The sequence below is a fragment of the Coffea arabica genome, chromosome 8c (genome assembly GCF_036785885.1).
Source record: "Coffea arabica cultivar ET-39 chromosome 8c, Coffea Arabica ET-39 HiFi, whole genome shotgun sequence".
Taxonomy (NCBI): Eukaryota; Viridiplantae; Streptophyta; class Magnoliopsida; order Gentianales; family Rubiaceae; genus Coffea; species Coffea arabica.
The window spans coordinates 36,044,401-36,165,913 of NC_092325.1; the positions used below are offsets into that span (position 1 = coordinate 36,044,401).

At 35.8% G+C, this 121,513-nt stretch overlaps 18 protein-coding genes and 1 long non-coding RNA gene across 40 annotated transcripts; 16 read left to right on the forward strand and 3 right to left on the reverse strand.

Annotated features, from left to right (window-relative positions):
- Positions 1-5,495: 5,495 nt before the first annotated feature.
- On the forward strand, positions 5,496-11,309 carry LOC113705342 (tRNA (cytosine(38)-C(5))-methyltransferase 2-like). Of its 4 annotated transcripts, none has more exons than XR_003451862.2 (10): positions 5,497-5,757; positions 5,839-5,949; positions 6,269-6,362; positions 6,470-6,588; positions 6,697-6,819; positions 7,789-8,122; positions 8,217-8,311; positions 9,400-9,471; positions 9,650-9,715; positions 9,806-9,870. XR_003451862.2 is itself a non-coding variant. In XM_027227158.2 (10 exons), the coding sequence occupies exons 1-10, from the start codon at positions 5,677-5,679 to the stop codon at positions 10,955-10,957; spliced, it is 1,167 nt and encodes a 388-aa protein (XP_027082959.1). In that variant the 5' UTR covers positions 5,498-5,676; the 3' UTR covers positions 10,958-11,309. The 4 variants fall into 4 exon arrangements, 3 of the variants coding, with proteins under 3 accessions (XP_071919855.1, XP_027082960.1, XP_027082959.1); XM_027227158.2 differs by lacking the exon at positions 9,400-9,471 and adding an exon at positions 10,879-11,309 and having other exon boundaries at positions 5,498-5,757; XM_072063754.1 differs by lacking the exons at positions 6,697-6,819; positions 9,400-9,471 and adding an exon at positions 10,879-11,309 and having other exon boundaries at positions 5,496-5,757.
- Positions 11,310-16,391: 5,082 nt separating this feature from the next.
- LOC113705629 (uncharacterized) lies at positions 16,392-22,142 on the forward strand. Of its 3 annotated transcripts, none has more exons than XM_027227544.2 (4): positions 16,392-19,161; positions 19,254-19,342; positions 20,035-20,205; positions 21,560-22,142. In XM_027227544.2, the coding sequence occupies exon 1, from the start codon at positions 16,481-16,483 to the stop codon at positions 19,049-19,051; it is 2,571 nt and encodes an 856-aa protein (XP_027083345.1). In that variant the 5' UTR covers positions 16,392-16,480; the 3' UTR covers positions 19,052-19,161; positions 19,254-19,342; positions 20,035-20,205; positions 21,560-22,142. The 3 variants fall into 3 exon arrangements, with proteins under 3 accessions (XP_027083345.1, XP_027083344.1, XP_027083346.1); XM_027227543.2 differs by having other exon boundaries at positions 21,605-22,142; XM_027227545.2 differs by lacking the exon at positions 19,254-19,342 and having other exon boundaries at positions 21,605-22,142.
- A 3,616-nt stretch (positions 22,143-25,758) lies between these two features.
- Positions 25,759-26,596, forward strand: LOC113706040 (uncharacterized). Its single transcript, XM_027227936.1, has 2 exons — positions 25,759-26,304; positions 26,399-26,596. The coding sequence occupies exons 1-2, from the start codon at positions 25,759-25,761 to the stop codon at positions 26,594-26,596; spliced, it is 744 nt and encodes a 247-aa protein (XP_027083737.1).
- Positions 26,597-38,034: 11,438 nt separating this feature from the next.
- LOC140013524 (uncharacterized) lies at positions 38,035-39,888 on the reverse strand. The gene has a single exon (XM_072062833.1). It carries the CDS (start codon positions 39,886-39,888, stop codon positions 38,035-38,037), a length of 1,854 nt encoding a protein of 617 aa, XP_071918934.1.
- A 1,970-nt stretch (positions 39,889-41,858) lies between these two features.
- On the forward strand, positions 41,859-44,420 carry LOC140013620 (GTP-binding nuclear protein Ran-3). Its single transcript, XM_072063012.1, has 8 exons — positions 41,859-42,000; positions 42,153-42,222; positions 42,609-42,665; positions 42,800-42,917; positions 43,351-43,440; positions 43,535-43,714; positions 43,836-43,913; positions 44,044-44,420. Exons 1-8 carry the CDS (start codon positions 41,998-42,000, stop codon positions 44,111-44,113), a joined length of 666 nt encoding a protein of 221 aa, XP_071919113.1. The 5' UTR covers positions 41,859-41,997; the 3' UTR covers positions 44,114-44,420.
- A 2,636-nt stretch (positions 44,421-47,056) lies between these two features.
- On the reverse strand, positions 47,057-52,851 carry LOC113704216 (uncharacterized). 16 transcript variants are annotated; one of them, XR_011820538.1, is made up of 7 exons: positions 52,638-52,843; positions 51,596-52,031; positions 51,137-51,439; positions 48,226-49,772; positions 48,047-48,104; positions 47,899-47,936; positions 47,057-47,583 (listed from the first exon to the last, which is right to left on the reverse strand). XR_011820538.1 is itself a non-coding variant. In XM_072063500.1 (5 exons), exons 2-4 carry the CDS (start codon positions 51,992-51,994, stop codon positions 49,644-49,646), a joined length of 831 nt encoding a protein of 276 aa, XP_071919601.1. In that variant the 5' UTR covers positions 51,995-52,031; positions 52,638-52,843; the 3' UTR covers positions 47,057-48,434; positions 49,637-49,643. The 16 variants fall into 16 exon arrangements, 4 of the variants coding, with proteins under 4 accessions (XP_071919601.1, XP_071919600.1, XP_071919599.1 ...); XR_011820537.1 differs by having other exon boundaries at positions 47,057-48,233; positions 48,333-48,434; positions 49,637-49,772; XR_011820531.1 differs by having other exon boundaries at positions 47,057-48,434; positions 49,082-49,142; positions 49,637-49,772.
- Positions 52,852-54,926: 2,075 nt separating this feature from the next.
- LOC140013525 (uncharacterized) lies at positions 54,927-55,367 on the forward strand. Its single transcript, XM_072062834.1, has one exon. The coding sequence runs from the start codon at positions 54,927-54,929 to the stop codon at positions 55,365-55,367; it is 441 nt and encodes a 146-aa protein (XP_071918935.1).
- Positions 55,368-59,342: 3,975 nt separating this feature from the next.
- Positions 59,343-59,783, forward strand: LOC140013526 (uncharacterized). Its single transcript, XM_072062835.1, has one exon. It carries the CDS (start codon positions 59,343-59,345, stop codon positions 59,781-59,783), a length of 441 nt encoding a protein of 146 aa, XP_071918936.1.
- A 3,972-nt stretch (positions 59,784-63,755) lies between these two features.
- Positions 63,756-64,196, forward strand: LOC140013527 (uncharacterized). The gene has a single exon (XM_072062836.1). It carries the CDS (start codon positions 63,756-63,758, stop codon positions 64,194-64,196), a length of 441 nt encoding a protein of 146 aa, XP_071918937.1.
- A 3,973-nt stretch (positions 64,197-68,169) lies between these two features.
- Positions 68,170-68,610, forward strand: LOC140013528 (uncharacterized). The gene has a single exon (XM_072062837.1). The coding sequence runs from the start codon at positions 68,170-68,172 to the stop codon at positions 68,608-68,610; it is 441 nt and encodes a 146-aa protein (XP_071918938.1).
- A 3,973-nt stretch (positions 68,611-72,583) lies between these two features.
- Positions 72,584-73,024, forward strand: LOC140013529 (uncharacterized). The gene has a single exon (XM_072062838.1). It carries the CDS (start codon positions 72,584-72,586, stop codon positions 73,022-73,024), a length of 441 nt encoding a protein of 146 aa, XP_071918939.1.
- Positions 73,025-76,997: 3,973 nt separating this feature from the next.
- LOC140013530 (uncharacterized) lies at positions 76,998-77,438 on the forward strand. The gene has a single exon (XM_072062839.1). It carries the CDS (start codon positions 76,998-77,000, stop codon positions 77,436-77,438), a length of 441 nt encoding a protein of 146 aa, XP_071918940.1.
- A 3,973-nt stretch (positions 77,439-81,411) lies between these two features.
- LOC140013531 (uncharacterized) lies at positions 81,412-81,852 on the forward strand. The gene has a single exon (XM_072062840.1). The coding sequence runs from the start codon at positions 81,412-81,414 to the stop codon at positions 81,850-81,852; it is 441 nt and encodes a 146-aa protein (XP_071918941.1).
- Positions 81,853-85,089: 3,237 nt separating this feature from the next.
- On the forward strand, positions 85,090-85,530 carry LOC140013533 (uncharacterized). The gene has a single exon (XM_072062841.1). It carries the CDS (start codon positions 85,090-85,092, stop codon positions 85,528-85,530), a length of 441 nt encoding a protein of 146 aa, XP_071918942.1.
- A 3,973-nt stretch (positions 85,531-89,503) lies between these two features.
- Positions 89,504-89,944, forward strand: LOC140013534 (uncharacterized). The gene has a single exon (XM_072062842.1). The coding sequence runs from the start codon at positions 89,504-89,506 to the stop codon at positions 89,942-89,944; it is 441 nt and encodes a 146-aa protein (XP_071918943.1).
- A 3,973-nt stretch (positions 89,945-93,917) lies between these two features.
- LOC140013535 (uncharacterized) lies at positions 93,918-94,358 on the forward strand. The gene has a single exon (XM_072062843.1). The coding sequence runs from the start codon at positions 93,918-93,920 to the stop codon at positions 94,356-94,358; it is 441 nt and encodes a 146-aa protein (XP_071918944.1).
- A 3,973-nt stretch (positions 94,359-98,331) lies between these two features.
- Positions 98,332-98,772, forward strand: LOC140013536 (uncharacterized). The gene has a single exon (XM_072062845.1). The coding sequence runs from the start codon at positions 98,332-98,334 to the stop codon at positions 98,770-98,772; it is 441 nt and encodes a 146-aa protein (XP_071918946.1).
- A 3,976-nt stretch (positions 98,773-102,748) lies between these two features.
- On the forward strand, positions 102,749-103,189 carry LOC140013537 (uncharacterized). The gene has a single exon (XM_072062846.1). The coding sequence runs from the start codon at positions 102,749-102,751 to the stop codon at positions 103,187-103,189; it is 441 nt and encodes a 146-aa protein (XP_071918947.1).
- Positions 103,190-115,876: 12,687 nt separating this feature from the next.
- Positions 115,877-118,902, reverse strand: LOC113707093 (uncharacterized). Of its 2 annotated transcripts, XR_003452154.2 has the most exons (3): positions 118,653-118,886; positions 117,216-118,027; positions 115,877-116,427 (listed from the first exon to the last, which is right to left on the reverse strand). It is a non-coding gene; the product is annotated as an uncharacterized lncRNA (long non-coding RNA). The 2 variants fall into 2 exon arrangements; XR_003452153.2 differs by having other exon boundaries at positions 117,216-118,902.
- Between the last annotated feature and the right edge of the window lie 2,611 nt (positions 118,903-121,513).

Consider the following 121,513-nt stretch of genomic DNA (forward strand, 5'->3'; position numbering starts at 1 on the left):
TTTGTATTTCTTTGATGGCATATAACGGGCCATTCTGGACGTGATGTATTATGTACTCGGCTATGAGTTCCGAACTCAACTGTCGGTGATCATTGGAATTCGAAACTCGCACACACGTGTGTTCCTTCACAAATGTTACAATTTTTCACATGTTATGTGTGCATCTTAGAGTGGCTCTTAGCTGCCAATTGCATGGAAGCGAAGCACTATGGGACTTGCAGCGGACATACCAAGTCGTCGGTTTACTTTCTCGCACTTTGTACTCCCTGTTGTGCTTGATCGACCAAAGTTTGACAGCTCTCTGCACGTCGTTATTTGTTTCAAAAATCATTCCCAATCTAAGCTCCTTTATCCGCTCATCCCACACATTGTACTCCGCCGAAACTCCTTTCTTAAATGGATCAAAATTCAGTGAGGCTTGCACACCTTCAAGATCATTTAGATGGGCTGGTATATGATATGAGGTCGATGGATCGGCAGCCGATTGAATCGGCGGATTGTCAGATTCTTCATCTATTTGATCCTGCTCATCATCGTCCGAATCATCACCGTCTGGTTCTGGTTCCGTGTCTTGATCAACATTAACTCTTTCACTCTCTGGTATGATCGATAGAATTGTCGAATTGAAAATTTCCATTTGAGGCAACTCATCAAAAGAACGATTTATCATTCTTGCACTTTCAGTTACCTCAGTACAAAACATACTGTTTGACTCCTTTTCAAAATCATTCTCGAGTAATGATGTTTGTCCACCCTCATGGTCACTTTGAATATGATAGGTTCGTGACTCTACTTCTACATATATCTCACATGCCGTGTGTGGTGACATCGACTTCATATGATATAGCATATCAATGTCATTTTCGCATTCCAATTGCACTCCAGCAAATATGTCTTGGCCAACAGCATTTCTAAACCATAGATTCAACTTGCAAATATTCCGATCTAATTGCATGTAGGTGTACACTCTATCCATCAATTCATCATAACTTATTCGATGTTTCACTAAAACAGCTTTTTTACACCGTGGAGGTTCATATGCGAATGATCCTCCGGTCTCGTTTATTCTGCCTCCCCAATAAAATTGAAACACCAATGCAAGATCCATCGACATTTTTTCCTAATCTTACGAATATTTTTATGTCAACTTATTTCTTTTAACAACTTATCATAATTACAAATATTAATGCAATAAACGTTTTCATTGGTAATAGCACCACTAATAAAATAATCATCAATATCAAATAAATAAATAAAAATAAATTTATCAAACAAATAGTATTATTCACATGATTAGAGTAATGATTTTCTTTAATTAATCATAGGTATTATTAGACTATGCTTGTAGTACTGTAACTTATATTTTTAAAACTATTAGTATTACTTATTGTTTATTATTCATATTAATATTACTAAACTATAGATTAATAGTACTGATATTATCAATGTATCAATTAATATCTCACTATCTCATATTGTATTATTGTTATTTTTACTATATAATTTTAAGCACTCACTATTTACTATTTATTATTTATTATTTATTACTTACTATTTATTATTAACTATTAGCTATTTATCATTTACCATTTATTATTTACCGTTTACTATTTACTATTTACCCGTTACTATTTACCATTTACCATTTACATTATCAGTTACTTTTTACTTGTTACTATTTATCATTTACTATTTACTACTTACCACTTATTATTTATTATTTATTATTTATTATTTACTATTTACTATTTAACATTTATCATTTATCTTTTATCACTTTCTATTTACTATTTATAATAACATCTACCATTATTTACCTTTTATTCATCATTCGCCTAAACGATTATTGCATCGATAAAATTAATTCTAAAATCCGTCAATAAATAATCTTTAAAAAACTTCTTTAGTAACCATAAAAGGCTAACTTTATCATTTGACTGTTAAATAATCTTAAATGTAAATAATAATTCACCTGTCAACGATTATTAAATGTTAAAAACTATCACCTTTTATTCATCTGACCTTTAATATCAATAAATAATCATTTAATAATAAATTTTACTATTAATATTCATTATTAATTCACCTAAAAGACTTGTAGGCAAACCATAAATAAATCATAAATAAAAGACTATTGCAAACCATAAATAAAAGACTATTGCAAACTATAAATAAATATCTCATTCCAAAATTAAATAAATGTAAAGTAGCATAATATTTAGAACTTAACATAACTGCAAATATAATACAAATATTATTAAATAAACTAACCTGGTCAGTGATATGTCGTTTCTTTACAAAATTTCTTTCCGATCCACCCCTCAAATTGGAACGTTGCTTTCTTGAATCATCGTCTTAATTGATCAACTATTCTCGAAAATTTAGGAGAAATATAAGATGAGGACCACCAGAAAGGAAAAGCTAAGAAAAATTTGTGAAAGCGATGAAGAAGAAGATGAGGACCACACCAGAAAAAGAAAGAAAGCGAAGAAAGTGTGTTTTCTCAAGTGAATATATAGAGAAGAGAGAACATGTTGAGGTTGTCCGTGAAGATGGGGCAGAATAGTTATTGTCGGCAAACAATAGTACTGCATTGACTACAAATTGTCTTTGACTAAATACTTAACTTTGATTAGTTTAGTTTAAAAAAAGATTAGTGCATGGCCGTTGGCCTTTTTTATCCAATGACAACCATTGGATATGTTGGGTTGGTGGGGTTGAAGGTGGAAAAACTGTCGCCGCAATCAAGATTTGCGGTTTTATTTTAAAAATATTATTTTTCAATTAAATTAAGCCATCTCACTTTAAAGAAAGGGTCCGTTTGGATTCTTGTTTTTGGGCCTGTTTTTGAAAAACTGTTTTTCACAATCCAAATGCTACAGTAAATGTGTATTTCAAAAACAACTCCAAAAACACCAATATCCAAACAATATATCAAAAACAACTCCAAATACATATTTAATATGTTTATTTCAATTTATATATTTCAATTATGTATAGGATATATATATTATATTAATTTAAATATATTTATTTATACATATTATAAATATTTTACTTTATATAAAATATATTTTTATATATTTATATAAATATTATATATTATATAAATTATATATATTATAAATATGTTATTATACATTTATATAAATGTTATATATTATATATATTTAATATATACATAATATATATTATATATATTGAACATTTATATAAATGTACATTTAAACATAATATATATATTTATGTATATTTATAATATACATTAATTTATATAAATGTACATTTAAACATAATATATATATTTATGTATATTTATAATATACATTTAAATTATGTATTATATATAATATAATACATTTATACATTTATATTAATATACATAATATTAATTACACATTTATACATAATATTAATAAATGTATACATTTATATTTATTACATTAATACATTTATACATAGTATTAATATATATTTATAATATATTAATTTATACATTTATATAATATTCATTTATAATTTATACACATTTATAATAATATACATTTATATATTTATAAATATATTTATATTATGTATTATATATAATATAATACACTTATAATACATTTATATATTTATTTATAAATATAATATATAATAAATAAATATAATACACTTATTTATTTATATATAATATATAAATTTATTTATAAATATAATATACTTATTTATTTATACATAATATATAAATATATTTATTTATAAATATTTATAATTGTATTATAAATGCATAAATGTATATAAATATAAAAACATGAAAATTATAAATTATAATATACATTTATATAATATTCATTTATAATTTATACACATTTATAATAATATACATTTATACATTTACAAATATATTTATATTATGTATTATATATAATATAATACACTTATAATACATTTATATATTTATTTATAAATATAATATATAATAAATAAATAAATATAATACACTTATTTATTTATATATAATATATAAATTTATTTATAAATATAATACACTTACTTATTTAGAATAATATATAAATATATTTATTCATCAATATATAAATATATTTATTTATAAATATTTATAATTGTATTATAAATGCATAAATGTATATAAATATAAAAACATAAAAATTATAAATTATAATATACATTTATATAATATTCATTTATAATTTATATATTTATAGTAATATACATTTAAACATTTATAAATATATTTATATTATGTATTATATATAATATAATACATTTATATATAAATATATGAATATATTTATTTATAAAAGTACAAATATATTTATTTATAAATATTTAAATATATTTATTTATAAATATTAATAACTGTATTATAAATGCATAAATGTATATAAATATAAATATATAAAATTTATAATTTATAATTTATACATTTATATAATATTCATTTATAATTTATGCATTTATAAATATATTTATATTATGTATTATATATAATATAATACATTTATATATTTTTATATAAATTTATTTATTTATAAATATTTATAAATGTATAATTATATATTGTTATAAAAATATATAAATTATAAATTATAAAAATACTCGAAAATATGTTTTAAAAATACATCTAAAAATAATCCATAAAACATCTACAGTAAAAGCTTTTTATATAATTTTTGAAAAACAACCCCAAAAACAACTAATTCAAACGAACTTGTATTTGAAAAACGAAATGCTACAGTGCTGTTTTTGAAAAACAACCCCAAAAACAGCTAATCCAAACGAACTCAAAATATTTTGATCGACAGCAACGGTGGAAAAAAAAAAATCTACTCCACGCCGCAAATCAAGTAGCAAATACGAAAAAATTATTTAGTGCCTCCTCTCCACATGAGGCAAATAATTTGGCCTCAAACAAAAAAGTGAAAAAGTAGTCTGACATATGGAGAAAAAGTCAAAAAGTACTACTCTCTCCAACCCGCAAATAATTTTGGTCTCAAGCAATAAAATTCAAAAAGTCATCTGACATCTCAACAAAAGTCAAAAGTTGCTCCTGACATCCTGTAAAATCATGGTCAGACTTTAAGGCCAAGATGAGCGGTGAAGCGTTGTTATTTAAAAAAAAAAAACCGAACCAAAAAATGAAACCAAAATAAATGAAAATTAAAACTCTTTTTTCTAGTCGCCTCCACTCCTAATTGCGGCGACCCCTTAACCAGCAAAACTTCCCACACAACCCCAATTTTGTGAACTTTTTCAAAATCGACAATATACTAAGAAATCATTAATGACAATCTTAAATGTATTAAAATGGGGTCATTTCAGTAAACATATTCAAATACATGCTTCCTTAAGTTGTACCTAAAGCTTTTAAACTAATACACAACATTTTACATTCCCAAAAAAACTCCACTTATGCGATTGAAATTCAACCTATTCTTTGACCAAAACTCAATCTTATACAGTATAAAAAGAGATTCCCAACCAAAATGCAAAAAGACTGCACAAAAGTTCAGGGGCCAAACCCACATGATTAGGCAAAAATTTGCAGTCAAAAAGATTAAAAAACGAAAACACAAAAAATCTATGGCGCCAAACGACGCTGCTTTGTTACCAAATAAGTAAACATTCCCACGCACTAAATTAAATTCATTCAAGAATTTTAGAATTGCAATGGAGTTTGAGGGTTTAAGGGAAGAGAGAGGAAAAAAGCCATGGCGGGTCCTCGAATTCTACAGTGGAATTGGCGGCATGGTACGGTTATTACTATTTTAATTATTTTATATTTTCTCAGAATTAATTTTGATATTTTTCCCTTTTCGTTTTTGGGTTTAGAGATATTCATTGATGAAGGCAGGAGTAAACGCGGTAGTTGTGGAAGCATTCGACATAAACGACGTTGCAAATGATGTTTATCAGCGTAATTTTGGCCACCGGCCTTACCAGGTATTGTTTTAATATTTGCCTAGTACTTCGGAAGTTATGGTTTTCGCTTTAGCAAATGATTTTTGTTTTTCATCCAAGTTTATAATGTACACTAAAGAAGTGATTAGCGTCTGTTTTTGAGTTAGTTGGAAAAGATTTAAATAAAAAAATAAAGGGTTTTGCTTGCTTGATTCAGTCTGTATTTTCTTGCTATGATATGTACCGTAGGAGCCTCCCTTTTTTTCTTTTTGTTATTTAATTTTTAATTGAATTTGAATTTTTTCCGTAGGGATCATTTTTGATAAAGTTGGAAAATTTGATTCTTTTTGGATGAGTTTAGGGCAACATTCAATCTCTAAGTGCTGCTGATCTTGATAGTTATGAGGCTGAAGTGTGGCTTCTATCTCCCCCTTGTCAACCATACACTCGACAAGGTGATGGATTTGCTTCTTTTCGTTGGATTTTGTTTTTGTTGAATCTTTGGGATGTAGCATTGCTCTTGTAGAATGGAATGCATTTTTGAGTTTGTGTTTTAGTTCAGGGCTTCAGAAGGGATCCAGTGATGCTCGGGCGTCCTCTTTTCTGAGGATTTTGGAATTGATACCACAAACTTCACAGCCTCCACTCATGCTATATGTTGAGAATGTTGTTGGATTTGAGGTGCATTTCACAAAATTGACATCAAAATCATGGATGGTTCTTAAGTTGTTTGAGTTCGTGATTGATATGCTTTTCCTTTACATGATATGTCTTTTTTTTTTTTGGCAGACATCTGATACCCATAAGAGGATGGTTAAAATGTTAGAAGAAAACAATTTCATCCTACAAGAATTTATTTTGACCCCATTGCAGTTTGGCATACCTTATTCTCGGCCCCGATATTTCTGTTTGGTCTCTCTCTCTCTCTCTCTCTCTCTCTCTCTCTCACACACACACACACACACAAACAACTACAAGTTCATGTATGCATATTCTCTTACTAAACAATGGATATTATCACATTAGAATGTTCATGAAGCAATAATTGGATGGGAAGCTCATAAATCAGTTGAGCACATGTCAAGTTAAAAAAAAATGACTAATAAGTGCTAATGCCCTTAGTTGTGAAGAACTCCATCCCCTGCTGATTAAGTAATATTTTTGAATTTTGACCATTTGCTAGGTGGTTGCACTCCATGGTTCAAAATCTTAACTTGTTTTAAAATGATTGAGAGTAATGATAGATTGAGTAAATTAAAAAAGACAGTGAACTAAGAAGTAGTATAGCTCGAGCATATGAAGTTCATTCAATCATGTGTTGCATTTATTTTATGACTTTTTTGGTATTTTTATGACTGGTTTGTTTTGCAAATTCCATAAATAAAGAATAGAAACTTACAGAAAAGAACTTTCTTTTTTCACCTGGAGTTCTCCAAAACAAAGAGCAACTTTCTGATATCAAGGAACCACATTTATGTGGGTGCCTTTCCTTTCCAAGCGGATTGCTGCTTAATTCTGATGACTGTTAGTTCTACTTTGCTTTATTAGAAGATTTGTACTGGTAGTTTGGCAATGTATTGGTTTAATGTACTACCTGATAGCTTCTACAAAAGCCTTTAAATCATTTGTGCAATTTCTTGTAATTAAGTTCTACTGCAGTTTCAGATTATCTTTTGTTTTTAAAGCATGCACATTATTTTATTTGTCCGTGTTCATACATGATAAAACTATTTGAATATCTTTGGGCTGCAACCCCTTGGCACTAGGTCCCTGGATTATGATCTATAGATTTTGTTCTCCAATAAAAAGGTTTCACATGTACATGTGCATTTTATGGTGCTTGGTTGCAGTCTTATAACTGAAATTCCATTCATGCTGCAGGCCAAAAGGAAACCTTTAGCCTTCAAAAATCCACAATTCAACAATCAACTTCTTTGGAGTCCCGGTCCATTGTATGAACAAGATGATGAAAAAGGCAGCATGGTTGACCAGTCACATGGAATTTTTGATGACTCAATTAAAGCATGTAGGCCTATAGAGGATTTTCTTGAGGACAAGGTGCCCAGAAACAAGGTTCATTCAGATTATTGTACTTTGCTGGCTAATGTTTCTGATTTATCTGAGCAAACTGATAAAAGAAATGGTTGTAGCCGTAGCTCCTTGAACAAATATTTGGTCCCATTAAGCTTAGTAGAGAGATGGGGCAGTGCCATGGGTATCCATATCAACCATATCATAACAACTTTTTCTTTGATAGCTTATCTTCCCAATCACCAAACTGTTTGTCAGTTTTCCTTAAGAGATTGCAGATATCGTTTTTCCTGCATCGAGACGCTGTTGTTGTTTTACGAAAAGCTACTACCGCTTTGTGAAGGGTACTGGTTCCTTGTTGGCAACTAATCAGGTATTGTCTTTTCTAATATATATGTGTACTTTTCTAATGGAGTAATGGATGTGTACCTTTGTGAAGGATTTCTGTAGCATTATTCTTTTGTTCTAATTTGTGCTAATTCAAACTGTCAAAGGGTGTTGGCTTTTCATGTTTTAGTTTCTTTTTCTTCATTTCTAATTATTACTTTAACATTTTTTATAATTTTGTTCCTTTAATTTGTAAATTTGGTATTAATTTCCACTTTGTTTTATCTCATGAACCCAGTCCTATTTGAAAAGTTGAAATATCAGCCTCCAAGTCATCCCGGTTTACTCCTTTTGGAGCAGATATAGATTTCATTTCAAAAGCTATAGCTTCGTCTCCATTGTCATTTATCTGTTTAAGTTTGATAAGAGTTACTTAAGAATGGGATTTCTGCATAAATGGCTAAGACATGCTGTAAACTACTAGCGTGTTTCTTATGTTGTGTGTATTTCTGGACAATAGGTTAGTCACTCACTATGTTGTGCATAATTGGATTAACATATAAATGCGGCTCTCTCTACAGTCAGATACTAATTTCCACCTTCCTAGACGAATTGGATGCTTATGTGCTAGTTTTTGTATAGCTGGTGCCATGTGTTTAGAGTAGTGCAACACCCATTTCATGCATACCATAGTCTTACAATGATCTGGCTACAAACTTTGTCCAATATGAGGCTGCATAATTAATGGCATCAATTGATCATACTAGAACTTAAACATGCTAAATTGTTATTGGCATAGGTAATGTGGTTCTTTAGTTGGTAGACCAGTTTCAGTAATAAAATTTACTAGAACATTGAACCAAGAAGAAGAACAAATAAACACTTCTAAAGGATGAAGTGATTACTTGCAGTGACACGAATACGTTCTTATGCAGGTTGGTCCAAAGCTAGTTTAAGGCAAATATTTGATGAACTTTAATGCAAATATTTGGTCCAAAGCTAGGAGCATTTGGTTCTCTTCTATGTGCTTGTGATGGTGATCTTTGTATTAGGACTCAACATGCTCATCTTCATTGGCTTTGGACAATTTTATGAATTTTATCTGCAAATCTCTCTTTTGCTCTTTGACATCAGTAGCTGCTGCTCCAAGATGGTTGTTAAATGGCTGGTTAGAACTTAAAAGGAAAATAAGATATATGCATTCAGGTTAGAATAGTACTTTTATCTGTCCTAGATTAGTTTTTCATCTACTGAATGTGTCCACACTACATGACCCAATAAATCTCATCAGTTTAATGTTGATTGGGAACCTCACATTCTTTGATTGTTATATTGACCTTATAACCTAATGGAATTTTTTCCTTCTTATGTGCATGAAATACAGGAAAAAACCGAGGATAAAAAAGTTCCACTGGAGGAACTTGGTCTTAGATACTTTACCCCCAGGGAGGTGTGTTATGGACATATTATTTTGTACATGAGTTAGTTCCTTCTAAGTGCATTTCCACTGTAATGTATAACTGCTACCTGTTTTTCTTAGGTTGCAAATTTGCATTCCTTTCCAGAGGATTTCCAATTTCCAGAGCACATCAGCCTTCGACAATGGTATGTTTTTCTGAGTTCAGCTTTGTTGGAAAGTGAGAATGTTGCTTGTGTATTGATTGAGAAGTATGTTAATCCTTCAAAACAGCATCTTTGTATGTATTATTTATTCCATATTTTCTTTTTCCTTTTATTTCTGATTTGTGTTTGCCATATATATCACGGGAAAGGACTCTAAGCAACTGTGTTTGTTTTGACTTCAGCTTTTCTTTTATCCCCTTTCTTTCTTTTTCTGCACCAGGGGAGGGGTTGGTGGCACAGTCTACTTTTGATAGAAACATATTATATCTTTGTTCCCAAATTCCCAAATCCCCCAAAGAGATAAACAGCATGAAATTTGCTTTGGCTGGACTTCCTTAGTAGTAGCACATCATTGTACACCCTCTGATAGCACATAAGAGTGAATGGAGATTCACAATGTCTCTGGAGAAACCCATTACCCTATTCAAATTGCAATAGTGCTGATGCTTTCAAGATTTCTGGGCTGCAGAAGAGTTAGGTAAACAGCCTCTCTATTTCAGGCAAAGAGGCTTGTTATGCTGATGTGGTGTAGTCATTATTCCAAGGCTTAATAAGTGAACACTAATAATACATTGTCCACATGTATGTATACACACACACACACACACACACACACACACACACACACACATATATATATAGGGTGTCTGGTGGCAGCAATAAGTCGCTTGAATATCTTACCCAAGAATTTGTTTCAGTACCTGATCTTCAATTAGTACTTTATGCTAAATGGGAATCAGTGGTTTCTTCCATGTCCCTTGAATTACTGAATTTCTTGCCAACACTTCATGTTTGAAATGAACAAATTAAATCAAGTATCTATTAGGTTATACATTAGTGATGCCTTGCTCTTTTATAATTCCAATCTCCTTTTGTGCTATTATGATTTTTCTTGCCTTTAGCTAGAGATATTTCTATGAAATGATTTCGTTCTTTTTTCTGACATGTCATTGCTCAGCTCGCTGACTAGATACATTGTCTATTTTGCAGTTATGCGTTGCTTGGGAATAGTTTAAGTGTTGGAGTGGTTGCTCCACAGTTGCGCTACCTATTTACTCATCCAACATGACTGTTAAGTTACAATCTGCACATTGAAGCTTCCCTTGATGATGATCGACTGATTTTCTCACTTGGGATTTAACAGTAACATACTGGCTGTGGAACACTTCTTCCAGCTACAAGTTGTATTCACTGATTCAGAAGTTCAGTCATTCATTGCTGTCAGTAACATGCTTGATTTTTGTAGATTTATATTGTTGTAACGAGTGGATAGTTCTTTTCCACTGATACAAAATTTGTATTTTCTGATTGCCAAGACCTCATATTGTAGTGCTCCGAGCAGATTGTGGCAATTTAAGAAGGCCATCACTGTTTCATTAGTTATGTTATTGTAAAATTAGAAATAGCAAAATTTTGTTGAACTGCTTATGCTTTGTTCTTGTACCACTTGAGGAAGTTTTTCGAAGTTTTTCCATTTCTTCACAGAAAATTTCTTGATTTGGAGTTTGCCTTTGATACCCTAGAGATGGCAGGTATCTTTGTCACTAATTTGGTCCTTTTGTCTAGTCCAAAAATTATTATTGCTGTACAGGAAACTACAGACCAATTGCGGAAGCTCTTGGGTCAGTTAAAGGATTCTTTCTTGCTACTAAAAGAAAATGCATACTTCCCTTGCTGTTTAATGCACCTAGAATTTTGCAAGAGTAGTCAATTTTGATTCCATGGCAACAGTGAGGGAATTTTCAAACTCATAATTCAAGTTCAAAAAATTTGCATGTCTTCTTCCGAGCCATAGATACAAGTAGCAATAGAAAGGAAGAGTCTTGGTTCCTTCATTTCTTGTTTTTGGGCTACGGGGGGGAGGGGAAAAGGGGGATTATTAGCATCCAGGATGTTCAAATGCTATTCTTATACATATAAATTTCATAAAAACAAGAAAGCTAAACCCTCCAAACAGCTCCACTCAGATCACTGAGAAACTTTTACTGATGCTACCACGAAGCAGTCCGGCGCCATGCAAATTACTCTATTCTGAGGGAGGACAGCTGATGCTGCACATGTAAATGACTTCTTCGCCTCAGAAAGATCCTGTACGTTCGCAAATGACTAGCCACGGCTTCTAATGTCATGCCCCCATCAACGTCACTCATTTGCTCTAAAATCTGCTCAGGCAAAGCTGTCTCAATTCCCAAGTTGTGAACAATTTGTACAAACCTTCTGTGACGTTCTACATTCCAGACCGGCCGTCGAGCTCCTCCAACTGCGGGTGGTGGAAGAGGTGGTGCTTGGGAAGGGGATGGGTTGTGCATGGCATTAGAGTTTGGTGGAATTTGGGATTCCATTAGGCACAAAATTTGGTCAGGCTTTCTTCTTCCTGCAGTCGTTAATATATAGATGCACTAGGGTTAACAAATGACCAGAAATATGATCTTTTCTTGATGTTGGACCTTTTACCTTCCTATGAACTTTGGAGTTAACTCATTTTATTCAAGAATTCTCCTAACAGGTGCTATATACACACCATTTACATCGTTTACTACGAAATGTCTTAAAATTTTACAGTACCTTGCAGGCATTGATAATGAGGGCCATTTAGATACAAATTCTTATTCAATAATATGACAAAGTTTGCCAGCTTGTGTTTTTCAAAGTTTGTCCTCATTTCTTTAACCTAACCTGGTTTCCCATTTACATCTCCATTCTCTTAACTGTATGAAGTTCAACATGGTTTTGATTGTCAAAACACTTGCCTATTAACATTAACCATATTCAGATTGTGAGTGCACGTAGATATCAGAATGTGAAAGGATGAATGCTCTTTCTGCAACACAATATTCACATTTAAGCAAAATCTCAACTTAAAGATCTTTAGGTGTATAGACTGATTTAGTTCCATTCACAATTTCCATGGCATTTTAAAGCAACAGCTACTGTTTACTTCGCAGCAGTTAATACCCATGAACCAAACTGTTAAGAAAGCTTATTTGCTTAGACATTCAAGAATGCATGTTAGCCTACACTCTCCAACTTGTTGCGAGAAAATCCAAGATTATGGGGTGAGGGGAAGCGGGTGGGGAAAGCATCTAATGTATTGTTACGTGTAATTGCAACTGTCTCAACTTACTTTTCACCTGTAATAAAAAGGGAAAAATGAAAAGGGAAATTTCATATGGTTTTTTCTACATACGTACTAGACAAAGGAAGGCAGATTAATTATTGATGCTATAAAATTACCATCCCCTGAACTGAAATTCTTTCGAGAAAGAGATGCATCCTTTCGCCCAAAAAAAAAAAAATTTTGACTCACTTTTTATTTGGTGTTTACGGACGTTGGTGTGTGTGGGTACTATATAGACAAATTTATTTCATATAACTATTCTACTTTGAAATCTATTAACCCACTCATACGTGCAAAAGCTAATATCTCTATGATTTTAAAGGCATGTTCTGATTTGTGACGACGCAAGGTGGTCATGGGAGCCGCAACCACCCAAAATTTTTCGTACTGTCTTAGGCTTATTTTAGGAGTTTAGAAGAGAAAAGAAAACGAAGGATAAGTTATGAGAAAAAAGAAAAAAAAAAAGAAAAGATATGATTTTATTTTCAAATTGATTGGGAGTTTAAAAAAGAAAAGGAATGATTTTGGACAGATTAAGCACTGTGATTTTATTGTTTAACATTTTGTGAGTAAAGTTGGTATTTTCAAGGAGTTTAAAAAGGTTAAATTTTCCTTCCCGTTCTTCCCATTTTTGGGGGGAAAGTTTTCTAGCCAATCTATCCTTCCACTTTCCTTTCTTTTCTTCCCACTTAAAGCTCCCAATATTTCCCCTTCTTTTCCCTTATTTTCTCACCAAATCCTTGATTGCCAAAACTAAGATGATCAAATCCTTATACTTCCTCCGTCCCACTTTGATATTCTTATTTTCATTTTTCGTATGTCCCAAATTATAATCCACTTTCTAATTGAAAATGTCGTTATCTTTTAATTTTTCTAAACTACCCTTATTCAATGTAGGTTGTTATTAGTATAAACTACCTTATTTAATATAGGTTGTTAACTTACGCCATTTAATACATTTAGATTGATCTTTCAAGCCAGCTTTGTTATTCTTTCAAGCCAAAATTGAAATAATGTAAAATGAGAATTGATTTTTTCTTGATTATCAATTTAAGTTCCTATAATCCATCAATTCAAGTTTTCATGAATAATTAATATAAAGTTGTACTCTATTTAATGTAAGGGTATTTTAGAAAAATAGCAATCCAAATTTATTATTCCAATAAAGTTAACTACTTTTTCTTAAACTGTGTGGAAAAAAAAAACTAGAACTAGCAAAATGTGACGGAGGTAGTACTATATAAAAATGAGTTGTGGTCAAAGGAGATTTGAATTTCAACCGCATAGATAGGGATTTTTTGGGAATGTGGAATGTTATGTAGTTTTTTTAAAACTTTTGATATAATTGAGGACAACATGTGTTTAGCTATATTTACCGAATTGCACTTATTTTGGTATATTTAAAGTTTTGATTTATGGGATAATTTCAGAAACCTCCCCTGAGATTTGTCGTAATATCACTCAACTCCTCTCAAGTTTTTAAAATCTCACTTACCTTCCTTGTCAACTTGACAAGACTACATATTCCTATCAAAGGTCACAAATTAACAACATTACCATTGTTCTTAATAACTATTTAACCAAAAAGCCAAAACAAAATAAATTTTTTAAAAAAAAATGTAAATTAAAGAAATAAATTGCAAGCTAATAATGGTCCATATTTCTTTACATTTGAGTCATGGTGGAAGAGTAAAGGATATGAATAAATTAAATCTAATCAAGATCAACCATTTAGGAGGGTTTTAGAGAGTAATTAACACATTAAAAAATTTCGTTTACAATTAAGGAAGTCAAAATATTTTTTGGGGAAATATGTTTTAATTTATGGTGTTGTTTAAGTCGTATTGAAAACTAAAATAACTAAAATAATCTCTTCATACATGTGAATTTTTTAATGGATTGTAAGTTATTTGAGATATTTTTACTGTAGCACTTTTTGTGATGTGATATATGTGAGATAAAAAGGTAATTGGGAAGATAAAAAGATGTATTGGAAATTGTAATGATGATGTAAGCAAATATATTTGGGGAAATAATCAGCTGTCCAAACTTTTATTCCAATACAACTAAAATAAATAGTTTACATCAAGAAATTTACACCTTATAAAAATTTAGCCTTATTTTATTCTTTATTGTTGTTATAAATTTCATAAGTAGGATAATATAAGGGTAGTATTAGAACAAAAGTTTTATCTTTCTTGTATTTTCTCCAAAGGAATTAAAATGTTATAAGAAATACCAATTCAACAGAGGTAAGTGAGATTTTGAAAGACTCAGAGGAACTGAGTGATATTATAAGAAACCTCAAGGGAGGTTACTGAAATTATCCCTTGATTTATGGAGACATCTAGATATTTTTGGAATATGAAATTATTTTGCACCCGTTTTTCATCTAGTACAACACATATAAGCTTATGTGTTAGTGTAAATATTGAAATAATGTTATAGACACAATTAATTGAAGTGTGGATTTTATTGTGCAATTAATACAAAGATATATTAACACGTTGTGTAATTGACATGTTGCTGTAACTAGCCATTAGAGGATATTCTTTTATTTGAAACAACTTAAGTCTGCTCTTGGGCGATTTTCAACTGGCATTTGTAGGGATCTTTTAGGAATAGTAAAATCGTAAAAGTATTAATAAAACAAAGTGTACAAATGTATGTTGTGATTAGAATATACTATTATTAGTTTTATCATATTTGATGACTATCTTTTTTAAAATGTACTATTATTTGTTCAATGATAAATTCTCGTTAACCACAAGTACCAAATATTCGCGCGATGCGTGGGCACTCTTTCCCTAGTATTGAAACACGAGGAGAAGAATTGTTCCAATTTAGGGTTCATTTGGGAGTGAATGATTTGGATAGAAAAGAAGAGAAAAGAAGAGAAAGACTGATTTTCCTTTGTTTGATAGTTTTAAGTAGGAAAGAAAAGAAAGGAAATGAGAGGATGAATAGTGACAAAAATGTTTCCTCCCAAATTGGAAAGAAACGGAGAGAGTTTGGAGAAAGCTTGTTAATTTTTCTAAAATGCCTATTTTGTCTTTAAAAATGCCTTGAATAAATATTTAATGACTTTCATATCCAAAATCATTCCACTAATTCTCAAAACTCCCAAACAACATAACAATCTCTTCTCTTCTCTTCTCTTCTCTTCTCTCATAACTTAAGCTTTCCCTTCTTTTCTTTTCTATCCTAAACTCCCAAACTAAGCTTAAGTGAAACACAAATGGGACAACATTTGAAGCAAATTTGATATGGAGGACTAAATTGACACTATACTAAACATGAGGGACGAAATCTGAAAATTTCCAAATCCATGTTGACATCGCTAAAGATTGCTCCTACAAAGAAAATGACAACAGAAACTGGGGGTTTAAGCCTTCTTTGCTAGGGTATAACAGCTCCCTGTCTCTTTACTGGCTACTGAGTATTGATTTCCATTGTCAGAATAGCCCTCAAACAATGAGACATTTTCTTCCTTCTTCTTCAAAACCTTCATGGCCAATCCGTTACTTAACTCCCTACAGATATCACTGTTCTTCTCCAACATTGACCCCAGAACCTGAAAATCCCCAAATTGTCCCTTCAGATTCTCAGGGTTCAAAAAATCCTGAATTTTCTTCCAAGATCCAAATTTTGTCTAACCTTAACGAAAATTGGAAAAAACCCATTTCGGAAAATCCAGGTTTAAGCCAAACCCATGTCGTAGAATCCCTTTTAAGCCATAGAAATGACCCTGCTGCTGCTTTCAAGTACTTCCAGTGGGCTGAGGGGCAGCGCGGTTTCTTGCGTGGAGTCTCTGATCCTTACTGTGTTTTGCTTCATATTTTGGTGAGTTCTCCGAATGAGTACAGTTTAACTAGGAGGTTACTTAATAGTTATGTCTCAAGTGATTCTAGTCCTTCTGGTATTCTTCTTTTTGATCATCTAATCAGTTGTTCTGAAAGATTCGACTTTCCGTTGAATTCAGAGGTTTTTAATTATTTGTTGAACAGTTATGTCAGAGCTTGTCGAAATAGAGATGCCATTGATTGTTTTCATGCAATGGTTTCCTGTAATATTATGCCAAATGTCACGGTTGTAAGTATTACTTTGAGTGCATTGGTCAGGAGGAAACTGATCTCGGAAGCACGAAAAATGTATGATGATATAGTGGGTAGAGGGATTAATCATGATTGTGCTGCTGTGCATGTGATTATGCGGGCCTGTTTGAAAGAAGGGAACATGGTGGAGGCAGAGAAGTGTTTTTCTGAAGCAAAGGCCAGGGGACTTGTGCTTGATGCAGCAGTTTATAGTACTGCTGTTCATGTTGCTTGTCATAAATTAGACACGGATGACGCAAGCGAGTTGTTAAAAGAGATGAAAAGGAAGGGATGGATTCCTTCTGAGGGTACGTATACTAATGTGGTGTGTGCTTATGTGAAGCAGAGGAATATGGTTGAAGCCTTGAGGATAAAGGATGAGATGATCGGAAGTGGTCATTCACTGAGTTTAGTTGTTGCAACTAGCTTGATGAAAGGATACAATCTACAGGGACAATTTATTGCTGCTCTGGATTTATTTAATGACATAGTTGCACGTGGTCTTAATCCCAACAAGGTCACCTATGCTGTCCTGATAGAAGGGTGCTGCAGGTATGGAAATATGGAAAAGGCATCTGAGTTGTATACCATGATGAAATTTGCTGGAATCCGGCCAACTGTATACACTGTTAATTCTTTAATAAGAGGGTTTCTAAAAGCAGGGTTGTTGGATGAAGCAATTAAGCAGTTTGATGAGGCAGTTGATGCTGGTATTGCCAATGTTTTCACATACAATAGCCTTATGTCGTGTTTTTGTAAGGGGGGTAAAGTTAATGATGCTCGCATAATATGGGATAAAATGGTGAACAACAGCATTGAACCATCTGCAGTTTCATATAACAATATGATTCTTGGAAATTGCAGGCAGGGTAACATGGAGGCTGCATTGAGTTTATTGTCCAAAATGCTGGAAAAGAATCTGAAAGCTAACGTATATACTTATACCATTCTTATAGATGGGTATTTCAGAAAAGGAGAGAAAGACCAAGCACTTAGGATGTTTGACCAAATGGCAGCTTCTGGAGTTCCTATTAATGACTTCACATACAACACGATAATCAATGGGTTGTGCAAAGCTGGGTCGACATCTGAGGCGAAAAGTTTTCTGAATAAGCTGATGCATACAGGATATACTCCCCTTGTTATGGCTTATAATAGCATTATAGATGGTTATGAGAAGGAAGGTGCCATCAACTCTGCACTTGCTGCTTATGCAGAGATGTGTGAAAGTGGGATCTCTCCGAATGTTGTTACTTACACTTGCTTGATTAATGGCTATTGCAAAAGCAATCAGATTGACCTTGCTTTAAAGCTAAGCACCGAGATGAGAACCAAAGGTGTCGCATGGGATATTACTGTGTACAGTGCCCTAATAGACGGTTTTTGCAAAAGAAGAGACATGGAAAGTGCACGTGAACTTTTCGATGAACTCTTTGAAGTTGGTTTATATCCTAATGTGGTTGTGTATAACAGTATGATTAGTGGCTTCAGGAACATAAATAACATGGAAGCAGCCCTTGCCTTGCATAAAAGAATGTGCAATGAGGGAATCCCATGTGATGTGGACATATATACCACATTAATCGATGGTCTTTTGAAAGATGGGAAATTACTTCTTGCCTCTGATCTGTACACAGAGATGCTTGCCAAGGATATTGTGCCTGATGCAGTCACTTACTTTGTTTTGGTACATGGTCTGTGTAACAAAGGACAGGTGGAGAACGCAAGAAGAATCTTGAATGATATGTATGGGATGAATATGACACCAAATGTTCTTATATATAATACGTTAATTGCTGGATATTTCAAGGAGGGCAATTTGCAAGAGGCTTTTAGGCTGCATGATGAGATGCTTGAGAGAGGTCTGGCCCCTGATGACACAACTTTTGATATTCTTGTAACTGGAAAATACAAAGGAGGCAATTTTCCTCTTAGAGTTTCAAGTGGCTAATATTCAAAGGACATCACTTGCCTGTTGGTGTTACCAAGTCCCTCCTGCTTCTGTATAGGAGAGACATATTCTCCCATTGACATTCTTGGACATCCTCAGTTGTCTTCAGGGTAATATTACTTTTTAACATTGTATTGGCTTTTGGGCGGGGCCAGCAATTTGGGGAACTTCACGTGATGACTCCTCGATTGTTGTCTTTTAGGTTGCACAGTAATTATGTGCTGCCACACTAGCAGAGAAACTCTTTCATGTTGATAGGTTTTCACACCAGATGGTGTTAGTTCTCTTCCGGTACTGATTCTCTTCTGTACATCTTCTTTTATTGGTGTATGTATGGATTGACAAGATGCAATGGCTGCTAGCTCTTATGTGTTGGAAATATTGATTTTCCTGTTTGGATGTGTTTAAGTTGTTTGTGTTCTTTTGTAAAACCAAACCACTTAGCTAAATTCCTGTGGTGCATTTAGTGGAAATTGTTTAAATGTGAATAACTTGAATATGTTGTATATGCCTAATGTTTAGCAAATATTTGAACATACAACAAAGATGGGGATGGTTTGAAATACAAAAAGTTAATACAGCCTTCTTAAAAAAAAAAAAAAAAAAAAGAAAGAAATGTAATGATAATACTAAATAAAAAAAAAGAATAACATCTGGTTTGATACAAATTAACCTGACACTAATTAACCTGACACTATTTGCTGGGTGACTTTGTTGAGCATTACATTGGCCTATGTTACTTTTGTGTTAGTGTCACGTGCATACCTCATTTTAACTCTTGTTATTGTAGTTTTTTGTTTTTTTTGGGGTGACCAATTAGATTTTGTTATTTCAATCTTTATGAACTGTTTGTCTTTTCATTGATCTTTCATTTGGGATTGTGACCTAATAATTATTGATCTTTACTACTGTTGTTTCTTCCTCACAAAAGGAGCCAGGGGAAGAGGGACATATATACTAATGAACTTCATTGTGTTATGCAGGTAACATCTGCTTTACATCTACTTCACAAGTTCATCACTTGACCTCAGACTCTGGGGAATTGCAAAACATGAACTCTTGGCTTGGATGGCGTATGCATGTACTTGGTAATTTGTGAAGGATTTGTTTTCTGCGATCTATGAGGGGTCCATTGTTTGGACTGTCTTCCAAAGGTAATTTACTGACAGATAAAGGGTTATCCTCCTCAAATTACAAAATATTCTGGCACAACTATCAAACATAGATAATGTGGAAACCTAGAATTAGATAGGATAATATATAGAAAATTTCAATTGTAGCATATAGATTTTACGTTCTTCTGGTTTTATGTACATCATATATTAGATTTAGGGAAATAAGATACACAACATTGTGAATTGATTTTCTTGCTTGAAGAAGATGTCATAAAACAAGTTAGTACTATGTCTGGTTCATCTGAAGATATTTTCTTTGCAAAATTGGTTGTACAGAAGATTCAATTTGAAGTGTTTTCTTTCTACAACAAAATCTTATTGATCAGGTAATAAATGCATCTGTTACATAAAATGGCATTCTGAATATGTTTCCTTAACTCACAGAAGAAGTTCAAGAAAAAAAATCATAGTAGGTATGTTTTATTTGCATTTGGGAAGTTCCTGCTTTGTATTTTTGTTACTGAAAGCATGCATTCAACTAAATTGAGATTGAACCTTTTTGAGTAGCTACCCAAATACTCCCTCTGTCCCATTGTTAATGTCATGTTTCCACTTTTTGGATGTCCCAAAAAAAGAGTCACTTTCTAAAAGTCAATGCAATATTTTATTACCTCTCCCACTTTGCAATTTGAAAAAGCAACTTTTTCCACCCACCCAATGCGTTGCTCATACTTTCAGGTTTTGAAAACAAAGGAAGTAAAACTTTTTCTTTCTTTGGCATGTCATAATATGGTCACAAAACAAAGGAAGTAAAAGTGGTTGTTACACTTACGTTTGTGGCTGCTTGTGCTGATTGGAAGTCAAGGGCTCAAACATTTAATTCATCATTTCATGGGTGTTACTCCTTTTCTTTTTCCATTTTTTTCTTTGTTTTTAAGGTACACAAAGCCAAAACAGAGTTGTATATGAGGGGAAATGGGGGGTCAGGGATGGGGGAATTTTTCTTCCCACCTTAAATGGTGCGGGATTCGGATTTAGGTGAACCAGAAACAAGAATCCTTAATTAACGCTTGCCGGTTGGATATGATAGCCAAAGAGATGGTGAGATTAGAAGAGAGTATCTAAAGAAATGGAAAGGGCAACAGACAAGCCGGCTATCTATAGAAGTGGAAAGGGCAATAGACCAGCTGGCTTTCAGACTCTTTCTTGAAGATTATTTGTTTCTTTCATCAACTTTGATCAGGCATTAAGTTTGATGTTGAGGGTGGCAGATAACTGTATGATCATTAGTTATAACTAAGCTCTTTCTTTTTTTTTCCCAAGTAAATTATGATTTGAGTTATGCTTTAAGTAACATTTTGCTCTATGTATTTTGTGTTAACTCTCTTTGCAGTCCCATGTAGCACAACTAAAGATTACCATTCCTTGTCATACCCAGGCAAGCACACTTAGAACTGCTGAAGTAGAGCTGCTTTGAACCGGTGAATGACACAAACAGTCACAAGATTAATCAGCAACTTACAGCTCAAGATGATTACTTGAATTCCACTTGCCAAATGCGTACGCCTACCAAAATTTGGCAGAGGATGCAAATCAGAAGAGAGCTTACGGGAAGGTACTTGCACTTTCGCTTCTGTTGCCATATTCTCCTAGTCTGCTCTCCAGAAAACCCAAAAGGCAGAAGGAAACAGGAGGGAGAAAAGAATAACTGCAAGCAGCATGCGTGCTGCAGTCTTATTGCACAAATTAAGAAACAGAATCAAGGCTGTGATGCAAATCTCTAGTGCTATTGCAAGCAAAAATCTGGAGGACAATGCAGATGTGTATAGACAATCTTTTGCCTCTTGCAGAAAAATGATCGACTCATCTTACTGTTATTGTTGTTATTTATTCTTGTGGTTCTATTACTCAAGGATTATAAGGCCTGAAATTGGGTTGGGGTGTTTTTGAATAAAAAAAAAAGTACTTTAAAAGTAGTTTTGAGGGTTTGGTGAATATTATTTTATAAAATTAGGAGTGGAATTTGAGGTGTTAAAAGTACTTTTAGCAAAAATTAAATTTGGTGCTTTTAGAATAACTTTTGTGTTTTATAAACTTAATAAAGAGATAAATATATTTAAAAAATTTAAATTGCACATTATCTAATATGATAAGTACTTGTTGAACTTTCTAATCAAACATGTTTGAAAGCACTTAAGCACTTAACAAGTGCGCGTGCGTTTATTAAAAACTTTATTAGGTGAAGTATTTTAAATAAACTAACGTAATTCTAAATAAGCCCTAAATTGCTTTATGTGCGAGCTATTTTAATTTTATTTTAATTGACTAGTATTTCCAATGAAGGTGTACCCCCCTCCCCCCCAAAACCCCTACCCCAACCAAAAAAAAAAAAAAAGATTCATGCTAGTTGGTAATTTGGTAAAATAGACCAGACTCTGTAATGATATTGGTGTAAAAGAGTTTCATGGTGTTTTAAAGGGGTTGCTAATGAGTTTCATCAATTCATACAAAAAGTAAAGTAAAGAATACAAATAAGGCTAGTAAATGATACGGTTTAATTTTCTTTATATATGTAATTTACAATTTAAGATTCTCTAAAAGTTATACTATGGTAATTCGTTCCAAAATTTTTATTTTATCCATACGTGAAATAAAACGTTCAACCCAGAGCTTAAAAAAAAAGATCTACATTTCCCGTCTTAAAATTAACTATCAGGGTTTCTTATTAGTTAGTTTTTTTTTTTAAAATTATCAAGTATTTTTTGCGCGCTTATCGAAATTTGTAGTATTAATTTGGCAAATTCTGAGTGCCTAAAAAAAATATTATTTTGATACAAAAATCCAATCAGATAAATTTTCCCTTCTTAACGGGGCAATTTTTGGAATTTCAAATTTAGTCACTAGATCAAAACTTCTTTGGTAAATATCAAATAAACAGTTAAAAGGGCAAAACAATGTCCAGATGATGAATTACATTTTTCTTTTTTTTTGGGGGGCAAATTACATTTTACCCCCTTGTAGTTTAGTTTTTTTAATATAACCCCCTATGGTTTCAAAAACTATACATAACCCCCTTATGGTTTGGATTAAAATATCAAAATGAAAGAAATAGTCATTCGTAACGAAACTTCTAAAAATGTCGAAATTACTCTTATAAATATATGACACACTAACCCTGTATGATTTTTATATTTTACCAAATAACTCTCTTATAGTTTAATACTTTATCATATAACCCCCTTATAGTTTTCAAAATATACACATAACCCCCCTTGGTTAATAAATAATTTTCAAATTTACATAAGGGTATTTTTGATATTTTAGGTGATTCTGTTACGAATAATCATTTTTGTCACTTTAACACTTTAATCCAAATCATGAGGGGATTATGTATAGTTTTTGAAACCATAAAAGGGTTATGTAAAAAAATACTAAACCACAGGGGGGTAAAGTGGAATTTGCCCTTTTCTTGGGGCTTCATGAATGAGTATCAATTATCAGCTATCAATCTAATGCCTTTCTATGATTCCAACTGCTAGTAGTAACTTGGTATTCTGAACCTTTAAAGCTTTCTTTAATTCTTTCTTCCGTGTGTTTTTTTATTTTCTTGTGACCATAAATAGCTGGTTTTATGTTTTGTATGTTTTGTCAAGCCGTCATAGTCGAAAAAGTTATTAGAAATGAAAAGACACAAGAATTTGGGCTGGAGAAGTTGTCTGTGATTATGATAAGTAATAATCTGTGCTAATCCTTATCATAGATGGAGATACAAGAACTTGAAAGTATTCAACAATCTCCCATATTCTCCTGAGTTTGATTGTTAGCGGGATTGTACAGTATGGTTAGTGTTTAGAAAAGGGATAATTTCAGATATCTCCCCTGAGGTTTCTGGTAGTTTCACTCCCCAACTTGTGGTTTCAAAAATATCACAAACTTGCCTTGTCAGATTATTAGGTCCCATTTCTTACATCATTGGTGCCAAAAAGACTTAAATGCCCTCACTAGTTTGCTAATATTTCGTGATTATCTGAAAAAATGTAGTTAAGTTAGTTATAAACACAATTAATGTAATTAACGATAAATTAGAGTTCTAACAACCAATATAGAAAAGGGTCTTCAGCAAAATGGCGCCAAACTTAGGCGCCATGTGGTGATTGACATAATAGCTTGAAAGGCACGGTACATATAGAAGCAAGAAATTTACTCTGTTCCCGCCATTATTGAGATATAGCAATTGAGGTTGATGGTTGGCAAACAAAGCTCTTGATTCTAACCTTTGATGAAGAGTCTCTTAGCTCGTTAAGAAAAATTTACCAAGTAAGTGTTTAAGATTTTGTTTACTGTTTCAATATTCCTTGGCAGCTTATGATGATTTGGTTGTTGTTTGTGTAAGCTTGATACACGTTTGCTTATGATTTTCTAGTTTGTCATGTGACTTGGTTTGCTAAGCCTCTATTAGATTATGCTTACTTGATTCTATATTTCTCGTTTGACTTGGGTTGTTTGATATAGTTAGATGCCAAACCTCAGTACTTAGAAAGCTTATGCTTGCTCTGTAACTTCAGCAACCAATGTTGCAAGATGGTTAATATTGTAACTAATATTTTCTGTAACTTCAATAATTAATATTATAACTTCAGTAACTTCAGTAGCTTATGATTGTATATTGTAGGATGGTTAACACTAATATTCATGATATTGTGCTCCATTTTATGGGAAGAAAAGTAAGAGTGGCTAAGGTAGATCCCAAGAGTTACTTGTACATTGACTTACTAAATGATGTTGCTGAGAAGGCATTGCAAGAAATGCCTGGAAATGTCAATCTACTGGTGCACATGAGATGCGAAATACTCGGTACATCTGAGTACTTAGATGTAAATGATGACCAATCTGTTGCTGAAATGTTCAAGCTGCATCAATCTCATTTAGTCATCAATATACAAGTGTTGGAGATGGATATCATCCCTACCAAATAGAGTGATAGCTTCCTAAACAGAAATCCAGTAAATGAGCATGAGAATTTAGGAACTGAAAAAACTGGTAGAAGCAAGAATATCAAAGTTCATGAATTAAACTGTGAGACTGAGGAGTACAGTTGTGATTCTACTTCTGATGACTCATGGAAACAAGGTTGGACAGTAACAATGGGGATAATTTAGATGATGAGCATTGGTCTGTATCCAAAGTGACAGTAGTGATGATGATTTTTCTGACTTTGATGACAAGAAAAATGAGGATATTGTACCTGATTCTGAATCTGAACATGAAATAGATCCCATGAGAGAAGCCTTAAGAGCCAAGATGTGGACTTACAACCGAAGGGAGGACATAGAGTTTAAGAAGGGACAACTTTTCACAAATGTTGATGCTTTTAGAGCAGCATTAAAGGATTATGTGATCCAAAAAGGTTTTCTCCTACAAAGACTGAAGAATGAAAAAGGTAGATGTACAGCCAAGTATGGTGTTGATGGATGCAAGTGGAGAATTCATGCCTCACCTTTAGCAGATTTAGTGACAAATATGATAAAATCATACACACCAGAACACACTTGTGTGATGGACAACAAGAATTGAGAGGTCACCTCTGATTGGATGGCCAAGAAACCTGTTGCTGTGATGAGAGATCATCCTGACATTTCCAGAAAGGGGATTGAAGTTGAGATGCTAAATTATGGTGTTCATCCTAGCAAACAACAAGTGTACAGGGCAAGAGAAAAGGCTAGGGAAGAAATTGAGGGTACACATGCAGCTTCATATAGTAAGATGCCAAAATATGCTGTTCTTCTAAGGCAGAGCAATCCTGGTAGCATATGCAAAATTCATTATGATAGGCCCAATTTACTTGTCGAGCCAAGATTTTTGGGATTGTTTATAAGTTTCAAAGGTCAGAAAGATGATTTCTTCACTGGTTGTAGACCTTTTATTGGTTTTGATGGTTGTCACTTGAAAGGTAGTTTAAGTGGAGTATTACTAACTGTTGTGGCATTGGATGCAAATAACTCAATTTTTCCTATTGCATTTGTTGTGGCTGAATTTGAAAACAAAGAAACCTGGAGCTGGTTCTTCTACTTTTTTCAAGAATTCTTTGGACCATTTGATAATAGTGTTCCTTTAACATTCATGAGTGATAGACAAAAGGTATAGACCTTGTTTACTTTACTATCATGGCAAATGTCTCATTCTATATGTCCAGCTGTGCCTATTATTTGATTGGCTTTAATCTTTGCTGTAGGGATTGAATCTTGCTTATGAAGAGATGATTCCATTAGCTACTGGACGGTATTGTTGCAAACATATTTGCAACAACTTCACGTTTCAATTTCCTGGACTATTACTGGACAGTTTGTTCTGGAAAGTTTCTAAGAGCTATGATGCAATAGGCTACAATGAAGCAATGGCCTCCATTAAAGACATGAATGTAGAAGCATAGAGATACTTATCAAAGATTCCACCTGCATCTTGGGCTAGGCACACATACTCAACTGAGATGAAGTGTGACCAAAACTGACTCTTGCTGATGGAAAATTTAAGACCTAAACCAATACTGACTCTTACTGATGGTTTAAGGAAAAAGCTCATGAAAAAGCTGCATAAAGGATATCACAAGGCCTGCATATGGAGCTCTAACATCACTCCAAAGATCACTGAAAAGCTGAAGGAAATTGTTGGACTGTCTAGGAGATGCTCACTGCAAATGGCAAGTAAGGAGATATTTGAAGTTGGTGATGTGGACAGAGAATACATTGTCAATTTGACCCAAAAGACTTGTGATTGTGATGCTTTTCAATTGTCAGGACTGCCTTGCAAGCATGCTGCACTAGGCATTATATATAGAAGACAAAAATTAGAGGCTTACTGTGATGGTTGCTTCTCAATAGAAATGTGGTTAAGGCATATAGTGGCATAATTCACCCAATTCCTCATGAGAAACGATGGCTTCCATTACCTGAAGTCACTTTAACAATTGTCTTACCACCACCCCTGAGGAGAGCTCTAGGTAGACCAAGGGTAAATTGAATGCGAGAACCTGATGAACCAGCTCCATCCCAGACAAAGAGGTCTACTACTTTGAGATGTGGGAATTGCAATGCTTTTGGCCATAATAAAAGAACATGCCAAAAAGCACCTGTGAGAGGAAATAACTCTGCCACGCATACAAATCAGCAGGTTCATTACTGATTTGTAATATTGATTATGTTACTTTATTCACCTTACTTAAGATCATGATATACAACTTCATGTACAGATTCCTAAGAGAAAAGCAAAGTCTGGCAGGGGAATTGCAAACACAGGCTTGGCAGGATCTGTTCTCTGGGTAAACATCACTTTATTATAGATATAGTGAGCTCCAACTGTTTAGTATCAAATTAACAACTGTTAACTACTTATGAGGAGATTTTCCTATTGCGGGATTACGTAGATAGGAGTGTGCCTGTTGTGATTTCCAGTCAATACAGCAATCCAAGCCCATCAACTGAAGCTGGTGCAGCTAATATTCAACTGAATATACAGACAACTATGGATGCTGCTAAGAGAAAGGTATTTGTGTTGATTTTTTGTCATTATTTTACCAATTCTGAGTTGCTCACCATATGCACTTGTCCTACATCATTTCAGAGAGGAAGGCCCTCAAAGAAAGATGGAACATCTGCTGTAACTAATATTAGGAGGAGAACTTCAATTGCAGCTTCACAACCAACTCCAGTTATCCCAACTGCTGGAGCCAATTCTACCAGAAATTCCCACTTACAAACTTCTGTGAACACCAATACATCAGCTAATCATAAGTCACACAATCTCAACAGCAGCTTTAGCTTGAGATTTTAAATAGTTAGACCTCTCTTATCATATATTGTTGTTTTGCAACTGCTAAAAGAATACTGCTATTCTTTTGTATCTGTTTAGGATTGGAGATGCTTTTGTCACTGTTAGTTTTATTGAAACTTTGCTGAAACTTCGGAGCAACTTTTGGTTTTGTATATCGTCTATTGACTTAGTATCTATACATGGTATTTTGCATGACATTTGAATTCCAAGCAGCAGTGTAAATTCATTAAAGACATACAGTTTGTATCTTTGGAGTAAAGTGCCATATGGAAGGTGTTACTTTTCAAATTTTTGTTGTAAATATAATTGTATGGTATTGTCTTAGTAAGATCATAATAGACAACGTCTTGCATGCACATACTTCAACTATAAGTTCAACAAATAGCAATAGGAACATTACTTCAACAATCTGTCATTTGTTCAGCATTTTACTGCACCAGTCTCATTAAACAGACTTCATAATTTGAATAAACATATAAATTGCTAAGAATACAATGTTAAGTATCATTAACTTTGTCACTATGGAGTATTGTTGTTCAACTCTACCAATCTGGACTTGTTCTTCCCTTTGCATTGATGAATGTCTGCGTTCTCTTTGGTTGCTCATCTCTTCCTCTTTTGGACCTTCATACCATTCAAAGAATCTACAATTTGTGCAGCAAAAGTATAGCTTGTGTGGATTCCGTTCACTCTCAGAAATTTTAATAGTTGCCTTGCGATTACATCGACAATATCTATTTCTAATTGTAAATGATGTAGGTGAATTCCAGAATTCACAACTGCTACTTGAACTGGCCACTTGTGCTTGTGTTTGTTGCTACTGCAGTTCATCCAACACCAAGCACTTCAGTTGCATCTCAGAAATTAACATTTGTTTGTTGTTGTTTGTTGCATCTCTTGCTGCTACATTTTACTTTCATAAATAGCACTGGTCGCTGCATATGGACGTTAGAACTGACTGCCAGAAAGAGTTGTTGCCTTCCATTTTGTTCACTACTGACGTTCAGACCTTAATGAATGCATTGGTTTCACTTACACCCCCTCAAGTTTCATTCTTCTTAAATTTCATGTTTTTTCTTCATATGAGATTAGCTCATTAATGCAAGATAATAAGGGCATTTGAGGTATACATTTGTTTCTTTCTCCAGCTACCGATTTTTATTGTTTGTATTTTTAAATTGGGTCTAATTTGACATTGCCTATATAGTTTTAAGGGAAGTTTATGATATTTTTGAAACCACATGGGAGAGGAGTGAAATTGTCAGAAACCTCAGGGGAGGTATCTGAAATTATCCCTTTGGAAAAAGGTACCACAGGAAAACTTGTCCTTATGTTTTCTGAGTTTCTGGGGGTATTCCGTATTCTCCTGTTTTATATGTATATTGTTTGAAAGTTTATAAATATTAGATTAGGAAAAAAGAAAAGTAATCTTATTTCCACTCTGAATTGTTCCCTGCTGGATGGAGGAACAATGAAATTCATCATCTATCGGAGCATACTTGTTATAGAAATTATAGTTGAGATTAGCTAATTATTTGTTGATAATGTAACTAGCCATACTCTACTCTTGCAATCTTCACGATGGATGAGGATCTTGTTTCTGATGAATGCAATTGATTTAACCAGCTGAACGCCTGGAGTAGTGAATAAGATGATAATTTGTTGAATTGAACACGTTCAATCTATGAAAAAAAGCATCATAAAGAGTGTTATCCTACACTGCAGGAAAGCATATTTGTGAGGCCAAGGTTTGGAGTGTAGTGTAATGCATTTTGTTTTTCTTTGGCATTGCTTAGGGCCTGCTTAAGAGCCAAGACAGGCGAAGAGTAAGAGAATTCACCTTTCAGGGGCAGCCGTTCAAGCCCTTTTTCTTTGAAAAGTATGACAGTAAAGTACTATTGCTTTAAGCATTTTTTGTACTATTCCTTTTCCACCCTTGTAGAGTTAGTTTGAGCTCCTTCCCAGTCCAACTATGTGAAGTACTAAAATAACATCATAAGTTCTTGAGCTACTCTTCATCACTTCAGTTCTTAGCATTGGAAAAAATGGCTCCTCCAAGAAATAGACGCAAAAAGGTCTGGTTTTTACACTTACATAATACTTTTCTTTTTTTTTTCCTTCTGCATTTTTTTTATTCAAAGATTGAATTTTGTGAGTTATATCGGTCTTTGGCAGGTTGGTTCGATGAGAATTGACGCTGCATTGGATTCTATGCGTCCAATGGGGTTCCCTGATGGTGTTGTTCGTAAATCTGTCAAAGACCTGCTCAAGGTTTTTAAATTTTTAGTTTTTGAATTGTTTTAATGTTTTCAACGAGTCTGTTGTGATGTTTTTGTGTTTCCGGGCATGATTACTGATTAAAGGTTTATGGGGGAAGATTGATGGTTTTTCATTGAAGAGGCTTCTTACAAGCTCCTCATTGAAAAGATGCTTGAAGGATAGCAAGAAGGTAGTTGAGTAGGAGATGATGCAGGTGGGAGTGGTGAAAATTATGGTTCACTGGACGAGCTATTTGATAAGAAAGACTGCTGCAAGGAAGAAAAATATCTACAACTAGAGATTGATGTTGAGAAACATCAAGGCAAGAAGTCTCAAGTCGACTACGATTTCATTCCCAGGGTAATATATATTTTTTCTGGGTTATTTCTTGAGTCAGTTTGCTGCTGATTTTTAAGCCGAGCATTTGGCAAGAGAAGTCAACTCTAAAATCGAATTCAAATCATATTATTAGGTTAATAGAGTTTGATTTTGACTGCTTGAGAAAGAAAGGGATCATACCAGAAAAGCGGCTCATATTTTTGGCTTTCAGATCTGTATATTCTTAGTGTTGCAAACTTGAATTCTTATACCCTGCAAAGCTGCAACTTTATTATGGCACAGTTTACTTATCGGAGAAATTAAAAACAATTTAAGGTAAAATTGACAAAGAAAATAATGCAGTAAATACCATGAAAATTATGCCTAGAAGTAATCGTATGAATTAGAGGAGACTCAGCTCAAGCTGATTATCCTCATTTATTAATTCTTAGAGAATTTTTGCTGCAGTCATTGCTTTTGGAACTACTTTCTGACTGAAAATTTGTATCAGGTTATGCACAATTCCTTGCATTAAGCCAATTAGATGTCTTGTGCTTGCTGTCGAATGCGACGTTGTGTTGTGTATTATCAGTTGCTCTCTATTACAGCTTTAAAGAGTAAATTTTCAAAGTTTTTTTTCCCTTGATGGATGGACTTCTAAAATGTTGGTGCTGATTGTTCATGAGAAAATTTGTAGTCACAAATGAAAATGATAGCTCTAGACTCTAGCATGATTGTTGAAAATTATAATTGTCTTTGTTAGTACCTGGTAGAACTTGAGTTTTTATTGCTTATTCTTTCTACTCCATTATAGTTCTTCAACCATTTGATTCTATCATATATGCATCCTTGATCTTGTGACTTTGCTAATATTGGGTTTTTACTGCTTATTCTGTCTACTCCATTATAGGGCTCCAACCATTTGAAGGATGAAGATGAGCAAGCCCAGCTTGGTGTACCAGTAGACTTTGCTCCAAATGTTTTCCCATCGACATGCACCAACTAACCAAACGCGTAAACTCTCTTTTGGATGGCTCTGCTCTGATGATGAGAATGATGATGATGAGTATGTGTTGCTGCCTCCTGTAGATGGCTGCTAATAGATCAATTGCTGAAAGCATATGATTTTCTGCGACTGCACTTCACAAACATCTGATGTTACATGCAAAGTCATCTAAACCATTGTGGTAGCACTACATTGCCTGCAAAATTTAGGGTGCGTTTGATAAAATTTAAGTTTGAAACCGAAATCTGAAATTCGAATCCATTAAGTTTTTGAACTATTAAATACTAGATACGATATATTTGAGTGTGTATGACATTTAGTGACTAGTGAATAGTTTATCACTCATTTTGAAAACAAGTTTTGTCTAGTCAATTCATTGCCACTTAATTAATTAATTAATTCAGACGTTTTATTTTTTATTATCAAACGTATCTGAACATGTTAAGATCTGAATCTATTAATTTTAAATGATGATTTGGGTTATCAATTAAGGCCTTATTTAGTGGTTCTGATTGAAGTTTTCGTGATTGCCTGTAAATACGACACTTGCAGTAACATTATCAAGCAACATTCTATTTCTAGTAGTAGTTTTCTATGGCCCTGTTTGATAACTCAATTCAACACTTAAATTTAATGGATTCAAATTTTAACACATTCAGACCGTTTGATAACCAAATATTAAACATCTGAATTAATTAAGTGGCACTGAATATTTTAGGCAAAACTTATTTCTAAAATTTAATGATATGTTATTTACTTATCACCAAATGTGATATGCACTCAAATATATTAGATTTAATATTTAACAATTCAAAAACTTAATGGATTCATATTTCAGATTTCAGACTTTTCAGACTTCAATTTTATCAAACACACCTCTCTTTAGCTAGCTTCTTATTATAATAATGTCAATTTTAGCTAGTTTTTTATTATAATAATGTCAAGTTCCCTCTGGTAGTTAATGAGTCTTCACAGGGTTATACACCTTAGAGGCTTAGAGATTACATTTTTCGGATGACTGTGAAATTAGTAGTTACACGTACACTTATAACATACCAAGAAAATAGTAATTAAACATAATTTGAAGTAGGAAATTGGCATGAGAAAAGAATAATTAAGACAACCTTTCCCCTTTTTGGCTGATTAGAATACTTGGGGTCAATTGCACACATAGGCTTGTCTTGGACTCAAAGTTATTGGACAATGACCTAAAAAAAGTATTGCACCCAATACAGTTAAGTTGGAGGATAGTTAAAATATCTCCATATATAACCAAACTAAAATGCTTCAATAGTCAGGATTTATAATATACATTCAAACAAAAATTGCTTTACTACTAAAGTTGAAAGTAAGTAACATTTAGTTCTATGCTTGAAATTTGCTAAGTTCCAAAAGGTTGAATGCTTGCATTGCAGTCTAGGCGGTTGAAATTCATCTCCTAATTGATCTCTCCCCAAGTGCAGCAATCAAATGGTAGAAAAATCTCAAAGAATAGTATTATTGAAATTAACTAATTCAGTCATTTAACTCTGTAACGAGTAATCCCAGATGCAACTAGCGAGAAGCAGCAACAAGCCTTCTACCATGCATGCATAACAGCATCTTTCTGAGAGAGATTGAGTCTAGAAAATGGCAAAAGAAAATTTTAGTGATTTTATTAGGTTAATGTTAGCATTTTTCGTCTGTTCTTGACAAAGGTTTTTTAATTTACTTTGTGCAATTTGGCATCAACTATCATGATTTTTTGTTAGTATCATCTTTTTCTTTTCATCTGTCAAGATTTGTTATTGATTTAACTACATTTCTTGAATTTCTTGTCTGATAAATAGCATTTAGGTTCAAATTAAACTACTGCATATTTATGCATGGCTAGACACCAAGAAATGTGTTTTATGCACAAGTAGACAACTGATCAACTTGTACTTTTCTTGTCGAAGATATCTATTAATGAGATGAGTAATTAGTTGGAAGTGATAAATATTTGCATCCTAGAGATTGAAACAATGAAATTCAGTCTCGTAATCCACCTCTCCTTCCAAAGCACAATAAAAGAACAAACGATTAACCAGGGATGGTACTTTAGCCACAGCTAAATATTTTTCTCATCAATACAGCTTTTAGCAAGTGTAAAAAATGAGTTGGCTCAACTGTAAAGAACAAATCATTTTCTTATAAAAGATCATGTGTTTGAATTCCGCTACTAATATATGGACTGTAAATCTGTAAGAACCTCTGTAGTTTCGGACACATATTCTGACTCATGATGATAATTGGAGGCAAATCCATCTAAACTTTTTGTCCCACTTGCCCTTATGCATACAGCAAGAACCAGCAACCAACCTTCCTGCAAGCATAAACACCATCTTTCTTATTGGAGTCTTGAAAAAGAGCCAAACTTGAGCTGGACTAATTTCCTAGAGCTACTCCAAATTAATCCCAATTATTGGAGGTGCATGTCCCTGGATTTTCCTTTCATCAAATTACTCACCTATTTCACCACCCTCTATAAATGTGCATGCAATTTTGGGTTTTCATTATCATCTCAATCATATATAGCGTCTTTGCATTCTCACAGTTCGAAGCAACAATGAAGCTTTTCTTCACTATTATGCTGCTTGTTTCACTACTGCTCAGCACCGCCTTTCTTCAAGGCACCATGGCAACTAATTCAAGTAACAGTAGCATTTGTATACTCACTCCATAAATAGCACTAAATAATAGAGTATTTTGACTTTAAATGTTATTTGTACTTCTATTCTTGTTAATCACATTTTCATTGTCATTTTAATCATATAGTTTTCATTTATTAGCTTATATGACAAAACAAATGTTGAAAGCACAAATAACAAAAATTAAAGTGCAAATAACATTTTCCTTATGTTGTTAGGCATTCTATGTTACAACACTTCATAATAGTATTGTTCTTTTTTGGTCGACTAACATAATAATATTAGTATTGTCTATCCATAAAATAGTTAATTAGTGCACTTGAATTGAATATTAATAATACAAAGAGTAATGCCTTTGCTACTTAAATTTGCTCAAACCCTTGAAAATGTTCAATTTTGACCATTTTCATGCTAGACCTATGGTCCTGAAAATTATTTATTTTGTGTGCTAATTTTGGTTAAATTGTATTGGTTTGTCTAAATAGCCTTGTAAACCATGTCATTTGCGTTAATAACTTTGTAGCATTGTACTATGACTTAATTTAAATATAGAAAGGTTTATTATCAGGTCCCAAAGCTCCATCTATGGTACTATTGAATTGTTGCATATTTATTTATTCATCTGAACACGTATATTTAAGAGATTAATCTTTGCTACACTATCAATGTATACTAACAAGATTGGATAAATGTCATATTAAATGAATTTGAATTTAAATATCAAATTTTATATATGTGATATATATTTATATCCGTTTGTGTATAAAAGATTTATCGATATTTGGTTCCAGGGCATTGGTCCAACTTTGCCCAATTAATCAGCCGTGAAAGTAATTATATGACTACTACTGCAAAAGGAGGAAAAGTGTTTGGTATGACTTATGCAAGATAGCCAGTTCAGATCCTTCATCTTCAAAGGAAAATCTTTGAAATTATTTCATAAACACAAAATATAACTAACGAGTGGACCTTTCAAAGGGTTCAATCAATGAGTACCTATTGACCACTTGCTAGAAAAAGGGAAAAAAGGGCCTTATGTAGTTTTTACTTTGGTAGAAAAAGTTGAAAAGAAAAAAAATAGAAATAATAAAGAATTTGTATTTTTGAGAGTGTATTTCAAAAATTACACTATAGTATTGTATGCAAAAAACTGTAATTGAAAAAATTTCCAAATCCAAACAGTCCTAAAATTGTATTAGATAGGCATTTTAGTGAGGAAAAGCTTGAACCTTTAGGGAGTCAAAACCATAATCAAGTGAAATTTTTTGAAATTATTTTTATGAAAGACACATTGACGACATCAAATATAACATTTTATTTGCCAAAAAAATGTGAAATCAAAAGTTACACTATTGAACCTGAAAAAAATTCTCAAATGCAAAAACAAGAAAAAGAATAAATTTTGGATTGCTATTTTTTGAAATTTTTATAGAAAAATTTATTATAAGAATTAGATGCATTTGAAATGAAAAAATTATTAAAAAATCTATTCATAGAAAATGCAAAAAAATTTTGGATAGTTTCACAAACCTCCCCTGAGGTTTCTAACACTTGCACTGAGACCCCTCCAGGTTTTAAAAATTTCACCTAGCTCCCTTGCTTTTCAAATTTTGGTAACAATTCAGTCCAATTAGGATTAAAATATTACTACCATGACAGAGATGACATTTATATTCCATGAATACCCTCTTCCTCCCTATATTAGTACAAGATTGCTTGTTAATAAAAAGGTAGACATGATTATCAAAGTTGAAGGGGTATAAATGCAATTAAGGAATATTTCTTCTGTTACACTGAGACATCTTCAGTAGGTGACAGGAATAGGCAACGGTCTGATGCAATCTTTCAACGTCCACAAATTTGGAAACCTCTAAGTGCATATAAACATCTGGAAAGCACATTTTATCCTCAAGCCAAAAGATTGTGAGGAACATTAACAGAAGGCTAAGCTGAAAATATTTAGCAGATTCAATGGCCTCTTCAAGCCAACCAGCAGCATCCTGGAATTCACCCACAACTTTCACTATTAAGAACAGATATTGCTACTGCAATCGCAAGGCCACAGTGAAGATATCAGAGAGGGAAAAGAATTCGAACAAATTGTATTTCTGCTGCTCAAAATGCAGATATTTCAAATGGTATGATGGAAAAGAAGAAGAAGAATTTAATAGCTGAAGAAGCAACCAAGACACAAACAGGGAAAGGGATATTAGCAGAGCTAGAGTGCTTGGCATTTCAGAAAGGCCATCTGATGTTACCGTGGAACTGCAAAGACAATTTCCAACTCCAAGTGTCTTAAGAAACGTGCTGCTCATCACCAATATGCTACTGTTAGCTATATTCATCCTCATTCAAATAGTAAAATCACTAGCCTGAATTCATGTAAATCTGCTGCAACATTGCAGCAGTTGTAGTATGCCTTTTTTGGTGAAAGCCAAATGAAAGTAGAAGTCTATGTCAGTTAGAATGCTACATAAATCAATGTAAAATCCATGTATGCAGCAGTTTACAGTCATTGTATGAGGTAATTAATAGCACCGGTATGCTAATTTGACAATAGCAGCAGTGATATTATACATGCTAAAATACAATAATCATATCAGTAGTACATATAACATTTCCATCAGTGCAATCCACAGGTACAAAACACCATCTACCAGGACATTTTCTATAGCAGATGGTGAGGATTGCATCACTAATATTGTAAGAGAGTGTGAACTTCCATTAACAAAATATTTCAGCAGTCCTAACTTCTGATACATTTCCATATAGTAGCACCGCATTCAAAAGAAGCTAAGCTAATCATTACATGCTAACTAGTCTGAACTGGCAACTCAAAACTAGTTGCTGAAAGTGCTGGTACTGCTAATGCTATTGGAGTTCACATTTACTGATGCATTCATGCTGACAGATGTAGCATTTGAAGATTTAGAAGTCAATTGAACTGGCACCTGAGGATTGGAGTAGATTCTGGTACTTTTGGTCCTACCAGCACCTCTGACTGTTGAAGTAGAATGAATGTTTGAAGTAGGCCTTCCTCTCTGTAAACATAATAGCATGAAAGTCAAGTTGAGAGCAAAAATCAGATCACAGAACTTGTTATTCTCTTAGACAAGCTTAGTATACAAGTTTTTACCTTTTTATTAGAACTTGCAACAGTAGTTTGACAATTGTTCTGCACGTTAACACCTCCATTATGATCAGTAGGACTAGGATTGCTTCTTTGACTGGAATGAACTATAGATACTGCTCCTTCTGCGTGATCCTGTAAAATGAGAGTACTTGTGAATCTCTGGAAACCTCTGCATACATAATTGTAATAGATAAGGAATGAAACATAAAATTGGCAGCAAAATACCCAAAGAACAACTCCTGATAAGCCCGTGCTGGCCATTCCTCTGCCTAGTCTGCCTCTTCTATTTGTCATCTGTGATAACAACTTCAAATGAGTTGCACATAACAAAAACCAATGTAAAATGATGCAGTTCAGTGATGAGATGAGAAACTACCAGTTCAGCAGGGGTAGCATTTGCAGTCCTTTCTACAACAGGTTGTCCTTTGCAGGTTCTCTTATTATGACCAAAAGCTCCACATGGCCACACTTGAGAGTACTTGACCTTTTTGGTTGTGAAGAGGAAGCTCCCTCATCAGCTTCCCTTCTTCGATTTACTCTTGGTCTACCAGGAGCTCTTCGGAAAAAAGGTGGCAACACAGTTTTTGGGAGTAAATCAGGCATAGTAGGCCATCTTTTTACATCAGGAATAGGATGAATCATTGTTGAGTATGCCTTTAAATACATGTCCTTTGTGAACTAAGCTTTACAGTAATATTCCAATTTTTCTCTCCTAGTGCTGCATATTTACATGGAATTCCAGATATTTGAAAAGTACCACAGTCACAGATTCTTTTGCTGAGATTAACTATGTAGCTTCTGTCCAGATCACCAATCTCGAATGTGTTTTCACTAGCCATATGCATCTCATATTTTCTTGATGCTTGGCTAATTTCTGTGAGTTTCTCAGCAATCCTAGGAGTGATATTAGCAGTCAAAGTGCAACCTTTCTGGTATCTCTTGTGCAATTTTTTTATGAACATTCTCCTCAAACCATCAACTAATGTTAGTATAGGCTTTCCTCTAAGATCACCAACCCAGTCATTAAAGGATTCAGTGAAATTATTTGTTACATGATCACACTTAAGTTGAGATGAGAAGACATGCCTACACCAAGAACTTCTTGGAATTTTATCCAGACATCTCCAAACAGTAATGTTAATATCTTTAATACTTACCATTGCTTCATTATAGCCAACAACATCATAACTTTTTGCTGCCTTCCAAAAGAAACTTCTAAGTAATATTCTTGAAAATTGAGACTTGAAATTGCTGCATATATGCCTACAATAATGTCGTTTAGTTGCATCAGGAAATATCTCCTTATAAGTAAGATTCCATCCCTTCTGCCTATCAGTCATGAAAGTTAAAGGGATGTTATTGTCAAATGGTCCAAAGAACTCTTGAAAGTAATAGAAGAACCACCACCAAGTATCCTTGTTCTCATATTCAATTACAGCAAATGCTATTGGAAATATGCTATTGTTTGCATCCAAAGCCACTGCTATGAGAAGCACACCTCCAAATGGACCTTTTAAGAAACATCCATCAAATCCCACAAAAGAGCTACAACCTTCTAGGAATCTCAGCTTTTGAGCTCTAAAGCTAATGAAGATTCTCAGAAATTTAGGCTCAACTAACAGATTTGGCCTATCATAATGTATTTTACAAATGCTATTGGGATTATTGTTCCTTAACAGTTCAGCATATTTTGGTAGTTTAGAATAAGATTCAGTATGTGTGCCTTCTATTTCATTAAGTACTTTGTTTTTAGATCTGAAAATCTGCATTTTACTTGGTTTCATACCATACTTCTTCAATTTTGTCTCTACACCTTTGCTGGTCATATTAGGATGATCTCTCATGACACCAACCAGCTTCTTGGCCATCCAATTAGATGTGGCTTCAACACAGTGTTTATCCATCACACAAGTGTGCTGTGGTTGGTAACTTTTAATCTGAAAAGTGATATTATCAGCCACTGGTGATGCATGTATTCTCCACTGGCATCCCTCAGCATTGCAGATAGCAGTCACTCTAGATCTCTCATTTTTCAATCTCAGAAGTGGAAAGCCTTTTTGAATAACATAATCTTTCAAGACAGCCCTAAATGCATCCACATTGATAAATAATTGACCCTTCTCAAACTCTATGTCATCTTTAGGATTGTAAATCCACATCTTTGATCCCATCAACTGTCTCATAGGATCATCCCCTTCCTCACTTTCAGAATCAGGAACCATAATTTCTGCTTCATTATCTTCAAAATCAGAAAAATTAGTATCACTGTCCTCACTATCATCATTTGAAACCCTGTCTAGAACTAATTCATCCTCATTGTCGCTATGCAGATTTTGTCTCCACGAAGAATCAGAGCTAGAGTCTCCATACTCATCATCTGAGATATCAACTTCTATTGCTACTGTCTTGTTATTCTGTTTACTAATAACCAGAGTATCTTGCATGTTCTCAGTAGTTGGAATTACTAAGTTATTCTCTTCATCGTAGAAATATTTCCATATCAGAGACATGCAAGTTTATCACTGGTTTAGATTGATGTATTTTGAACATCTCACTAACTGAATAGTCATCATTACCATCCATCATGCAATTTTTTCCAGGAATTTCACATCTCATCTGCATAATCATGTTAACATTTCTACTTATTTTGCTCAATGCCTTTTCAGTTATATCAAACAACAAGTTAATGTATGAGTAATCACTTGGTCAACAGTTGGAATCCTGATTTTGTTTGTATTACAGTGAACAACAATGTCATATGCAGCAGCAACAGTCCCCATCCTACATTTTCAGATTTGGATGCAAAGTGGTGATTAAATAAAAGTGCATGCTTCATGCCTTTACATTCTTACAGAAACACATGAAATTTTCAGAAACACATCAGCGTACATGTTCACTACAGATCAACATACTTCAACATTACAGAAACTACTAATCAAGCAAAAAAACTACTTCATAACAAAAAAAATTTCACATACTGATTCATAGAACAGGGTCATCATTACAGTCCCGCACCAGAAAAATAAGCTTAGTAAGTTGGAGAGTTGGACCACTTGCCGAAAGTACTGGTAATTTTTATATCATTACAGTTCATATTTGCTAATGCATTCATTCACATTTTTAACAGAAGTTAATGAAATTTCCAGAAAACATCTTCCATGCATCCATCATGCATGAAATTTCAATAAACATATTTAGTTACAGTACTGCATGAAGCAAAAAACATCTTTAGTTTCTTGACACATCTACTGATTAAGCAAAAAACTTCTCCATAACATGTACTTTTTTAACAAACTGATTCATTACAACACTGCATTACAGTATTGCATATCTGAAAATGGAAATTAGTACCTTAATTTCTACTTTTAAGAAGCTTAACTTCCACCAGATGAAGACAGCTTCACTTGAGTTCCACTGCCTTCTTCATTGTCCTGTTTCTTAATATTTAGATTTAAGACATGTTTTCTGAGGTTTGTAGTTGCAAAGCAAGATACATCTGTTCAATCAGCCTTGTCACATCACTCATCATCAGAAATTGGTGCCAAATTACTTCTTCTATTGGCGCCTAGGAGTAACGGTTTTTTAATCACCTTCATTAGACATAGGTTTGTTTGGATTGTAAATTATTTGAAATATTTTTACTGTAACACTTTTTGTGATGTAATGTATGTGAGATAAAAAGGTAATTGGGAAGATAAAAAGTTATATTGGAAATTGTAATGGTGATGTAAGTAAATATATTTAGGAAAATAACCCACTATCCAAACAAGCTAATTAAATTTCTGTTATTCTAGTTAAATGTAATTACCAACCTCCAGATGCATTTGTCAATTTACTTAACGTCAGTCATCTAAACCATCATTTGAGGACAAATAGGTCATTTCAGCACTCTGCATGTCAGCAATGGACCCCAATACTCTGCCAGGGGAGCTAAGTGAAATTTTTAAATTCTGGAGGGATCTCAGTGCAAGTGTCAGAAACCTCAGGAGAGGTTTGTGAAATTATCCCAAAAGTTTTTGATAAAAAACTCCAATCCAGACACCACCTAATACTTCTTGAATAGGCCAAGCAAATACCTCGAGCAGAGAAAGCAATATGCTAAGGGTAAAAGATTAATTAAACAAGTAATTAATTTTCTAAATTTTTGAAGTTAATCAAATTTGCTCTGTATCTTTTATATAACTTAAACTTACTGTGTCCTTTGTATCTTTTAAAAGGAGGCCAAAAAAAAGAAAAAGAGATTAATAGAAAAAATTTAATTCGACGGTCCAGATTGTCGCTGATCTCCGCCAATCCAATGGTTCATATTGTCGCGTGTCCTAGCCCATCTAATTTGAATCCAGCGGTCGAGATTGTCGCGTATCCTCGCCGATCTAATTTTAATCCAACGGTCAAGATTGTCGCGTAGCCCGGCCGCTCCAATTTCAATCCAACGGTTCAGATTGTCGCGTCAGCTCAAAGCTACCCTCTTTGAACTCAAAAACCTCGCCTTCAAAAACCCTCTCATTTTTCACTTTCCTCCTTCCCAAATATTTTCCGCAGCCCAAAATTCCAAACCCCAATTCCTGATTATATCTTTCCTCTCCGCTTTCGCAGCAATTCGATTCTGATCTTCATCAATGGTAAGTACTTTCTCGATCTGCTCGTCGTATTTTCCATTTCTCGTCGTAGGTATATTTCGAATTTATTATGTATAGTTTTCAGCCGATTAATGAACTTTTTTTTTTGTGTTTTTGATTTGATTTGATTTGATTTTTTTTTCGTGTTTTCTTAGGCGCTGCCGAATCAGCAGACCGTGGATTATCCCAGTTTCAAGCTTGTAATTGTTGGTGACGGTGGAACTGGTAAAAATCTTATGTTTTTCCTCTGTTGCTTGGGAAATTTTTTGTATGGTATTGTTCGATTGCTATGTTTCAGATTTTTTGTCTGTTTGATGATGTGATAAAAGAATTTTTTTATGTAGTTTTTTGGGATTTTAGTGAGTTTCACTGAATAGTTTAGTTTGTTCTAGGGTTACTTGTTCGTATGGTTTAGGTTGTGTTTGGATGTTTGAAAGTCTTGAGATTTGAGCGGTTGAAATGATAGCTAGGGTTTGGATTTTTGAATTTAAGAAGGGTATTGGACAATGGGAAAAAGTCATTTTTAAGGTTATTTTTTGTGCTTGTCCATTTCTTCTTTATACATGACTTGCGTATTTTTGTGGGCTGACTCGATGCTTTCTGTACTGTAGGGAAAACTACATTTGTGAAGAGGCATCTTACTGGTGAATTTGAGAAGAAATATGAACGTAAGTGATGCAAATGTACCCTCTTTTTGTGTTTCAGATTCAGGTTTGACGTGTTAACTTTTGAAGTTGTGGTGCTTTTTGCTGCGCTTGATCTGATAACGTGTTACCATCTTTCTGTTTTGAATTGTAAATAGCAACTATTGGTGTGGAAGTTCATCCATTGGACTTCTTTACAAACTGTGGGAAGATTCGTTTCTATTGCTGGGATACAGCTGGACAGGAGAAATTTGGTGGGCTTCGGGATGGATACTAGTAAGTCCTGATCATTTGCTTAAAACATGTGTAGATACATTGCGTTTTTTGTGCATGATTTTATTAAATGAGTTCAGTGTTTTTTGTGGTTGAAATGTGATATTGGGGGAATTTTGATTCGTCTTGCTTCTCTTACAGCACATTGCTGATAGTTTGCGCCCAAAGTGTTTAGTTGGTTGTTTACACTAATACATACTGGTAAATTTTGTATTTGCCTAAGTTGTTGATTTTTGAAGATCCAAAATGATACCTTGTGAGGCAAAATCAGTGGGAACTGGGAACAGGGAACTGTGTATGGTAAATACAGTAGTTGAGAATCTTAATTTATTGGATGGTAGCTCTTAGTATCAGCTGCGTGGTTTTTCTCATTTATGTTTTTTTATTTCTTTGGTCTCCCAAGTGCTTTTGTCTGACACTTGCGATTTGTCTGCAGTATCCATGGACAATGTGCTATAATCATGTTTGATGTAACAGCTCGATTAACGTACAAGAATGTTCCTACGTGGCACCGTGATCTTTGTCGGTATGTGCTAGATCCTTTTTGTTTTTATTTGAAATGATAGATAAAAGACTGGTTGAAATATTTATGAATTGTTTTCGGTTGGGGTCAATTGCAGGGTTTGCGAGAACATACCAATTGTACTTTGTGGAAACAAGGTTGATGTGAAGAATAGGCAAGTGAAGGCAAAGCAGGTTACCTTCCACCGCAAAAAGAACTTGCAGTACTATGAGATTTCAGCAAAGAGCAATTACAACTTTGAGAAGCCTTTCCTATATCTTGCAAGGAAACTCGCTGGGTGAGTGTTTACCTTGTGCAGATAGTTTGCACTCTTGAATTTCATGTTTAAACGTACTCAAAGATGGTTTAGCGATCAAGAATGCTCTGAAGGTTTTCACTGATTTTCTGAACTGTTTCAGGGACCCTAACTTGCATTTTGTCGAGTCCCCTGCCCTTTTACCCCCCGAGGTTCAGATTGACTTGGTTGCACAGCAACAGTAAGTGTTTTGTCTTTTCACATGCTTGTAGAGATGAAACAAGAAATTTGCTATTGCGCATTATACATGCATATAGATGTTGCTGCTCTATGACTGACATGCCAACTAATGCTGCAATTTTAACATTCAGGCATGAGGCTGAGCTTGCTCAAGCTGCTGCTCAGCCACTCCCTGACGACGATGATGACACTTTCGAGTAAGGAGCAGCTGGATGGAGCTTGGAGTGCCTCTGTTATGGAATTTGTGGCATTTTTCATCGATAGGTTTCCTTGCCATCTATAGGTTTCCAGAATTTTGTCTCCATATTAGAAAGTATCGAGGGATTTTTCATCGATCAGTTTAGGAATTTTCAAACTTCCTGATGTTTTGCCTTGATTTGTTTGTGAGAAGGACCCGATGTGGTTACTCAGTTAAAGATACGGTGGACTATTGTTTGTATGAACTAAGACTGCATGCAGAATTTTAGTTTTTTCATGTATTAAGGGTGCATTTCGTCTTATAATTCAATTTTTGCGTGCGGGACCAACTATTTTGTTGTTTCTGGTCTTGGGGTTAAGCAGAACTTCACCTTGTTACCTGGTTTATGCTCGAGGGCTGTTGTATCATCCGGTGGTACGACATTTGTACTGAGGTTTTCTTCTGAATTCGACGTGGATGATGCTCGTTAGTATCACTACACGCAGAATTGATAAAGTGCAAGTTGTATGGAGCAGCAATGACTAGTATTTTAGAAATTTAGGAGGGGATAGCATGAAACCAGTCAATGCCAGCAGCTCAAGGGATGTAATTTTTTGGGTATTGTTCACGTTGGTCGTAATTTGTGTCGGAATTCCTTTTGCTCTTGCTGATGTGGATTATTTTGGTGTCTACAAGTAGTTGATTCCGGAATTGTTTCGATGTGAGCAATTTCTATGGTAGCTGAAAAGGAACCAAAGCCATCATGCTGCAAAAACCTTTGATTCAGAAGATTGTTGACAAAATGTTGAAGCTTCATTTGTACTTGAGTGCACGTTAAAACCATTGAAAATATTCTCGACTTGAGTGCACATTGTATTCAAAATAACTCCGAGCTTCAAAAATATTCAAAGCCAATCTGAAGACAAAATTTTCAAAAGTCGAGCTGCATTTGTGCTCTTCCAACTACGAATGAAGAAACAGATGGCACATTAAAAATCTGTTTGCTTTCCCACCAGAGGGACTTAAGTCCCTCCTTGGGCTGTAGGTGAGAAAAAAATCTAAAGGTAGTGTCATAGCACTTCCTTAGTCTAGTTAGGTCTGTATATCTACTAGTCCCTAACACAAGCTTTCTTAGGCTTTTCCTCTCTCTAGAATAGAATAGAGTAAGTAATATAATGTATCGTTGCTGGCAAAAAAAAAAAAAAAAGGAAGAGAGAATAAATATAAGAACAAACATTTTTCCAAACCCTACATTGGGAGGAAGGGAGTGCATTACTGCACAAACACTAAAATGGTAAATTCACACAAACACTAAAATGGTAAATTACATCACACGAGTACATCTAAATCTACAAATTCTTACTACTTGTTCTATTAGTTTTGACACAGGAAGACCACGTAATTTCTGTCGGTGTCATAGTGTGCAGCAGATAAATTGTGAAACATATAATTTCTGAATTGGATTTATACTACCATAAGTATAACGAACCTTTGAGATCCCGAAAAATGGACAAGTTCCTTTTCTTAGGAACAAATACAAGATTCTTCACTCAAAAAAAGGATAATGGTAATCCCACCATTAACTACTACATATATGAATATTTATGAATTTTATAGTAATAGAAATACATATCCTACCTAGACAGAATTTGTAACTTGCTATCCTCTTACTTGATCGACTAATTGTTCTATGATGAAAAATTTTCGATTTTATAGTGAAAATGGGTTAGTTTGATTATGGTTAAAATTCCCTTTTATGAAAAAGGAACAGAATAAAAAAGAATAATTGAAAGAATAAGTTCAATTGAAAATTTGTTATTCATCTATCATTATATACGGCGCTAATAAAGATAAAGTTTAAAGTAAGAGGTATATAAAATAAAATCGATTTATCGTCTGTTGAAGTATTTTGAGAAATGCGTGGAAAAAAAGATGCGATCTACCGAAGTCGTGCATATGTAAAAATACTATTTGATTTCTGATTGTACTTGTTCTATGAAACATATCCTTCTTTTTTATTTCTGTTAGTGAAGAATTTGTCCAGTTTGGAGAGTTAACTTTACTAAAGGATTCATGAATTATCTGATTGCTGATTATGGAATCTTTTTCATTTTTAGCCATTTTATGAAATTTCTGAGACTGGTGCTTTTTTTTTGCCGGGTAGAGATGAATACTATATGGTAGCGGTAGGCAATTCTTTGACCTTAAATCAAGATATTCAGGAAATACTAGAAATTATGATCAAGGATTCCTTTATCAACCGGCATCTACTTTTGTTTCAAAAATACCTACTGAACCATTTTTCAAATACAAAAGTTCAATTTCTTCCCATGAATTGGTGAATTAGACAGTAATCCCACGAGCCTCTTATCCATTCTCATTGAGGGGAGCAAAGCCAAATAGAAAAACTCATGCTGGGTTTGAATTTGAATTCCATATTTGAAGTTGCGATCAGATCGATTCATTACAAAGAATTGATTCAATACATTTCTTATGTACCTCCCCAAGCTGTGCTTGCATTTTTCATTGCACACGGCTTTCTCTATGTATACATCAGTTTTTTTTTTTTTTTTGGAAAAAACTTTAAATTACTTCAGAATAAATTAAGAAATTCCATGTAAGAATCATAGCATTTCGTGATTCGATGGTAAAACCCCTTTGATTCTCTACCAACCAATAATATAGGACCATTAAAATGGTTAAAGCAAAATGTTTGAAGTTTAGATGCAGCATGGTAGTCTTTCTACAGCTATGTTAATAAGGATCAAGCAGCAAGTTATGTTTGATTGCCAGCATCTCCTCCATGTGTTACATCAAGTTTTCGGTAAGGAGTATGTCACCACCGGTCTCGTTGGTGGCACAGCCCTGCTTGGAAAGTCATTTTGTTTCAAAAAATTTTTACGTTTTTTATAAATACATTTTTCAATCACATTTTTATCTCACATGTATTAAATTGCTACAGTATATTTTTCCACAAAACCCTAAAAGATAGCAATCCAAATGGGCTAAGATTGTTGTCCTGATAAATCTGACCATAACCTTCAAAAGTTTCAGGCTCCACTACTTCAACTCCTTGCACATACTAAGCAGCTTGCATGGTTGTCTCTCTATGTTTATTAAGTACAGAAATAAGTTTAACTAGAGGTTTTTTTTATTATTTCATTTTACTGTTATTTCCCCTTGTTCGACTTGTAGCAGGCCACTTTCTAATTGTAGACAGCCTTTGATGTGCTATATGATCAAAACTGAACCTAGTTCCTTCTGTGGTGTTTCTTCATGTACGAGCGCTGTGCTTCCAGCTTCCAGCTGTAGAGCCACAGAAAAATATCCAGCATTTTTATTTGAACAGTTTCGCTCATGTCTTCTTCGTGAACTACAGAGGAATGCGGCGCTTCTTGAAACTCTCCTGTCAAACTTAATAGCACACCAACACAACCATGATAGCAACATATCTCCACATCAGCCATCTTTGTAGACGCACCCAAGCAAGCCCCTTAACATAAAAAGACAACTGCCGTGTGAATCTTGGGTATAATATTTGTTCTAAATTGACATTATTCACATGATTAAGTTTATCTCAGGACAAATGACATATAATAACATATAATTCAATCTTATCCCTTGTTTCTGGTTCCAGAAATTATAATCTTTTAATGGTTTTTAGATGTAAAAGATATGTTCCATTACCTTATTTTGGAATGTAAATCATAATGCAGTTACTTGTATAACTTAAAAAAGAATAAAAACCAATTTAAGGAAACAGTTTACTGAACAGAGTAATTGAGAAAAAGGAAGAAGAAAGCCTAACCAGTTGCAATATTTCTTGTTCAGTCAGCATCAGAACTGCTATATTTAGATACAGCATTATCAAAGTTAATTTCAATTATTATTAGCAGTGTAAATCTGGACAAATCCAAGCAGACCAAGAGAAACGCAAGTAAATCAGATACATTTACCAGCAACAACAAACTTGTCATAGTTTGCCTCATCAGTCGGACACGGAAGCCATATCACCTGATCATTTTTATGATGAGAAAAGGGGCGCAAGACTGTTAGAACCAGCATCATCTGTTTAAACCGTAGATAACAGGAATCAATGGACGCAAACTTCGCCCTGGAATACTTAGTGGACTACCTGTAACTCTGTCAATGTGGAAAGTGATATGCTACTGAAGTGAATGGAGCCAATCTGTGTTAAGTAATGTTGTATTGTTTGATCATAGTGAGAAAAATTAATCTTACACCAATGCTGGAGGCTTGTGACGTGACTTTTGGTCACAAACATCACATCACTGTCCCTTGCCAATGGGACTACCATTACCTGAAACAACTTTCCCACATCATCTGCAGATGAAAGAATTCATAACCACTAAGCTGGAGATCCCATCTAAATTAAAATGAATTATCTACAACCAGGAAACGAGGTTTTTCTGTTTCCTTTACCCTTCTTTCAATGAATAAATAAGGAAGGATACATGCACATCATCTAAAAGTATATGCAGATGAAACAATGATGTGCTTTAATTGATGGCTGGGACAATCGATATACATTTTCTCAACCACAACTTGGAAGCAGCAGCATTTACAGTAGAAAAGGGGAAGTTTAGAATATTTATCGTATGGAAAATTTCAATCGTTTAGCTTAACCAGCGACTGCATGATTTTTAAAGCACTTTCACAATTCTATCTTTCACCAAGAAATCTAGAGGGGTACCATGGAAAATTTTGAAAAATCTTGATCCAAAATCAAGTCATATGCTCAGAAATGACAGTGCATTCTTCCAACCATGGTAAGTGCAGTACAACTGACCACCTCATTTCTATGTATTAAGTGATTCCAAGCATATGCGACATCCTCAACTAGCAGATTGGATGACTTTTTTTCTTTTGCCTAAGAATCTTTTATCAACCAAAATATTATGATAATAATAATAAAGATAAAAATGAATAAAGCAAAGCAACTTCTACACGGTTGTCCTCTCAATAGGCACCTGTTGGAAGGTATCATTCCTTCTGGCAAGCTCAACCCAAAGAAGAAGATTTTCTCAACAACTAAGCAAGAAAAAGGAAAAGTGACTGCAATTAGGAGTAACAAGAAGAGCAAAGGCCACAATATTCAAGAGAGAGCAAGATATGAGAAGCGACATGGTAATCAGTGAAAATCAGGGGGTGTTATGGGAAGTCTATACTGCATTGAAATATTGTTACGTGCTATTGCACTGATAGTTTAGAAAAGTGGTCGTAATTCTCACAAGCTTTGCAAGAGAACTACATTGTGATTTAGTGGATAAAAGCACGCAGACTGAAGCTAATTTCCAGAATTTACACATGCTTGAAATTAGATTCGTTAAAATAGAAGGTGTTAAAAGAATTCAAAACAAAATGCAGATGCAACAGGTGGAGAAGAATATTGCATCAGTATGAGCAAATGCAACATTATGGTTGTTGGAGAAAAATATGTCAGCCATCAATCAGCTCTCTTGGTATAATAAAGTTGAAAAGAGCAAACAACTTCTAGAAATTGAGCAGCAGTAGCATGGACTTGCCATGATCTTATCTGCAAGAAAGTGGATGCAAGCAGTGTCCCACTGTATATGCCAAGGAAAAGGTGCAAAGCCCAAGGTCCCCAACATCATCTTTAAACCTTGGGAAGCAAGGGAAGCATGCTTCCAAAATTTGTCCCTGGAAAATGCAGGGGACTGATAAATAATGTCTTCAAAAAGGAACTTCACATGCTACTGCTAAATAGTATGGAAGGAATCAAACTCCAAACAAACATATCAGGAAATCTGAAATATCACTCATAATAAAGGTGATAGGTGTACTTCCACTCTAGAGTTCAAGCCAAATATTAAGCAATAAACTCCAATACTACACAAATGGTTACAGGAGAAAAGGCAGTAACAACAATTCCACAGTTAATATACAAATTGATGTAGCCATCCAATTAAAGAAAGTAACTATATTGGACCATTGCACCTTAAAATACGAAAACAGAAGCACAATCATGAACCAAGAAAACAAAATTATTTGGCTGGCTAATTCCAATTCAAACACATGATTATACCAACTTGACTTAAGCTGAACTGTTTGCTTGCCAGTAATTCTAGGCATTCTTCACACAAATAATTGCATGATTTTCACCATGGACATAAATATAATAAAATTGGTAAGAGGCAACTAATTCATCAGATATCTGATTACTTATGCAATATTTGCAATTTTTGTTACATTCTTTGAAACTGCACAATGGCAAGGAACAGAACAAATCAAAAGGAAAACGACAGTACGAGCACTTATTTTCTTTGCAATATCCAATACATGCAGTCCTTCCTTTAGAAGAATCTCATATTTGATTTCAGAGCTACAAGAGACAATTGCATAGACAATTGGAGAATTACAAACTTAACAGGGAGTACAAACTGTAACACAGCATTCTTACAATGTTTTGTGAATGGTCCTATTTAAAAACAAAATAATGAGCTGACTGATTATTATCTACAATGAGCACCAGTTTTACCAGAAAGTAGGTTCCTTAGCTCCATCAAATGTTCATCATTTGATATATGGAGCATCATACGAAGATTTGTCAGCAATGTCTCCTGGTCCCAACTTAAGGGTCCAGAAGCATGCAACGCCTCTAAAGTACAGCGATAAGCATGCAACTCCAAGTTATGAATACTTGTTGCCACTTCTTCTTCCAAAGGAAGAGAAAGAGAACAACTTTCTTCCTTATCTGTCGAACCACAAAATGACTCCGCATCGCTACAAACACTATCTGTCACCTGAAAAGGAATCTGTGCCAAACGATAGGGAAACCGTTTCTGTCTCTCGCTATTGACACTACAACTACCAACAGAAGAAGCATCACTATCAAAATCACTGGATTCGGAATCCCTAGATTCTAAGCTTCTAGCTAAGTAAGATCCAGCAGCACCATCTAGATTTTCTCTTTTTGGTTCATTATATCCAATCATTCTATTGTCAACGGAAGCACGCACGTTTATTTCACCCAGATTCTCTTTTGGAGAAGCAACAAGATCTACCTTTTCCACCAATGAGGGTGGAGCCACCTTTTGTTTCCTATAATCTTTCTCGACTGCTCTGATTTTGTAAGCCTTCCCGGTAAGTGATTCAATAACACATGAACTATCCTGGGACAATCTTTTGAGGGATCTTGATAATTTGTGAAACTCCTGCAACCCATTTCGTTTCTCAATGTCTAAACAATTTTTTTGTGCTTCAGTGTGTGTCCCTGCATTAAATTTTGCTGCTTGGAAGCTTGTTTTCTCATGGTAATTCAAACTTGATTGCTTGTTGACTTGATTTACTCCACATGCTCCAGATTTCTGCAAAACAAAACCATAGATCACATACTGCAATGAACCAAAAAAATGTACATGCACAATGAATATATGTCAGAGTGTATGATTCAAAGGCATAAGACATAGCTCAAATAGAAAGAGAAATGGAAAATGAATGTGGACTAAGAAAAAAGCTCCTACCTTTCCCATCAGGATCCATTTGTCATCTAGCCATAACCATTGCTCTCGGATATTCAATTTGTGTACGTTGGATTCCTTGGAGCTTCCAAGTAGCCTCACCGTGTAGTAATCCCCCTGCATAACTGTCAATATGGTGGCAATTTTCCATGAGAAATCTTCAAAAACCTCCACAGTATCTCCAACTTTCCAAGTCTCTATGCCCTGTGAAGGCAAAGGAAAGGGTCTAACAAATTTCCTTGACACCCTTTCCATCATAGATCTGTTGTTCATAACCGGATGGTACTCATACCTCACATAATAAGTATGACCATTCCCATTTAGTATCTCGGCACTACGCCAAGAGATTGGAACCTCCTTTTTGTTCATAACCTCCACCTTACTGCCCCTTTTAAACCTCATTATGGGCAACTAAATTTAATCAAACGCAAGTTAAAACCTGTCCAGAACAACAAAAACAGAAAACAATAAATCAGCATAAGCAAACACGAGAATCAACTCAAACTAAAGACGGGGAAGCCAGACACCATTGCAACGTCACAGATAAAGATCAGGGGCTTATGGATGGCTTTATTTACTTTGAAAGAGGTTTCATCCAATTTATCACAATGAAAATGTAAACCCACAAAGGAGGATGCTACAAAGTTTCAAACAATCAATTGATAAACTAATCTAACACTAGAAAGGTGCAAAAATAACATCAACAGAAATTGATGTAAAAAAGGCAAAAACAAAAAAAAAAAAAAAAATTCAACAAACTCGATCATTTGAAATAAAAAAAAAACGCAATATATACCTAGTAAAATCGCCTTGATCGATACTCACAATAAGCTTATTGAGAAATAAATTTAAAAAAAAAAAAAACCCCAGTAAAAAAAGTATGAGATTTGTAAATTTCAGAAAATAAACTTATTAACCAACCCCAAAATCTCAGTAAAATGTGCAAAGCTTCAAAACACTAACATATTGAAAAATAGCAGAAAAATTTAAAAACTAGGGTTTTGAAACCCGAATGGGAAACCTTTTGTTGGACAAATCTACTGACCTTTTCTTCGAATTGCTTGAAATTAATGCAATAATTTGACCATGCCGATAGTCTATTTGTTGATTTGATCCTCTGATTCACGAAAAACGATGACTTTTTGAATCGGCAATTTCTGTGGTCTAGGGTTTGCTTGAGCGTGGGGAAATTAATTTGGGGAAAATAATAAAAGAAAATATGAAATATTTATGATGGAGGGTATTTTGGGAAAAAAATAAGTTAGGTATAAAGAACTCCACGCGCAAGCCACCAGATTCGTGTTGGTCGGGTAAGTATGATAATTATTCCACGCGCGATAGAGGAGCGTGCAGACACCTTATCCGTCGCTTCTCGAGATTTTTGTGGTCTTATCCTTAACTTTATAGCATTAAGCACCCAAGAACCAAATAATTAACTACAATTATAAGTGGAAAAATATGCACATACCATAAGCACGATCCTACCTGTATTATTAGTGAGCCAACTTTTACTAATAATAATTAAGGTGTTGTTTTAGTGCATAAATATCAAATCTCCCATTGGCTCTCATTTTTTTTAGTTATTTTTTTATCTTATTTCTCCCTATACCCTTTACACTCTCAACTAGAGCTGTAAATAGGTCGAGTCGAATTGAGTATCTCATGTTTGAACTCTATTCATTTAGTTGATCGAATAAAGTTCATGTTCATTCGTCAATATTCGAGTTTTAAATCTATGTTCATGTTCAATTCGTTAAGTAAAATCCTAGTTCGAGTTTGAGTTTGACTCGTTTAACATAAACGAATTGTTCACAAACGAGCTCGAGATGTTCGAATACAAAGTCTTTCTTACAAAAAAATTAATACAATCTGCTTGTCTATAGTATTAACTATTAAGAAACAACAACAATCTAAAATTCACTAATCCAATCTTGCCATGCCACATAAAATAAAAATGTGTCATATAAATCATCCTCATTAACAACTAAAGCACTAATTAGACCCATGTTCACAAACAATCATTTAAATTTGCAAATGAATTTGTGTTCGTTCGATTACTTATTGAGGCAAAATATTTGTTTAAACTCGATTCATATAAAATTTCGAACGAACTGTTATCAAATACGAATGAACCTAAACGAGGGAAACTAACGAATAGCTTGGTTCGTTTAATAGCACTATAAACTTGACACGGCAAAGACTCTAAGTGTCTTCCCTTAATACTGGACTCCTTTAATTCAGTTAAACTAACGAGGAACGACTGAAAACTTCATTTTAATTGGTATTGTCATTGTCAATAGTTTATTCTTGCTTAAGAAACATGCGATGCAATAGTTTATTGTCACGTTTGTACTCTGTTGCAAACCAATTATGTTAGCAACCAATAAACAAAATCCGTTGTACAAGTTTACGATGGATTTTGTTTATTGATTGCTAACATAATTTTTTTTCCTAATAAAAGAAAAATAGCATTCATCAAAATCTAATCTTAGTTGTCTAATGTCTATTACAACTGTGCCAATTAAGACATCATCTTCTGTTTTTTTCATAGACAGAAGAAACACACACACACACAATTAGATTAGAATGCTCAGCAAGTCATCGTCAAATTGAGTCAGAGACTAATTTAAAGAGAACCCACAAACCAACACCATCCAGTCAATTGGTGACAGGAAGACATCATCTTCTGTAGAATCATTAATTATGTCAACCACCGACCCCTTGCTTCCCACCCGTCTCACATGCCATCAAAATGTATTTAGTAACAGAATAAAGCATATGATGTGCATGTGCCCTGTATATTTATTTTACATGTTTTTTTTCTTGATAAAAATGTATATTAAGATTTATATTTTGTATATAAACTTTTATATACTTTTACGTACAAATTATAAAGTTTGCAAATCTTCCAATTGTCTTCATTTAGTCAAAGAGACAGCCTTATGCTTATTTCTAGAATTTTTTAATTTTTTGATATTTTTTATAATTTTTATAAAATTTTGTTTATTTTTATTTCATATTAATATATTTCTGAGATTTAATAAAACATTATGGACCAATTCGGTCAATGAAAATTACTTTAAAAATTGCATTTGTTTAGATCAAAACACTATGGCTAATTTAATTAAAATTAAATACTTTGGGGACTAAATTTATTTTGGTCGAAATATTGAGCACCACTTTGGTGAAAAAAAAAATCCCAAAATTTGAATAATACTAGAAGGTTCCGTATTCTATACCGGCCTAAGAGTATCAGAGGAAAACGTCGTCGTGTCTTGCCTTTCCAATTAATCCATGAAAATCCGCCTTGAGCTCGATTCTCCCGACAGTGGTTATGGCGGCCTCAAGTGAACCCAACTCAAGAGAAGACATCTTCGACTCCTCACTGAATCTAGAAGAAACCCACCTCAAAGAAGGCTACAACGAGGGCTACGCCGACGGTTTAGTCTCCGGCGAGGAGGAGGGCCGGCAAGTGGGCTTAAAAACCGGGTTCGAAGTCGGCGAAGAGTTGGGCTTTTACAGGGGTTGTATTGATGTATGGAACTCCGCTATTCGGGTCGATTCGAATTGCTTTTCGTCTCGGGTCGTGAGAAGCATCAAACAAATGGAAGAGTTGCTGAACAAGTACCCGATTTCCAACCCGGAAGATGAGTCGGTTAGCGATGTTATGGACTCTTTGAGGTTGAAGTTTCGGGCTATTTGTGCCATCTTGAATGTGAAGTTGGAGTATAATGGCTATCCCAAATCTTCTGATGGTGGAAATATCCAATTTTGAGGTTAATTTTTGCCCCATTTTTTAGAATTTTTTGTCAAATCTTTTGCTTTCCTTTTTTTCCCCTATGTTTTCATAAGTATTGATCTGATGGCTTAATTGGATTGGCTAATTGGGATTCTTTTGCTTCTGTACATTGATTATGGACATGTCTTTTGCTACAGTTGGAAACCAGATTTTTGGATTTTCTTGGGATTTAAAGCTCTTTTTGGTTTTTGTGGTTGATTAACTGGTTGGGTTCAGAATAGTTTCTAGTTTAAAACTTTTATTGTCTAAATTCTGTTTGGTAATTACAGATTAGTTGTTATGTTATAGATATTTTAGGGAAAATAATCAGAAATTTTTAATAAAGAAAGGTACCATTCATGTATGAAAATGTACCCAGTTCTGTACATAATGTAATTAAATAGATAAAAATTATGCCCTCTTCAATATATATCTTAAATGGCGTGCCCTTTCCAGCAATTTTCCCTTTTTTTCCGTCATAATTCATTATATTTGTGGGGCTGGTAGCCTCAGATGAGCGACAAATAGAATGCCTTCTGCAGAGGATTTAGCTGTAATCTTGCGAAGAAGCTATATGATTGACTATGCTAGCAAATATGTAGTGGAAAGAGGGGAAAGAAGAAGACATGAATATTAACTAGTGAAAATGTATGTGTAATAGATAATCTATTGAGGTGACAGTTATGCCAAACTGGAAAGACTGTAAATCCATATCTGAAATTTGAGATTTTGGTAAATAGTACTAGGAGTAATTTTCTAAGCAAGAGGAATTCAGAAGTCTTTGAGATTTATGGAATTGAGTGTATCAGAAAATTGAGATTGTGGTGAATAGAACTAGGAGCAATTATTTGATCTGGAGAACTCAAAATGTCTTTGAGATTTATAAAATTGTCAGCAGACTTGGAGCCATATGTTAGCCTGGCTGTTGTGGTGCATACTATAATTTTTGCATGTCTATAAGCTGAAATTTCGACTCTGCTGTCAGCTGATTCACTTTTTCTAGATTTTATTTGCACTTTGAGAATTTAGGTTTCAGATTCATTATGTATAGCCATTTAGGTAACATGTAAAGATGATTACTTTCTTACGTAGAGAAAGCACATATACCTTTTTTTAGCTCTTTTTTTTTTAATTTTATTTTTGGAACTGAGTAAACATCTTTGTTTTGTGTCTAGGTTGAAGAAAAGGAACTTGGTCACTTTGTGGTGCAGGGGAAGAAGGAAAGTGTTTTTCAAGTGCGTTGGCTTGAGATCCGAGCTGACTCTACACTTTTCTTTGTGAAAGAAAGGTTTCATTTTCACACATGCCTTGAGGATGGAGGGTGGAGACAAAAGGTTGATAAATGACTGTAAGACTGTGATGCAAAAGATTGTTGGTGGAGTGCATGCTGATAACAGTCATTAACTTGTCTGTGTTTTGGGCAGGTTTATAGCAATTGAGCCAACAATTAATTCTTTAAAGTATAGCTCTATGTCGGAGAAATTTTTATGCTTGTCTTAGCCCTCATCAGCTTCTCCTGGCTTCATGAAAGCTTATTGTCTTGTAGTTTACATAAAATTTATATTACAATTGGAGCTAGTGATGCATCATCAAGGGCTTCCGAGGCTGTTCTTTCTGGACCCTGTACAAAGACTGAAGTGTTGGAAAGCTTCTAAAATGCACCTATCTTTAGCTGACATGATCGACAAGGCTGTTGGATACCTGTTGTCAGATGAAATTTCGTGCAATTCTTTATATTGTGTCTTATTTCTTGAATTGCATGAAGCCTAGGAAGATTTCACATGCAAAAAGGATAATCCCCCAGTTTGATATTTTGGTTGAAACTTAAAAAGGGGGATGAACATACAAGAAACCCATGCAGGCATAGATCAAGTCTTCTAGCAATCAGGAATGATGCCTACTGAATTAGACTATTCAGCACTGCTAAAAATGGGATATCTCACGAGTAGGCAGGTGATTTGTGTGGATATACTTGGTTGAATTCTCATCCTGGCTTTGGCAATTGCCAAGGCTGCCTGGTGAAATTGTTGATTAATTTGCAACATGAGACGTGGACAACCCTTTTTGGTTAATATGTAGGGAAAGCAAATATTGGTTTCTTTGACTTTCATTATTGCCAAAAGTTGCCTCCCACCCCAACTGACTGGCCAGGGGATCGATCCCTTGACCAGTCAGCGAGAAACTTTCAGCCAAAAGAAGGTTGCGAAAAGGCCATTGCCTTTTCTATCAATGAGGTTGGGAAAAGATGGTATTGAAATTTCCACATAACAAGTTAGTGCAATTCTTGCATACATTTCAGTATAACTGATTTTCACAATCAAGACCTGAGGTTTACATGGTCATACTCCTTGACCCGAAATTTTGACCAATAAAGGGTTTTTTTTTTTTTAATGTTCTGCTTCTGCCAATAATACTACGAGACATTTGTACGATTCTTCCCCTTCTTCTGAACTTTTCAATTTGAATATGTATCATTTTGATCCCTAATTTTGCTGCTGATAGACATAATAGTAAGGTAAATTTGAAATCCGTGGTTTAACTCTCAAACCATTCTTTTTCCTCTATCATGGTTTGTAATCTCTCTTTATAAAAAAAAAAAAAATCTCTTTTCTTGCCCAAAATTAAAAAAAAAAAAGGGAAATCAGTCTTTATGTTACATATAGAAAATGTGTACTACTCGAGAAAACAAAAATAATGATCATAGAAAATTCAAAAAGGGATACATGAATGTAAAGTAAAACTAGTGGCTTCCCAAAGTACTGCCAAAAGGGTAATTCAACTTTTATCCTGCTCTAAGAAAATAGGCAAAAAAATAATAAAAAGAAAATAACTATAGAAATTCTAAAATATCTCTGTGAAATTCTAATTTCTTGATTATTGGCAAAAACTTGGCACTATCCAATCTATCTAATGTGTTGCGCGGACATGGCTGTGCCTGAGTTTTAACTACGTGTAATGACATCTTTCTATGCCACCGAGTTAATTGCACCATGTAGGATTTAACACATAAAGCATGCATGGGTTAAAGGGTTGTGTATGAGGAAATGAGATGATGTCCACCGGAGCAGCTGCCGTGCTTCAAAATCCTTATGCATTACAAGCTGGATATCAGGGGGTGCAGGTGCCCCAATTCCCCCTCCCAATTTATGCCAATGAGGCCAGCCGGTGTTGGAATGAGAATGCATGGCATTTTCTTCTTCAACTGCGCTACCTGTGATGCCATTCCCCTTGGCTAGTCCTTGTCAATCAACCCTAGCAGCCTCAGGAACGGGCAAGCTATTTGTGATGCACCTAGAAGGTCAGTTAATTCATCATATACACTTAAATCTTAGGGGTCCCCAATATAACTGTTGCCAGAAATATGGCCCTGGTTAATTTATTGTGACAATGATAGACATGGCCGGGGCTGGCGTCTGCCATTTGCAGCGTAAATTAGCAGCATGTGCAGCATAAACTCTGGAGTTAGACCCTACTAACTAAATGTAGTCTTGAAGGGTAAATATACAGAAGCATAAGAGTCCCAATTAGCCAATTCAATCAAGCCTCAGATCAACACTCAGAAAAAATAGGGAAAAAAAAAGAATTTACATAAAGAACTATGTAAAAAAAGGCAAAAATTAACCTCAAAATTGGATATTTTCTCCATCAGAAGATTTGGGATAGCCATTATACTCCAACTTCACATTCAACGTGGCACAAATAGCCCGAAACTTCAACCTCAAAGAATCCATAACATCCCCAACGGACTCATCGTCCGGCTCCGATATTGGGTACTTGCTCAGCAACTCTTCCATTTGTTTGATGCTTCTTACGACCCGAGACGAAAAGCAATTTGAATCGACCTGAATAGCAGAGTTCCACACATCAATACAACCCTTGTAAAAGCCCAACCCTTGTAAAACGTCGTCGTGTCTTGCCTTTCCAATTAATCCATGAAAATCCGCCTTGAGCTCGATTCTCCCGACAGTGGTTATGGCGGCCTCGAGTGAACCCAACTCAAGAGAAGACATCTTCGACTCCTCACTGAATCTAGAAGAAACCCACCTCAAAGAAGGCTATAACGAGGGCTACGCCGACGATTTAGTCTCTGGCGAGGAGGAGGGCCGGCAAGTGGGCTTAAAAACCGGGTTCGAAGTCGGCGAAGAGTTGGGCTTTTACAGGGGTTGTATTGATGTATGGAACTCCGCTATTCGGGTCGATTCGAATTGCTTTTCGTCTCGGGTCGTGAGAAGCATCAAACAAATGGAAGAGTTGCTGAACAAGTACCCGATTTCCAACCCGGAAGATGAGTCGGTTAGCGATGTTATGGACTCTTTGAGGTTGAAGTTTCGGGCTATTTGTGCCACCTTGAATGTGAAGTTGGAGTATAATGGCTATCCCAAATCTTCTGATGGTGGAAATATCCAATTTTGAGGTTAATTTTTGCCCCATTTTTTAGAATTTTTTGTCAAATCTTTTGCTTTCCTTTTTTTCCCCTATGTTTTCATAAGTATTGATCTGATGGCTTAATTGGATTGGCTAATTGGGATTCTTTTGCTTCTGTATATTGATTATGGACATGTCTTTTGCTACAGTTGGAAACCAGATTTTTGGATTTTCTTGGGATTTAAAGCTCTTTTTGGTTTTTGTGGTTGATTAACTGGTTGGGTTCAGAATAGTTTCTAGTTTAAAACTTTTATTGTCTAAATTCTGTTTGGTAATTACAGATTAGTTGTTATGTTATAGATATTTTAGGGAAAATAATCAGAAATTTTTAATAAAGAAAGGTACCATTCATGTATGAAAATGTACCCAGTTCTGTACATAATGTAAAATAGATAAAAATTATGCCCTCTTCAATATATATCTTAAATGGCGTGCCCTTTCCAGCAATTTTCCCTTTTTTTCCGTCATAATTCATTATATTTGTGGGGCTGGTAGCCTCAGATGAGCGACAAATAGAATGCCTTCTGCAGAGGATTTAGCTGTAATCTTGCGAAGAAGCTATATGATTGACTATGCTAGCAAATATGCAGTGGAAAGAGGGGAAAGAAGAAGACATGAATATTAACTAGTGAAAATGTATGTGTAATAGATAATCTATTGAGGTGACAGTTATGCCAAACTGGAAAGACTGTAAATCCATATCTGAAATTTGAGATTTTGGTAAATAGTACTAGGAGTAATTTTCTAAGCAAGAGGAATTCAGAAGTCTTTGAGATTTATGGAATTGAGTGTATCAGAAAATTGAGATTGTGGTGAATAGAACTAGGAGCAATTATTTGATCTGGAGAACTCAAAATGTCTTTGAGATTTATAAAATTGTCAGCAGACTTGGAGCCATATGTTAGCCTGGCTGTTGTGGTGCATACTATAATTTTTGCATGTCTATAAGCTGAAATTTCGACTCTGCTGTCAGCTGATTCACTTTTTCTAGATTTTATTTGCACTTTGAGAATTTAGGTTTCAGATTCATTATGTATAGCCATTTAGGTAACATGTAAAGATGATTACTTTCTTACGTAGAGAAAGCACATATACCTTTTTTTAGCTCTTTTTTTTTAATTTTATTTTTGGAACTGAGTAAACATCTTTGTTTTGTGTCTAGGTTGAAGAAAAGGAACTTGGTCACTTTGTGGTGCAGGGGAAGAAGGAAAGTGTTTTTCAAGTGCGTTGGCTTGAGATCCGAGCTGACTCTACACTTTTCTTTGTGAAAGAAAGGTTTCATTTTCACACATGCCTTGAGGATGGAGGGTGGAGACAAAAGGTTGATAAATGACTGTAAGACTGTGATGCAAAAGATTGTTGGTGGAGTGCATGCTGATAACAGTCATTAACTTGTCTGTGTTTTGGGCAGGTTTATAGCAATTGAGCCAACAATTAATTCTTTAAAGTATAGCTCTATGTCGGAGAAATTTTTATGCTTGTCTTAGCCCTCATCAGCTTCTCCTGGCTTCATGAAAGCTTATTGTCTTGTAGTTTACATAAAATTTATATTACAATTGGAGCTAGTGATGCATCATCAAGGGCTTCCGAGGCTGTTCTTTCTGGACCCTGTACAAAGACTGAAGTGTTGGAAAGCTTCTAAAATGCACCTATCTTTAGCTGACATGATCGACAAGGCTGTTGGATACCTGTTGTCAGATGAAATTTCGTGCAATTCTTTATATTGTGTCTTATTTCTTGAATTGCATGAAGCCTAGGAAGATTTCACATGCAAAAAGGATAATCCCCCAGTTTGATATTTTGGTTGAAACTTAAAAAGGGGGATGAACATACAAGAAACCCATGCAGGCATAGATCAAGTCTTCTAGCAATCAGGAATGATGCCTACTGAATTAGACTATTCAGCACTGCTAAAAATGGGATATCTCACGAGTAGGCAGGTGATTTGTGTGGATATACTTGGTTGAATTCTCATCCTGGCTTTGGCAATTGCCAAGGCTGCCTGGTGAAATTGTTGATTAATTTGCAACATGAGACGTGGACAACCCTTTTTGGTTAATATGTAGGGAAAGCAAATATTGGTTTCTTTGACTTTCATTATTGCCAAAAGTTGCCTCCCACCCCAACTGACTGGCCAGGGGATCGATCCCTTGACCAGTCAGCGAGAAACTTTCAGCCAAAAGAAGGTTGCGAAAAGGCCATTGCCTTTTCTATCAATGAGGTTGGGAAAAGATGGTATTGAAATTTCCACATAACAAGTTAGTGCAATTCTTGCATACATTTCAGTATAACTGATTTTCACAATCAAGACCTGAGGTTTACATGGTCATACTCCTTGACCCGAAATTTTGACCAATAAAGGGTTTTTTTTTTTTTTAATGTTCTGCTTCTGCCAATAATACTACGAGACATTTGTACGATTCTTCCCCTTCTTCTGAACTTTTCAATTTGAATATGTATCATTTTGATCCCTAATTTTGCTGCTGATAGACATAATAGTAAGGTAAATTTGAAATCCGTGGTTTAACTCTCAAACCATTCTTTTTCCTCTATCATGGTTTGTAATCTCTCTTTATAAAAAAAAAAAAAAATCTCTTTTCTTGCCCAAAATTAAAAAAAAAAAGGGAAATCAGTCTTTATGTTACATATAGAAAATGTGTACTACTCGAGAAAACAAAAATAATGATCATAGAAAATTCAAAAAGGGATACATGAATGTAAAGTAAAACTAGTGGCTTCCCAAAGTACTGCCAAAAGGGTAATTCAACTTTTATCCTGCTCTAAGAAAATAGGCAAAAAAATAATAAAAAGAAAATAACTATAGAAATTCTAAAATATCTCTGTGAAATTCTAATTTCTTGATTATTGGCAAAAACTTGGCACTATCCAATCTATCTAATGTGTTGCGCGGACATGGCTGTGCCTGAGTTTTAACTACGTGTAATGACATCTTTCTATGCCACCGAGTTAATTGCACCATGTAGGATTTAACACATAAAGCATGCATGGGTTAAAGGGTTGTGTATGAGGAAATGAGATGATGTCCACCGGAGCAGCTGCCGTGCTTCAAAATCCTTATGCATTACAAGCTGGATATCAGGGGGTGCAGGTGCCCCAATTCCCCCTCCCAATTTATGCCAATGAGGCCAGCCGGTGTTGGAATGAGAATGCATGGCATTTTCTTCTTCAACTGCGCTACCTGTGATGCCATTCCCCTTGGCTAGTCCTTGTCAATCAACCCTAGCAGCCTCAGGAACGGGCAAGCTATTTGTGATGCACCTAGAAGGTCAGTTAATTCATCATATACACTTAAATCTTAGGGGTCCCCAATATAACTGTTGCCAGAAATATGGCCCTGGTTAATTTATTGTGACAATGATAGACATGGCCGGGGCTGGCGTCTGCCATTTGCAGCGTAAATTAGCAGCATGTGCAGCATAAACTCTGGAGTTAGGCCCTACTAACTAAATGTAGTCTTGAAGGGTAAATATACAGAAGCATAAGAGTCCCAATTAGCCAATTCAATCAAGCCTCAGATCAACACTCAGAAAAAATAGGGAAAAAAAAAGAATTTACATAAAGAACTATGTAAAAAAAGGCAAAAATTAACCTCAAAATTGGATATTTTCTCCATCAGAAGATTTGGGATAGCCATTATACTCCAACTTCACATTCAACGTGGCACAAATAGCCCGAAACTTCAACCTCAAAGAATCCATAACATCCCCAACGGACTCATCGTCCGGCTCCGATATTGGGTACTTGCTCAGCAACTCTTCCATTTGTTTGATGCTTCTTACGACCCGAGACGAAAAGCAATTTGAATCGACCTGAATAGCAGAGTTCCACACATCAATACAACCCTTGTAAAAGCCCAACCCTTGTAAAACGTCGTCGTGTCTTGCCTTTCCAATTAATCCATGAAAATCCGCCTTGAGCTCGATTCTCCCGACAGTGGTTATGGCGGCCTCGAGTGAACCCAACTCAAGAGAAGACATCTTCGACTCCTCACTGAATCTAGAAGAAACCCACCTCAAAGAAGGCTATAACGAGGGCTACGCCGACGATTTAGTCTCTGGCGAGGAGGAGGGCCGGCAAGTGGGCTTAAAAACCGGGTTCGAAGTCGGCGAAGAGTTGGGCTTTTACAGGGGTTGTATTGATGTATGGAACTCCGCTATTCGGGTCGATTCGAATTGCTTTTCGTCTCGGGTCGTGAGAAGCATCAAACAAATGGAAGAGTTGCTGAACAAGTACCCGATTTCCAACCCGGAAGATGAGTCGGTTAGCGATGTTATGGACTCTTTGAGGTTGAAGTTTCGGGCTATTTGTGCCACCTTGAATGTGAAGTTGGAGTATAATGGCTATCCCAAATCTTCTGATGGTGGAAATATCCAATTTTGAGGTTAATTTTTGCCCCATTTTTTAGAATTTTTTGTCAAATCTTTTGCTTTCCTTTTTTTCCCCTATGTTTTCATAAGTATTGATCTGATGGCTTAATTGGATTGGCTAATTGGGATTCTTTTGCTTCTGTATATTGATTATGGACATGTCTTTTGCTACAGTTGGAAACCAGATTTTTGGATTTTCTTGGGATTTAAAGCTCTTTTTGGTTTTTGTGGTTGATTAACTGGTTGGGTTCAGAATAGTTTCTAGTTTAAAACTTTTATTGTCTAAATTCTGTTTGGTAATTACAGATTAGTTGTTATGTTATAGATATTTTAGGGAAAATAATCAGAAATTTTTAATAAAGAAAGGTACCATTCATGTATGAAAATGTACCCAGTTCTGTACATAATGTAAAATAGATAAAAATTATGCCCTCTTCAATATATATCTTAAATGGCGTGCCCTTTCCAGCAATTTTCCCTTTTTTTCCGTCATAATTCATTATATTTGTGGGGCTGGTAGCCTCAGATGAGCGACAAATAGAATGCCTTCTGCAGAGGATTTAGCTGTAATCTTGCGAAGAAGCTATATGATTGACTATGCTAGCAAATATGCAGTGGAAAGAGGGGAAAGAAGAAGACATGAATATTAACTAGTGAAAATGTATGTGTAATAGATAATCTATTGAGGTGACAGTTATGCCAAACTGGAAAGACTGTAAATCCATATCTGAAATTTGAGATTTTGGTAAATAGTACTAGGAGTAATTTTCTAAGCAAGAGGAATTCAGAAGTCTTTGAGATTTATGGAATTGAGTGTATCAGAAAATTGAGATTGTGGTGAATAGAACTAGGAGCAATTATTTGATCTGGAGAACTCAAAATGTCTTTGAGATTTATAAAATTGTCAGCAGACTTGGAGCCATATGTTAGCCTGGCTGTTGTGGTGCATACTATAATTTTTGCATGTCTATAAGCTGAAATTTCGACTCTGCTGTCAGCTGATTCACTTTTTCTAGATTTTATTTGCACTTTGAGAATTTAGGTTTCAGATTCATTATGTATAGCCATTTAGGTAACATGTAAAGATGATTACTTTCTTACGTAGAGAAAGCACATATACATTTTTTTAGCTCTTTTTTTTTAATTTTATTTTTGGAACTGAGTAAACATCTTTGTTTTGTGTCTAGGTTGAAGAAAAGGAACTTGGTCACTTTGTGGTGCAGGGGAAGAAGGAAAGTGTTTTTCAAGTGCGTTGGCTTGAGATCCGAGCTGACTCTACACTTTTCTTTGTGAAAGAAAGGTTTCATTTTCACACATGCCTTGAGGATGGAGGGTGGAGACAAAAGGTTGATAAATGACTGTAAGACTGTGATGCAAAAGATTGTTGGTGGAGTGCATGCTGATAACAGTCATTAACTTGTCTGTGTTTTGGGCAGGTTTATAGCAATTGAGCCAACAATTAATTCTTTAAAGTATAGCTCTATGTCGGAGAAATTTTTATGCTTGTCTTAGCCCTCATCAGCTTCTCCTGGCTTCATGAAAGCTTATTGTCTTGTAGTTTACATAAAATTTATATTACAATTGGAGCTAGTGATGCATCATCAAGGGCTTCCGAGGCTGTTCTTTCTGGACCCTGTACAAAGACTGAAGTGTTGGAAAGCTTCTAAAATGCACCTATCTTTAGCTGACATGATCGACAAGGCTGTTGGATACCTGTTGTCAGATGAAATTTCGTGCAATTCTTTATATTGTGTCTTATTTCTTGAATTGCATGAAGCCTAGGCAGATTTCACATGCAAAAAGGATAATCCCCCAGTTTGATATTTTGGTTGAAACTTAAAAAGGGGGATGAACATACAAGAAACCCATGCAGGCATAGATCAAGTCTTCTAGCAATCAGGAATGATGCCTACTGAATTAGACTATTCAGCACTGCTAAAAATGGGATATCTCACGAGTAGGCAGGTGATTTGTGTGGATATACTTGGTTGAATTCTCATCCTGGCTTTGGCAATTGCCAAGGCTGCCTGGTGAAATTGTTGATTAATTTGCAACATGAGACGTGGACAACCCTTTTTGGTTAATATGTAGGGAAAGCAAATATTGGTTTCTTTGACTTTCATTATTGCCAAAAGTTGCCTCCCACCCCAACTGACTGGCCAGGGGATCGATCCCTTGACCAGTCAGCGAGAAACTTTCAGCCAAAAGAAGGTTGCGAAAAGGCCATTGCCTTTTCTATCAATGAGGTTGGGAAAAGATGGTATTGAAATTTCCACATAACAAGTTAGTGCAATTCTTGCATACATTTCAGTATAACTGATTTTCACAATCAAGACCTGAGGTTTACATGGTCATACTCCTTGACCCGAAATTTTGACCAATAAAGGGTTTTTTTTTTTTTTTAATGTTCTGCTTCTGCCAATAATACTACGAGACATTTGTACGATTCTTCCCCTTCTTCTGAACTTTTCAATTTGAATATGTATCATTTTGATCCCTAATTTTGCTGCTGATAGACATAATAGTAAGGTAAATTTGAAATCCGTGGTTTAACTCTCAAACCATTCTTTTTCCTCTATCATGGTTTGTAATCTCTCTTTATAAAAAAAAAAAAAAATCTCTTTTCTTGCCCAAAATTAAAAAAAAAAAGGGAAATCAGTCTTTATGTTACATATAGAAAATGTGTACTACTCGAGAAAACAAAAATAATGATCATAGAAAATTCAAAAAGGGATACATGAATGTAAAGTAAAACTAGTGGCTTCCCAAAGTACTGCCAAAAGGGTAATTCAACTTTTATCCTGCTCTAAGAAAATAGGCAAAAAAATAATAAAAAGAAAATAACTATAGAAATTCTAAAATATCTCTGTGAAATTCTAATTTCTTGATTATTGGCAAAAACTTGGCACTATCCAATCTATCTAATGTGTTGCGCGGACATGGCTGTGCCTGAGTTTTAACTACGTGTAATGACATCTTTCTATGCCACCGAGTTAATTGCACCATGTAGGATTTAACACATAAAGCATGCATGGGTTAAAGGGTTGTGTATGAGGAAATGAGATGATGTCCACCGGAGCAGCTGCCGTGCTTCAAAATCCTTATGCATTACAAGCTGGATATCAGGGGGTGCAGGTGCCCCAATTCCCCCTCCCAATTTATGCCAATGAGGCCAGCCGGTGTTGGAATGAGAATGCATGGCATTTTCTTCTTCAACTGCGCTACCTGTGATGCCATTCCCCTTGGCTAGTCCTTGTCAATCAACCCTAGCAGCCTCAGGAACGGGCAAGCTATTTGTGATGCACCTAGAAGGTCAGTTAATTCATCATATACACTTAAATCTTAGGGGTCCCCAATATAACTGTTGCCAGAAATATGGCCCTGGTTAATTTATTGTGACAATGATAGACATGGCCGGGGCTGGCGTCTGCCATTTGCAGCGTAAATTAGCAGCATGTGCAGCATAAACTCTGGAGTTAGGCCCTACTAACTAAATGTAGTCTTGAAGGGTAAATATACAGAAGCATAAGAGTCCCAATTAGCCAATTCAATCAAGCCTCAGATCAACACTCAGAAAAAATAGGGAAAAAAAAAGAATTTACATAAAGAACTATGTAAAAAAAGGCAAAAATTAACCTCAAAATTGGATATTTTCTCCATCAGAAGATTTGGGATAGCCATTATACTCCAACTTCACATTCAACGTGGCACAAATAGCCCGAAACTTCAACCTCAAAGAATCCATAACATCCCCAACGGACTCATCGTCCGGCTCCGATATTGGGTACTTGCTCAGCAACTCTTCCATTTGTTTGATGCTTCTTACGACCCGAGACGAAAAGCAATTTGAATCGACCTGAATAGCAGAGTTCCACACATCAATACAACCCTTGTAAAAGCCCAACCCTTGTAAAACGTCGTCGTGTCTTGCCTTTCCAATTAATCCATGAAAATCCGCCTTGAGCTCGATTCTCCCGACAGTGGTTATGGCGGCCTCGAGTGAACCCAACTCAAGAGAAGACATCTTCGACTCCTCACTGAATCTAGAAGAAACCCACCTCAAAGAAGGCTATAACGAGGGCTACGCCGACGATTTAGTCTCTGGCGAGGAGGAGGGCCGGCAAGTGGGCTTAAAAACCGGGTTCGAAGTCGGCGAAGAGTTGGGCTTTTACAGGGGTTGTATTGATGTATGGAACTCCGCTATTCGGGTCGATTCGAATTGCTTTTCGTCTCGGGTCGTGAGAAGCATCAAACAAATGGAAGAGTTGCTGAACAAGTACCCGATTTCCAACCCGGAAGATGAGTCGGTTAGCGATGTTATGGACTCTTTGAGGTTGAAGTTTCGGGCTATTTGTGCCACCTTGAATGTGAAGTTGGAGTATAATGGCTATCCCAAATCTTCTGATGGTGGAAATATCCAATTTTGAGGTTAATTTTTGCCCCATTTTTTAGAATTTTTTGTCAAATCTTTTGCTTTCCTTTTTTTCCCCTATGTTTTCATAAGTATTGATCTGATGGCTTAATTGGATTGGCTAATTGGGATTCTTTTGCTTCTGTATATTGATTATGGACATGTCTTTTGCTACAGTTGGAAACCAGATTTTTGGATTTTCTTGGGATTTAAAGCTCTTTTTGGTTTTTGTGGTTGATTAACTGGTTGGGTTCAGAATAGTTTCTAGTTTAAAACTTTTATTGTCTAAATTCTGTTTGGTAATTACAGATTAGTTGTTATGTTATAGATATTTTAGGGAAAATAATCAGAAATTTTTAATAAAGAAAGGTACCATTCATGTATGAAAATGTACCCAGTTCTGTACATAATGTAAAATAGATAAAAATTATGCCCTCTTCAATATATATCTTAAATGGCGTGCCCTTTCCAGCAATTTTCCCTTTTTTTCCGTCATAATTCATTATATTTGTGGGGCTGGTAGCCTCAGATGAGCGACAAATAGAATGCCTTCTGCAGAGGATTTAGCTGTAATCTTGCGAAGAAGCTATATGATTGACTATGCTAGCAAATATGCAGTGGAAAGAGGGGAAAGAAGAAGACATGAATATTAACTAGTGAAAATGTATGTGTAATAGATAATCTATTGAGGTGACAGTTATGCCAAACTGGAAAGACTGTAAATCCATATCTGAAATTTGAGATTTTGGTAAATAGTACTAGGAGTAATTTTCTAAGCAAGAGGAATTCAGAAGTCTTTGAGATTTATGGAATTGAGTGTATCAGAAAATTGAGATTGTGGTGAATAGAACTAGGAGCAATTATTTGATCTGGAGAACTCAAAATGTCTTTGAGATTTATAAAATTGTCAGCAGACTTGGAGCCATATGTTAGCCTGGCTGTTGTGGTGCATACTATAATTTTTGCATGTCTATAAGCTGAAATTTCGACTCTGCTGTCAGCTGATTCACTTTTTCTAGATTTTATTTGCACTTTGAGAATTTAGGTTTCAGATTCATTATGTATAGCCATTTAGGTAACATGTAAAGATGATTACTTTCTTACGTAGAGAAAGCACATATACCTTTTTTTAGCTCTTTTTTTTTAATTTTATTTTTGGAACTGAGTAAACATCTTTGTTTTGTGTCTAGGTTGAAGAAAAGGAACTTGGTCACTTTGTGGTGCAGGGGAAGAAGGAAAGTGTTTTTCAAGTGCGTTGGCTTGAGATCCGAGCTGACTCTACACTTTTCTTTGTGAAAGAAAGGTTTCATTTTCACACATGCCTTGAGGATGGAGGGTGGAGACAAAAGGTTGATAAATGACTGTAAGACTGTGATGCAAAAGATTGTTGGTGGAGTGCATGCTGATAACAGTCATTAACTTGTCTGTGTTTTGGGCAGGTTTATAGCAATTGAGCCAACAATTAATTCTTTAAAGTATAGCTCTATGTCGGAGAAATTTTTATGCTTGTCTTAGCCCTCATCAGCTTCTCCTGGCTTCATGAAAGCTTATTGTCTTGTAGTTTACATAAAATTTATATTACAATTGGAGCTAGTGATGCATCATCAAGGGCTTCCGAGGCTGTTCTTTCTGGACCCTGTACAAAGACTGAAGTGTTGGAAAGCTTCTAAAATGCACCTATCTTTAGCTGACATGATCGACAAGGCTGTTGGATACCTGTTGTCAGATGAAATTTCGTGCAATTCTTTATATTGTGTCTTATTTCTTGAATTGCATGAAGCCTAGGCAGATTTCACATGCAAAAAGGATAATCCCCCAGTTTGATATTTTGGTTGAAACTTAAAAAGGGGGATGAACATACAAGAAACCCATGCAGGCATAGATCAAGTCTTCTAGCAATCAGGAATGATGCCTACTGAATTAGACTATTCAGCACTGCTAAAAATGGGATATCTCACGAGTAGGCAGGTGATTTGTGTGGATATACTTGGTTGAATTCTCATCCTGGCTTTGGCAATTGCCAAGGCTGCCTGGTGAAATTGTTGATTAATTTGCAACATGAGACGTGGACAACCCTTTTTGGTTAATATGTAGGGAAAGCAAATATTGGTTTCTTTGACTTTCATTATTGCCAAAAGTTGCCTCCCACCCCAACTGACTGGCCAGGGGATCGATCCCTTGACCAGTCAGCGAGAAACTTTCAGCCAAAAGAAGGTTGCGAAAAGGCCATTGCCTTTTCTATCAATGAGGTTGGGAAAAGATGGTATTGAAATTTCCACATAACAAGTTAGTGCAATTCTTGCATACATTTCAGTATAACTGATTTTCACAATCAAGACCTGAGGTTTACATGGTCATACTCCTTGACCCGAAATTTTGACCAATAAAGGGTTTTTTTTTTTTTTTAATGTTCTGCTTCTGCCAATAATACTACGAGACATTTGTACGATTCTTCCCCTTCTTCTGAACTTTTCAATTTGAATATGTATCATTTTGATCCCTAATTTTGCTGCTGATAGACATAATAGTAAGGTAAATTTGAAATCCGTGGTTTAACTCTCAAACCATTCTTTTTCCTCTATCATGGTTTGTAATCTCTCTTTATAAAAAAAAAAAAAAATCTCTTTTCTTGCCCAAAATTAAAAAAAAAAAGGGAAATCAGTCTTTATGTTACATATAGAAAATGTGTACTACTCGAGAAAACAAAAATAATGATCATAGAAAATTCAAAAAGGGATACATGAATGTAAAGTAAAACTAGTGGCTTCCCAAAGTACTGCCAAAAGGGTAATTCAACTTTTATCCTGCTCTAAGAAAATAGGCAAAAAAATAATAAAAAGAAAATAACTATAGAAATTCTAAAATATCTCTGTGAAATTCTAATTTCTTGATTATTGGCAAAAACTTGGCACTATCCAATCTATCTAATGTGTTGCGCGGACATGGCTGTGCCTGAGTTTTAACTACGTGTAATGACATCTTTCTATGCCACCGAGTTAATTGCACCATGTAGGATTTAACACATAAAGCATGCATGGGTTAAAGGGTTGTGTATGAGGAAATGAGATGATGTCCACCGGAGCAGCTGCCGTGCTTCAAAATCCTTATGCATTACAAGCTGGATATCAGGGGGTGCAGGTGCCCCAATTCCCCCTCCCAATTTATGCCAATGAGGCCAGCCGGTGTTGGAATGAGAATGCATGGCATTTTCTTCTTCAACTGCGCTACCTGTGATGCCATTCCCCTTGGCTAGTCCTTGTCAATCAACCCTAGCAGCCTCAGGAACGGGCAAGCTATTTGTGATGCACCTAGAAGGTCAGTTAATTCATCATATACACTTAAATCTTAGGGGTCCCCAATATAACTGTTGCCAGAAATATGGCCCTGGTTAATTTATTGTGACAATGATAGACATGGCCGGGGCTGGCGTCTGCCATTTGCAGCGTAAATTAGCAGCATGTGCAGCATAAACTCTGGAGTTAGGCCCTACTAACTAAATGTAGTCTTGAAGGGTAAATATACAGAAGCATAAGAGTCCCAATTAGCCAATTCAATCAAGCCTCAGATCAACACTCAGAAAAAATAGGGAAAAAAAAAGAATTTACATAAAGAACTATGTAAAAAAAGGCAAAAATTAACCTCAAAATTGGATATTTTCTCCATCAGAAGATTTGGGATAGCCATTATACTCCAACTTCACATTCAACGTGGCACAAATAGCCCGAAACTTCAACCTCAAAGAATCCATAACATCCCCAACGGACTCATCGTCCGGCTCCGATATTGGGTACTTGCTCAGCAACTCTTCCATTTGTTTGATGCTTCTTACGACCCGAGACGAAAAGCAATTTGAATCGACCTGAATAGCAGAGTTCCACACATCAATACAACCCTTGTAAAAGCCCAACCCTTGTAAAACGTCGTCGTGTCTTGCCTTTCCAATTAATCCATGAAAATCCGCCTTGAGCTCGATTCTCCCGACAGTGGTTATGGCGGCCTCGAGTGAACCCAACTCAAGAGAAGACATCTTCGACTCCTCACTGAATCTAGAAGAAACCCACCTCAAAGAAGGCTATAACGAGGGCTACGCCGACGATTTAGTCTCTGGCGAGGAGGAGGGCCGGCAAGTGGGCTTAAAAACCGGGTTCGAAGTCGGCGAAGAGTTGGGCTTTTACAGGGGTTGTATTGATGTATGGAACTCCGCTATTCGGGTCGATTCGAATTGCTTTTCGTCTCGGGTCGTGAGAAGCATCAAACAAATGGAAGAGTTGCTGAACAAGTACCCGATTTCCAACCCGGAAGATGAGTCGGTTAGCGATGTTATGGACTCTTTGAGGTTGAAGTTTCGGGCTATTTGTGCCACCTTGAATGTGAAGTTGGAGTATAATGGCTATCCCAAATCTTCTGATGGTGGAAATATCCAATTTTGAGGTTAATTTTTGCCCCATTTTTTAGAATTTTTTGTCAAATCTTTTGCTTTCCTTTTTTTCCCCTATGTTTTCATAAGTATTGATCTGATGGCTTAATTGGATTGGCTAATTGGGATTCTTTTGCTTCTGTATATTGATTATGGACATGTCTTTTGCTACAGTTGGAAACCAGATTTTTGGATTTTCTTGGGATTTAAAGCTCTTTTTGGTTTTTGTGGTTGATTAACTGGTTGGGTTCAGAATAGTTTCTAGTTTAAAACTTTTATTGTCTAAATTCTGTTTGGTAATTACAGATTAGTTGTTATGTTATAGATATTTTAGGGAAAATAATCAGAAATTTTTAATAAAGAAAGGTACCATTCATGTATGAAAATGTACCCAGTTCTGTACATAATGTAAAATAGATAAAAATTATGCCCTCTTCAATATATATCTTAAATGGCGTGCCCTTTCCAGCAATTTTCCCTTTTTTTCCGTCATAATTCATTATATTTGTGGGGCTGGTAGCCTCAGATGAGCGACAAATAGAATGCCTTCTGCAGAGGATTTAGCTGTAATCTTGCGAAGAAGCTATATGATTGACTATGCTAGCAAATATGCAGTGGAAAGAGGGGAAAGAAGAAGACATGAATATTAACTAGTGAAAATGTATGTGTAATAGATAATCTATTGAGGTGACAGTTATGCCAAACTGGAAAGACTGTAAATCCATATCTGAAATTTGAGATTTTGGTAAATAGTACTAGGAGTAATTTTCTAAGCAAGAGGAATTCAGAAGTCTTTGAGATTTATGGAATTGAGTGTATCAGAAAATTGAGATTGTGGTGAATAGAACTAGGAGCAATTATTTGATCTGGAGAACTCAAAATGTCTTTGAGATTTATAAAATTGTCAGCAGACTTGGAGCCATATGTTAGCCTGGCTGTTGTGGTGCATACTATAATTTTTGCATGTCTATAAGCTGAAATTTCGACTCTGCTGTCAGCTGATTCACTTTTTCTAGATTTTATTTGCACTTTGAGAATTTAGGTTTCAGATTCATTATGTATAGCCATTTAGGTAACATGTAAAGATGATTACTTTCTTACGTAGAGAAAGCACATATACCTTTTTTTAGCTCTTTTTTTTTAATTTTATTTTTGGAACTGAGTAAACATCTTTGTTTTGTGTCTAGGTTGAAGAAAAGGAACTTGGTCACTTTGTGGTGCAGGGGAAGAAGGAAAGTGTTTTTCAAGTGCGTTGGCTTGAGATCCGAGCTGACTCTACACTTTTCTTTGTGAAAGAAAGGTTTCATTTTCACACATGCCTTGAGGATGGAGGGTGGAGACAAAAGGTTGATAAATGACTGTAAGACTGTGATGCAAAAGATTGTTGGTGGAGTGCATGCTGATAACAGTCATTAACTTGTCTGTGTTTTGGGCAGGTTTATAGCAATTGAGCCAACAATTAATTCTTTAAAGTATAGCTCTATGTCGGAGAAATTTTTATGCTTGTCTTAGCCCTCATCAGCTTCTCCTGGCTTCATGAAAGCTTATTGTCTTGTAGTTTACATAAAATTTATATTACAATTGGAGCTAGTGATGCATCATCAAGGGCTTCCGAGGCTGTTCTTTCTGGACCCTGTACAAAGACTGAAGTGTTGGAAAGCTTCTAAAATGCACCTATCTTTAGCTGACATGATCGACAAGGCTGTTGGATACCTGTTGTCAGATGAAATTTCGTGCAATTCTTTATATTGTGTCTTATTTCTTGAATTGCATGAAGCCTAGGCAGATTTCACATGCAAAAAGGATAATCCCCCAGTTTGATATTTTGGTTGAAACTTAAAAAGGGGGATGAACATACAAGAAACCCATGCAGGCATAGATCAAGTCTTCTAGCAATCAGGAATGATGCCTACTGAATTAGACTATTCAGCACTGCTAAAAATGGGATATCTCACGAGTAGGCAGGTGATTTGTGTGGATATACTTGGTTGAATTCTCATCCTGGCTTTGGCAATTGCCAAGGCTGCCTGGTGAAATTGTTGATTAATTTGCAACATGAGACGTGGACAACCCTTTTTGGTTAATATGTAGGGAAAGCAAATATTGGTTTCTTTGACTTTCATTATTGCCAAAAGTTGCCTCCCACCCCAACTGACTGGCCAGGGGATCGATCCCTTGACCAGTCAGCGAGAAACTTTCAGCCAAAAGAAGGTTGCGAAAAGGCCATTGCCTTTTCTATCAATGAGGTTGGGAAAAGATGGTATTGAAATTTCCACATAACAAGTTAGTGCAATTCTTGCATACATTTCAGTATAACTGATTTTCACAATCAAGACCTGAGGTTTACATGGTCATACTCCTTGACCCGAAATTTTGACCAATAAAGGGTTTTTTTTTTTTTTTAATGTTCTGCTTCTGCCAATAATACTACGAGACATTTGTACGATTCTTCCCCTTCTTCTGAACTTTTCAATTTGAATATGTATCATTTTGATCCCTAATTTTGCTGCTGATAGACATAATAGTAAGGTAAATTTGAAATCCGTGGTTTAACTCTCAAACCATTCTTTTTCCTCTATCATGGTTTGTAATCTCTCTTTATAAAAAAAAAAAAAAATCTCTTTTCTTGCCCAAAATTAAAAAAAAAAAGGGAAATCAGTCTTTATGTTACATATAGAAAATGTGTACTACTCGAGAAAACAAAAATAATGATCATAGAAAATTCAAAAAGGGATACATGAATGTAAAGTAAAACTAGTGGCTTCCCAAAGTACTGCCAAAAGGGTAATTCAACTTTTATCCTGCTCTAAGAAAATAGGCAAAAAAATAATAAAAAGAAAATAACTATAGAAATTCTAAAATATCTCTGTGAAATTCTAATTTCTTGATTATTGGCAAAAACTTGGCACTATCCAATCTATCTAATGTGTTGCGCGGACATGGCTGTGCCTGAGTTTTAACTACGTGTAATGACATCTTTCTATGCCACCGAGTTAATTGCACCATGTAGGATTTAACACATAAAGCATGCATGGGTTAAAGGGTTGTGTATGAGGAAATGAGATGATGTCCACCGGAGCAGCTGCCGTGCTTCAAAATCCTTATGCATTACAAGCTGGATATCAGGGGGTGCAGGTGCCCCAATTCCCCCTCCCAATTTATGCCAATGAGGCCAGCCGGTGTTGGAATGAGAATGCATGGCATTTTCTTCTTCAACTGCGCTACCTGTGATGCCATTCCCCTTGGCTAGTCCTTGTCAATCAACCCTAGCAGCCTCAGGAACGGGCAAGCTATTTGTGATGCACCTAGAAGGTCAGTTAATTCATCATATACACTTAAATCTTAGGGGTCCCCAATATAACTGTTGCCAGAAATATGGCCCTGGTTAATTTATTGTGACAATGATAGACATGGCCGGGGCTGGCGTCTGCCATTTGCAGCGTAAATTAGCAGCATGTGCAGCATAAACTCTGGAGTTAGGCCCTACTAACTAAATGTAGTCTTGAAGGGTAAATATACAGAAGCATAAGAGTCCCAATTAGCCAATTCAATCAAGCCTCAGATCAACACTCAGAAAAAATAGGGAAAAAAAAAGAATTTACATAAAGAACTATGTAAAAAAAGGCAAAAATTAACCTCAAAATTGGATATTTTCTCCATCAGAAGATTTGGGATAGCCATTATACTCCAACTTCACATTCAACGTGGCACAAATAGCCCGAAACTTCAACCTCAAAGAATCCATAACATCCCCAACGGACTCATCGTCCGGCTCCGATATTGGGTACTTGCTCAGCAACTCTTCCATTTGTTTGATGCTTCTTACGACCCGAGACGAAAAGCAATTTGAATCGACCTGAATAGCAGAGTTCCACACATCAATACAACCCTTGTAAAAGCCCAACCCTTGTAAAACGTCGTCGTGTCTTGCCTTTCCAATTAATCCATGAAAATCCGCCTTGAGCTCGATTCTCCCGACAGTGGTTATGGCGGCCTCGAGTGAACCCAACTCAAGAGAAGACATCTTCGACTCCTCACTGAATCTAGAAGAAACCCACCTCAAAGAAGGCTATAACGAGGGCTACGCCGACGATTTAGTCTCTGGCGAGGAGGAGGGCCGGCAAGTGGGCTTAAAAACCGGGTTCGAAGTCGGCGAAGAGTTGGGCTTTTACAGGGGTTGTATTGATGTATGGAACTCCGCTATTCGGGTCGATTCGAATTGCTTTTCGTCTCGGGTCGTGAGAAGCATCAAACAAATGGAAGAGTTGCTGAACAAGTACCCGATTTCCAACCCGGAAGATGAGTCGGTTAGCGATGTTATGGACTCTTTGAGGTTGAAGTTTCGGGCTATTTGTGCCACCTTGAATGTGAAGTTGGAGTATAATGGCTATCCCAAATCTTCTGATGGTGGAAATATCCAATTTTGAGGTTAATTTTTGCCCCATTTTTTAGAATTTTTTGTCAAATCTTTTGCTTTCCTTTTTTTCCCCTATGTTTTCATAAGTATTGATCTGATGGCTTAATTGGATTGGCTAATTGGGATTCTTTTGCTTCTGTATATTGATTATGGACATGTCTTTTGCTACAGTTGGAAACCAGATTTTTGGATTTTCTTGGGATTTAAAGCTCTTTTTGGTTTTTGTGGTTGATTAACTGGTTGGGTTCAGAATAGTTTCTAGTTTAAAACTTTTATTGTCTAAATTCTGTTTGGTAATTACAGATTAGTTGTTATGTTATAGATATTTTAGGGAAAATAATCAGAAATTTTTAATAAAGAAAGGTACCATTCATGTATGAAAATGTACCCAGTTCTGTACATAATGTAAAATAGATAAAAATTATGCCCTCTTCAATATATATCTTAAATGGCGTGCCCTTTCCAGCAATTTTCCCTTTTTTTCCGTCATAATTCATTATATTTGTGGGGCTGGTAGCCTCAGATGAGCGACAAATAGAATGCCTTCTGCAGAGGATTTAGCTGTAATCTTGCGAAGAAGCTATATGATTGACTATGCTAGCAAATATGCAGTGGAAAGAGGGGAAAGAAGAAGACATGAATATTAACTAGTGAAAATGTATGTGTAATAGATAATCTATTGAGGTGACAGTTATGCCAAACTGGAAAGACTGTAAATCCATATCTGAAATTTGAGATTTTGGTAAATAGTACTAGGAGTAATTTTCTAAGCAAGAGGAATTCAGAAGTCTTTGAGATTTATGGAATTGAGTGTATCAGAAAATTGAGATTGTGGTGAATAGAACTAGGAGCAATTATTTGATCTGGAGAACTCAAAATGTCTTTGAGATTTATAAAATTGTCAGCAGACTTGGAGCCATATGTTAGCCTGGCTGTTGTGGTGCATACTATAATTTTTGCATGTCTATAAGCTGAAATTTCGACTCTGCTGTCAGCTGATTCACTTTTTCTAGATTTTATTTGCACTTTGAGAATTTAGGTTTCAGATTCATTATGTATAGCCATTTAGGTAACATGTAAAGATGATTACTTTCTTACGTAGAGAAAGCACATATACCTTTTTTTAGCTCTTTTTTTTTAATTTTATTTTTGGAACTGAGTAAACATCTTTGTTTTGTGTCTAGGTTGAAGAAAAGGAACTTGGTCACTTTGTGGTGCAGGGGAAGAAGGAAAGTGTTTTTCAAGTGCGTTGGCTTGAGATCCGAGCTGACTCTACACTTTTCTTTGTGAAAGAAAGGTTTCATTTTCACACATGCCTTGAGGATGGAGGGTGGAGACAAAAGGTTGATAAATGACTGTAAGACTGTGATGCAAAAGATTGTTGGTGGAGTGCATGCTGATAACAGTCATTAACTTGTCTGTGTTTTGGGCAGGTTTATAGCAATTGAGCCAACAATTAATTCTTTAAAGTATAGCTCTATGTCGGAGAAATTTTTATGCTTGTCTTAGCCCTCATCAGCTTCTCCTGGCTTCATGAAAGCTTATTGTCTTGTAGTTTACATAAAATTTATATTACAATTGGAGCTAGTGATGCATCATCAAGGGCTTCCGAGGCTGTTCTTTCTGGACCCTGTACAAAGACTGAAGTGTTGGAAAGCTTCTAAAATGCACCTATCTTTAGCTGACATGATCGACAAGGCTGTTGGATACCTGTTGTCAGATGAAATTTCGTGCAATTCTTTATATTGTGTCTTATTTCTTGAATTGCATGAAGCCTAGGCAGATTTCACATGCAAAAAGGATAATCCCCCAGTTTGATATTTTGGTTGAAACTTAAAAAGGGGGATGAACATACAAGAAACCCATGCAGGCATAGATCAAGTCTTCTAGCAATCAGGAATGATGCCTACTGAATTAGACTATTCAGCACTGCTAAAAATGGGATATCTCACGAGTAGGCAGGTGATTTGTGTGGATATACTTGGTTGAATTCTCATCCTGGCTTTGGCAATTGCCAAGGCTGCCTGGTGAAATTGTTGATTAATTTGCAACATGAGACGTGGACAACCCTTTTTGGTTAATATGTAGGGAAAGCAAATATTGGTTTCTTTGACTTTCATTATTGCCAAAAGTTGCCTCCCACCCCAACTGACTGGCCAGGGGATCGATCCCTTGACCAGTCAGCGAGAAACTTTCAGCCAAAAGAAGGTTGCGAAAAGGCCATTGCCTTTTCTATCAATGAGGTTGGGAAAAGATGGTATTGAAATTTCCACATAACAAGTTAGTGCAATTCTTGCATACATTTCAGTATAACTGATTTTCACAATCAAGACCTGAGGTTTACATGGTCATACTCCTTGACCCGAAATTTTGACCAATAAAGGGTTTTTTTTTTTTTTTAATGTTCTGCTTCTGCCAATAATACTACGAGACATTTGTACGATTCTTCCCCTTCTTCTGAACTTTTCAATTTGAATATGTATCATTTTGATCCCTAATTTTGCTGCTGATAGACATAATAGTAAGGTAAATTTGAAATCCGTGGTTTAACTCTCAAACCATTCTTTTTCCTCTATCATGGTTTGTAATCTCTCTTTATAAAAAAAAAAAAAAATCTCTTTTCTTGCCCAAAATTAAAAAAAAAAAGGGAAATCAGTCTTTATGTTACATATAGAAAATGTGTACTACTCGAGAAAACAAAAATAATGATCATAGAAAATTCAAAAAGGGATACATGAATGTAAAGTAAAACTAGTGGCTTCCCAAAGTACTGCCAAAAGGGTAATTCAACTTTTATCCTGCTCTAAGAAAATAGGCAAAAAAATAATAAAAAGAAAATAACTATAGAAATTCTAAAATATCTCTGTGAAATTCTAATTTCTTGATTATTGGCAAAAACTTGGCACTATCCAATCTATCTAATGTGTTGCGCGGACATGGCTGTGCCTGAGTTTTAACTACGTGTAATGACATCTTTCTATGCCACCGAGTTAATTGCACCATGTAGGATTTAACACATAAAGCATGCATGGGTTAAAGGGTTGTGTATGAGGAAATGAGATGATGTCCACCGGAGCAGCTGCCGTGCTTCAAAATCCTTATGCATTACAAGCTGGATATCAGGGGGTGCAGGTGCCCCAATTCCCCCTCCCAATTTATGCCAATGAGGCCAGCCGGTGTTGGAATGAGAATGCATGGCATTTTCTTCTTCAACTGCGCTACCTGTGATGCCATTCCCCTTGGCTAGTCCTTGTCAATCAACCCTAGCAGCCTCAGGAACGGGCAAGCTATTTGTGATGCACCTAGAAGGTCAGTTAATTCATCATATACACTTAAATCTTAGGGGTCCCCAATATAACTGTTGCCAGAAATATGGCCCTGGTTAATTTATTGTGACAATGATAGACATGGCCGGGGCTGGCGTCTGCCATTTGCAGCGTAAATTAGCAGCATGTGCAGCATAAACTCTGGAGTTAGGCCCTACTAACTAAATGTAGTCTTGAAGGGTAAATATACAGAAGCATAAGAGTCCCAATTAGCCAATTCAATCAAGCCTCAGATCAACACTCAGAAAAAATAGGGAAAAAAAAAGAATTTACATAAAGAACTATGTAAAAAAAGGCAAAAATTAACCTCAAAATTGGATATTTTCTCCATCAGAAGATTTGGGATAGCCATTATACTCCAACTTCACATTCAACGTGGCACAAATAGCCCGAAACTTCAACCTCAAAGAATCCATAACATCCCCAACGGACTCATCGTCCGGCTCCGATATTGGGTACTTGCTCAGCAACTCTTCCATTTGTTTGATGCTTCTTACGACCCGAGACGAAAAGCAATTTGAATCGACCTGAATAGCAGAGTTCCACACATCAATACAACCCTTGTAAAAGCCCAACCCTTGTAAAACGTCGTCGTGTCTTGCCTTTCCAATTAATCCATGAAAATCCGCCTTGAGCTCGATTCTCCCGACAGTGGTTATGGCGGCCTCGAGTGAACCCAACTCAAGAGAAGACATCTTCGACTCCTCACTGAATCTAGAAGAAACCCACCTCAAAGAAGGCTATAACGAGGGCTACGCCGACGATTTAGTCTCTGGCGAGGAGGAGGGCCGGCAAGTGGGCTTAAAAACCGGGTTCGAAGTCGGCGAAGAGTTGGGCTTTTACAGGGGTTGTATTGATGTATGGAACTCCGCTATTCGGGTCGATTCGAATTGCTTTTCGTCTCGGGTCGTGAGAAGCATCAAACAAATGGAAGAGTTGCTGAACAAGTACCCGATTTCCAACCCGGAAGATGAGTCGGTTAGCGATGTTATGGACTCTTTGAGGTTGAAGTTTCGGGCTATTTGTGCCACCTTGAATGTGAAGTTGGAGTATAATGGCTATCCCAAATCTTCTGATGGTGGAAATATCCAATTTTGAGGTTAATTTTTGCCCCATTTTTTAGAATTTTTTGTCAAATCTTTTGCTTTCCTTTTTTTCCCCTATGTTTTCATAAGTATTGATCTGATGGCTTAATTGGATTGGCTAATTGGGATTCTTTTGCTTCTGTATATTGATTATGGACATGTCTTTTGCTACAGTTGGAAACCAGATTTTTGGATTTTCTTGGGATTTAAAGCTCTTTTTGGTTTTTGTGGTTGATTAACTGGTTGGGTTCAGAATAGTTTCTAGTTTAAAACTTTTATTGTCTAAATTCTGTTTGGTAATTACAGATTAGTTGTTATGTTATAGATATTTTAGGGAAAATAATCAGAAATTTTTAATAAAGAAAGGTACCATTCATGTATGAAAATGTACCCAGTTCTGTACATAATGTAAAATAGATAAAAATTATGCCCTCTTCAATATATATCTTAAATGGCGTGCCCTTTCCAGCAATTTTCCCTTTTTTTCCGTCATAATTCATTATATTTGTGGGGCTGGTAGCCTCAGATGAGCGACAAATAGAATGCCTTCTGCAGAGGATTTAGCTGTAATCTTGCGAAGAAGCTATATGATTGACTATGCTAGCAAATATGCAGTGGAAAGAGGGGAAAGAAGAAGACATGAATATTAACTAGTGAAAATGTATGTGTAATAGATAATCTATTGAGGTGACAGTTATGCCAAACTGGAAAGACTGTAAATCCATATCTGAAATTTGAGATTTTGGTAAATAGTACTAGGAGTAATTTTCTAAGCAAGAGGAATTCAGAAGTCTTTGAGATTTATGGAATTGAGTGTATCAGAAAATTGAGATTGTGGTGAATAGAACTAGGAGCAATTATTTGATCTGGAGAACTCAAAATGTCTTTGAGATTTATAAAATTGTCAGCAGACTTGGAGCCATATGTTAGCCTGGCTGTTGTGGTGCATACTATAATTTTTGCATGTCTATAAGCTGAAATTTCGACTCTGCTGTCAGCTGATTCACTTTTTCTAGATTTTATTTGCACTTTGAGAATTTAGGTTTCAGATTCATTATGTATAGCCATTTAGGTAACATGTAAAGATGATTACTTTCTTACGTAGAGAAAGCACATATACCTTTTTTTAGCTCTTTTTTTTTAATTTTATTTTTGGAACTGAGTAAACATCTTTGTTTTGTGTCTAGGTTGAAGAAAAGGAACTTGGTCACTTTGTGGTGCAGGGGAAGAAGGAAAGTGTTTTTCAAGTGCGTTGGCTTGAGATCCGAGCTGACTCTACACTTTTCTTTGTGAAAGAAAGGTTTCATTTTCACACATGCCTTGAGGATGGAGGGTGGAGACAAAAGGTTGATAAATGACTGTAAGACTGTGATGCAAAAGATTGTTGGTGGAGTGCATGCTGATAACAGTCATTAACTTGTCTGTGTTTTGGGCAGGTTTATAGCAATTGAGCCAACAATTAATTCTTTAAAGTATAGCTCTATGTCGGAGAAATTTTTATGCTTGTCTTAGCCCTCATCAGCTTCTCCTGGCTTCATGAAAGCTTATTGTCTTGTAGTTTACATAAAATTTATATTACAATTGGAGCTAGTGATGCATCATCAAGGGCTTCCGAGGCTGTTCTTTCTGGACCCTGTACAAAGACTGAAGTGTTGGAAAGCTTCTAAAATGCACCTATCTTTAGCTGACATGATCGACAAGGCTGTTGGATACCTGTTGTCAGATGAAATTTCGTGCAATTCTTTATATTGTGTCTTATTTCTTGAATTGCATGAAGCCTAGGCAGATTTCACATGCAAAAAGGATAATCCCCCAGTTTGATATTTTGGTTGAAACTTAAAAAGGGGGATGAACATACAAGAAACCCATGCAGGCATAGATCAAGTCTTCTAGCAATCAGGAATGATGCCTACTGAATTAGACTATTCAGCACTGCTAAAAATGGGATATCTCACGAGTAGGCAGGTGATTTGTGTGGATATACTTGGTTGAATTCTCATCCTGGCTTTGGCAATTGCCAAGGCTGCCTGGTGAAATTGTTGATTAATTTGCAACATGAGACGTGGACAACCCTTTTTGGTTAATATGTAGGGAAAGCAAATATTGGTTTCTTTGACTTTCATTATTGCCAAAAGTTGCCTCCCACCCCAACTGACTGGCCAGGGGATCGATCCCTTGACCAGTCAGCGAGAAACTTTCAGCCAAAAGAAGGTTGCGAAAAGGCCATTGCCTTTTCTATCAATGAGGTTGGGAAAAGATGGTATTGAAATTTCCACATAACAAGTTAGTGCAATTCTTGCATACATTTCAGTATAACTGATTTTCACAATCAAGACCTGAGGTTTACATGGTCATACTCCTTGACCCGAAATTTTGACCAATAAAGGGTTTTTTTTTTTTTTTAATGTTCTGCTTCTGCCAATAATACTACGAGACATTTGTACGATTCTTCCCCTTCTTCTGAACTTTTCAATTTGAATATGTATCATTTTGATCCCTAATTTTGCTGCTGATAGACATAATAGTAAGGTAAATTTGAAATCCGTGGTTTAACTCTCAAACCATTCTTTTTCCTCTATCATGGTTTGTAATCTCTCTTTATAAAAAAAAAAAAAAATCTCTTTTCTTGCCCAAAATTAAAAAAAAAAAGGGAAATCAGTCTTTATGTTACATATAGAAAATGTGTACTACTCGAGAAAACAAAAATAATGATCATAGAAAATTCAAAAAGGGATACATGAATGTAAAGTAAAACTAGTGGCTTCCCAAAGTACTGCCAAAAGGGTAATTCAACTTTTATCCTGCTCTAAGAAAATAGGCAAAAAAATAATAAAAAGAAAATAACTATAGAAATTCTAAAATATCTCTGTGAAATTCTAATTTCTTGATTATTGGCAAAAACTTGGCACTATCCAATCTATCTAATGTGTTGCGCGGACATGGCTGTGCCTGAGTTTTAACTACGTGTAATGACATCTTTCTATGCCACCGAGTTAATTGCACCATGTAGGATTTAACACATAAAGCATGCATGGGTTAAAGGGTTGTGTATGAGGAAATGAGATGATGTCCACCGGAGCAGCTGCCGTGCTTCAAAATCCTTATGCATTACAAGCTGGATATCAGGGGGTGCAGGTGCCCCAATTCCCCCTCCCAATTTATGCCCAACCCTTGTAAAACGTCGTCGTGTCTTGCCTTTCCAATTAATCCATGAAAATCCGCCTTGAGCTCGATTCTCCCGACAGTGGTTATGGCGGCCTCGAGTGAACCCAACTCAAGAGAAGACATCTTCGACTCCTCACTGAATCTAGAAGAAACCCACCTCAAAGAAGGCTATAACGAGGGCTACGCCGACGATTTAGTCTCTGGCGAGGAGGAGGGCCGGCAAGTGGGCTTAAAAACCGGGTTCGAAGTCGGCGAAGAGTTGGGCTTTTACAGGGGTTGTATTGATGTATGGAACTCCGCTATTCGGGTCGATTCGAATTGCTTTTCGTCTCGGGTCGTGAGAAGCATCAAACAAATGGAAGAGTTGCTGAACAAGTACCCGATTTCCAACCCGGAAGATGAGTCGGTTAGCGATGTTATGGACTCTTTGAGGTTGAAGTTTCGGGCTATTTGTGCCACCTTGAATGTGAAGTTGGAGTATAATGGCTATCCCAAATCTTCTGATGGTGGAAATATCCAATTTTGAGGTTAATTTTTGCCCCATTTTTTAGAATTTTTTGTCAAATCTTTTGCTTTCCTTTTTTTCCCCTATGTTTTCATAAGTATTGATCTGATGGCTTAATTGGATTGGCTAATTGGGATTCTTTTGCTTCTGTATATTGATTATGGACATGTCTTTTGCTACAGTTGGAAACCAGATTTTTGGATTTTCTTGGGATTTAAAGCTCTTTTTGGTTTTTGTGGTTGATTAACTGGTTGGGTTCAGAATAGTTTCTAGTTTAAAACTTTTATTGTCTAAATTCTGTTTGGTAATTACAGATTAGTTGTTATGTTATAGATATTTTAGGGAAAATAATCAGAAATTTTTAATAAAGAAAGGTACCATTCATGTATGAAAATGTACCCAGTTCTGTACATAATGTAAAATAGATAAAAATTATGCCCTCTTCAATATATATCTTAAATGGCGTGCCCTTTCCAGCAATTTTCCCTTTTTTTCCGTCATAATTCATTATATTTGTGGGGCTGGTAGCCTCAGATGAGCGACAAATAGAATGCCTTCTGCAGAGGATTTAGCTGTAATCTTGCGAAGAAGCTATATGATTGACTATGCTAGCAAATATGCAGTGGAAAGAGGGGAAAGAAGAAGACATGAATATTAACTAGTGAAAATGTATGTGTAATAGATAATCTATTGAGGTGACAGTTATGCCAAACTGGAAAGACTGTAAATCCATATCTGAAATTTGAGATTTTGGTAAATAGTACTAGGAGTAATTTTCTAAGCAAGAGGAATTCAGAAGTCTTTGAGATTTATGGAATTGAGTGTATCAGAAAATTGAGATTGTGGTGAATAGAACTAGGAGCAATTATTTGATCTGGAGAACTCAAAATGTCTTTGAGATTTATAAAATTGTCAGCAGACTTGGAGCCATATGTTAGCCTGGCTGTTGTGGTGCATACTATAATTTTTGCATGTCTATAAGCTGAAATTTCGACTCTGCTGTCAGCTGATTCACTTTTTCTAGATTTTATTTGCACTTTGAGAATTTAGGTTTCAGATTCATTATGTATAGCCATTTAGGTAACATGTAAAGATGATTACTTTCTTACGTAGAGAAAGCACATATACCTTTTTTTAGCTCTTTTTTTTTAATTTTATTTTTGGAACTGAGTAAACATCTTTGTTTTGTGTCTAGGTTGAAGAAAAGGAACTTGGTCACTTTGTGGTGCAGGGGAAGAAGGAAAGTGTTTTTCAAGTGCGTTGGCTTGAGATCCGAGCTGACTCTACACTTTTCTTTGTGAAAGAAAGGTTTCATTTTCACACATGCCTTGAGGATGGAGGGTGGAGACAAAAGGTTGATAAATGACTGTAAGACTGTGATGCAAAAGATTGTTGGTGGAGTGCATGCTGATAACAGTCATTAACTTGTCTGTGTTTTGGGCAGGTTTATAGCAATTGAGCCAACAATTAATTCTTTAAAGTATAGCTCTATGTCGGAGAAATTTTTATGCTTGTCTTAGCCCTCATCAGCTTCTCCTGGCTTCATGAAAGCTTATTGTCTTGTAGTTTACATAAAATTTATATTACAATTGGAGCTAGTGATGCATCATCAAGGGCTTCCGAGGCTGTTCTTTCTGGACCCTGTACAAAGACTGAAGTGTTGGAAAGCTTCTAAAATGCACCTATCTTTAGCTGACATGATCGACAAGGCTGTTGGATACCTGTTGTCAGATGAAATTTCGTGCAATTCTTTATATTGTGTCTTATTTCTTGAATTGCATGAAGCCTAGGAAGATTTCACATGCAAAAAGGATAATCCCCCAGTTTGATATTTTGGTTGAAACTTAAAAAGGGGGATGAACATACAAGAAACCCATGCAGGCATAGATCAAGTCTTCTAGCAATCAGGAATGATGCCTACTGAATTAGACTATTCAGCACTGCTAAAAATGGGATATCTCACGAGTAGGCAGGTGATTTGTGTGGATATACTTGGTTGAATTCTCATCCTGGCTTTGGCAATTGCCAAGGCTGCCTGGTGAAATTGTTGATTAATTTGCAACATGAGACGTGGACAACCCTTTTTGGTTAATATGTAGGGAAAGCAAATATTGGTTTCTTTGACTTTCATTATTGCCAAAAGTTGCCTCCCACCCCAACTGACTGGCCAGGGGATCGATCCCTTGACCAGTCAGCGAGAAACTTTCAGCCAAAAGAAGGTTGCGAAAAGGCCATTGCCTTTTCTATCAATGAGGTTGGGAAAAGATGGTATTGAAATTTCCACATAACAAGTTAGTGCAATTCTTGCATACATTTCAGTATAACTGATTTTCACAATCAAGACCTGAGGTTTACATGGTCATACTCCTTGACCCGAAATTTTGACCAATAAAGGGTTTTTTTTTTTTTTTAATGTTCTGCTTCTGCCAATAATACTACGAGACATTTGTACGATTCTTCCCCTTCTTCTGAACTTTTCAATTTGAATATGTATCATTTTGATCCCTAATTTTGCTGCTGATAGACATAATAGTAAGGTAAATTTGAAATCCGTGGTTTAACTCTCAAACCATTCTTTTTCCTCTATCATGGTTTGTAATCTCTCTTTATAAAAAAAAAAAAAAATCTCTTTTCTTGCCCAAAATTAAAAAAAAAAAGGGAAATCAGTCTTTATGTTACATATAGAAAATGTGTACTACTCGAGAAAACAAAAATAATGATCATAGAAAATTCAAAAAGGGATACATGAATGTAAAGTAAAACTAGTGGCTTCCCAAAGTACTGCCAAAAGGGTAATTCAACTTTTATCCTGCTCTAAGAAAATAGGCAAAAAAATAATAAAAAGAAAATAACTATAGAAATTCTAAAATATCTCTGTGAAATTCTAATTTCTTGATTATTGGCAAAAACTTGGCACTATCCAATCTATCTAATGTGTTGCGCGGACATGGCTGTGCCTGAGTTTTAACTACGTGTAATGACATCTTTCTATGCCACCGAGTTAATTGCACCATGTAGGATTTAACACATAAAGCATGCATGGGTTAAAGGGTTGTGTATGAGGAAATGAGATGATGTCCACCGGAGCAGCTGCCGTGCTTCAAAATCCTTATGCATTACAAGCTGGATATCAGGGGGTGCAGGTGCCCCAATTCCCCCTCCCAATTTATGCCAATGAGGCCAGCCGGTGTTGGAATGAGAATGCATGGCATTTTCTTCTTCAACTGCGCTACCTGTGATGCCATTCCCCTTGGCTAGTCCTTGTCAATCAACCCTAGCAGCCTCAGGAACGGGCAAGCTATTTGTGATGCACCTAGAAGGTCAGTTAATTCATCATATACACTTAAATCTTAGGGGTCCCCAATATAACTGTTGCCAGAAATATGGCCCTGGTTAATTTATTGTGACAATGATAGACATGGCCGGGGCTGGCGTCTGCCATTTGCAGCGTAAATTAGCAGCATGTGCAGCATAAACTCTGGAGTTAGGCCCTACTAACTAAATGTAGTCTTGAAGGGTAAATATACAGAAGCATAAGAGTCCCAATTAGCCAATTCAATCAAGCCTCAGATCAACACTCAGAAAAAATAGGGAAAAAAAAAGAATTTACATAAAGAACTATGTAAAAAAAGGCAAAAATTAACCTCAAAATTGGATATTTTCTCCATCAGAAGATTTGGGATAGCCATTATACTCCAACTTCACATTCAACGTGGCACAAATAGCCCGAAACTTCAACCTCAAAGAATCCATAACATCCCCAACGGACTCATCGTCCGGCTCCGATATTGGGTACTTGCTCAGCAACTCTTCCATTTGTTTGATGCTTCTTACGACCCGAGACGAAAAGCAATTTGAATCGACCTGAATAGCAGAGTTCCACACATCAATACAACCCTTGTAAAAGCCCAACCCTTGTAAAACGTCGTCGTGTCTTGCCTTTCCAATTAATCCATGAAAATCCGCCTTGAGCTCGATTCTCCCGACAGTGGTTATGGCGGCCTCGAGTGAACCCAACTCAAGAGAAGACATCTTCGACTCCTCACTGAATCTAGAAGAAACCCACCTCAAAGAAGGCTATAACGAGGGCTACGCCGACGATTTAGTCTCTGGCGAGGAGGAGGGCCGGCAAGTGGGCTTAAAAACCGGGTTCGAAGTCGGCGAAGAGTTGGGCTTTTACAGGGGTTGTATTGATGTATGGAACTCCGCTATTCGGGTCGATTCGAATTGCTTTTCGTCTCGGGTCGTGAGAAGCATCAAACAAATGGAAGAGTTGCTGAACAAGTACCCGATTTCCAACCCGGAAGATGAGTCGGTTAGCGATGTTATGGACTCTTTGAGGTTGAAGTTTCGGGCTATTTGTGCCACCTTGAATGTGAAGTTGGAGTATAATGGCTATCCCAAATCTTCTGATGGTGGAAATATCCAATTTTGAGGTTAATTTTTGCCCCATTTTTTAGAATTTTTTGTCAAATCTTTTGCTTTCCTTTTTTTCCCCTATGTTTTCATAAGTATTGATCTGATGGCTTAATTGGATTGGCTAATTGGGATTCTTTTGCTTCTGTATATTGATTATGGACATGTCTTTTGCTACAGTTGGAAACCAGATTTTTGGATTTTCTTGGGATTTAAAGCTCTTTTTGGTTTTTGTGGTTGATTAACTGGTTGGGTTCAGAATAGTTTCTAGTTTAAAACTTTTATTGTCTAAATTCTGTTTGGTAATTACAGATTAGTTGTTATGTTATAGATATTTTAGGGAAAATAATCAGAAATTTTTAATAAAGAAAGGTACCATTCATGTATGAAAATGTACCCAGTTCTGTACATAATGTAAAATAGATAAAAATTATGCCCTCTTCAATATATATCTTAAATGGCGTGCCCTTTCCAGCAATTTTCCCTTTTTTTCCGTCATAATTCATTATATTTGTGGGGCTGGTAGCCTCAGATGAGCGACAAATAGAATGCCTTCTGCAGAGGATTTAGCTGTAATCTTGCGAAGAAGCTATATGATTGACTATGCTAGCAAATATGCAGTGGAAAGAGGGGAAAGAAGAAGACATGAATATTAACTAGTGAAAATGTATGTGTAATAGATAATCTATTGAGGTGACAGTTATGCCAAACTGGAAAGACTGTAAATCCATATCTGAAATTTGAGATTTTGGTAAATAGTACTAGGAGTAATTTTCTAAGCAAGAGGAATTCAGAAGTCTTTGAGATTTATGGAATTGAGTGTATCAGAAAATTGAGATTGTGGTGAATAGAACTAGGAGCAATTATTTGATCTGGAGAACTCAAAATGTCTTTGAGATTTATAAAATTGTCAGCAGACTTGGAGCCATATGTTAGCCTGGCTGTTGTGGTGCATACTATAATTTTTGCATGTCTATAAGCTGAAATTTCGACTCTGCTGTCAGCTGATTCACTTTTTCTAGATTTTATTTGCACTTTGAGAATTTAGGTTTCAGATTCATTATGTATAGCCATTTAGGTAACATGTAAAGATGATTACTTTCTTACGTAGAGAAAGCACATATACCTTTTTTTAGCTCTTTTTTTTTAATTTTATTTTTGGAACTGAGTAAACATCTTTGTTTTGTGTCTAGGTTGAAGAAAAGGAACTTGGTCACTTTGTGGTGCAGGGGAAGAAGGAAAGTGTTTTTCAAGTGCGTTGGCTTGAGATCCGAGCTGACTCTACACTTTTCTTTGTGAAAGAAAGGTTTCATTTTCACACATGCCTTGAGGATGGAGGGTGGAGACAAAAGGTTGATAAATGACTGTAAGACTGTGATGCAAAAGATTGTTGGTGGAGTGCATGCTGATAACAGTCATTAACTTGTCTGTGTTTTGGGCAGGTTTATAGCAATTGAGCCAACAATTAATTCTTTAAAGTATAGCTCTATGTCGGAGAAATTTTTATGCTTGTCTTAGCCCTCATCAGCTTCTCCTGGCTTCATGAAAGCTTATTGTCTTGTAGTTTACATAAAATTTATATTACAATTGGAGCTAGTGATGCATCATCAAGGGCTTCCGAGGCTGTTCTTTCTGGACCCTGTACAAAGACTGAAGTGTTGGAAAGCTTCTAAAATGCACCTATCTTTAGCTGACATGATCGACAAGGCTGTTGGATACCTGTTGTCAGATGAAATTTCGTGCAATTCTTTATATTGTGTCTTATTTCTTGAATTGCATGAAGCCTAGGCAGATTTCACATGCAAAAAGGATAATCCCCCAGTTTGATATTTTGGTTGAAACTTAAAAAGGGGGATGAACATACAAGAAACCCATGCAGGCATAGATCAAGTCTTCTAGCAATCAGGAATGATGCCTACTGAATTAGACTATTCAGCACTGCTAAAAATGGGATATCTCACGAGTAGGCAGGTGATTTGTGTGGATATACTTGGTTGAATTCTCATCCTGGCTTTGGCAATTGCCAAGGCTGCCTGGTGAAATTGTTGATTAATTTGCAACATGAGACGTGGACAACCCTTTTTGGTTAATATGTAGGGAAAGCAAATATTGGTTTCTTTGACTTTCATTATTGCCAAAAGTTGCCTCCCACCCCAACTGACTGGCCAGGGGATCGATCCCTTGACCAGTCAGCGAGAAACTTTCAGCCAAAAGAAGGTTGCGAAAAGGCCATTGCCTTTTCTATCAATGAGGTTGGGAAAAGATGGTATTGAAATTTCCACATAACAAGTTAGTGCAATTCTTGCATACATTTCAGTATAACTGATTTTCACAATCAAGACCTGAGGTTTACATGGTCATACTCCTTGACCCGAAATTTTGACCAATAAAGGGTTTTTTTTTTTTTTTAATGTTCTGCTTCTGCCAATAATACTACGAGACATTTGTACGATTCTTCCCCTTCTTCTGAACTTTTCAATTTGAATATGTATCATTTTGATCCCTAATTTTGCTGCTGATAGACATAATAGTAAGGTAAATTTGAAATCCGTGGTTTAACTCTCAAACCATTCTTTTTCCTCTATCATGGTTTGTAATCTCTCTTTATAAAAAAAAAAAAAAATCTCTTTTCTTGCCCAAAATTAAAAAAAAAAAGGGAAATCAGTCTTTATGTTACATATAGAAAATGTGTACTACTCGAGAAAACAAAAATAATGATCATAGAAAATTCAAAAAGGGATACATGAATGTAAAGTAAAACTAGTGGCTTCCCAAAGTACTGCCAAAAGGGTAATTCAACTTTTATCCTGCTCTAAGAAAATAGGCAAAAAAATAATAAAAAGAAAATAACTATAGAAATTCTAAAATATCTCTGTGAAATTCTAATTTCTTGATTATTGGCAAAAACTTGGCACTATCCAATCTATCTAATGTGTTGCGCGGACATGGCTGTGCCTGAGTTTTAACTACGTGTAATGACATCTTTCTATGCCACCGAGTTAATTGCACCATGTAGGATTTAACACATAAAGCATGCATGGGTTAAAGGGTTGTGTATGAGGAAATGAGATGATGTCCACCGGAGCAGCTGCCGTGCTTCAAAATCCTTATGCATTACAAGCTGGATATCAGGGGGTGCAGGTGCCCCAATTCCCCCTCCCAATTTATGCCAATGAGGCCAGCCGGTGTTGGAATGAGAATGCATGGCATTTTCTTCTTCAACTGCGCTACCTGTGATGCCATTCCCCTTGGCTAGTCCTTGTCAATCAACCCTAGCAGCCTCAGGAACGGGCAAGCTATTTGTGATGCACCTAGAAGGTCAGTTAATTCATCATATACACTTAAATCTTAGGGGTCCCCAATATAACTGTTGCCAGAAATATGGCCCTGGTTAATTTATTGTGACAATGATAGACATGGCCGGGGCTGGCGTCTGCCATTTGCAGCGTAAATTAGCAGCATGTGCAGCATAAACTCTGGAGTTAGGCCCTACTAACTAAATGTAGTCTTGAAGGGTAAATATACAGAAGCATAAGAGTCCCAATTAGCCAATTCAATCAAGCCTCAGATCAACACTCAGAAAAAATAGGGAAAAAAAAAGAATTTACATAAAGAACTATGTAAAAAAAGGCAAAAATTAACCTCAAAATTGGATATTTTCTCCATCAGAAGATTTGGGATAGCCATTATACTCCAACTTCACATTCAACGTGGCACAAATAGCCCGAAACTTCAACCTCAAAGAATCCATAACATCCCCAACGGACTCATCGTCCGGCTCCGATATTGGGTACTTGCTCAGCAACTCTTCCATTTGTTTGATGCTTCTTACGACCCGAGACGAAAAGCAATTTGAATCGACCTGAATAGCAGAGTTCCACACATCAATACAACCCTTGTAAAAGCCCAACCCTTGTAAAACGTCGTCGTGTCTTGCCTTTCCAATTAATCCATGAAAATCCGCCTTGAGCTCGATTCTCCCGACAGTGGTTATGGCGGCCTCGAGTGAACCCAACTCAAGAGAAGACATCTTCGACTCCTCACTGAATCTAGAAGAAACCCACCTCAAAGAAGGCTATAACGAGGGCTACGCCGACGATTTAGTCTCTGGCGAGGAGGAGGGCCGGCAAGTGGGCTTAAAAACCGGGTTCGAAGTCGGCGAAGAGTTGGGCTTTTACAGGGGTTGTATTGATGTATGGAACTCCGCTATTCGGGTCGATTCGAATTGCTTTTCGTCTCGGGTCGTGAGAAGCATCAAACAAATGGAAGAGTTGCTGAACAAGTACCCGATTTCCAACCCGGAAGATGAGTCGGTTAGCGATGTTATGGACTCTTTGAGGTTGAAGTTTCGGGCTATTTGTGCCACCTTGAATGTGAAGTTGGAGTATAATGGCTATCCCAAATCTTCTGATGGTGGAAATATCCAATTTTGAGGTTAATTTTTGCCCCATTTTTTAGAATTTTTTGTCAAATCTTTTGCTTTCCTTTTTTTCCCCTATGTTTTCATAAGTATTGATCTGATGGCTTAATTGGATTGGCTAATTGGGATTCTTTTGCTTCTGTATATTGATTATGGACATGTCTTTTGCTACAGTTGGAAACCAGATTTTTGGATTTTCTTGGGATTTAAAGCTCTTTTTGGTTTTTGTGGTTGATTAACTGGTTGGGTTCAGAATAGTTTCTAGTTTAAAACTTTTATTGTCTAAATTCTGTTTGGTAATTACAGATTAGTTGTTATGTTATAGATATTTTAGGGAAAATAATCAGAAATTTTTAATAAAGAAAGGTACCATTCATGTATGAAAATGTACCCAGTTCTGTACATAATGTAAAATAGATAAAAATTATGCCCTCTTCAATATATATCTTAAATGGCGTGCCCTTTCCAGCAATTTTCCCTTTTTTTCCGTCATAATTCATTATATTTGTGGGGCTGGTAGCCTCAGATGAGCGACAAATAGAATGCCTTCTGCAGAGGATTTAGCTGTAATCTTGCGAAGAAGCTATATGATTGACTATGCTAGCAAATATGCAGTGGAAAGAGGGGAAAGAAGAAGACATGAATATTAACTAGTGAAAATGTATGTGTAATAGATAATCTATTGAGGTGACAGTTATGCCAAACTGGAAAGACTGTAAATCCATATCTGAAATTTGAGATTTTGGTAAATAGTACTAGGAGTAATTTTCTAAGCAAGAGGAATTCAGAAGTCTTTGAGATTTATGGAATTGAGTGTATCAGAAAATTGAGATTGTGGTGAATAGAACTAGGAGCAATTATTTGATCTGGAGAACTCAAAATGTCTTTGAGATTTATAAAATTGTCAGCAGACTTGGAGCCATATGTTAGCCTGGCTGTTGTGGTGCATACTATAATTTTTGCATGTCTATAAGCTGAAATTTCGACTCTGCTGTCAGCTGATTCACTTTTTCTAGATTTTATTTGCACTTTGAGAATTTAGGTTTCAGATTCATTATGTATAGCCATTTAGGTAACATGTAAAGATGATTACTTTCTTACGTAGAGAAAGCACATATACCTTTTTTTAGCTCTTTTTTTTTAATTTTATTTTTGGAACTGAGTAAACATCTTTGTTTTGTGTCTAGGTTGAAGAAAAGGAACTTGGTCACTTTGTGGTGCAGGGGAAGAAGGAAAGTGTTTTTCAAGTGCGTTGGCTTGAGATCCGAGCTGACTCTACACTTTTCTTTGTGAAAGAAAGGTTTCATTTTCACACATGCCTTGAGGATGGAGGGTGGAGACAAAAGGTTGATAAATGACTGTAAGACTGTGATGCAAAAGATTGTTGGTGGAGTGCATGCTGATAACAGTCATTAACTTGTCTGTGTTTTGGGCAGGTTTATAGCAATTGAGCCAACAATTAATTCTTTAAAGTATAGCTCTATGTCGGAGAAATTTTTATGCTTGTCTTAGCCCTCATCAGCTTCTCCTGGCTTCATGAAAGCTTATTGTCTTGTAGTTTACATAAAATTTATATTACAATTGGAGCTAGTGATGCATCATCAAGGGCTTCCGAGGCTGTTCTTTCTGGACCCTGTACAAAGACTGAAGTGTTGGAAAGCTTCTAAAATGCACCTATCTTTAGCTGACATGATCGACAAGGCTGTTGGATACCTGTTGTCAGATGAAATTTCGTGCAATTCTTTATATTGTGTCTTATTTCTTGAATTGCATGAAGCCTAGGCAGATTTCACATGCAAAAAGGATAATCCCCCAGTTTGATATTTTGGTTGAAACTTAAAAAGGGGGATGAACATACAAGAAACCCATGCAGGCATAGATCAAGTCTTCTAGCAATCAGGAATGATGCCTACTGAATTAGACTATTCAGCACTGCTAAAAATGGGATATCTCACGAGTAGGCAGGTGATTTGTGTGGATATACTTGGTTGAATTCTCATCCTGGCTTTGGCAATTGCCAAGGCTGCCTGGTGAAATTGTTGATTAATTTGCAACATGAGACGTGGACAACCCTTTTTGGTTAATATGTAGGGAAAGCAAATATTGGTTTCTTTGACTTTCATTATTGCCAAAAGTTGCCTCCCACCCCAACTGACTGGCCAGGGGATCGATCCCTTGACCAGTCAGCGAGAAACTTTCAGCCAAAAGAAGGTTGCGAAAAGGCCATTGCCTTTTCTATCAATGAGGTTGGGAAAAGATGGTATTGAAATTTCCACATAACAAGTTAGTGCAATTCTTGCATACATTTCAGTATAACTGATTTTCACAATCAAGACCTGAGGTTTACATGGTCATACTCCTTGACCCGAAATTTTGACCAATAAAGGGTTTTTTTTTTTTTTTAATGTTCTGCTTCTGCCAATAATACTACGAGACATTTGTACGATTCTTCCCCTTCTTCTGAACTTTTCAATTTGAATATGTATCATTTTGATCCCTAATTTTGCTGCTGATAGACATAATAGTAAGGTAAATTTGAAATCCGTGGTTTAACTCTCAAACCATTCTTTTTCCTCTATCATGGTTTGTAATCTCTCTTTATAAAAAAAAAAAAAAATCTCTTTTCTTGCCCAAAATTAAAAAAAAAAAGGGAAATCAGTCTTTATGTTACATATAGAAAATGTGTACTACTCGAGAAAACAAAAATAATGATCATAGAAAATTCAAAAAGGGATACATGAATGTAAAGTAAAACTAGTGGCTTCCCAAAGTACTGCCAAAAGGGTAATTCAACTTTTATCCTGCTCTAAGAAAATAGGCAAAAAAATAATAAAAAGAAAATAACTATAGAAATTCTAAAATATCTCTGTGAAATTCTAATTTCTTGATTATTGGCAAAAACTTGGCACTATCCAATCTATCTAATGTGTTGCGCGGACATGGCTGTGCCTGAGTTTTAACTACGTGTAATGACATCTTTCTATGCCACCGAGTTAATTGCACCATGTAGGATTTAACACATAAAGCATGCATGGGTTAAAGGGTTGTGTATGAGGAAATGAGATGATGTCCACCGGAGCAGCTGCCGTGCTTCAAAATCCTTATGCATTACAAGCTGGATATCAGGGGGTGCAGGTGCCCCAATTCCCCCTCCCAATTTATGCCAATGAGGCCAGCCGGTGTTGGAATGAGAATGCATGGCATTTTCTTCTTCAACTGCGCTACCTGTGATGCCATTCCCCTTGGCTAGTCCTTGTCAATCAACCCTAGCAGCCTCAGGAACGGGCAAGCTATTTGTGATGCACCTAGAAGGTCAGTTAATTCATCATATACACTTAAATCTTAGGGGTCCCCAATATAACTGTTGCCAGAAATATGGCCCTGGTTAATTTATTGTGACAATGATAGACATGGCCGGGGCTGGCGTCTGCCATTTGCAGCGTAAATTAGCAGCATGTGCAGCATAAACTCTGGAGTTAGGCCCTACTAACTAAATGTAGTCTTGAAGGGTAAATATACAGAAGCATAAGAGTCCCAATTAGCCAATTCAATCAAGCCTCAGATCAACACTCAGAAAAAATAGGGAAAAAAAAAGAATTTACATAAAGAACTATGTAAAAAAAGGCAAAAATTAACCTCAAAATTGGATATTTTCTCCATCAGAAGATTTGGGATAGCCATTATACTCCAACTTCACATTCAACGTGGCACAAATAGCCCGAAACTTCAACCTCAAAGAATCCATAACATCCCCAACGGACTCATCGTCCGGCTCCGATATTGGGTACTTGCTCAGCAACTCTTCCATTTGTTTGATGCTTCTTACGACCCGAGACGAAAAGCAATTTGAATCGACCTGAATAGCAGAGTTCCACACATCAATACAACCCTTGTAAAAGCCCAACCCTTGTAAAACGTCGTCGTGTCTTGCCTTTCCAATTAATCCATGAAAATCCGCCTTGAGCTCGATTCTCCCGACAGTGGTTATGGCGGCCTCGAGTGAACCCAACTCAAGAGAAGACATCTTCGACTCCTCACTGAATCTAGAAGAAACCCACCTCAAAGAAGGCTATAACGAGGGCTACGCCGACGATTTAGTCTCTGGCGAGGAGGAGGGCCGGCAAGTGGGCTTAAAAACCGGGTTCGAAGTCGGCGAAGAGTTGGGCTTTTACAGGGGTTGTATTGATGTATGGAACTCCGCTATTCGGGTCGATTCGAATTGCTTTTCGTCTCGGGTCGTGAGAAGCATCAAACAAATGGAAGAGTTGCTGAACAAGTACCCGATTTCCAACCCGGAAGATGAGTCGGTTAGCGATGTTATGGACTCTTTGAGGTTGAAGTTTCGGGCTATTTGTGCCACCTTGAATGTGAAGTTGGAGTATAATGGCTATCCCAAATCTTCTGATGGTGGAAATATCCAATTTTGAGGTTAATTTTTGCCCCATTTTTTAGAATTTTTTGTCAAATCTTTTGCTTTCCTTTTTTTCCCCTATGTTTTCATAAGTATTGATCTGATGGCTTAATTGGATTGGCTAATTGGGATTCTTTTGCTTCTGTATATTGATTATGGACATGTCTTTTGCTACAGTTGGAAACCAGATTTTTGGATTTTCTTGGGATTTAAAGCTCTTTTTGGTTTTTGTGGTTGATTAACTGGTTGGGTTCAGAATAGTTTCTAGTTTAAAACTTTTATTGTCTAAATTCTGTTTGGTAATTACAGATTAGTTGTTATGTTATAGATATTTTAGGGAAAATAATCAGAAATTTTTAATAAAGAAAGGTACCATTCATGTATGAAAATGTACCCAGTTCTGTACATAATGTAAAATAGATAAAAATTATGCCCTCTTCAATATATATCTTAAATGGCGTGCCCTTTCCAGCAATTTTCCCTTTTTTTCCGTCATAATTCATTATATTTGTGGGGCTGGTAGCCTCAGATGAGCGACAAATAGAATGCCTTCTGCAGAGGATTTAGCTGTAATCTTGCGAAGAAGCTATATGATTGACTATGCTAGCAAATATGCAGTGGAAAGAGGGGAAAGAAGAAGACATGAATATTAACTAGTGAAAATGTATGTGTAATAGATAATCTATTGAGGTGACAGTTATGCCAAACTGGAAAGACTGTAAATCCATATCTGAAATTTGAGATTTTGGTAAATAGTACTAGGAGTAATTTTCTAAGCAAGAGGAATTCAGAAGTCTTTGAGATTTATGGAATTGAGTGTATCAGAAAATTGAGATTGTGGTGAATAGAACTAGGAGCAATTATTTGATCTGGAGAACTCAAAATGTCTTTGAGATTTATAAAATTGTCAGCAGACTTGGAGCCATATGTTAGCCTGGCTGTTGTGGTGCATACTATAATTTTTGCATGTCTATAAGCTGAAATTTCGACTCTGCTGTCAGCTGATTCACTTTTTCTAGATTTTATTTGCACTTTGAGAATTTAGGTTTCAGATTCATTATGTATAGCCATTTAGGTAACATGTAAAGATGATTACTTTCTTACGTAGAGAAAGCACATATACCTTTTTTTAGCTCTTTTTTTTTAATTTTATTTTTGGAACTGAGTAAACATCTTTGTTTTGTGTCTAGGTTGAAGAAAAGGAACTTGGTCACTTTGTGGTGCAGGGGAAGAAGGAAAGTGTTTTTCAAGTGCGTTGGCTTGAGATCCGAGCTGACTCTACACTTTTCTTTGTGAAAGAAAGGTTTCATTTTCACACATGCCTTGAGGATGGAGGGTGGAGACAAAAGGTTGATAAATGACTGTAAGACTGTGATGCAAAAGATTGTTGGTGGAGTGCATGCTGATAACAGTCATTAACTTGTCTGTGTTTTGGGCAGGTTTATAGCAATTGAGCCAACAATTAATTCTTTAAAGTATAGCTCTATGTCGGAGAAATTTTTATGCTTGTCTTAGCCCTCATCAGCTTCTCCTGGCTTCATGAAAGCTTATTGTCTTGTAGTTTACATAAAATTTATATTACAATTGGAGCTAGTGATGCATCATCAAGGGCTTCCGAGGCTGTTCTTTCTGGACCCTGTACAAAGACTGAAGTGTTGGAAAGCTTCTAAAATGCACCTATCTTTAGCTGACATGATCGACAAGGCTGTTGGATACCTGTTGTCAGATGAAATTTCGTGCAATTCTTTATATTGTGTCTTATTTCTTGAATTGCATGAAGCCTAGGCAGATTTCACATGCAAAAAGGATAATCCCCCAGTTTGATATTTTGGTTGAAACTTAAAAAGGGGGATGAACATACAAGAAACCCATGCAGGCATAGATCAAGTCTTCTAGCAATCAGGAATGATGCCTACTGAATTAGACTATTCAGCACTGCTAAAAATGGGATATCTCACGAGTAGGCAGGTGATTTGTGTGGATATACTTGGTTGAATTCTCATCCTGGCTTTGGCAATTGCCAAGGCTGCCTGGTGAAATTGTTGATTAATTTGCAACATGAGACGTGGACAACCCTTTTTGGTTAATATGTAGGGAAAGCAAATATTGGTTTCTTTGACTTTCATTATTGCCAAAAGTTGCCTCCCACCCCAACTGACTGGCCAGGGGATCGATCCCTTGACCAGTCAGCGAGAAACTTTCAGCCAAAAGAAGGTTGCGAAAAGGCCATTGCCTTTTCTATCAATGAGGTTGGGAAAAGATGGTATTGAAATTTCCACATAACAAGTTAGTGCAATTCTTGCATACATTTCAGTATAACTGATTTTCACAATCAAGACCTGAGGTTTACATGGTCATACTCCTTGACCCGAAATTTTGACCAATAAAGGGTTTTTTTTTTTTTTAATGTTCTGCTTCTGCCAATAATACTACGAGACATTTGTACGATTCTTCCCCTTCTTCTGAACTTTTCAATTTGAATATGTATCATTTTGATCCCTAATTTTGCTGCTGATAGACATAATAGTAAGGTAAATTTGAAATCCGTGGTTTAACTCTCAAACCATTCTTTTTCCTCTATCATGGTTTGTAATCTCTCTTTATAAAAAAAAAAAAAATCTCTTTTCTTGCCCAAAATTAAAAAAAAAAAAAGGGAAATCAGTCTTTATGTTACATATAGAAAATGTGTACTACTCGAGAAAACAAAAATAATGATCATAGAAAATTCAAAAAGGGATACATGAATGTAAAGTAAAACTAGTGGCTTCCCAAAGTACTGCCAAAAGGGTAATTCAACTTTTATCCTGCTCTAAGAAAATAGGCAAAAAAATAATAAAAAGAAAATAACTATAGAAATTCTAAAATATCTCTGTGAAATTCTAATTTCTTGATTATTGGCAAAAACTTGGCACTATCCAATCTATCTAATGTGTTGCGCGGACATGGCTGTGCCTGAGTTTTAACTACGTGTAATGACATCTTTCTATGCCACCGAGTTAATTGCACCATGTAGGATTTAACACATAAAGCATGCATGGGTTAAAGGGTTGTGTATGAGGAAATGAGATGATGTCCACCGGAGCAGCTGCCGTGCTTCAAAATCCTTATGCATTACAAGCTGGATATCAGGGGGTGCAGGTGCCCCAATTCCCCCTCCCAATTTATGCCAATGAGGCCAGCCGGTGTTGGAATGAGAATGCATGGCATTTTCTTCTTCAACTGCGCTACCTGTGATGCCATTCCCCTTGGCTAGTCCTTGTCAATCAACCCTAGCAGCCTCAGGAACGGGCAAGCTATTTGTGATGCACCTAGAAGGTCAGTTAATTCATCATATACACTTAAATCTTAGGGGTCCCCAATATAACTGTTGCCAGAAATATGGCCCTGGTTAATTTATTGTGACAATGATAGACATGGCCGGGGCTGGCGTTTGCCATTTGCAGCGTAAATTAGCAGCATGTGCAGCATAAACTCTGGAGTTAGGCCCTACTAACTAAATGTAGTCTTGAAGGGTAAATATACAGAAGCATAAGAGTCCCAATTAGCCAATTCAATCAAGCCTCAGATCAACACTCAGAAAAAATAGGGAAAAAAAAAAAAGAATTTACATAAAGAACTATGTAAAAAAAGGCAAAAATTAACCTCAAAATTGGATATTTTCTCCATCAGAAGATTTGGGATAGCCATTATACTCCAACTTCACATTCAACGTGGCACAAATAGCCCGAAACTTCAACCTCAAAGAATCCATAACATCCCCAACGGACTCATCTTCCGGCTCCGATATTGGGTACTTGCTCAGCAACTCTTCCATTTGTTTGATGCTTCTTACGACCCGAGACGAAAAGCAATTTGAATCGACCTGAATAGCAGAGTTCCACACATCAATACAACCCTTGTAAAAGCCCAACCCTTGTAAAACGTCGTCGTGTCTTGCTTTTCCAATTAATCCATGAAAATCCGCCTTGAGCTCGATTCTCCCGACAGTGGTTATGGCGGCCTCGAGTGAACCCAACTCAAGAGAAGACATCTTCGACTCCTCACTGAATCTAGAAGAAACCCACCTCAAAGAAGGCTATAACGAGGGCTACGCCGACGATTTAGTCTCTGGCGAGGAGGAGGGCCGGCAAGTGGGCTTAAAAACCGGGTTCGAAGTCGGCGAAGAGTTGGGCTTTTACAGGGGTTGTATTGATGTATGGAACTCCGCTATTCGGGTCGATTCGAATTGCTTTTCGTCTCGGGTCGTGAGAAGCATCAAACAAATGGAAGAGTTGCTGAACAAGTACCCGATTTCCAACCCGGAAGATGAGTCGGTTAGCGATGTTATGGACTCTTTGAGGTTGAAGTTTCGGGCTATTTGTGCCACCTTGAATGTGAAGTTGGAGTATAATGGCTATCCCAAATCTTCTGATGGTGGAAATATCCAATTTTGAGGTTAATTTTTGCCCCATTTTTTAGAATTTTTTGTCAAATCTTTTGCTTTCCTTTTTTTCGCCTATGTTTTCATAAGTATTGATCTGATGGCTTAATTGGATTGGCTAATTGGGATTCTTTTGCTTCTGTATATTGATTATGGACATGTCTTTTTCTACAGTTGGAAACCAGATTTTTGGATTTTCTTGGGATTTAAAGCTCTTTTTGGTTTTTGTGGTTGATTAACTGGTTGGGTTCAGAATAGTTTCTAGTTTAAAACTTTTATTGTCTAAATTCTGTTTGGTAACTACAGATTAGTTGTTATGTTATAGATATTTTAGGGAAAATAATCAGAAATTTTTAATAAAGAAAGGTACCATTCATGTATGAAAATGTACCCAGTTCTGTACATAATGTAATTAAATAGATAAAAATTATGCCCTCTTCAATATATATCTTAAATGGCGTGCCCTTTCCAGCAATTTTCCTTTTTTTTCCGTCATAATTCATTATATTTGTGGGGCTGGTAGCCTCAGATGAGCGACAAATAGAATGCCTTCTGCAGAGGATTTAGCTGTAATCTTGCGAAGAAGCTATATGATTGACTATGCTAGCAAATATGCAGTGGAAAGAGGGGAAAGAAGAAGACATGAATATTAACTAGTGAAAATGTATGTGTAATAGATAATCTATTGAGGTGACAGTTATGCCAAACTGGAAAGACTGTAAATCCATATCTGAAATTTGAGATTTTGGTAAATAGTACTAGGAGTAATTTTCTAAGCAAGAGGAATTCAGAAGTCTTTGAGATTTATGGAATTGAGTGTATCAGAAAATTGAGATTGTGGTGAATAGAACTAGGAGCAATTATTTGATCTGGAGAACTCAAAATGTCTTTGAGATTTATAAAATTGTCAGCAGACTTGGAGCCATATGTTAGCCTGGCTGTTGTGGTGCATACTATAATTTTTGCATGTCTATAAGCTGAAATTTCGACTCTGCTGTCAGCTGATTCACTTTTTCTAGATTTTATTTGCACTTTGAGAATTTAGGTTTCAGATTCATTATGTATAGCCATTTAGGTAACATGTAAAGATGATTACTTTCTTACGTAGAGAAAGCACATATACCTTTTTTTAGCTCTTTTTTTTTAATTTTATTTTTGGAACTGAGTAAACATCTTTGTTTTGTGTCTAGGTTGAAGAAAAGGAACTTGGTCACTTTGTGGTGCAGGGGAAGAAGGAAAGTGTTTTTCAAGTGCGTTGGCTTGAGATCCGAGCTGACTCTACACTTTTCTTTGTGAAAGAAAGGTTTCATTTTCACACATGCCTTGAGGATGGAGGGTGGAGACAAAAGGTTGATAAATGACTGTAAGACTGTGATGCAAAAGATTGTTGGTGGAGTGCATGCTGATAACAGTCATTAACTTGTCTGTGTTTTGGGCAGGTTTATAGCAATTGAGCCAACAATTAATTCTTTAAAGTATAGCTCTATGTCGGAGAAATTTTTATGCTTGTCTTAGCCCTCATCAGCTTCTCCTGGCTTCATGAAAGCTTATTGTCTTGTAGTTTACATAAAATTTATATTACAATTGGAGCTAGTGATGCATCATCAAGGGCTTCCGAGACTGTTCTTTCTGGACCCTGTACAAAGACTGAAGTGTTGGAAAGCTTCTAAAATGCACCTATCTTTAGCTGACATGATCGACAAGGCTGTTGGATACCTGTTGTTAGGGGTGTGCAAAGTCGAAAAATTTCGATTTCGAAATCGATTTCGAATTGAATTCGGAAGTTCGAATTCGGAAGTTCGGTAATTCGGTAGTGAATTCGGTATTTCCGATTTCGAATATGTCGAATTCGGGTCGAATTCGAAACTATAATTTTTGAAAACGGAATATCGAATTCGCACAATACATATATAATATATATTATAATATTATATAACATAAAATAAGTTAATAATTGAAATTAAAATTGAAAGCCAAAAACCCTAATCTCTTCAGTTTTCACTTACTCACTAGTCACCTTAGCTCTTCCGCCGCCCTCTTCGGCTCTTCCTCATCGCCTCTCCGTCACCTTCGTCACCTTCCTCATCGCCTCAGCCTCTTCATCACCTTCCTCTTCGTCACCTTCCTCTTCGTCACTGGCAAAGATTTGGCTTCTCGAAGTAGAGAGTTTGCTCAAGGGAGTGAAGGGACTACTATATAATACTATCCCTGTCATCAAGGTCTCCAGCAGGATCAGATCCATGCCCTCAACGAGATGGAAGGTTCAAGTGAGTACTAGAAGCAAATCATAGCAATTTGGCAAAGAAGTGGTCAGGGAGTTAGCATCGCTCGCATCATCCTTTTCAAAGACTTTGTGCAATTGTGAAATTTTGCCTCATCAGACCACCTTCTGCTGCAACGAAAACTACTTAATTACACATACATTGTCTTGAAAGGTACGTGTGTGCGTGTGTGTGTTTTCCTTGTTAAAATTTTATAAGATGATGGTGTTATATGGGTCACTGGTTCTCTTGTATTTTTTGCTTTTTGTGTTTAAAGTTATTGCTGTAAATGTGGAAGGACAAAATCCAGATGCATTTTGACAGGTATAAAAGCAGATTGGCTGCTGGCTACAGTAGCTCCTTATTAAGGTTCGAGCTTTGCCTAGCATACAAGGGACTTGATTTTGGATTGTGATTAGCAAGTAACTTTGCTCCCGTATGTGGAATGCATTTCTTTTTTTTTTGTTGGGTCCTTGTTTCTGGATTGTGTTTCATGGAATGGGATAATTGCACGAGTACAAGAGAATGTGTTTCCAACTGTGTGTTGATCATATTACTTCTATATATATATATATATATCAATCCAACATGTCATAAATGAAGAGAAAAAAAAATATCGTGCAGATTTGGCAATAGAAATGTCAATTTTCAAAGACAAAACTTGAAGAAACGTGACCATGAAGAATGAGATACTTGTTCTGGAAAGAAATGCTATAGCAAGCCAAGAAATTGATTGTAGAATAGCTGCAAAGGTAAACATTTAGTCAGCACACAGAAGACAGATGTTTAAGTCCAGAAAACAGACATCAACAAATAATGTCTTTCTTAGAAGACTCCTACTTTCTTATTTCAAGACATTGAAATGCAATAGTAAAAGGGAAAAGGACTCAGTTAAACCTAGATTCTGGAAAATTGTTCTTACTGTCAATAATCACTTTTAAGGTTCCAATACTAAAGCTGTGGATTTGTCAATGGATTAAATTTCAGTTCCATTCAAGCATTTAGACAGAAATGAGGGCAATAAAAACTTTAAACTAATTAGGCAAAGAAGAATAAGGGCCTCCAACTCCTCATTCCTGTCTTCTTAAGCAATGAAATATTATACATATACATATATATATATATATATATATATATCCTATCTTGGCAGAGAAACTAACTAATGATGCCAAAGGTTCGACAACATTTGCTACTTCCCTTTTTGCCCTTTTCTTTCCTCACATCAGTCACCTCCTATCTGCAGGCAATGCGCCTGATATCACACTTATTTGATATGGTTTGAGAAGATGAGTGGACACTACGTATTGAAAAACAGCAAGGAAGACAAATATCGTGCAGTTTTGTCATGCTATTCATCTTGGATCTGCAACTGGTAGAAATTGAGATGCATGATGCATCTATTGCATAGGTTGAGCAAAAGGGAAGCTTGAATCTGATTTGAGGAACCAAAAAAGAACAAAAGATCCAATTTTGAACTAAATGAGATAATTTCATGTCGAAATGCTGTTGTTTAAGTTCATTGCAGACCAAGTCAGTAGCTAGAGTTGGAGTAATTTTATTAACATAACTTATAAAATCAATTCTGTGTAGACTTTTGTGGCAAGGCGGGGAGGGGATTAGGTTCTTATTCATGCAGGACAGAAGCAGTAATATTAAATGCCTTATTATTGTTTCTTTTCATGTAAATTTCTTTCTATAGAATATTTGAATTCTCAGTATGTAATGGCTTGGGTGAATTTTGTGATTGATGATTGGATTTTTTTTTTCTTGCAATTGACTAAATGGTTGGACTTAAAACTAGTGGTTTGATTTTTTAACAAGCAGACCTGCAGTTTTATTGTTATTTTTTAACAAGCAGACCTGCAGGTATGCTTTCGAATTTATATCCCTCTTGTGTTCAGATGAATCTGAAGTCTCTGATATAATATTTGTGTCTTTATTTCGAAGATCATGGAAAAAATTTACTATGAGAAACAAGTAACAGTTCCACGATGTGACATCATTAGAAACAAACCAAATGAATTACCTTGTGGGGGTCTATCAAAGCTCTAGTATTGTGTTTCTATGTACACAGGAGGTGCTGTGGTACTTGTGGTCTTTACCTAATTTTTAATAATCTAAACTTGTGTCCAACATCTAAACTTAATTATTCAATATAATTGCTCTTAGCTTAATCTCCTATCAATTTCTTTTGCAATATTCCAGTCTAAACTAAACAATGCTCTTACTCAAGTGCTTGAGTGTGTCAATTTTATTTTGTTATGAGCGTGAAAATAGTTTGGAAAACCTGTTGAAAAGATGTGTAAAATGGGTTTTGGATGAGTAGTTCTTACTTTAGTATATTAATTTTTGGCTTTTGGAGAATGATGTGTAGTCTAACAATAACTTTCTGTGCTAAATTGGAAACAAGTTCTCCAGGAAACTGCATTATGTGATTCAAACTCTCAATATTTCTTCATTTTATTGTCTAATCTATTGCATATATTGGGAAACATATCTTCATTTTATTTTCATTTTCTTTTGCATGTCAGTAAACATGTCCACTTTTGAGATGGAAGGTTCAAGTGATTCAACACCATCTTCAAGTCCAGCTCATATTTCCAACAGCTGTGAAGAATCTGGTCTTGGTATTAAGAAGAAGAGAGGCGAGTACAACAAAAGGTCACCAGCTTGGGATCATTTTCAGCCTCACTATGTCCAAGGTGTTCGTCATGGCATATGTAATTACTGTACGAAAATGATAGCTGCTGATCCGAAGTCTAATGGTACTAGTCCTCTCTTATCCCATGTTAAATCATGTGAAACGAATCCTGCAAATAAGTCTAAGGGGCAAGGTACATTATACTTGGGTGAGGTTGGTGGTCTTGGGGGGGATGTTAAGAGTGCACTTATTAGTTGGAAGTATGACCCTGATGCAATTAGAAAAAGCATTGCTTATATGTTGATTGTTGATGAATTGCCATTCAAACATGTAGAAGGTAAAGGATTTCAGCATGTCATGAGAACTGCTTGTCCTTCTTTTCAAATTCCTTCAAGGTGGACAATTACTAGAGATTGCTATCAACTTTATTTAGATGAAAAAATTAAGTTGAAGAATATGTTAAGGCGTAGAGCTGTTAGAGTTTGTCTCACCACTGATTGTTGGACATCTATCCAGCGAATAAATTATATGTGTTTGACAGCACACTTTATTGACTGTGATTGGCAATTGAACAAAAGAATTTTAAATTTTTGTCCAATTAGTAGTCATAAAGGGACTGAAATTGGGAAGAGTATTGAGAAATGCTTATTAGAGTGGGGGATTGATGATGTTTTCACAGTAACAGTTGACAATGCTGCTTCAAATGACACGGCTGTGCAATATTTGGTTGGAAAATTGCAAAATTGGGGTAAATCTATATTAGGGGGAAAGTGGATTCATATAAGATGTGTAGCTCACATAATCAATTTGATTGTGAGTGATAGCCTAAAAAAATTTGGGGGATCCGTTGATTCTATCCGAACAGCTGTGAGATATATTAGACAATCACCTTCTCGTTTGAAAAAATTCAAGGAATGTGCTGAAATTGAAAAAATTGACAGTAAAAGGTTACTAAGTTTAGATGTGGCAACTAGGTGGAATTCAACCTACTTAATGTTAGACAGTGCTCATAGGTTTGAGAGGGCATTTGAGAGGTTTGAGGAGCAAGATCCATATATGCTACATGAGCTAGAGCACTTGCCAACAAAAGATGATTGGGAAAAGGCAAGATTCTTAACTTTATTTTTGGAGAACTTTTATGATCTCACAGTAAAGGTTTCTGGTTCCAAATATGTGACATCTAATAATCTTATCAATGAGCTTAGTCACATTAATGGCATCCTAAAGGAAATGGCAGAAAGTGCTAATTCCGACTTGTGTGCAATGGCAAAAATAATGAAAGAGAAGTATGATAAGTATTGGGGAAGATTGGAGAAAATGAACATGTTGATTTTCATTGCTTACATGCTTGATCCTAGGACAAAGTTTGAGTACTTTGAATTCGTTGCTTGTAAAATGTATGGTGATACCGAAGGTGCTGTTGTGGCTCATGTAGCCAAGGATGCAATGTATGAATTGTTTAATGATTACAAGAGACTCAATACTCCTGCTGGATCTTCTCAATCCTCTATTTCTTCACTTTCTAGTGGATCTGAAAATAGCATCTCTTCCTTTGATGGAGAAGTCTCCAAAAAAATAAATGATAGATACAGAATTGAGTTCAAGAAAAGAAAAGTTGAACTTGGAGGAAAGAATGCTAAATCTGAACTTGACAAATATTTGAGTGAGGATTGTGAGGATGAGGATCCCGAGTTCGATATCTTGAATTGGTGGAAAGGTAATAGTTTTCGGTTGCCAATACTTTCGCAAATGGCTCGTGATGTGTTGGCTGTGCCGGTCTCTACGGTTGCTTCCGAATATGCCTTTAGTACCGGAGGACGTGTTCTTGATCCATTCAGAAGCTCTTTAACTCCAAGGATTGTGCAAGCATTGATTTGTGCTCAAGACTGGTTTCGGGCATCCGAAAATGAGTTGAATGTAGAAGAAAAATTGGAGGATCTTGAGGAATTTGAATCTGGTAAATTATCTTCTTTTTTATTGACAAACTTGAAATATTTTTTCTATTCATAAATGCAATTAAGCTACTTCATTATTTTTTTTCTTTCTTGAATAATAGGTTTGATCAAAGGAGGTGCAGAAGCCACAATTGTTGATGTTTGAATTCTCTAATGGTGATTCTGATTTGGTGCTCAATGGATTCTTATTTCTTGGAATTGTTTTGTATTTGAAATTTGGACTGGTTTGGACTGTAATTGCTGGAATTGTTTGGACTGGTTTGGACTGTAATTGCTGGAATTGTTTGGACTGGTTTGGACTGTAATTGTTTGGACTGGAATTTACATAGTGATTCTGATTTGGACTGTAATTGTTTTGTATTATTTCCTGGAATTGTTTTGTATTTCCTGCATTTACTTTGAACAGGTTTCTGTTTTTGATTTGTTATCCCGACTGTTTTTGAACAGGTTTCTGCATGTATCCCGACTGTTTTTGAACAGGTTTCTTGAAAGAAATGAGAGGGCAAAAAAAAAAAAAATTCGGTGAATTCGGAATTCACCGAATTCCGAATTCAATTCGGTAGCGAATTTGAATTCGGTAGTTGCCATTTCGAATTCGAATTCGGTCGGTGAAATTGAAGCCAAATTTCCGAAAAATTCCGAATTCAACTTCCGAATTACCGAATTCGAATTCGATGCACACCCCTACCTGTTGTCAGATGAAATTTCGTGCAATTCTTTATATTGTGTCTTATTTCTTGAATTGCATGAAGCCTAGGCAGATTTCACATGCAAAAAGGATAATCCCCCAGTTTGATATTTTGGTTGAAACTTAAAAAGGGGGATGAACATATAAGAAACCCATGCAGGCATAGATCAAGTCTTCTAGCAATCAGGAATGATGCCTACTGAATTAGACTATTCAGCACTGCTAAAAATGGGATATCTCACGAGTAGGCAGGTGATTTGTGTGGATATACTTGGTTGAATTCTCATCCTGGCTTTGGCAATTGCCAAGGCTGCCTGGTGAAATTGTTGATTAATTTGCAACATGAGACGTGGACAACCCTTTTTGGTTAATATGTAGGGAAAGCAAATATTGGTTTCTTTGACTTTCTTTATTCCTTAGTCACAATTATAGATGACAAATCAACCCATTTAATTAAATTTACCCATACCCGCCCATGAATAGTTGGGTATAGGTATGTTAAGTTTTTGCATATGGGTATAAATGGGTTATCCAATAATACTCATTTTAAATGGGTATTATTGGATAACCCATCAAACCCAATTAACCTATTTAAAATTGTTTTTCCTCAAATCTCCTCTCTTCCCCCTTCCATTTTTTTTTTCAGATTTTTCATTTTGTTATAATGTTAACTACTTTTGTTTCATTATTATTGTTATTTGTTGGTTTTATTTTATCATTTTATTTTCTCTTAATTTGTTAACTTACTCATTTTTTAGCATTACCAATTTATGATAAGTTTTAGCCTCTTTTCCTACATTTTCAAAATGAAATTTTAAATTTATACATGAAAAAAATATTAGGGGTTCAAAATTTTTGGATTAAGTTTTTATGTTAATTTTTATAGTACTTAATTTAAAATTTTATATTTTTATTATTCAATTATTAAATATATGTAATTTTGCGACATAGAATACGGATAGGAAAAAAATTGATAATTAGGCTTATTGAACATTATAGGTAAATATTTAAAACTAATGATGGGTGCAAAGAGTGGTATAAATTGATAACTTAGGTTGCAAAAATGAATATAAATGAGTTTACAAAAAGTTAAAATAAATAGGTTATAAATGGATAATTGGGTTATCCAATTTATTTTTTGACTTATCCATTTATACCCATATAATTAAATATGTATAAATGACTTGACTCACTTATACCCATTATCCATTTTACCCAACTCAAACCCGCCCAAGTCACCCATTTTGACACCTCTAATCACAATGATAGGTTTCCCTTGCCAAAAGTTGCCTTCCACCCCGACTGACTGGCCAGGGGATCGATCCCTTGACCGGTCAGCGAGAAACTTTCAGCCAAAGGAAGGTTGCGAAAAGGCCATTGCCTTTTCTATCAATGAGGTTGGGAAAAGATAGTATTGAAATTTCCACATATTATCCATGTATGTAATACATACATCCATATATATATATATATATATATATATATATATTGTAATACTTGATTAGTACAATTGATTGATAAGATGATGGACAAAATATAAAAATTTTAATACTATTAATACAGTGTATCTATGAACAAAGAGAAGAATTTGAACTATAATAATAACAAGTTAGTGCAATTCTTGCATACATTTCAGTATAACTGATTTTCACAATCAAGACCCGAGGTTTACATGGTCATACTTCTTGACCCGAAATTTTGACCAATAAAGGGTTTTTTTTTTTTTAATGTTCTGCTTCTGCCAATAATACTACGAGACATTTGTACGATTCTTCCCCTTCTTCTGAACTTTTCAATTTGAATATGTATCATTTTGATCCCTAATTTTGCTGCTGATAGACATAATAGTAAGGTAAATTTGAAATCTGTGGTTTAACTCTCAAACCATTCTTTTTCCTCTATCATGGTTTGTAATCTCTCTTTATAAAAAAAAAAAAAAATCTCTTTTCTTGCCCAAAATTTAAAAAAAAAAAGGGAAATCAGTCTTTATGTTACATATAGAAAATGTGTACTACTCGAGAAAACAAAAATAATGATCATAGAAAATTCAAAAAGGGATACATGAATGTAAAGTAAAACTAGTGGCTTCCCAAAGTACTGCCAAAAGGGTAATTCAACTTTTATCCTGCTCTAAGAAAATAGGCAAAAAAATAATAAAAAGAAAATAACTATAGAAATTCTAAAATATCTCTGTGAAATTCTAATTTCTTGATTATTGGCAAAAACTTGGCACTATCCAATCTATCTAATGTGTTGTGCGGACATGGCTGTGCCTGAGTTTTAACTACGTGTAATGACATCTTTCTATGCCACCGAGTTAATTGCACCATGTAGGATTTAATACATAAAGCATGCATGGGTTAAAGGGCTGTGTATGAGGAAATGAGATGATGTCCACCGGAGCAGGTGCCGTGCTTCAAAATCCTTATGCATTACAAGCTGGATATCAGGGGGTGCAGGTGCCCCAATTCCCCCTCCCAATTTATGCCAATGAGGCCAGCCGGTGTTGGAATGGGAATGCATGGCATTTCTTCTTCAACTGCGCTACCTGTGATGCCATTCCCCTTGGCTAGTCCTTGTCAATCAACCCTAGCAGCCTCAGGATTGGGCATGGTTGGTCCAATGCCTCAGATGCACTTGCCACTGAATCCTTTCCAACCATTGCCCTCAGCAGATTCTGGTTCCACTTTGATGGCTGCACAAACATCTTGTACAAGCTTATCTTCAACCTTAGTTTGTACAACTCAAGCAGAAACTAGTTCACTGAGTGTGCCAAGAGCGGCTCAAGTGCCTCAGACGGATCAGGTTCTTTCTTTTCTACTTCTCTGTTGGACCTCCAGATCATTCATTCATATTACATGCTCCAATCTATGAAAATTATGCTCAGTTAATGCAGATTTGTAAGTTTCTTCCATTGCACCTATCTATTGGAGTTCATATAAGTGGATATGTTTGTCATGTCCTGCATATCTTGAATTTACAACATTTTAGCTTCAGTTCATTTAGGCTCTTATCAGAATGACCATTTGTTAAACTGCATATTTTGCATGTGCAAGAGGTTACTGTATTGAAGATATTTATCTGTAGCTGTGAAAGACAAAAGTTTCAAGCGTTATGTGACTATGCAAATCTTAGGGGCCGATCGCAAGTGGTTCAACTTCAATAGTTCTGCCAAGTCAAATTATAACTCCTGCTTCCTCATCAAGTACCAGTCCAGTAGATGAGGTTCCATTGCATCCCGGAGGAAAGCATCGATAGTGGCTCTAGCCAGAGGTAGGTTCTTTCTCATGTCTGATGTATATCAGATATTTACTATATGGTTTGTTAGATGAATTAGTTGAGTGGTAAATTGCTTTGACACACCAGGATTTGAGTTGAGGCCAAAGATGGTAGCGAGAGTTGTTTACAGTTTCAGGAGCAACAGGGAGTTCATTCTTTTCAGCCTTACCGTTTCACCCATTCTTGGTCTACAACAACACTGTTGCAGATCATGGCTAAGGTCTTGCAAGAAATGAAGTAATAGAACAGTTATTACCTCATCTTGGTTTATTACTGCAGTTGAATCACATAATCTGTGGTGCAAAAGCACTTGGTTTCTCAACTTTTCTGTACATTCGCGATTCTCTTAATTTGTTCTTGTCTATGGTTTCTCCTTAGTTCAGCAGTGAGCAAGTACTGAAGCATTTGGATTCAAACGGAAAACCTTTTGAGAAAATTGCCTCTGAATTGTATGCCTGATTCATCATGCCTTTCCATTTTTTCTGTTTCCCTTCTTATCTTCCTTTTCCTCAACTTTTCTGGACTAATGCACTGGAACGATCTGGTTGCAGGACTGAATACAGCAGATGTTCGTTCAACAAACCCTGCGTTTCCTGCAAAAGCCTAATCAGATTCTTCAAGGATTAGAACAATGAAGTCACAAATCTAACCTCCAGGAACAGCCTCCTTGCTAATTAAAAGATAAATTCTCATTGAATTACCCGCAAGAATATGCAAGGTACGATTACTTAACCAGCTATAGTGGTCATGAACTCTTTAAGATTCCTAAACCATCCTCTCTCGGTATGCCAAAGCACATCAAGTCTTATCCGGCACTTAAATGTTTGCATCAGGAAACTCCCCAGGTCAATCTTATTGAACAAAGTTTTGGAGGGTAATTCCCTTCAGCTCTTTGACATTGACATTTCAGCACAAAAGCTTTCAGAAAAAAACAACAGGCCATCATGCCCGAAGAGTCACCTTGGAAGAAATTTTTTACCCACTGTGGATCAAGACTTGAAGCTTAATGGCAAACTGACTAATTATCTCATTTTCTGCTCACTCGGTATTGCAATAAAAGTAAACTACCTCCTCTTATTTGTATGATAACCCTGCAAGAAGCCGCTCAAAATTTGTCAGGCGCTGTATCCGCCACAGAAAATCCTAGTCAGGATATTTCTGTTTCACCAGTTTACTATGATGATTTTATTTGGTGCTGTCTAATTGTAGAGGTGAATATTCGACTAGCACTGCCTATGATGTCTACTCTTTGATCTGCGCCAGAATATCAGTTGTGGCAGGAGGGAACTTCCCAATCCTCAGAACCCAAAACGGGTTCTATCCATGGACTTGCAAACATGAAAGAAAAACAAGAAGCTCCGAGAAGTTCAAAGGGAACTTTAGAATAGCTCCAGTTGCAGCAAATGTAACCGTAAGAGAGTGATTCACCTTTTATGAATTGTCTATAATTCAACACTTAATGGAGGGATAGGATCTAAGATAACAATTTATAAGGATAAAAAAAATCTAAGAGTAATATTAATGTGGCAAGAAATAAAGGAAAGCTGGTATCGCTCCTACGTCCATTCCGAGAATATCAGAACTTTGTTACTGTTGCTTCATGCAACAGGTAAAAGGTCCATTTGACGGCTTCAAGCTATCTCTCAAAGTCTAAATTACAGCAACCCATATTTCAAAATATTCCATCATTTTTCAACAAAGTGCTCTTTCCCCTAATCTGTAGAACACAGATTTGATCATATTTATTGACCTTACACTAAGCTGCAGAAGCGGTAGGTACAAAATTCAACACATTCTGCAGGCATTAGCACTTCTGACAATTCCAAAGGTTTATCAGCGTAATTAACGCTCTACTAAAATTCAATAGAGACAGAGATCAAGAACTTTGGTGGAGATACATTTCTCCATTATTGAAGAATAGTACATAATCACTCAACAAGAATTAACACAGCTACATTTATGGAAGGGACTGGATTTGGTTATATTGATGAGATGACAAGGTCTATGAAAATGGAAAAGAGTATGACTTCTACAAAATGAAGCACTGCAGGCTTATAACCACCTTTTCCCTGTGAAGTATATGGAATTTTGACAGTTACAATTCCAGCATATGCCTCAACAATCATAGATCCTTCACAGGAGTTGCTAGCATCTCCCACTAAAAGTGTCAGAGCACAGGTCTTGCCAATAATAGTTCTAGCTACTTGTGCAATGGCACTTTCTTTTCCTGCCACAAGTTCCGCAACCCTGCTGTTATGAGGAGTACTGAGAGATGAGCCGCATCGATGTATTTTACAGCTTTGAGGGATTCAATCATCCAAGCAGGTGGAGAAGAGCGACCATCCTCAATGTGTTTGGTGGTATGACCTCCCCTGTGCTGGGAAACATGTATGGACCTCTTCAAAATCCCCATCTTCGACAAGTTGTCTGCTAGCAATAGAGAATTATGCAATGAATCAGTAACCGATAGTCAAAAAGCACATAGGCTATACTGCAAATGAAACCATTAATTTCTTGCAATGTACATTTATCACTTTGTAGTCCCAGATGATAATACTACTTTTTTTTTCCTTTTAGATCATAATACTTCAAAACTTGTATATCAACAGATTGAATGACAATTGAAGGCAAGGGGGCATAGTTGATTCAATCCATTGAATATGCAATTTCTGCACTCAACGATTCAAATCAGTGAAGGGGCAAGCTAATTGTGATGCACCTAGAAGGTCAGTTAATTCATCATATACACTTAAATCTTAGGGGACCCCAATCTAACTGTTGCCAGAAATATGGCCCTGGTTAATTTACTGTGACAATGATAGACATGGCCAGGGCTGGCGTCTGCCATTTGCAGCATAAATTAGCAGAATGTGCAGCATAAACTCTGGAGTTAGGCCCTACTAACTAAATTTAGTTTTGAAGGGTAAAGGCTAGAAATACAAGAGAGATATTTACATATCACATGCTAATTTACATCAAAGAGAGATATTTGTTGAACTAGACTGCGCTCTATGATGTTGTACTTAATTCCCAATTTAATGTTTCTTTCACCAACTCTCTTATTTATGGGCAAAGACATGCACATAATAAAAATACAGAAGCATAAGAGTCCCAATTAGCCAATTCAATCAAGCCTCAGATCAACACTCAGAAAAGATAGGGAAAAAAAAAAGAATTTACATAAAGAGCTATGTAAAAAAAAGGCAAAAATTAACCTCAAAATTGGATATTTTCTCCGTCAGAAGATTTGGGATAGCCATTATACTCCAACTTCACATTCAACGTGGCACAAATAGCCCGAAACTTCAACCTCAAAGAATCCATAACATCCCCAACCGACTCATCTTCTGGGTCGGATATTGGATACTTGCTCAGTAACTCTTCCATTTGCTTGATCCTTCTTACGACCCGAGATGAAAAGCAATTTGAATCGACCTGAATAGCAGAATTCCACACATCAATACAACCCTTGTAAAAGCCCAATTCTTCGCCGATTTCGAACCCGGTTTTTAAGCCTACTTGCCGGCCGTCTTCCTCCCCGGAGACTAAACCGTCGGCGTAGCCCTCGTTGTAGCCTTCTTTGACGTGGGTTTCTTCTAGATTCAGCGACGAGTCAAAAATACCTTCTATTGAGTTGGGCTCAACCGAGACTGCCATTGTTGTCGGAAGAATGGAGCTCAAGACTGATTTTCGTGGATTAATTGGAAAGACAAGATAAGAGCCGACCTCCCCTGAGGTTTTGCCTAATATCATTTAGCATGCACAAGCTGAAGCCAATCAGCTACCATACAAAGTTACAGACAAGTAAGCTAATATAGTCTATCAAGCCTTATCCAAGGCAGGTTTATTAACTAATGTTCTAGGCTAATAGGCCTTGTCATCAACCTCCGCAGGTAGTCCGATTGATTCCATAACCTAATAATTACCAGCAGATCCTGCGATCGATTTTCGTGTACTATCTTCTTGTGTATCTTGGAACAAGACTTTACACAATTTTCAGAGATTAGTCACGAAAGGCTGAAATATCCTATATTAAAAACAAAAAAAAAAATAGGCCTTGTCATCATATGAAGAGAATAGATTCTATACTAGTTGTACCAGTGCATGCCAACAAAGTGGAGACAACAATGAATCTAAACACAATTCATTGATTTCAAACACTGAAATGCCAAAGTCAAAAGTTTTTTGGGGTTTTTTTTTGGAGGGGGGGGGGGGGGGTGGTGGTTATAACAGAGCACACACAATCACAGAAAATATTCATTTAACAAACCCTAGACCCAGAAAACAAGGGAAAGAAAGGAAGATAAATTTACAAAAGTACAAAAATATGGGAAAAGCTCAGTAAATATTTTCCAAGTAAACAACAAAAAAGCCGTTAGTTTTTTTAGATTAGATCACCGAAAATTCTAGAAGAAATCCAAAAATACTAACTGCAGTCAAGTGAAGAGTAAAAACTCGGATCTCAGTAAAATTAGTTAAATCACTCAGATCTCAGTAAAAATCATACAAAAACCAAAACATAGAAATCACGCTGCTCCACAAAAAAATCTCAAAAACCACTAAAATCCCTAGACTCCAACCCACTCAAACCACAACAAAAACCGAGTAAATTCAACGATTTTTTTACCTCAATACCGCTAATAAAAACCTACCTTTTCCCTCTCCTCTTCTTCCTACTTCACCACTGCCTTCTCTGCCTGCCAATAGTGGAGCAGAAAATCTCTACCTTTTTTTTATCTTTTCTACTCGCTCCGACTGTAATACTACCTCCTCATTTTTTAGAAGGAAGAAGAAGAAGAAGTAAAGAAGAAAGTGGAGCCTACGACATTTAATGAGTCGGGCGTTTAACTTTTAAAAAACACACACGACACCAAAGTAAGAAAAGTCCCAGCAAAAGATGACTCACTCCCTCCTTTCCTCTTTTTAGTTTTGGGATAATTTCATATACCTCCCCTGAGGTTTTTGACAATTTCCCCTCAAGTTTAAAAAATTATATTTACCTCCCCTAATTTGATAATTTTAGTAACAAAGCCTTAAAATAATATTGACTTGATCAATTTTAAATAAATATCCAAAAATACCCTTGTGTAATGAGTTTTAATTTATTTTTCTATACAATTATAAGATTATTTAATATAATTATAAGAAAAAGATACCAAAAATTTCATGTCCATATCTGCTATTTGGTAAACAACCATAATAATAATTTTATTACTATGATATGATACTTTTAATGGTATTTTATTATGGATTTAGATTTATAAGATAGAAAAGAAAATATTGAAATAATTTATTTAGAGTTTATGAATTTTTGGAGTAGTGGGATTATCATAATTTAATAGTGCTTTTGAGGCATTTCTTTTTTATTCATTGTTAATTTTAATATCAAAAAATAGGAAACAAAGATCAGCAAAAACATTCGATTACAAATAAAATTAATTTATCAAAAAAATCACTAGTTCAACATTTAATTATAATAGAAATTAGAGGTAATAGTGGTAGTTATGCAATTTTATTGGCAAAAAAATTAAAAAAAGTAATAAGAAGGAAAAAGAATGAAAAGATAATTTTAAAACTCCGTCTAAGTATAAGCATACCAAATTAGGGAATTTTATTAAAATATTTAAGGGTAAAATTGTTATTCTAAATGACAAGGGAGATATGTGTAATTTTTCAAAGCTCAGAATAGCTTAGTGAAATTGTCAGAAACCTCAGGAGAAGTTTCTAAAATTATCCCTTTAGTTTTTTGTAGTGTCTTCAATTATTTTTTTTTCTTTTATTTGATGAAAGAAATAAAACTCAAGAACCAAAACCCAAAATAAATTGTTTTGTCACTCGGCACTTGTCTATCTTACCCTTAATCTTACTCCTATTCTAGCTTATACAAAAAGGGAGAGTTCAACTGAGTCATGGAGGAACAGACAAGAACTGAACCACCATCGAACCAAACGGGGGCGTAGTGCATCCATATGGACTTGAGTTATTTAAAGTGACAGCCACATATAATGTCAAGTAGTGGGAGGTAAGGTTTGAACTCTTGATCTTCCACCCTACCAAGCCTTAAAGGCTATGGTGGTAGCCAACAGCCCAAATAGCTGTTGGTTGGTACTCATAAATTTTTACCAAACTCAGAAATAAATTTGTTAAGACACATGTAGAGGTTAGGTACTCATAAACTTTTAATGTTAATGGCCTAGAGGTATAGTTGAATTTTTTTTTTTTTAAACTTCTTTACTTATTGCAAAATTTATTTTGAGTATCAAATATTTTTATTGTTATTATTGTCTTGGGTAAACTGCTAATTTCATCCCTAAACATTTTCACTAATACCAATTTTATCCTTGAATGTTTTTTTAACTTGGCATTGGTTCCTGAACTAAAATTTTCCTGCCAATTAAGTACCTTCACGGCAGTGCGTCCCCAAACATTTTTCATAGCTAGACAAACAACCGCTTAGAGGCATTTTAGGAAGTTCAATTAATACTTGTGTTGGACCAACGTCATCATCATCCACCATTGATCACTAGAGTGTGAAGACTAGCAAAACGATTTGATTCCTCAACTAGCACTCTTTTTTATACTTCTAGCAGAAGAAATAGAATATGTTTTTGCTTTCAAATCTATTAACTTTGCAACAACAGTTGGAGGCCATGCCCAGTTGCGACCTGGGGGAGGGGAGGGTGGCGGGGTGAGAGAGAGGAGAGGAGAGGAGAGGAGAGGAGGGGAGCGGGAGGAAAGAGGAAGAGGTAAGATAGGGGAGAGGAGGCGAGGGAGCAGGGATGAGGAGGAGGGACGAGGAGAGAGGGAGAAAGAGAGAGAAAAAAAAAGAATGAGAATGTGGAGGGTTGAGGTGGGAAAGGAAGAGGAAGAAAGGAAAGAATTAAAAAAAAAAATTTAGTTATTTTGAGATGTGTATTTTAAAAATTTTGAGGAGTTGGTAAAGTTATTGAAAAACTTATAGAAAAAAACTTAACAAATATTTGTTTGCCAAACAGGCTATTAGCTTGTTTATGCTAAACCGATTTTGGACAAATTTTTTATCGAGATTAAAAGTTATCAATTATAAAATGCTGTTCAAACTTGGGTTGATTAGTTGGTGACTCTTATCAAACTAAACTCAATTTAGAGTATCGAGTAATTTGGTTCATTTTTCAACTCTAGCTTTAGATTAAGTACCTGCTGATATATTTTCCCAATAATTGAGATTGCCTTTCTTTAATTGGATTGAATACGACTGAAGTTCTGAACTTTTTTCACAAAATGTAGGATTTTATAGGGTTTACTAAAAGGCGGGGATTTATGTTATCTTTGTGACATGCTCAATGTTTTTTTCTACCATTAGTGCAGATTTCATAGAATAAACTTTCGTCTTTTATTAAAAAAAAATTTCCCAAGTGCTAAACCTTGAAAATATGTGGTGTTTGATTCACTATGTCAATCAACTTGACATGGCTAAAAGTAGGACTGTCAATGGGGTCGAGCTAGCTTGAGCTTGGCTCATTTGACCCGAAAA

Bases quoted from the DNA above. Each gene is read 5' to 3' on its own strand.
- LOC140013535 (XM_072062843.1), top strand. From the start codon at position 93,918: ATGGCGGCCTCGAGTGAACCCAACTCAAGAGAAGACATCTTCGACTCC.
- LOC140013529 (XM_072062838.1), top strand. From the start codon at position 72,584: ATGGCGGCCTCGAGTGAACCCAACTCAAGAGAAGACATCTTCGACTCC.
- LOC140013534 (XM_072062842.1), top strand. From the start codon at position 89,504: ATGGCGGCCTCGAGTGAACCCAACTCAAGAGAAGACATCTTCGACTCC.
- LOC140013525 (XM_072062834.1), top strand. From the start codon at position 54,927: ATGGCGGCCTCAAGTGAACCCAACTCAAGAGAAGACATCTTCGACTCC.
- LOC140013536 (XM_072062845.1), top strand. From the start codon at position 98,332: ATGGCGGCCTCGAGTGAACCCAACTCAAGAGAAGACATCTTCGACTCC.
- LOC140013537 (XM_072062846.1), top strand. From the start codon at position 102,749: ATGGCGGCCTCGAGTGAACCCAACTCAAGAGAAGACATCTTCGACTCC.
- LOC113706040 (XM_027227936.1), top strand. From the start codon at position 25,759: ATGGCCAAGAAACCTGTTGCTGTGATGAGAGATCATCCTGACATTTCC. The intron at 26,305-26,398 runs GTATAGACCTTG...TCTTTGCTGTAG, and splicing joins TCATGAGTGATAGACAAAAG to GGATTGAATCTTGCTTATGA.
- LOC140013531 (XM_072062840.1), top strand. From the start codon at position 81,412: ATGGCGGCCTCGAGTGAACCCAACTCAAGAGAAGACATCTTCGACTCC.
- LOC140013620 (XM_072063012.1), top strand. The intron at 42,666-42,799 runs GTAAGTGATGCA...AATTGTAAATAG, and splicing joins ATTTGAGAAGAAATATGAAC to CAACTATTGGTGTGGAAGTT. The intron at 43,914-44,043 runs GTAAGTGTTTTG...TTTAACATTCAG, and splicing joins GACTTGGTTGCACAGCAACA to GCATGAGGCTGAGCTTGCTC.
- LOC140013528 (XM_072062837.1), top strand. From the start codon at position 68,170: ATGGCGGCCTCGAGTGAACCCAACTCAAGAGAAGACATCTTCGACTCC.
- LOC140013524 (XM_072062833.1), bottom strand. From the start codon at position 39,888: ATGTCTCTGATATGGAAATATTTCTACGATGAAGAGAATAACTTAGTA.
- LOC113705629 (XM_027227544.2), top strand. From the start codon at position 16,481: ATGAGACATTTTCTTCCTTCTTCTTCAAAACCTTCATGGCCAATCCGT.
- LOC140013526 (XM_072062835.1), top strand. From the start codon at position 59,343: ATGGCGGCCTCGAGTGAACCCAACTCAAGAGAAGACATCTTCGACTCC.
- LOC140013527 (XM_072062836.1), top strand. From the start codon at position 63,756: ATGGCGGCCTCGAGTGAACCCAACTCAAGAGAAGACATCTTCGACTCC.
- LOC113705342 (XM_027227158.2), top strand. From the start codon at position 5,677: ATGGAGTTTGAGGGTTTAAGGGAAGAGAGAGGAAAAAAGCCATGGCGG. The intron at 6,589-6,696 runs GTGCATTTCACA...TTTTTTTGGCAG, and splicing joins AGAATGTTGTTGGATTTGAG to ACATCTGATACCCATAAGAG. The intron at 8,312-9,649 runs GTATTGTCTTTT...CATGAAATACAG, and splicing joins CCTTGTTGGCAACTAATCAG to GAAAAAACCGAGGATAAAAA.
- LOC140013530 (XM_072062839.1), top strand. From the start codon at position 76,998: ATGGCGGCCTCGAGTGAACCCAACTCAAGAGAAGACATCTTCGACTCC.
- LOC140013533 (XM_072062841.1), top strand. From the start codon at position 85,090: ATGGCGGCCTCGAGTGAACCCAACTCAAGAGAAGACATCTTCGACTCC.
- LOC113704216 (XM_072063497.1), bottom strand. From the start codon at position 51,994: ATGAGGTTTAAAAGGGGCAGTAAGGTGGAGGTTATGAACAAAAAGGAG. The intron at 51,440-51,595 runs GTAGGAGCTTTT...TTTGTTTTGCAG, and splicing joins AATGGATCCTGATGGGAAAG to AAATCTGGAGCATGTGGAGT.